The sequence below is a fragment of the Cricetulus griseus genome (genome assembly GCF_003668045.3).
Source record: "Cricetulus griseus strain 17A/GY chromosome 1 unlocalized genomic scaffold, alternate assembly CriGri-PICRH-1.0 chr1_1, whole genome shotgun sequence".
In the NCBI taxonomy this organism is placed as follows: Eukaryota; Metazoa; Chordata; class Mammalia; order Rodentia; family Cricetidae; genus Cricetulus; species Cricetulus griseus.
Genome location: NW_023276807.1, coordinates 193866262 through 194008534, shown reverse-complemented (window position 1 = coordinate 194008534; position 142273 = coordinate 193866262). Strand labels below are relative to the sequence as shown.

The window sequence follows — 142273 nt, the reverse complement described above, 5'->3', positions numbered from 1 at the left end:
TGAAACAGGAAGAGGCGGGTCCAGACAGGCATCTCCAAAAGAAAGGCAGCTGGGGAAACCTCCAGGGCTCCCTCATCCAAGGACTGGTATTCTTTTTTTTTAATATAATTTATTTAATTTTTATTTTATGTGTATTGGTGTTTTGCATGCAATCATGTCTGTGTAAGGGTGTTAGTTCCCCTGGAACTGAAATTATAGACAGTTGTGAGCTGCCATGTGGGTGCTAGGAATTGAACCTGGGTCCTCTGGAAGAGCAGCCTGTGTTCTTAATCACTGAGCCATCTCTCCAGCCCCCGTTTTTAAAATTAATTTATTTTTTACATTCCAATTCCAGTTCCCCCTCCCTCCTCAGGACTGGTATTCTTAGAGCATTGGTACTCTGCATTCCTTTCCACTTTTCCAGAAACTAGGGAAGACACCAAGTTGTTGGCAGGGCTCCCTGGAGGCAGTCAAAGAGGGCTTCCTGGAGGCAGGCCAAGAGATGGTGCCCTTCTTTCCTCCATGGGAAGAGGCTCTTCTATGAGTGGAAATCCTGTCAGGGCTTAGGGTTGCTGCTGCGCCCTTGATGGGTTCAGCAGCTAGGGACTGGGCAATGTGGAATTCAGGTCCAAGCCAAGGTCTTAGCCAGATGCCCTGGTTGGTAAATTGAAACAGCCTCAGCCAGAAATAGAAGCAACCAAAGGGAGGGCTCATAGGTCCCTGTTTGCCTCACCTGGGGAATATGATGTGTGCTTCACAGAGAAGCTTGGACCACAAATGTGACTAGAGGCATGGATGTCCTGTCCTATCTCCCTCATCCCCAGATCTGTAAACACACACACACACACACACACACACACACACACACACACACACACACAGTTCACACAGAGTTCATATACACACATGCAGTTCACACACACACACAGTCCACACACAGAGTTCTCACACATACTCTCCTATACAGACTCATCTGTCACTCATCTACCTGCCCACACTAGAACACCCCCTCATGACTCAGAAAGGTTCCCAGGCACATACAGACACAAGTCATCTTGAATCACACATATACATGTACACACACTACATACTACACAGACTCACTGCACACCCACATAGACATTCCATCATGTCCCAGAATATACTAGAACACACATATGCATGTAAAACATACACATCACACATACACACAGAACACATCACAAACACACATCATCTAGCCACCCACCATGCCCAGACAACACTCAAGCTCACACATGTTAAAGCAGCAGTCTGCCAGATCTGACTGAGCTCTCCAGACCGGCCTCTGTGGCCCCACGGAGCTCTCCAGACTGACCTCTGTGGCCACACGGAGCTCTTCAGACTGGCCTCTGGGGCCCCACGGAGCTGGGTGAGTCTTCCTATGAGGTCCCTTCCTGAGAGCAACATTGTTCACTCTTCCTGGAGAGGGAGAAGGAAGGACATTAGAATTTCCTAACTAAGGAATATTTGTTCCCATCCATCCTGCATAACATCCAAGATATCCTCATGTTACATTCAATGAAGAAACTGTTGGTTTGGAGTGTTTGTTGCTTCTGAAAGAGGAAGATTTAAAAGTGTATTATAGATTCATACATACACATACACCCAAAAATCTTTAATAGCAGCAAAAAACAATAAAGAAACCATAGTTCCAACAGAGGCCTTTGAATAACAATGTGAACAAATAAAAGAATGGCTTTGAGACATTGATGAGTGTTGCTCAGTCCTACCTATAGATATTTTTAATGTGTGTGGTGATTTGCCTGCAGGTATGTCTTTGCACCTCATGCATGCATTGTTCACGGAGGCCGGAAGAGGGCGCCAGATTCCTGGAACTGGAGTTGCAGAAGGCAAAAACTCCATGCTCACTTAATTGCTGAGCTATTTCTCCAGTTCCTTCCCACATAAAATTTTTTGTTTTGTTTTGTTTTCGAGACAGGGTTTCTCTATGCATCTTTGGAGCCTATCCTGGCACTTGCTCTGGAGACCAAGCTGGCCTCGAACTCACAGAGATCCACCTGCCTCTGCCTCCTGAGTGCTGGGATTAAAGGTGTGCGCCACCAACACCCGGCCTAAAATTTTTTAACTCCTTCTACATAATCCATTTCCCAGAGTAGTTTAGGGTAAGGCAGTCATACAGACCTCGGGGAAAACAAGAACCAGAATAGCATTCATCAGTGTGTCCAATATCACATCAATGGGTACTTGTGTTCATTCATCCAATCATAACATAAGCACTGTGAAGTGAAGATGCAGTCAGGTAGGTTAGTGTAACAAAGATGCACCACGTTATAAGTGTACTATTACTTTTCTTCTCGATGTAACAAAACACCTGACAAAGGCAGGGGGAGTTTATTTTGTCTGCCAGTTTGAGTCTCCCAGTCTGTCATAGTGAGGGAAGGCAGGGTGACAGGAAAGTGAAATGGGTATGAGCTGCTTGTCTGGATTTGACCTCCCTACCTTTCCATTCAGTCCAGGATGCCAATCCATGGAATGGTCTCACCCATGCTCAGGGTGGATCTTCCCACTTCAATGAACCCAGTCTAGAGGGTTCCTTACAGACACACCCAGAGTGTTGTGTCCTAGGTAATTCTAGATCTTGTTAAAGTGACGGTTGGTGTTAATTATCACAATAGCCTTTGTATATTGTGTGACTTGCCAGCTTTCCTCATATCCATTGTGATATTTCCCATCATAGATGGTATCCCTTGAGGAACAAACGTTTTACATTTCTGTTTATTCCTATTGATTTGTTTTTCTTTGGTTGACAGTACTTTTTGTGTTTTATCAATAAAGGTTTTACCTGACCCCAATCCCCAGTCATGAAGATTTACCTCTATACTATCTTCTGTGAGTTTAAGTTTTGGCTTTGCACGTAAGAATGACATTGCTTTCAGGCCAGTGTTTCTAGATGCTGTAAGGAAGCATCAACGTGTTCACTGTGTATGCAGCTAGCCAGTTGTGTGTGAGGAAGCATCAGTGTGTTCACTGTATATTTGGCTAACTAGTTATACTAGTTATACCAGCATCATTTGTTGAAAAGTCAGCTCTTTTCTCATTGAATTTTCTTGGTCTCCTTATCAAAAACAGATTGCATCCATGAGAAGGTCCTGCCATCCTGATTTTTTTTTTAATATTTACTATGTATACAACAGTCTGCTTCCATGTATATCTGCACACCAGAAGAGGGCACCAGATTTCATTATGGATGGCTGTGAGCCACCATGTGGTTGCTGGGAATTAAACTCAGGACCTCTGGAAGAGCAGCCAGGGCTCTTAACCTCTGAGCCATCTTTCCAGCCCCAAATTATTTTTATTTTATGTGTATGTGTGTTTTTTCTGAGTGTGTGTCTGTGTACCACTTGTGTGCTTGGTGCCTGCAGAACCCAGAAGAGGGCATTGGATCCCTTAGAACTGGATTTAGAGATGGTTGTGATCCACCTTGTGGGTGCTAGGACTAGAACTCAGGTCCTTTGGAAGAGCAGCAAATGCTCTAACCACTGAATGATTGATCTCTCCAGCTGCAACCCCTGCCATCCTGATTTTTATGTCTGTCCTTACGTCCGTATCATATAGTCCTGATTCCGACAGATTTGTACTTTGGACAGTATGACTCCAGTAGCTTTGTTCTTTTGCCAGCCTGGTTTGGCAATGCTTGAGCACCTTGACTTGCTAGAAAACTTTTAGGATGTATTTGTTGATTCCTGGAAAGAACAGTGTTCATGAGACTTTGGTAGTGACTGCATTCTGCAGGTTGTGTTAGGAGGAATGACCGTGTTATAGCCTCCATTCTGGGCACAGGGAGTCTTTCAGTTACTAAATGTAACTCTAAGTTAGCTTCTCATGATAAGTTAAATTGTGTGTATGTGTGTTCATATGTGTTTGTGTGTGTTCATGTATGTGTGTTCATGTGTGTATGTTCATATATGTGTTCATGTGTATGTAGAACAGAGAACAAACTCAGGTGTTATCCCTTGGGCATTGTCCACTTTGTTTTTGTTTGTTTGTTTGAGACCATGTCTCTCCCTAACCTGGAACTAGCCAAGTAGTTTAGTTGGTTAGCCAGCAAGCCCCAGGTATCCACCTGTTCCTCTCTCTGAAGTGCTGGGATTACAAGTGTGCACCACCATGCCTAGCATTTGACATGGGTTCTGGAGACTGAACTCAAATCCTCATGTTTAAAAAGCAAGTATTTTACCCACTGAGATATTTCCTCATCCCTTGGAGGTAGGTGGTGTGTGTGTGTGTGTGTGTGTGTGTGTGTGTGTGTGTGTGTGTGTGTGCAGCCAGGCCTGTGCCTGTGCAGCCCAGAGGTTGATGCTCTGATGTTTTTCTCCATCACCCTCCACCTTTTCTTTTTAAAAAATATTTACTTTATGTGTATGCATGTTTGCCTGCATGTATGTCTGTGCACTTACATGCATGTAGTGCTCACAGAGGCTAGACTAGCATTACAGATGGTTGTGAGCTACTATGTGGGTGCTGAGAATCAAACCAGGGTCCCCTAAGAGAGCAGCCAATGATCCTAGCCACTGAGCCATCTCTCCTGTCCTTTCTTTCCAGTCCTTTTCTTTTTCTCTCTGAGACAGGGTCTCTATGTATTGCTGGGTACCCTGCGACTTTCTACTTAGGTAGACCAGGATGACCTTGAACTGACAGAGAGCCACCTGCTTCGGTTTCTTAAATGCTTGAATTAAAGGCACAGTTCACTTATTTTTTTAATGATGTGTATGTCTGTGTGCATGAGAGTGCAGGTGTCCATGGAGGCCAGAAGAGGGCATCAAGTACCCTGGAACTAGAATTATAGATAGTTGTGAGTCACCAAGTGGGTTCTGGGAATCAAACCCTCTTCTCTCAACAAACAGTCAGTGCCCTTAACCTCTGAGCCATCATTCCGGTCCCTCAACCTTATTTTCTCAAAACAGGATCTTGGCACTGAGCTTGCAGTAGCCAGTTTGACTACTCTGGCTAACCATTCATCGATCCCCTGGGAGCTCCCTTTTTTCCACACACACACATCACCCGGCAATGCCTGGCTTTACTGTGGGTGATGGGGCCATAAACACTGGTCCTTGTGTTTGTGCAACAAGTGTTTTTGTATCACCCTGAGCCACCTCCCAGCCCTGGGATTTGTTTTAAGTTCAGTTTTTGCATTGTTGACTGTTGGGGTACAGACATGAAAACAATTATACAAATACAGGGACAGAGGAACTTCTAAGAACACAAGTTTGTGCTAAGGAGAAGTACAGTTGGTGGAAATAAATAAGAAAGATGTATGCGCACACACACATACATGCATACATACTGTTTGTACCAATGCCATCCTTGCATGGAGTCTGTTGTCAATGGGGCAGACTTGAGAAGAAGGGCTATGAGCTAAGAAGAGCCCTGCAACTGCCAAGTGGTGTTAGCCTGAGAAAACTCAAGGCTCAGATAACTCAGCTGCACAGCCCTGTGTCACGGGGAACGGACAGCTCCAGCGTCCCGGAACACAGCTCTGCCTTCCTCCTCAGAGAACTCACTACAAATATCTAGAGGAAGAAGAACTTGCCTCGTTCACTGATTTAGCAGCGTTTTCAAGATGACTTCTTGTGGAGGTTTGGATGATGTTCCCCAGAGTGTTGGGCATTTGAATACCTGGTCCCCAGTTGGAGATGCTTGGGTAGATTTGGGAGATGTGGCCTTGCTGAAAGACGTATGTCCCCTGGAGCAAGCTCTTCAAGTTTTAAGACTCTCACCATTTTAGTTTGCAATGTCTGCTTTATGCTGCCATTGAAGGTGTGAACCTTCAGCTTCCTGCTGCCATTCCTCTGCTCTACCATGATGGACTCTAATCCCCCTGGAACCGTCAGCCCCAAACAAACCGTTTCTTCTATAGAATGCCTTGGTCATCACCATGACCATCACAGCAGGAGAAAAGCAGCTAATACAATAATGAACTTCCGCAAAAAAGAAAAAAAGAAAAAAGAAAAAATTGGCTAAATTCAAATTGATTCTGCTTCTACCATAACTGGTTTAACAGCAGTCAGGAGGTAGAGGCAGGAGGATCAGAAATTCAAGGACATCCTTGGCTACATAGTGAGCCTATTCATATATATATATATATCTGGCACTGAGGGAAGGATGGAGCTTAGTGGTAGTCCATATAGTCGCCTAATATTTGTGAAGGCTTTTCTGAAATTCTGCATGCACAACCTCCTGAAGCATTTGCTACATCAGCTGTGTACACATGGGAGAGAGAACAAAAAGCTAAAGCATGAGCACTAAGAGGCTGCACAAAAAAGCAGACATCCTGGCAATTGGAGCTCAGGATCCACCTGTATGCGCTGTGACAAAATGCCACCACCAAAAGCAACTTATGGAAGTTTACTTTGCCTTTTGCTTCTGAGGGCTAGACATCCATATAGTGGAGGGAAGCAGGAAGTGGCTCAGTCACATCTCAGCCACACACAGGAAGCAGAGACATTGATTAATGGAAGTGGGGTGGGACTGTCACCCCTCAAAGCTTACCCTTAGTGAGGGACTTCCTCCAGCAAGGTTCCATGTCCTAAAGGCTCCATAGCCTCCCCAAACAGAGCCACCAACTGGGGACCATGTACTCAAATAACTGAGTGTATGCGGGCATTTCTCACTCAACAGGCTACCTACCACCTAATAAGAGAGTTCCTGAAAACTACTTGGGACATTATCTGAAAATATAAAATGGTTTCACTGTGTGAGAAATGAAACAGTGATGGCAAAATAGGAGGTAGAGACAAGCAGATCGCTGGAAGCTCTGGACCTGCTAGCCTGGTCCACATGGTAAAGTTGAGGCCAGTGAAAAACCCCCATCTTAAAGAAACCGAGGAAGCCAGGCGTTGGTGGTGCACAGCACTCAGGAGGCAGAGGCAGGCGGATCTCTGTGAGTTCGAGGCCAGCCTAGAGCGAGTTCCAGAACAGCCTCCAAAGTCACAGAGAAATCCTGTCTCGAAAAAATAAACAAAAAAGAAACCGAGGACTAACACCCAAGTGTGTCCTCTAACATCCCCCCTCCGCCATGGTGTGAAAGCACACGCCAGCTCTCGTGTCTACACCCCACACACATGAATGTATGTGCACAAAAACCCTGTTCTAAAAGTGTGATGCAGGACCTATAAGTAAAGAGAAAATGGGCTGGAGATGTAGCTCAGCCAGCAGAGTGCTTGCCTTCTGTGTACAAAGCTCTAGCTCCAACCCCCAGCACTGCATAAACTGGGTGTGGAGGGAAGCTGGGGCTCACAAGCCAGCCAGCCTGGCCTAGTCAGCAAGTTTTAGGTGCCAGTAAGAGAATCTATCTAAAATAAATAAATAAATAAGGTGGATGGTCCCAGAGGAATAACAACCCTACACCACACACACACACACTTAAAAAACAAAAAGTTTAGAAAGTTTGTGGGCTGAAAAATCAAAACTCTTTCCTGGAATGGGTATTACAGCTCAGGGTGGAGTACTTGTCTAGAATGTATGAGACCCATTAAAAACATGCCTGGGTAGTCAGGCCGAGGTGGCACATGCCTTTAATCCCAGTACTTGGGAGGCAGAGACAGGCCAGCCTGAGCTACAGAGTGAGTTCCAGGACAGCCAGGGATACACAGAAAAACCCTGTCTCCAAATAAATAAATAATAAAATAAAGATCTGTTTTATTCTTATTTTATGTGCATGAGTGTTTTGTCTGCATGTACGGGCATCACATGCCTTCAGTTCCAGAGGAGAACAAGAGAGGACGCTGTGACTGCTGTTACAGGTGGCTGTGTGCTGCCACTGCCACACGCATGCAAGGGGCCTCTGCAAGAGTTGCCGTCTCCCCATCTCCATAGCCATTGCAGATGCATTTTTTACTCAGACAGCATTACACCCCACCTAACCCATCTGATGTCGTCCAGTCATAAAAGGAGGAGCAGCTGTTTGGGAAATCGAAAGGGCAAGCTACAGAAAAACAAAACAAAACACAATACACAGAAATGATAAAGTTGTATAGAGCCGGGTGTGGTGGCACATGCCTTTGATCCCAGCATTCAGGAGGCACAGGCACTCGGATCTCTGTGAGTTCAAGGTCAGCCCGGTCTACAAAGTGAGTTCCAGGACAGCTGGGGTTGTTACACAGAGAAACCCTCTTTTGAAAAACTAAAGGAAAAAAAAGAGTGTGTGTAGAATATATTCTAACATCTCCTGCATATTAGAAGAGACAAAAACAATAGAAAACACACCAAAAATAAACATTTTTACAGAATGAATTCAGAATACTAACAAACGAATGAAAACATGCTGGTGAATTTGTTTAAAAAAAATTTTTTTTAAAGTCTCGGCTTAGCTGAAACGGAGAAATTCCTTGAGTTTAAACAAGATGTAGATGCGGCTACACGGAAAGTGACCAGCAGAGGGCAGAATTTAGCTTTCCCAGCTTCCAACTCCCCCCACTGCAGGAAGGGAATACCGCTGCTTCCGCTGCTTCCGGAGCCTCTGCTCCGTCTCTGCTGAAAACAATAAATAAGCACGTGAAGAAGTCCCAGTTTTAGAAGGAGGGCCCTAGTGTTACAGAGCTTGCAGGTCAGCCTGTGCTCCAAGCTGGTTCTGCCACCTGTCCTTAATAAACCAATTAAAAGAGCACAATCAAGGGGTGGCAAGGCTACTGAGTTTTAAAAAACATAAAAAACAAAGTGCGCTTCTCTTTCAGAGGACTGAGTTTGGTCCCCAGCAACCATATCAGGCAACTCAACCTCCAATGCCTGGGACCTCTGTGGACACTGTGTAAAACACACACTCAGTAATAAAGATTTTTAAAATACCCAACTTAACAGTGGAAAGCAGAAGATTTATTCAATGTGGCACCAAGAGAAAAGGGGCAAAGCGATCCAGCAACAGCCCCACCTCAGCCCATCTTCCATGCAAGAGATTGCATGTCTCAGCAGTCTGACTAAGGTGTGGTCCAAGCTCCCCTGACCAGTCATCGCTCAGTGTCCAGCTCATCCCGTCGGGTAGACTGACAAATTTAATCCCTTTCGGTAAGTATGAGATTCCTGGGTAACTGCCATTTGTTTTGGGCCCATTGCTTCAATGGTCTGATCATCAGATTGAGAGTTGCAAGCGTCTCTGGAATATCTTCATTCCTGCAATCCAGTTACATTCATAAATGTCCAGTCTCAGAGCAGCTCTGTGATACAGTGAGCAGAAACTGTACCTTTAGTTTCTTTGAAGTTCATGAACCTGAGACTCAACAGCAGGAAGGCAAAGTTCAAGTTCACAGAGCAAGGTCAGGTTTTCTGACTGAAAGGCTGCGCACTTTCTAATCCCTGCAAGGGAGCACACACCTTTAATCCCAGCACTCCAGAGGCAGAGACAGATGGGTCTCTATGAGTTCCAGGCCAGCCTTGTCTACAAATCGAGTTCCAGGACAGCCAATGTTACACAGAGAAACCCTGTGTTGGGAACAAACAACAACAAAACAAAACGCGCTCTCTCTCTCTCTCTCTCTCTGTGTGTGTGTGTGTGTGTGTGTGTGCTCTCTCTCTCTCTCTCTAAAAGACAAAGAAATGTAGTACATTTTCTGCTTTACCATTAAATCTCAAAGGTTAAAATCTACCTAGAAGGAATTTTCAGTTCATATGTTATCTTAGTTACTGTTGTTTTGCTGTGAAAAGACATACTGACCATGACAACACTTAATGACCATGACAACACTTACGAAAGAAAGCATTTCATTGGGAGTTTGCTTACAGTTTTAGAGGGTTAGTCCATGATCATCATGGCAGGAGGCAGCCAGGCATGGCCTTGGGAGACTTACATCCTAATCTGCAGGCAGCAGGTGGCAGGAAGAGAAAGAGCAATTGGGCTGACATGGGCTTTTGAAACCTCAAAGCCCACCCCAATGGCCCTACCCCATTCTACAACAAGGCCACACCTCCTGATGTCCACCAACTAGGAACCAGGCATTCAAATGTGACTCAATGGAGGGCCGTTCTACATGTGTGTAGCAAGTAGACCTAAAAGCTAAAGAAAATACAAAATGCCACACTGAGAATAATCAAGAACAGCTTAGAAGAGGGCGAGCAGGCTGTACCATTTCCTGGGTGAGGGTGTAAGAGGAACTGTGGGTTAGAGAAGAGTTCCTGGAGAGAGATTTCCTGCTTCAAAATAGCCTTGATGTGCAAAAGGAAAGGTACAATGGTGTAAATGTGGGTCAGCATTAGTGTACCCTGGGTGGGCTTGTTTCTCACCTCTCCCTCTAGCTCCCAGGCCTATGATAGACATCATTAGTCCGCTATAGAACTCTTATCGTTTAGCTCAGCTTGCCTAGAATCCACCTCATCGGTGTGTTCCATGTACCCTTTACCAAGCAAAAGGAGATGCAGGGGACCTTACATACCCTTCTTACCTTGCATTACTTCCCTGGTAGTCATAATTGCATACTTTGTGCCCAGAGCTGTGTGGAGTGCTTTTTTTTTTTTTTTTTCCCCTTGGTATGCTTTCTACATTTGTCATTTAACCCACAAGACAATAAGTTCCCAGTTGAGGAAATCCCGCCATGAGATCCATCTGTAAGGCATTTTCTTAATTAGTGATTTGTAATGATAACTCTTTCGGCCAGCCACCTGAGTTCCGCTGCCACGTTAGCACCCCCAAATAACACACAGAGATTAATATTTGTTACAATGCTGTTGGCCAATGACTGGGATTTCTTATTTGTTAGCTCAGTCTTAATTATCAACCGTAACTACTGTTAGACCCCCGAAAACTCAAGTATTCTGGGTCCCAGGCCACGTTCGCGGTCACCCCAATCACCAGGCGGATTCGAGAGCTTGCTGCAAACTGCACGAGGCTTTATTATAATTTAACGAGCTAACCCCATGTTAGCTCGGGTCTTTCACCCACCCACCATGGCGGATAGCTAGAAAAGACGGCTCCTACGGGCTCCCAAAAGATCTTATAGGGCAGCGTAAGGGGAGTGTCTAGGGGTACGCACAGGCTCACGATTGGTGTGCCTCCAGGCTTGGAGGGCTTGCCCTCTGTTGATTGGTCAACTGGTTGTTATGGCCCACAGGCCCTCCCAGGGTGGTTGCTATGCTCTCTACGTCATTGCTGTGCGCTTGTCCGTAAAGCACACCCAGGGTCGTAAAGCATAGCGCCACCAGCTAACTTCTGATTGGTTCCTTGTCACAAGACAGGAATCTGACTTTCTAGTGTCTAGGGAAAGGTCATAGAAGCACATGTTTGGCTGTTATGGCTGCCAAAAGGGAAGCCGGTTCCTTCACTACTAATCTATATGTTTTATAAAGACTTATCAAGGACACCAGTGGCATGCGTCCTCTCTTCCCGGGATCACATGGCGACTCCTCTACTACATTTCCCAGAATCCTCCTCCTCTCCTAGTCCCACCTATCTTGATTCCGTATTGGTCAACAGTGCTTTATTTATCAACCAATAAGACAAACATATACACAGAAGGACCTCCCCCATCAGTAATTGATGGGGGAAAGTCCAGTCCATGGTGGGTTGTGCCATCCCTGGGCTGGTGGTCCTGGGTTCTATAAGAAAGCAGGTTGAGCAAGTCAGGGGAAGTGAGCTAGCAAGCAACACCCTCCATGCCCTCTGCATCAGCTCCTGCCTCCAGGTTCCTATTCTGACTTTCTTTGATGATGAACAGTGATCTGGAAGTATAAGCCAAATAAGCACTTTCCTCGCTAACTTGCTTTTTGGTCCTGGTGTTTTGAAGCAGCAATGGAAACACTGACTAAAACAGTTGGATGTAGGGAGACACTGTAGCCCCGCCTCCTAGGAGCCGCTACAGGTGTGCCTGGCTATGCCCATGAGGGTGTGGTCAGGGGAGGTTCAGGATGATGCATGGGGAATTCTTAAGGGGCGGCAGATGCAGGTGGATCTCTGTGAGTTTGAGGCCAGACTGGTCTACAGAGCAAGTTCCAGGACAGCCTCCAAAGTAATACAGAGAAATCCTGTCTCGAAAAAAGAAAGAAAGAAAGAAAGAAAGAAAGAAAGAAAGAAAGAAAGAAAGAAAGGAAGGAAGGAGACAGTGAGCAAGACAAGGGCAGGGCATGAGAAGCTGGGAGAGAGAAGCTCATGAGCTGGAAAAGTTTAGAGTAGGGAGGGGGTGGAGTAAGAAGAACCAGGATGCAACCATAAACTAGGCAACAGATATTTACTTTGCTGGGGGAGCCTGGAAGCCAGCATGCTCGTTGGTAGCTAATAGGCACCATAGGTAGCCATTTGTTATTGGTGTTGCGTTTTTAACCTGATGGTCTCACAGATTTAAAGAATTAGATTCACAGACTGCAGGGGGGTGAAGTTTAGAAAGAACTATTTCATGATGGGGGGCTTAAGAGAAAGAAGAGTGGGTAGCTCTACAGCTGAGGGGGGCTCTGGGAAGTAGGGTACCATCCAGCTGCTAGTCTGGGCCAGGGCTTAAGGACTTACAGCAGAACCTTGGGTGAACTGTGAGGAAGGTGATGAGCTGGCCCAGCCCAGGTGTCTGGGTGCTCCCTCTCACTCTGTGGAGTGTGTGGCCTTTAGAGACTTTACATGGGAAGAGCTGATTTCAGAGATAAGGAAATAGGGACCCTATCCCACTACTACAATTGATTCTGCAATTGATGCTCTTGGGGGTCTCTGCCCTACAGGGCCAATTTCTAGCTACTGTTAGCATCAGCTGCAAAAATCACTAGCAGCTAGAGATGTTATACATACAACTTGAGTGCTTCAGACCTTGGGTTCGGGTGTGTGTGGGAGCAACCCTGTTTTGCAGATGAAGATGAAGATGCAAGGCTTTTACCAGAGAGTCAGAATTTGAGTGCAGCCATACCTAGTTCTTGAGACCAAATTAGCAGATGCTCTGCCACAGAGCAACTCGCCCAGCCATGAGAGCCAAACTCTTAACCACCACCACCACCACTACTACCAATACACATTTCTAGCTGGGAACCATCTGTGGCTCCAGCAAGCTCTGCATGAAGGGTTTTTGTGGAACTGTTGTGTTTGGGAAGCAGAGTTTTTTTGTTTCTGATGTACAAAAAACTTGACTAAATATTTTCCCCTCAGTCACTCAGGTAGCAAATAGTGGAGCCAGGGTTTAAAAATCAACCCTCTGACTCCAGAGCCCACTTTAACTTTTCTCTGCTTTAAATTCCTTGGCTCACTGTGGCAGTTGGAAAGAAAATGGCCCCCAAAGAGAGTGGCACTATTAGGAAGAGGTGTGGCTTTGTTGGAGCAAATGTGTCACGGTGAAGGCAGGCTTTGAGGTCTCATATATGCTCAAGTCACACTAGTGTCTCAGCCTGCTTCCTGTTGCCTGTACATCAAGATGTAGGAGATCCAGGACTCTCAACCCCTTGTCTAGCACCATGCTGCCTCACTTCACACCATGCTGATGATGGACTAAACCTCTGAACTCTAAGCCACCCCAATTAAATGTTTTCCTTTATAAGAGTTGACATGGCCATGGTGTCTCTTCACAGCAACGGGAACCCTAACTAAGACACTCACATAACATAAATGAACTTTGAGGTGAGAATGTTCCTAGACCTCCCCAGGAGTGAAACAGTGAAAACATACAGTATTTGATTCACCTCCAGTCCCTGATGTTCCCAGTGATGTGGTCCAGGTGTGTTAACAAGAAAGCAAACTGGTGAGGGAGAAGGAAGAAGGGAGAAGACCATACTTAACTATAGGATTCTTGTGTCAATCTGGTTTTTGCTGCTGTAATGAAATGCCTGAGGCTAGGTACCTCATAAAGAAAGGAGGTTATTCCACTCACAGCTTTAGAGCTGAAAACTCAAACAACACGGTGTTGTCTGCAGCAAGAATCCCCGGCTGCTTCACTAGATGGTAAATGGCATCATTAAGGGAGTACAGGAGTGAGATATTATACGGTAAGACATGAAGCCAAAGATGGGAGGGTCCTGTCTTGCTCCTTTATAGCAGTTTACTCTCTCAGTAAGTGACTAAGGTCCCATGAAAATGGCATCAGTTCTTTCAGATGGCAGTGTCCACACCACAAAACAAACAAACCACACTAGGCTTCTCCTCTTAAAGTTTCTACCCTTTCCAATCGCCCCAGCCCCAACATGGAAGGCTGACCTTCATCCCCTGCACAAGACTGGTTTGTAGGTTTGTGTTCGATTCTGACCTTCAGAGGAGATTCCCCAGTACACTTCATCTGCCCACCCATAGCTAGCTAAGCCCTTAGAGCAGTAGTTCTTAACTTTTGGGTCAACCCCCTTTGGGGTTGCATAGCAGATATCCAGCACATCAGAAATTTACATCACGATTCATAGCAGTAGCAAAATTATAGTTATGAAAAAGCAATGAAAACCATCTTATGGTTGAGGGTCACCATAACATGAAGAACTGTATTAAAGGGTTGCAGCATTAGGAAGGTTGGGAACCATAGCTCTAGAGTATATTGCCAATGACTCACACTCGTGTCCTAAAACCCCTAACTGTCCAGACCTGAATGAATAGTCCTATGTCTGTAGTCTCCTGTCATTTCCAGCTTAGCTCTCAGCAACTGATGGGGAGAGAGAAATACGACCCATTGCAGGGTGCTGAGTATTTGGAGGTCGCCTGATTCATCTGCTGAGGCCAAGGAGCATTTTCTTCTGGAGTCTTGTAGAGGGTCCCTGTCCTCTGCAGCACCCCCACAACAGACAGGCGACTCAAGTTCAAAAACCACATTTTTTGCTTAGTACTCTTCTATGTGGGTTGAGGGCTGCCAATCAAAGAGCAAAAGTGTTAAAGTAATTCTCAAGGACTCATGGGAGGCAGGCGAGCACACAGCTAGGTTGTTCTGCTAAACCCACCCTGTATTTGAGAACATAGGCCTGGAGACAGGGAGAACTTTTTCTTACCTAGCTTTTCAAAGGCACAGTGTGGCTGTGAGGCTGAGACTCTACTCAGAGTGCTACTTTCCACTGCCAGTTAAGGGATGAGTCATGCTTTAAAAATAGGCTGAGTTGGGGCTTCAATTAGACACACACTTGCGAAAACTCAAGCATCAGTAAAAGCATGTAGCTGTGAGAAGGTCAAGGATGCTGTCACAGGCAGAGCTGGGCTTCTCTGTGGGAGGAATTTGAGAGTCCTTCAACATGTGATGAATGGATCATCGAGGCCTCCTAGCACCAAATCCTAACAGAAAGATTCTTCAGTTTTCTCTGAATGGTCAAATGGTTTGTCTCCGCTCCCTCCCTCCCTCCCTCCCTTCCCTTCCTTCCCCTTCCTTCCTTCCTTCCTTCCTTCCTTCCTTCCTTCCTTCCTTCCTTCCAGTACTGGGGATGGAACCCAGAACCCTATACATGCTAAGCCATCGTTCTGTCACTGAGCTACATCCCCAGCTCCATTTTTTTGTTTTCTTCACCTTTTTGTTTTTGAGATAGGGTCTCATTATATAATCCAGGTTAGCCTTGAACTTGCTGTGTAGCACAGGTTAACCTAGAACTCTCAATCTTCTCCAGTGCTGGGATTACAGATGAGTGCTACCACAGCCTGCAGAAGTTAGCTATTTTAACTGAAAACACACCCATTCTTTTCTTATGTTTTAAGAAGGATCTCTACATAGCTCATGGCGGCCTCAATCTCTTAACCCTCCTGCCTCATCCTCTTAATTGCTGGGACTATAAGCATGGGCCTCCATTGTGTTTTTTTGTTGTTGTTTGTTTTGTTTTGTGTAGGGAGCCGTTCCTTGCATTCTCCATTACAATGATGGTGCCTGCAGGCACCAAATGTAAATTATTTCACAGGCGCTGGGTAATTTCCATTCCTTTGATCTCTGCCTATCCCGTGGCTCATTTGGCCTGAGGAGCTAAAGCCATTCATAGGGTAACACATCCCAGGCGGGCTGCCAGCCTTTATTAAGGAACGGGATTCTTGGGCCGGGGTCTCCGCTCTGGTAAGCTTATGCTCTCCCACTCTCAAGATGCATTAAAGCTTTCCTGCAGAAGGATCCGAGTGTCCTGCGTGTCGTTCTTGCCGGCGAGAACATATAGTGCGCGGGACAGTTTTGTTTTGTTTTTCGAGACAGGGTTTTCCTGTGGCTTTGGAGGCTGTCCTGGAACTAGCTCTTGTAGACCAGGCTGGTCTCAAACTCACAGAGATCCTCCTGCCTCTGCCTCCCGAGTACTGGGATTGAAGGCGTGCGCCACCAACGCCTGGCTCTCCATCGTGGTTTTTAACGTGAAAAATTTAATGGTAGCTGTTAATTTTGGAATTATTTTTATACAGTTTCATGCATCAGCTATAGTATCATGGGACATTGATATCTTCCTGTTCAGTGTCTAATCCTGTATTTATTGGATGCTCTTACTGGGGTGGTGGGTCAAGGTCTTTGTTATCCTTATAGACATTATTAAGTTTAATCTTTTTTAGTGATAATGAAATGTAATTCTGGCAAGGGGAATCCAGTTGCTATCAAATTACAGGCTGGAATGGCATGGCAGGAAGTGGTGTATCTTAAGATTCAGAACCCAGGAGGAAAAGCAGGTTTGAGGGGAGAGATGGCAACTTTGTTTTCTGGTGTGACAAATTAGACTCAGTCAGGGTCTGGTACAGGCCAGGGTAGTCTCAAAAGTGCTGTGTAATCAAGGATGACTTTGACTTCTGATTCTCCTGCCTTTGCTTCCCAAGTGTTGGGATTACCCGTGTGTGACACCAGGCCTTATTTACAGAGAGCTGGGGCTTAAAGAAGGGCTTTGTGCATGCTAGGCAAGCACTCTGTCTACTGAGCTTCATAACCAACTCTAAGAATTTATTTAGGTGTTTATTTTCAATTAGTCAAGATTTATTTCAAGACCTAAGAACATCCAGATTAATCAAAGTGGAAGCAGTGTGATTTCTTATTGTCAGATCCAAAGGGAACTCCAGTTCCTCAAATTCCAAATATCCAGAAAGGGGCTCAACCTGAATTAGAGGAGGGTTTCTGGTAATGAGATAAAGGCCACACCCCTCAGGAACTGGTGAAACTACCCCTCTACCAAAAAGAGTCATTTCCCTTACCTCTGGCAGAAGGGACAAAGGGCTACCTTTGTGTCTACTAGCATACCAAACCCCAGGCTGGCCTCCAGGCTCCCTCAGCATCATGAGGACCTGATACATACTTCAAAGTCCAGCCCTTCCACCCTCACCTTTATCCTAAACTCCTTCCAGCTAATGGACTTCCTACCTTACAGCTACTCATTTTCCTATGTGTCATGCCCCCTCCCCCTCCCTGTCTTGTGTTTCTCTAGCTTCCCTCACTATGTTTTCTCTATTCTTTACCCCCTGCTCGTCTCCCCTCTCTCGCAGATAGCCTGCCCATGTCCCCTCTGCTGCCCACTTTCAGTCTACTTATTTCTCTTCCTGCTCTGAACTCTTCCAGATGCCTCTAGCTGTCCCCTCTCAAATATCTCTGACTTCCACATGACTGCACCCACATGCTAACTCACACACCACACATAGATAAATGTGATGATAAATTAAATATAGATAATTAAGGAAGTCTTAAGTAGCACAGTGTGTTTTCCAAAAGCAATGGCTATTTAACAAAACATTAATTAAAGTAAAATATTAGTGATCTTTCAGATATTGACATTCTCATTAGCAGCTATTCACACAAAACAAATGCAACTCTGTTTCTACACTTCCCATAATGGTGTTAGCCTTCTTCATAAAGACATTGATAATTGAGGCTTCTTTCAAATCGTGAATTCTAATATTAACAATTATGCTGGATGGTGGTGGCACACTCCTTTAATCCCAGTACTTGGGAAGCAGAGGCAGGCTTATCTCTGTGAGTTCCAGGCCAGCCTGGTCTGCAGAGCTAGTTCCAGGACAGTTAAGGCTGTTACTCAGAGAAACCCTGTCTTGGAAAAAAAAAAAAAAAAACAACACAAAACCAAAACCAAAACAAAGTTATATTTTTAGGGCCACTGAGATGGTTCAGAGGGTAAAGGTGCTTATTACTAAGCCTCATGACTTGAGTTTCATGCCCTAGAAACCACATGGTCTTGCATAGGGTACTGAAGGGTCTTCGTGTATCAGGGGAAGCCTGGTGAGGGAAATGAAGGGAGCAGAGTTTTGAAGGTTTTAGGGCAACAGCTGTCTATCAGTCAAGACAGAAGAATTCTGGCATTATTAATTCGAAGGGCCACAACAATGAGTCCTAGGTAAGCATATGGTATCTCTCACATACGGGGCAGAAACAAATCCAAATATTTTTGAGCATCATTATCAATATGAACTGATTAAATGCACTACCTAAAGACTGGTACTCAGATGAATTTTTAAAACCTTATGAAAAGTGATGTTTTTTTCAAGAAACAATCTGAAACAGCAATACTGAGAGAAGAGATAATGTAAACTAGATGAACACTACTGCTGTAAAAGTGGGAAATATCAATCCACCTTCTTAGAAATCAATAGACTGAACAGGAAACAAAAGAAAACATTAGATGAAAGACATAAGTAGCCTGCTTAGCAAATTCACAGAAAGATTTACAAGTGGACCTTTGCATGCACAGTGAGACCACACTCAGAAAATTGGGACAGACAAAAATGAGGACACCAAGAAAGATAGCCTTCTAAAAGGAGTGCACCAAATGGAGAAACCAATGAAAATTTTGTTTGATTTCTTAAAAACAAACAAACAAACCCATAAACTTGTAAAATAAAATTGAAAATGTGCTTCTAATACATGGATTAAGGATAAAATCCTAATATCAACCAAGTACTTATTTATAACTGAGAGGTGACAAAAGTAGTGAGTGTTTAAACTTGGGATGCAGCTAAAGCAGGGTCTAGGGGGAGATTTATAATTAGACAGGTTTACTTGAAGACTTTGAACACACTCCACCCTGATATTGAGCTCTAGAAATCAGAGCTAAGAGAAGCAACCACAAAGATAAAAGCAGAAATCAGAGCAAAAGGCGACTTCAAAAGAAGTTAACGTGATTAAAATAACTAAAAGTTGGTGAGTGTGCAATATATACATGTGATTTGTGTGGAGGCCAGAGGTCAGCATCAGGAGTCTTCCTCTGTCATTTTCTACCTTATTGTTGGAGACAAGATCTCTCACTGAGCCTGGAGCTCACTGATTGGTCAGACTGGCTGGCCCGTAAACCTCAGGAAACTTTCTGTCTGCCCCCAGCTGCGCTGTGGAAACAGCTGTGATTCTATGTCCAGCTTTTTTGTTTTTGTTTTTGTTTTTGAGACAGCGAGAAAGATTGTTTATTGTACACGGGTTATACTTGGCCACAAAGTGAGAACAGAACAAGTCCAGAACGCCGCAGATCCGGGGCCGACGGCCAGCGGGACTGTGGGTTTTAAGGAGGGCAGGCAAGTCTCGGAGATGGTGTCTCTGCGAGCAGATGGTGAGGTTCCAGTTCCGTTGAGACTTACACCGACAGTAACACAGTCCAACAGCTTGTACCAGCATCCCCTCCTGGCCTTCAGCATCCCTTTCTTCTGCTCCTCGGCCTCGTTGGGAGGACCAACTGGTTTACTTGGACCTCTGCCTCATCTTTCTTCTCTTGTGCTTCAGTCTGCGCATTCTCTTCTTCCTCCACTTGGCTCTCTAGGCGCAGGGTTCCCAAGGAAGATGGCGCTAAGGCCCAGAGCTATGTCCAGCTTTTTCTTGCGGGCGCTGGTGCCAGAATTCAGGAAACTTTTCTGGATATATCTACTCTCTAGGGTTTTCTGCGGATTTTATCACAAGTGGCATTGATGATGTATTTGTTTCTTCATTAGACTTAGTTGTACTTAGAACGCAAGAATTCTCCTCCCCTCCACTGAAAATTACTATGCAGTCTAGACTGCCTCCAAGTTGCACCAGCAGTTTTCTTCCTTCAACTTCCAGAGTGCTGGGTAGCAGCCATGAGCCATCATACCCAGCCATGGGAACTGTTTGGTGATTGCCTTGAGTCTTGAGGAATTGAGTCAGGCTGTAGTGGGTGACAGCTCCTAGCCATATAAAGAATGACTTAGCCCCAGCCTGACCATTTCATTCCACCTGCAGAAACAATATGCCCAGGTATCAAACATAACCCACCCTGCTTCCAGTCAAACCACAAAAGAATAGTTGTAATTGCTGTAATTTCCTGTTAACTACCTGTGTGTGTGTGTGTGTGTGTGTGTGTGTGTGTGTGTGTGTGTGTGTGTGTTTGACCTTCCCTTTGCTGTTCCAATAAAGCAGTCTCAGCCTGTTGAGATCAAGTTTGTTTGCTTCTTGCCCCCGTCTCTCTTTGCTTTTTCTTTTTTTAATTTTTTTTTATGTGTGTGGTCATTTTGCCTGCATGTATGTTTGTGAACCACATACATGCAGTACCCTTGAAAGCTAGAAGAGGACATTAGATCCACTGTGATTGGTGGTACAGGTAGCTGTTAACCATCATGTGGATACTGGGAATTGAAAACAGGTCCTCTGCAAGAGCAACAAATACTCTTAGCCCCTGAACCAACTCTCCAGCTCACTTTCTCTCTTTCTCTCTCTCTCTCTCTCTTTTTTTTTTTTTTTTGAGACAGGTTTTTTTGTGTAACAGTCCTGGCTGTCCTGGAATTCACTATGTAGACCAAACTGATCTCAAACTCACACAGATCCAACTGCCTCTGCCTTCTGAGTGCTGGAATTAAGGTGACTAGCTCTGCTTTATTTTTCTTTTTTTTAAAATTTATTTATTAGTTCTAGTTAGGGAACAAGCTTGTTTCAAGTCCCTTCTCCCTCTCCCTCCCCTCACCCCATCCCTCCTCCCCATCCCCAGCCTACCCCCCACCCCATCCACCCACCACTCCCCAGGCAGGGTAGGGCCCTCAATGGGGGCTCTGCAAAGTCCACCAAATCTTCCTGTGCTGGTCCTGGGCCCTTCCCCATGTGTCCAGGGCCAGAGTGTAACCCTTCACGTGGGATGGGCTCTCAAAGTCCCTTCTTGCACCAGGGAAAAATACTAATCCACCACCAGAGGCTCCCTGGAGTGCAGAGGCCTCCTTATTGACATCCATGTTCAGGGGTCTGGATCAGTCTTGTACTGGCCTCCCAGACAGCATCTGGGGTCGATGTGCTCTCCCTTGTTCAGGCCAACTGTTCCTGTGGGTTTCTCCAACCTGGTACAGACCCCTTCGTATTCATTCCTCCCTCTCTTCAACTAAATTCCCGATTTCGGCTCATTGTATATCTGTGGATGTCTGTCTCTGTTTCCATCAGCCACTGGATGAGGGCTCTAGGATGGCATAAAGAGAAGTCATCAATCTCATTTTAGGGGAAGGGCTTTTAGGTTATCCTCTTCACCACTGCCTGGATTGTCAGATCGTGTCATCCTTGTAGGTCTCTGGAGATCTCCCTGGTTCCAGATCTCTTCTCGGAACTATAGTGGCTCCCTCTGATATGGGGTCTCTCATCCTGCTCTCTCTCCTCTATTCTTCCCCCAACTCAATATTTCTGTCCCTCCATTTCCTCTCCTCTACTCCTCGTCTCTTGCTCTTATTGTAGCAGCTCCTTCCCCCCTACTCTCATGTTCCCAATTAGTTCAGGAGTTCATGCCACTTCCATTCCTGGGGACCATTTATCCTTTAGAGTCCTTCATGTTTCCTAGTTTCTTTGGTGAAGAGGATTATAGGCTGGTAATCCTTTGCTCTATGTCTAAAATTCATATATCAGTGAGTACATACCATGTTTGTCTTTTTGTGACTGGGTTACCTCACTCAGGATGGTTTCTTCTAGTTCCATCCATTTGCCTGCGAATTTCAAGATTCCATTGCTTTTTTCTGCTGAGTAGTACTCCATTGTATAAATGTACCACATTTTCTCAATCCATTCTTCAGTTGAGGGGCATCTAGGTTGCTTCCAGGTTCTGGCTATTACAAACCTGCTTTATTTTTCTTATAGGAACATTCAATGATGTCTGTGCCCTGGGCCCCCAAGCCCTGGACAGTCACCTCAGCTGTACTCAACCACTATGTATTGAATAGCTTGATATACAAAAAAGTAGATGGGTAATGTTAGATTTCTGCTTAAATTAGAATTATAAGAGAGATGAGACTATGAGATATGTTAACCAGTTTATTATAGGCCCGGCAGAGCAGAGAGAGTAAGAGAGAAGAAAAACAGAGTTAATAGCTTACTGCCATGGTCGGTCCCAATAGAATAGAGAGAAAAGTGAAGGGAGGAAGAGAGAAGAGGCAGAGAGAGAGAGAAGCAGAAGTTGGAACTTTTAAAGGGAGGACTGTGCATGCACACTGAGGTTCCATGCATGCACAGAGTCCTCATGCAGGCTGCAGGCTGCAGGCTGCAGGCTGCAGGCCGTAATGTGGCATGTTGGCGTAGCAGTCCCTGTCCTTGCCTCGACTGTTGTCAGGGGGTGGGGTCTGTCTCCTAAAGAGGTAGAGTAGGTCAGCATTAATGCCTGAACCTTTCAGATAATGCAATGCTATTCCCGAGCTCTATTTCACTTTCTCTTGTGTCTGTGTCATGCCTGAGCACAGTGAAGTTGGTCATCCTATGGAAGACTTTATAGGAAAGAAAGCCAAAACATGCATCCGGGGTGGCTTGAATAAGAATGGCCCCCATAGACTCATATTTGAATGCTTAGTGGGTGACATTAGGAGGTGTGGTCTTATTGGAGGAAGTGGGTCACTGGGGGTGGGATTTAGGGTTTCAAATGCCCAGGACAGGCCCAGAGGCATTTTCTTTCTTCCCGCTGCCTGTGGATTCAGATGTAGAACTCTCAACCTCCTCAGCACCATGTTTGCCTGAGCACTGCCGTGCCTTCCTCCATGATGATAGTGAACTAAACTTTGAAACACTAAGCCAGCTCCCATTAAATGTTTTCCTTCATAAAAGTTGCAGTGGTCATGGTGTCTTTTTACAACAATAGAACACTGACTAAGACAGTTCTTTAGTAAATGTCAGATTGAGATTAAAACACCAGGTTTCAAATCTTTTCACTCACCTAGTGTTCTCTAGGTGACTTCTGTCACTGCCCTTCGGACGGGGACTATGTAAACCCTCTGTAGTGCCTCCTAGCACCTTCCTGACTCCAAGCCAGGGCTCCAACAGGTTTCTTGAAAAATAAAACATTAAGGCTGGGAATATAGCTCAGTTGGTAGAGTGCTCATTTAGCATATAGGAAGGCCCAGGCATGATGTCCACACCTGTAACCTCTCGGCTGGCGAGTTGGAGATAGGAGGATCAGGAATTGGATCCTCACCTGTATTAATATAAAAACCACAGCTCTCATTCTAAGGAATAAGAGATAGCTTATTCTGGAGCCATTTTGAGTGACTATGGCTCAGGAACAAAGATTTAGGTTCCCCCAAGTTCCATGTTCCCCTGGGGAAGCAGTTTCATGAAGTCTTTTTGTTTGTTTGTTTGTTTGTTTGGTTGGTTTTGGTTTTTCGAGACAGGGTTTCTCTGTGGCTGTCCTGGAACTTGCTTTTGTAAACCAGGCTGGTCTCAAACTCTCATGAAGTCTTTATAGCCTTATAGAACCAGAAAAGCTATACACTAAGGCAAGTTTAAAATATGTTTGTGGGTACACCAGAGAGGCAGTGATGAACAAGCCTTCCTCCATTTTATGCTTGAAAGTCATCTTACAGTAAAGACAAACTAGGCTCATCGTGTTTATAATTAAATCTCTATTTCTCAAGGATTGTGCTATACCCCACTTGTAACCGTATCTATAAATGGTTCTGTACTGTCTGCTTCAGGAAAGGGCAGCCATGATTTGGTTTCAAAATGTTATTATGACCACCTTGTTATGACCACCTTACAGTAATGTCTGTTTCAGGAGGTTGTTGTGACCAACTTGTTATACTAATGTTCTTTCTGCTCCTGTACCCAACCCTGCCTAGTTGCCTGCCAAGTCCCCCACTTGGAACCTCCTGCTTCTAAACTATAAAAGTCTTTATCCTTCCCCTGTCCAAGGCTGACCTCTTGACTCTGCCTTAGGGGGTTGAAGGCGGTGTATAAAAACCAAAACCAAAACCAAAACAAACAAAACAAAAAACCTTGCTTTTATTAATTGCTTACTTTAATTTGGCCATGATGATTTGGATCAGTGATCTTTTTCCTCACATCTTTGGGATTAACAGAAGGATAATGAGATAGGGAGCTTGTCATAGGCCCAAGATGCTATCTGATGATATTCTTAGCTCTTGGATCCGTGGAAGATAAGTTAATAGCTTCTAAGAGGTTTTTTATTTTATTTTATTGTCATGAGGTGTTAGTTCACTTACAGAGTGGAAGTTCTGGAAGGCTAAAACTAGCCTAAGATAAAGCAATTAGCCTCTGAACCTGGAGTTCTAATCTCTCCACAATACTGGAATTTCAGTCAGCCACCAGTCTCTGCAAAGACACCTTCCAGGAGTGTCTTTGTTCACAGCCAGACACAGCTTCTTTTTAGGAATTTTTGTTCACATCTGCATAACTAGTTCCGTGCCATCCTGAGACCATCTTTTAAAAATTAAATTATAAAAGGTGGCTTATTCTCCATTCAGGGTTTGAAGAGCTCTGAGGCAGAAAGGTATATGTCGTAGAGAAGAGTTTCATCCTAAACCAGTGGTTCTCAACCTTCCTAATGCTCCCTTAATGTTCCTCATGTTGTGATAACCCACCTGCAACCATAACATTATTTTCATTGCTACTCCATAAGTGTGATTTTGCTACTGTTATGAATCGTAATGTAAATCTGATGTAAAAGTAAACAAGACCAGATAGTTTAGGTAACCCCTAAACCGGAAAAGGGTCACTGGATTCCCCTAAGGGAATAGGTTAAGAACCACTGCCCTAAACTTTCTTTTTACACACAATATTCAAAAAAGCATTGGCTCTGCTTCAGAGAAAATGGGCCATCCAAAGCCCACCTTTGCAGCCCTTTTGGGGGGACCAGCATTGAGCAGGGATGGGACAGAGGAGCTGCCTTGAAACCAGGTGCCATTCCCTCAAGAATCACCCCGCCCCAGAGAGAGTGTGACAGTAGCTTTCTGGAATTCAGGAAGATTGGAGTTGGTTTGGTGGCAGACTTCACAAGAGCCCAATGTCCCCACAAGTATAATAGCAAGTTACTTGTTCTTTCTGTCCCTCTTTTGTTCAGGGGGTACTTTCCAGGAGCTATTGCTTGCCCGCCCATCCTTTCTTGTCCTAAACACGCTATCCAATCAGGAAGGAGCTGTGCCTGCAGGTGTATGTGTTAGAGCAACGATTGATGATGGCAGCCCCACCTGCCTGCACGTGGACCCCTCGGCGCAGGGCCAACAATGGCAAAGTACCTGCCTTCCAGGCTCCTTCTGACTCTCTGTTCTTTGGGCTCCTGAAATGCAAATGACTAAAGGCTTATTTGCAAGTCAAAAGTGGCCAAGGAAAGACGTGTACACCAGGTGGGAGCTAGATAGTAAAGAATCTCGATCCCTAAGGGGGTAGGGAGAATACTGGGTGGTTCTTAGGAAAAACCTGGCTGATCCAGGGTCGCCAACTGAAAAGACTCCAATATACAGTGAGGAAAAAATACTGCAATCCAGGTTTGCAAGCAACACGTTTACTTAAGCATACTAAGCAATGCACACATAGACAATGTTGGACAGACACCTGGAAGCAGGCGCCTAATAGTGATGGGGGGGTGTAAATAAAAAAGAGGACTCTCAATTTTTATTTTTTGAATGTTACCCAATCATATATGTATGACATGACCTTTTTCTAAAAACAAACGAACAACAAAGCCAAAATTAACCCCAAACACTATTTCTAGAATAGTTTTAGATTTATAGAAAAGATTAGGAAGATAAGACATGGAGTTACCATAAACATGGGTTTTGTCCTGTCATTAACATGCTGGTGTTTTTGCTATAATGAAAGGACCAATATCTATGCATTATTATTAAAATCTATAGTTTTCAAATGTCATTGGTTTATTTTTTAACCTAAATGTCCTTTTCCCAGGATCCCATTGGAAATGTCACATTATTCAGTTTTCATATCTCGATGTGACATCTTCTCAGGCTTCCCTTGTTTTGATGACCTTGACAGTTTTGGACAGTTGTTGAGTTCCTCAATTGGGGGGTTGTCTGATGTTTCTGCACGATTACACTGGATCATGTGTCACTGAGAGGAAGACACCGCATGGCAGAAGGTCAATATAATTCGTCACTGCTGATGGTGGCCCTGGTCACCCGGCTGAGCCAGTTGGTAAATTTTTCCGTTATGAAGTTTCCTACTGCCGTACACGTGGTGTGACTTTTTAAAGTTTTCTTCACAGTCAGATCTCTAAAAACATACAGTCGGGTGAAAGTCTCTAGGGGTCTAGAGCGGCTCTACGCTGCGAGCAGGCACCAGGCTTCCTAGGCAGACACGCAGGAACGCGGACCTCACCTGTGGGCGTGGTCCCACGCACTCCGCCCCTCTAGAGAGGCCCCACCCCTCCCACGTGGCTCCGCCCCGGGGCGCTTAAGGCGACCACGCCTGGAGAGTTTTCCGCCCCGCGGGCTCCTCCGTGGTACGTAGACACTCGCGGGTTGAGATCCGGGAAAGCGTCAGTGGGAAGGAGCTGCAAGTCAACCTCAGCGCCCGGGTCCCCGGTGCCAGGTGAGTGGGGGTCCCCGTGGGCGGCCTGCCGGTGCTGGGTGTTCGCGCTCGGCGGGGGGTGCGAGGGTCCCCCGAGGCCAGGACTCGGTGTTGAGCAGGGTCTGAGCTGGTGAGCCTGGGACCTCAGCGGGTGAGAGCTTGGGGGTTGGTTCAGGTCTTCCCAACTCCGTGCGCTTCCGGGAGAAGCTTGAGCCGAACCCTGCCGACCGAGAAGGCTGTCTTTGAGAACTTTGCTCCGGAACTGCAGGGCGCGGGTTCCTGGACCTGCCACCCAGGGTTTATATAAGGCAGGGTTCCCAAGTGGTTCAGAGAATGCTGGATCGTGCCAAGTGTAGTGTTGCGTTGCCTGCCTTTCTTAACGCGTATCCAGCCAGGATCCCTTCGCCCCTGCCTACGCGCCGGTTCCGAGGAACTCTTGGGCTTGGCTCCCCCACTTCCCGTGGGCTCAGGCCGGACTCCTAAAGACCTAACTAGGTAGGAAATAGATCTGGGGGGGCGGATAGCTCTAAGCTCAAGCTGGGGATTTCTCTCACCGCCCGATGATCAGTGGGTGTCTCTGAAGATTGTGTTTCTGGGACCCTCTAGTGTCAGCCCAAATCGTCTGCTCCCTTTCTAGGCCTTGTCCTGCCGGCACAAGAGGGATTTTTGAGCAGGAGTACCCCGGGGCTACATTGAAAAAAGCTACGAATACAGCCCTACACAAAATCAGTAAATTTAAAATTATGAGTTTTTTTTTTTTTTTTTTTCTGGTGGGGTAGTGTAACTCAATTGAGCTGTTCTCAAGTGTAAACACTTTGTAGATGACTGTGTGTCATTGTCAAAAGGTTGGGCATGTCTGGAGCCTCGTAGGACAGGGCCTGCTGTCTTGCTCACCCTCAGCTTGCTTTCATTATGCTCCTTCATTATTTCTTTGCTTCAGTCAGTTACTGAGAATTCCAGGAGGATTAACAACTAGGCCATTCCCTCAATGCTTGTCTATGCTTAGTGTTCTCTAACCAGGCAAGCCAGGTGAGTGAGGGCAGTCTGTTGCTCTAACACAGAGTGCCTACTTTGGATGCAACCATTCCTCCCTGACCCATCATTAATCTCTGGACCTTGATTTCCTCATCCATACAATAAGGATAACTATAATTCCTATTTCATAGGCTTAGTGTGAGGATTCAACCAGTTAATTTTTTGTTGTTGATTTTTTGTTTTTTGAAACACGGTCTCCCTCGGTAGCCCTGGCTGGTTTGGAACTCATAGAGATCTTGCCTCTGCCTCCTGAGTGCTGGGAGTAAAGGTGTGTGCTAACTGGCCCAGAAAGTTAATGTTTAAAAAATTATTATTATTATTATTATTATTATTATTATTATTATTATTATTATGTTTTCTGAGACAGGGTTTCTCTGTGTAGCCCTGGCTGTCCTGCAACTCACTCTGTTGACTAGGCTGGCTTCAAACTGAGTGATCCCCAGCCTTTGCCTCTCAAGATTAAAGGCTTGTACTACCACCGCCCATCTGACTATTTATATTATTTTTAATTGAGTTTCTGTGTGTTCAGATGCCCTGGAGATGGAGTTATAGGTAGTTATGAGCTGCCTGTCTCTGAACTCTGGTCCTCTGCATGAGCAGTATGCTCTTTTCCAAAGAGACATCTCTAGCCCTATGAATTACTCTATTTTTACAATTTTCTGTTGTTTTTGTGTAGCCCTGGCTGTTCTCGAACTCAGTCTATAGACCAGGCTAGCCTCAAATGCAAAGTTCTGCTTGCCTCTGCCTCCTGAGTACTGGAATCAAAGGTGTGGGCCACTTCACCCAGCTTACTTTTACAATTTTTTAAGTATATTGTATTTTGCGTGTATGCGTGTTTTTGCCTGCATGTATGTATGTGTACTATGTGGGTACCTAGTGCCCTTGGTGTCCCTAGAGGCCAGAAGAGGGCATTGGATACCCTTGAACTAGTGTGCAGACAGTTAAGAGCTGCCATGTGGGTGCAACATGTGCTCTTAAGTGCCAAGCCATTACGACAGCCCCTTGAGGGTTATTTGGGTTTTTTTGGGGGGGGTTATCTGTCTATCCATCCAACCATCTGTCTGTCTCTCAATCATCTATTTTTAGGGATAGGGTCTCTATATGTAGTTCTGACTGTCCTGGAACTTGCTGTGTAGATTGGGCCAGCCTGGAACTCAGGGATACACCTGCCTCTGCCTCTTGAGTGCTGGGATTAGAGGCGTGTACTAAGTTACATTTTTTAACAGCTCCACAATGCTCAGGTACTGACCAGTTAGAACAGGTAGCAACTGGTGCATCACAGTGGGATGGATGATGCTTGGATTAGGTTACCAAGGTAAGGCCTGGCTTGTGAGTGATCAAGTGCAGCTGCTAGTGGATTGCAATGGTAGCAAGAGCCGAGGGTGCAGCCGGTTTGAACTGCTCTGTCTTAGCACACACCGCTCCACCCGCTTCCCTCCATTTTGCTCGTTTCTTATTCACAAATCATTTGGACCACTTCTGCTCCCCGGTAGGAGGGATAAGACATGCCCTCTTGCTCTGCCTTGTCATTGGTCCAGTTCTCTTGTATGACCAGGTGTCTGGTCCTTGTGACATCTCAGTCTTTGGAGCACAGAGACTATTTCTGAATCATCTTAGTCTTTCAAACTGCCCATGGTGAGCCTTTCTTTTAAAGTGTACAGGAAATGTCAGCTGGATGAGAGGCAGGCAACGTCTTTGTGGCTTGAGTATTGGTGGAGCTATAGGATAGGCAGAGAATAGTGGGGAAGTGAAGGAGAAATGCATCCAGACTGAGGGGGAGGGAGAGAGGCTGAAAGTGCTGGGTGTGGAGTTTCATACCTGTAATCCCAGAACTCAGGAGATGGAGGCAGGAAGATCAGAGGTTCAAAGCCAGTTTCTGACACAGAATGAATTTGGGTCGAGAGAGACGACTCAATAGGTGGAAAGCTGATGCTCACAGGCTATCCTCTGGTATGCACTCCCCCGCTCCCCCAGGACACACATGCACACAGAATTGGTAAATGTAATTAACACTGAACATCTTCCTGGGTGGGAGGGGGTATGCACAGTGAATTGAGTGCACCCTGGGTTACATGAGACCTTGGCTAAGGCACCTGCAGCCGAACCTTCCAATCTGAGTTTGAGCTTGAGTTTTCACATAGTGGACAGAGGGAACTGACTCCTGTAAGTTGTGGCTTACCCATGCCTGTGTGTGCGCACACACAGGCACACAAACAGATAAAATTTAAATGTTTAAAACAGAAACAAGCAAGTTCAGCTGTTTTTGTAACCATGACAGGGAATAGAAAGGGCCTTCTCAGTTCAATTGCTTTGTCTAGAAGGCTTTGATTGATCAGTGATGCCTGAGTGTTGTGACCCAGGAAGGTAATGGCAGTTTGGGATGACAGGAGAGGGAACTCTGTGGGAGACAGAAAAGAAACCCAGGGTGGGTGGGATTGCATACTTTGTTCCCAGACGACCTAAGACTTTCTCTTCCCTTCCTAGCTGCTTCTCTCCCTCGTGGGCCCAAAGCAGTTCCTGGCTCTTGGTCTCATGGGAGTGGGAGAGTCTGGGTGTGGCTGTGTTTCGAAGGCTCAGCTGAGGAACATACTCCATTTTCTGTGACTCTTTCTTTATGGCCCACTGTCCTTCCAGAAGATAAGGAATTTGAGTGGTGCCTACATAGGACAGCTCTGAGGATACAGGAGATCTAGGTTCTCCTAGCGGGAGTTGGTATTTGTAAGAACAATTGTTGAACTTTGTTTGGATTGAAACCTTTCCGTAACCTCTAAAACCGGTTAGTCTACATCAGGCATGTTGATCGTAACTCAGGAAATAGAGGTCCCAGGGTCACTTGGTTAGTTGTCATGGGGGAGAAGTCTGGCTGTAGAGTGGAATGGCCAGCTTCTGATGACCCTTCACACACAGATGTGAGAAAGAATAGAGAGAGGTCAGGGCGGCTGAACAGTTAGGGAATGGACTGGAGAGTCCTGGTGCAGTGGTTATGAGCACTTATTAGGGGGCTGAAGAGTTGGCTTAGTGGTTAAGAGCACCTGTTGCTCGCTGGGTGGTGGTGGTAGCATAGCACCCATACATGTAATGTAATAAAAACAATTGGAGGATTGGAGGACAGTTTTCATCTGCAGGCTAACCTGGGATAAACCATGTAACCATGTATATTTGTCTGGCTGACAAATGGTTGCCTCCAATAGAGAGTCAGATGACAAGATGTTTGTGGAAGGGTTTTGAGATTAGTGAGAGCGGTGATGATCTTGTTGATACTGTGGTTGTGTTACCAAGGAACCAGGAAGCTGACAGTGGAGTGGCCACCATCAAGGCTGTCTCTGTGATCATCAGTGTTAGCTTTTTGGGATTGAGCTTTTGAAGGGCCCACTGTCTTAGCAGCAAAGAAGACAGTTGAGGGGCTCAGAGGCCTGAGCCCCACCAGTGGAGGTTGGCTTGCAAGACAGAGGGATGAGACTTCAGGGTGGGGGTAGAGAAGACACTGGAAGCTGTTCATAGGAAGATCAGGCAGGCACATGAAGCCTGCTGTGTGAAGCATCCTTGGAGGAGAGGGATGTGTAAGGAGGCAGGGCCAGTGTTAAGGGGTGAGAGTTTGCTGTGTCCACCACAAAGGGCACAGTTATTTTTAGGAACTAGGTGACAAGGCGTGTTTCTGTTGAAATCTTTAGTGAGTGTCCACTGCTTGTCCAGCCAGTTTTGTAGACACAGAAGGAGATGGTGTTATTAGGGATATCGAGGTCCCTCTTTGGGTTCTCAGTTTTGTTATAAAAAAAAAAAAGAATGTAGGAAAGGGCTTGGAAGGATGTTCAAGGACGTCCTTATTAGAGTTGGGAAGAAAAACAACAGAGTAGGCAAATAGAATCTCAGTAGTTTCCAGGAGGAAGGGATGGAGAAGAGAAGTCATGCCTTTAAGAAAGCAGGCAGATTCAGTAATAAGGGTCATCAAATAGCCACATGGCAGAAGGAGAGGGAGGCTTTGGAGAAAGGGGGTGAGAAAGCCCAGAGAGTCTGGAAGAGCATGGCCAGTCTTTGGCCAGAATCTGAAAGAAAAGGAGAGAAAAAAAGAAGGGGAAATTTTGCTTTTCTAAGTAATGAAGAATGGTGTGAGTCGAAGCACTGTGTGATGGAAGCTCCATGGGTGACTGCACAGGCGATAAGTACATTATTTCACTAAGGGAATTCCTCCTATCTACTAGTCCTGACTTTGAGTGAACTAGCATTCCTGAGGCATGGAGGCATGGTCTCTTCCCCAGGTGATTGACAGGCCCAGCTGTTTTAACTCCTAAAGAGGAGCCTATAGCCTGCAGTGATCTAATCTTTGGAGTAGACCAAAATGCCATGTGTCTACCCAGGGCTAGTGGTAGATTCCATCTTTTTGACCTGGAAGAAAGCTTTCCTGTAATGGGCTTCCACAGAGCTCTGATAGCCATCTTCAGTGGCCTCCCAAGCCTGCTGCAACACTAGGTTTGCCTCCTGGATATCCCAGAGAGACTGGATGAGGGCCCAGTTTGGAAGGTGGAGAAGGTCATGAACTCCGATTGCTTGTTGCATTTCAGTGTCTTTTGAGATTCTAGAGGGTGGGAGCAGGACTGAGGTAGTATCTAGGCTAGATAAGCAATTTTGTCTAGGTTATATTTGAAGTCAAGGGCATGGTGATGTTAAAGAACTCCCTGGAATCGCTGAGTAAAGGAAAATGAGCAGTCACAGGAGCCAGTCACAGGAACCAGGGTCATCTTGCTTCAATAGACTTGAGGAGTCATCGGTGGCATTGCTGCGATGGGTAGTGATGACACAGAACAGCTGGAGCAGATATGTGCTGAGCCTCATGGGAGCGACTGTGTGAAAGGAGGGCAGGGTCAGGTCCTGTTTCCTCAGCTCACCCTCTTGACTCCTTTATACCTGAGGAGAGTGGTGGAATGCCCACAGCCCCTGTACCTCATCCTGCAACTTCTGTGTATGACTTGTTTATTGCCACACTTTCTGGGTTACTGTTGCTCCAGGTCAGCAGCTGTGGAATGTTCTCAGTACAGAATTACCATAATTTATTCAGTTTTCTCCTCACTGGTGGGTAATGAACTCTTTTCCTGTTTTTATTGACTTGAAGCAAAGTAGGGGCAAAGAAGCTATCTACTTTGAATGCTCCAGAATGTATTTATTTAGGAAGTGTTTACATTTTTAATGCTTTTAAGTTCTTTAAGTCAAGAAATTTTGGGATTCTGACTTCTTTCAATAGAGTTTTAATGATTTTTTTTTTTTTCTGTTCAGGAGCCATTTCAACTTTTATCCACTCCTTCTTTTAGTTTGTGTTCTCTTGTCATTGAAAAACCTGTTATGTTCAGCACTGTCCTTTGGATATAAAGCTAGCAGACAGTAGTATGGGTTTCCATACTGTCTTAATTATGGTTTCTATTGCTATGAAGAGACATCATGACCACAACTCTTTTTGTTGTTTTTGTTTGTTTTTTTTTTTTCCTTTTTTCACAACAACTCTCATAGAGGAAAACATTTTCTTGGGGCAGGATTATAGTTCACAGGCTTATTTCATTGTCATCATGGTGGCAGTTCGTGGGAAGACATGGTGCTAGAGGAGCAGCTGAGAGTTCTACTTTTGATCCATAGGCAGCAGGGAGAGAGAGAGAGAGAGAGAGAGACAGACAGACAGACAGACAGACAGACAGACAGACAGACATTGGGCCTGGCTTGAGCATCTGAAACCTCAAAACCCATTCCCAGTGACACACTTCCTTCATCAAGGCCACACCTCCTAATAGTACACTCCCCATGAGCCTAGGGGTGCCACTTTCTTTCAAACCACCACACCACACATACAGAGTGCCCACCTTTGCCTTGTCCTATGGTCACTCTAAGTCAGCTAAGATGTGGGGATTATTTAGAAAAATCATCCTGAGTTTCCAAATTGGTCATGTAGTGTCATGAGTAGTGTCATGAGCAGTAGAGGAGCCAGTCACAGGAACCAGGGTCATCTGGTGAGGCTGACTGCTTCATATTTGGGTCCTGGGCTATGATTGGTGAGAGAGCAAACATCTCAGACTGCATTAAATCCTCTGTGACTGACTACCTGATGTTAAAGCGTAACTTCAAATTCAACTTGACTTTTCCTTATCCCTGAGAGATGCATCGAAAATTCTCACTGTTAAACTGATTGTGGTGGCGTGGGCCAGCAATCCCAGTATTGGGGAGACTGATACTGGAAGTTCATGAGTTCAAGACCAACCTGGGCCATATATGAAGGTCATATATTTATTAAGGACCATATATTTAAGGCCAGCCTAGGTTACACAGTGAGTCCTTACCCCCCACCCCCCAAAAAAGGCAACAGACCAAAATAATTCCCACTGTAATTTTATCTTAGTCAAGCTCCATTTGTCCTTGGCAAGAGTTCTGGCTTTTATGAACTTGTCTTTCATGTTTGAAATTAACAGGTGTTTCAGGTCTGCTTCGTGGATGGTACTGTGTGGTCTTTGCTGTTTGGGTCTGTATTATTTATGTTTCAGGAGAAGAAATAACCAAGAGGTGGGATAATTTTTTTTTCTTACAATCCTAAAATTAATAGAAACACATTTTACAAAACAGCAAGACTCGGGCATTTAGAGGCAATGTTCCCTGGCTGACTTCAAGCTGTGCTTTTGTGCTTTCTGTCCAGTTTGGTAGTTGTTTCTTAGCCTGTTGATAACTGTAAGTGCCCCTCCCCCAGTGTCCTTGTGGTCCTTGTCCTTTGGACAGCCAGGCTTTTAGGAAGAATGGATAAAATGGGGCTCGCCTGTAAACTTTAGGGGAGGGACTTGAAAGTCTTAGTCGGTTTTCTGATGCTACGATAAAACGTCTGAAGCCGGATAACACGTAAAGAGAAACTGATGAACAAATAACAAAGTTCAGCATTCTGGCAGCTGCTTGCTACGCCATAGAATGGCAGAGTAGGAAGGAGAAGTAAGAAAGGATGAGGCCACCGGTGTAACAATAGCCAGTTTCCACATCCCATTTTTTGTCACTTCTCAGTGCCATTACACAAAGGTGGGATGAACCATGCGGGAACCATAGCAGAACCAACCGTACCAGCACCAGGACAGAACCTCTCCTCCTACCCCTTGCAGCTGGGCCCCCTTCCTGTGTGTCCAGGATTGTGTGGCCAGCTCAGCTTCACTGATCACATTTCCTTCCTCATCTAAGGCAACAAGATGAGCCTTCCGTGTCCTTCAAGGGAGATGACAGTGCAGTTAATATACAAAAATACAGAGGGCAACTGTCTCCATCTCCAAGTGCTGGGATTATAAGCATGTGCTGGGGATTTGAACTCATTTCCTCATGTTTACATAGCAAAGCACTTTTTCTGTTGAAGCATGTCAACCATCAACATGTTTTTGATATTAATATGCCACATCTCATTTTTGCTTACTTTTTATATCTTTGTCTTGCCCTGAATTTCAAATCATTTTTACTTAGAATTTTTGTTTTTGTTTTTGTTTTTGTTTTTCGAGACAGGGTTTCTCTGTGTAGCTTTGGAGCCTATCCTGGCACTCGTTCTGGAGACCAGGCTGGCCCAGAGATCCGCTTGCCTCTGCCTCCCGAGTGCTGGGATTAAAGGCGTGTGCCACCAATGCCCAGCGAAATTTGTTTTTCTTATAATCAACATATGTCTGGTCTTGGAGAGCTAGAGGGTAGCAGGAGGCCATGACAGCTATAGTCTTTAAGGCTTTTGTCTTTGATGGAGGAATTCACACTCTTGCTGATGTGGCTGTCTGTCTGTGTTGTCTTTGCTACTTATTATATTTGGAGGTTATTTTCTTTCCTTCTTGTTTCTTGCTACCTTGGTTGATTTCTCATCGCTCCTTCTCCATTCCTTCTGTTAGGATTCTGGCTTATTTGTTTATCCCAGGTGGGCTTACCCGCTCCCTTCTTCAGACATCAGAGGCTGGGTTTTACAACTTTCCCATGAGGTAGTCCAGGTACCAGGCTCCTAACATTGTTGCTTCAAGCATTTTCTAGAGCTGTGGTTTTCAGACTTGTGCATGTGTAAGGCTTGCTGAAACACAGTTCTAGATCCCAGGAGCTAACTGGGGCATGTACTGTGTGTCTTTATATGTGTATTTATCTGAGTGTTTTAATTCTGGCAGGTGCCTAGGATGTGCTGATGTGTCTAGCCTCAGGGTCACACCTGGGTAACGCTGTCTGCGCTCCTTTACCTTCGTAGTCCAGATCAACCTACTCTAATACTTACTGACAGGCACTTCTGAGCCAATGTGGGGCCTGGGAACATGGTTCTTAGAGTTTCTGTTTGTCAGGTTATAATGAATCTTCTGTTCCTAAAGCAAGACAGGGCAGATGGTTGACAGATGACATTCAGAAGGTTCAGGAACACCACCCACTTCTCTCCTTAATTTGAAACTAATGTGTTTATCCTCTTGCCATTGGCTGAGCTGGCACTGCACAGGTTAGGGAGTGGAAACGGAACCATATGTTGTAGCAGCCAGAAGCCAGCCAGGCATACAGCAGGGCAGCTCTGTCCCTTGGGTGGAGGAACATGCTGGCAGGCCTTTGCTTCCTTGTTGATGCTTGGGAGTACTCAGCCTCCTCCCAGAGGCCAGGCCTGTAAGCACCCTGTGGTCTGCATTAGAACCACCCTCAGGTCTGCAGCCCCATGGGACCAGGTGGCCCTTCTAAGACCCAACTTTGGGATGGAGAGTTCTTGCTATGCCACCTTCTCCCAGGTTGCTTGCTTCAACCTCAGATATGACATGTAGGGCACTCTTGTCGTGGCAACAGACCTGTATGCCCTGGCTGAACTAAGGCTGATGTTTGCTGGGGTTCTTCACATTCATGAGAGATGAGGTTTATGGCTGCCCACCCCAGTTTCTCTGGGTCACACATAGTTCCCTGGAACTGATGGTACTTTGTGTATGACTCAGTTATGTGGGAGTTGTTGGGAGATCACCGTCACTTCCTCACTTTGGTTTTCTCAGGTTAACCCTCATGTCTCCCAACTTGACCTCCAGTCTGGGAGAGTGGAATGGAGCCCAGAGTGTACAATGGCAGCTTGGGCTGAAATGCATCGGACAAGACGTCAAGTGATACAGTTTTAGGCCTTGTCCTGTCATTCCCAGCCAGCCCTGAGGAACTCAGGCAGGTCTCTCCTGCTTCCTGGACCTTGGCTCCAAATAAAACAAGCCATTGATTCAAATGATCTCAATGGTTCAGAATTCTGGAGCAATCCAAATGCCACTGAGGATTGGTTTTTTTATTTCTAAGAAGGTTCTTTCAGATTTACTCCCTCAGGCTCACCCCCATGGTGAGGCCCTAGTGATTGCTGTGGCCACTCTCCTGCCAGCTTTGCCCAGAATTTCTCTAGGTTGGGCAGCCCAGGAGACAGTCTTGGATGGCAGTGTCTGCTGTGCAACCTGGAGAATAATTGATGTCAGCGCTGCTATTTTTAATTCCTTCTGTGTGGGTGGGGAGCTGAATGCTGCCTCCACCTTCTGTGGGCTTTTTGTGTAGTGCCTGAGAAAATGCAGTCAGGGTTGGAGAATGCTGCCCCAGGGCTCTCTGGCTGTGTCAGTCACTTAATGGCACCCATGACCCACATAGGTGAGGTTAGTGCCCCACGATCACAGGGCGTGGGACTCTATAGACCTGGAAGAGCTAGGATGTTCCTTCTCTTCTCACATCCTGTTTGGGATGAGAGAGAGAAGGGAATCTTCTAGAAGGGTACTGCTTGTCCCCCAGAATCCTGGAGTCTACCTACAGAGAGGCTATCAGGGCAGGTGCTGGCCAGGTGAGGAGAGATGAGTCAGGGACTTGTGGTCTTGGCGGGATGCAGCTATGTTGAAGATCCCAGTGCCGACTCCATTGGGCGGTGTTGGGAAGCAGCAAGGAGATACGGCTACCCAACAGCCTGCAAGAGCCATCATCTCCCTGGGAAGCCAGGAGAAGCGATCCTGGCACTGGCCTTTGACCGCCGAGTCTTGTTCCCTGGTGTGTAAAGTAGGGGTGGTAGTGTGATACACACCCATGAGATTGCTCGGAAGGTTATTGAGGTGTCTAGTGAGGAAATGTACATGCCTGTCCTAGGAACTTGACGAAAGGGGTGACTAGAACATTCGTGATCATAGAGAACATGCTAGGCCGAGTTCTAGAAAGAACCATCATTGTGAGTGGGAGGTCAAGGTAGCTTGCTGAAAGAGGTGGACCTCGTGTGGCCTCAGGAAAGGCTAGGAGACAGCAGGGTGGCTAGCCATAGGAGCATCTGACCAGTTGTTTAAGATGGAAATTGCCCAGCTTGGCTGAGTTGAGGGACATACATTTCCTAGTTTCTTCTGTCACACACATACCTTGGGGGTGTTTTGGACCTCCTGTCTGTTTGCTGTTCCTCAGTGGCCCAGTGTAACTCCTAGTCTGGAATGACAGCCACAGAGGGCCAGGACCTGATAGAGAATCCTATACCTGATTGGTCTGTGCGTTCTCCAGGAACTTACTTTCAGTTTCTGGCAGTGTGACTGTCCTTTGCACCACTGAAGATTCGAACTGTTAAGGATGGTTAAACCACAAGGCTTCTCGGCAGGGCTTCTCGTGTCTTCCGGGTGTAAAGGCACTAAAGCTGCAGAGTGGATAAATGGGCAGTGGGTGTCCAACAGTGTTGGATCAGGGTCCCTGCAACCTGTAGGTCTTGATTTCAGCCACTGTCCCTTGCTGGTGCAAGAGGGTGTTAGAGGTGCCTTTCAGAGGAGAGAGATAGCCTCTAAGAGACTTAACGTGGCTTAACAGAGGGCCCAGTCCTCTTGTTCCATTTCTAAAAAGGTTTAAGTCACAGATGCTCTTTGCATCCCTGCTGTTTCCCCAAGGATGCAACTCTGAGCTACAGAACCTTCATGAAGCCTAGAGTTGAGGAACCCCAGAGAGTCTGGATCTACCTGCGACCACTAGAGAGAAGAGGGTTCCTCACACTCTGGTGTAGCCCTAACACTGCATTCCATCCTCCCATGCTTTACCATGCCCTGCCTCACCCACCCTACGCCACCCCACCCCACCCACCCCCATGGGAGAAGGAAGAATGGCTCTGAAGTACCTGTGTGTTTTCTGGAAGTGCCTGTGGTGTTCAGCCTTCTGTTAGGGGAAGACTAATGGGCCCTCCTCCAGTGTGGGGACAGGGTGGGGGGGTGGGAGGGAGGGCAGAATCCAAGGACACTAATCTCCTCCCCACATCCAGCTAAGCTTTAGGCTTTCACCTCCACAGCCACACTGCTTGATAACATTGGCATAAAGGAAGGTGTTTTGTATCCTTTCCTCAAGAGGGTCCTTAAAACCCTGTAAGCTTTGTGTGCCACCAAACTTCTTCCTGTGCCTATAGATGGTGATGAACAAACAACTAGCAACACTGAGAACAAATGGTGTTTCAGCTTTTAGGTAACCAGTGTTTGATTTTTTGGAGAATGTGAATACAGTAACTCAATTGTGCAGGAATAGTCCTTTATTTATTTATTTATTAGTTAGGTGTCAGGGTCCCCTTCATATGTAGCACTTTATGTTGCATTATAAAACTTGCAGCTTACAGAATGAGAAAAGTCAAACTATATTGAACTGAAAGGCTTAAAATGAAACCAGCTGTCTCCCAACACACCCTCCCCTTTGTCTACTTCTGTGCAGGTAACTGTTTTTCTAACAATATCTGTGTTTAAATGATAGGTTATTTGTTATTTTATCAAGTTAGATATTACTTGCTGCTTGGATAGATGAGGAATCAATACATATATCAGTGTTAATGGAATTATTATGACTGTAAAATGTATGGCTCACTGCTGTCCCAGGCCACCTGTATGGTTACACGTGCAGGGCCACCAAGCTTCCTGTTCCTTCAGTGAGTCATCCCTCCCCTTGCGCTCGGGTTTTCCCGCACTTGCCCATTGCTCTGAGCTGGACTAGTTGCTCCCCAAGTCTTTTCTTGTTTTCTTTTTTTTTTTGGTTTTCTGAGATAGGGTTTCTCTGTGGCTTTGGAGGCTGTCCAGGAGCAAGCTCTTGTAGACTAGGCTGGTCTCGAACTCACAGAAATCCACCTGCCTCTGCCTCCCAAGTGCTGGGATTCAAGGCGTGTGCCACTGCCGCCCGGGTTTTGTTTTGTTTTGCTTGAGCTCCCCAAGTCTTGTCCCTCAGCTATCATCTTGGGACTTCCTTTTTAAGTTTTCTGTGTTAAATTCCCCTTGCATTGGGGTTCTTTTATTTCCTTATACATTCTCATTTTGTCTCTTTAGGAATTTCTAGAAAAAGTAGGTGGGAGGTAGGGTGCTTTTTGTCTTAAGTCTTTTTGGAAAAGTCTGGCATCCTTGATAGGTGGGCCATTTAGCTGGCTGTAGGAATGAATGAAAAGCTGAAACGGTTTCTCCGTTGGAAATTTGAAGAAACTGTTATCTTCTAGTGCCCAGCAGTGGTTGAGGAACCCAGTGTCATTCCATTTTCCCCTAAAGAACCTTGGCTCCTTTCACTTTCTGAATGCTTGCTTGTAGTATTGTTTCTATGCCTGAGTGCTCATGTCAGGTTCATGAGCTTTGCTGATGGTCTCTTTTCAGACATTGGATCACCACCAGGTTGCTCCTATTATCTCTTTGGGTGTTAGTCAGTGTTCTGATATCATCATCATCATAGATGTTATTAATATCTGTGTGTGTGCCTGTGGGGAGTGTGGTCTATAAACATGTATGTGCCTCTGTGTGTGTGTGTGTGTGTGTGTGTGTGTGTGTGTGTGCACAGAAGCCAGAAGAGAACTCTTTTTGAGTGTCCTCCTCTGTCACTGACTGAATTGGAGCTAGGCTGGCAACCAGTGGGTTCCAGGAATCCTCTTGTTTTCACCCTACCTCCCAGGACTGGGCTTACAGGCACATTCATGGCCATGGCTTGCTACATGAGGGCTGAGGATTTGAACTTGAGTATTCACGCTTGTGCAGCAAGCATCCTTACCCACTGAGCCATCCCCAACCCTCACAGTGTTCTTGTGCTATAACTGATAAATTTCTTGCCTCAGTTTTTCTGACCCTCCCCCTTGGAACTCATTTTAGATCAGTGGTTCTCAGTGTTCTCAATGTTGTGACTCTTTAATACAGTTGCTTGTGTTGTGGTGACCCCTAACCATTAAATTATTTTTGTTGCTATTCCATAACTACTGTTGTGAATTGTAATGCAAATATCTGACATACAGATTATCTGATATGTGACTCCATAAAAGGGTCGTTTAACTCCAGGGGTTGGGACCTACAAGTTGAGAAACACTGTTTTAGATCAGAATATTCCTACATCTCTTTATATCTGTTTGTGGTTGTTAGTGCTTTTCGTTTGTGCATTTCAGTACATATGTGCACATGTACGTGGAGTCCAGAAGCCAGCCTCAGGCGTTCCTCGGGGTCTCTCAGTGGAATCTGGTGTTCTCTCCAGGGATCCACTTGCCTCTGCCTCCCTAGCACTAGAACTCTAAGCATATGCCACTGTGTGTCTGGCTTTTCATGTTAGTACTGGGGATTGAACTCTGGTCCTCATGCTTAATGCAGAAAGCACTTTACTGACTAGAACCTCTCCCAGCTACTCTTGCTTGCTTGCTTATTTCCAGGATAAGAAGCTCATGTAGTACAGACTGGCCTTAGACTCTCTATGTACTTAGGCCCCTGACCTCCAGAACCTCCTGCCTCTGCTACTGAGTGTTGGGATTACAGGCATAGCTCACAGCAACCAGCTTTTTGTTGCTCTTTTATCTCTAGATTTTTTTTCCTGACTTGCTTTTCTAACCTTTTTGTTGAATGGTAGGGTTTGTTTGTTTTTTATTCCCTTTATTCACAAATTTATTTGCCACTGATCTATTGCATTTTGAATTTCTAATGTCTAAAAGACAACTTTACTGTTTTCTTATTGTTCCATGTGTGTGGAATTTTCCTTTTGTTTTGTTTTATGGATAGATTTTTCTCTGTGTCTCTGAGCCTGCTAATTGTGTTCCCTCATTCTCATCAATGGCTCTCTTCTCTTGTTTTGGCCTCTCCTGCTCTTATTGGGTCCTGTTCAGATATCCTGTGATCCTTTGTCTATTTACATATATAGTGCCCAGTCCTTGGCATTATTATACCACCTCTTTGCCCTGTAGCTCTGGTCTTCTCCACCTCATTTGCCCTTGCCTCAGGCATAGAGCCTAGCTAGAACTCTTAGTCCTTCAGTGCCTTTGATAAAAGGAAGCATCCAGGTGAAGGGGGTCCCTCATGAGCCACTAACCTGTGCTGGTGCCATGCCCTTTGCAACATAACACCTGTCATGGAAACAAGAGGTTCAGGGCTGGGTCCCTTGCTGTGTCATGATGGCATGCCACTTCCCCCTCCCTGGTTGTCAGTTTCTCCATATGTAAGTGGAAGGAAGAGGTGCGGTGGGTAGGAATAAACCGAGTCATCTCTTTAAAGCTACCTTGGCTTACCAGCTGGGCTGAATGCTCAGTTACCTGCATGCATAAATCAGGTCCTTAGCTTTCCCCTCCCCCAAAGTTTGCATTGCTGGCTGGGTGTGTTGCCTGTCCAGAGAACCCACCCCAGCTCTTATTATCATGACTCATGGTGACCATGGTGACTGTGTTGTCCTATAATACAAGTGAGCCGGCCTTATCTGGGCTCCTTCTCCCAGGTAGGAGGGAGCAGTGAGCACCTGGTGGTTTTTGTTGTTGAAATGATTTGTTGTAGTCTTAGTGGTTTGATGCTCTTCTTGTTAAAGATGCTGACCAGGCTGAATGGGCTAGTCCTAGACCTCAGCCAGGAAGGGATCTGGAGGAAGGAAGGGAGAGGTGGCCGCTGTATAGATTAGTCTGTAATCCCTGCTCTTGCAGGCCATGACTGACTTAAGATGTTTATTTGTGGCAGAATACATGCCATGAAGTTGACTATTTTTACTAATTTTAGGTGAGTAGTTCAGTGGCAATGAATGTTCACTTTGTGTGCAACCATCACATCACCATGACCCATTTCCAGAACTTTCTCATCATCGAAAGCTAACTATCCCCACTTAACAGAACATCCCATCTCCCTCTTGCCCCAGCCCCCGTGGCAGCGATATCTTTCTGTCTTTGAGTGGAATCGGGCAGTATTTATCCTTCTATAACTGGCTTATTTCACTTAGCATTCTGGGTTTAAGTTCATTCATGCTGTACCTTGTGTCAGGATATCCTTTGTTTTCAGAGTGAATGGCACATTTTCTTTTTGTTTTCTTTTTATTTTTTTAATTTATTTTTTTTCACATTTTCTTTATCTGTTCATCTTCGACACTGGAGTGCTCCCCACTTAAGCACTTGGACTGTGGATAATGCTGCTAGGTGAGAGTAGTTCCACCAATAACTGTGCAAGGTCTTGTTTTTGTTTGCCGGAGCCTATGGTAGTTCTGTGTTTAGTTTTTTAGCTTCCTTTCTTTCTTTCTTTCTTTCTTTCTTTCTTTCTTTCTTTCTTTCTTCCTTTCTTTCTGGAGCCTTTACTGTTTGCCACAGTAGCTGGCCATTTTGCTACATGGCTTGTTTATCTAGCAGTTTGATCTCACAGTCTTATAACTGTCATGTAGGGACACTCAAGGTGTACATAGGATTGTGCCTTAACTGGGGGTGATCTGTTTGCTTGGTGTCTCTGGCACTGGTGGCTGTCTGTGGTTTTTTTGTGGCCCATTCCTCTACAGGTGGAGCAGTTGTCTGCTTGGTGTTGTCTTCGTGTTTTTACTTTTCCCTAGAGGGGAAAGAATGTCCACCTGCAGTTGGATTGATCTCACCCAGATAAGCTCATCTGGCTGGTAATCTTAGTCACACTGGACCTGCTCTTGCTACAGGAGGCAACATTTTCAGGTTCTGGGGCATTGGGGCCAAGGACTGTATCTGGGGCATTTTTGGAGGATGATGGATGGCCTGTCTCAATCTTTGGAATGTCTTTTCCTCTACTCCTTTGATTGACCAGTGGTGTCCCGCGCCCGCTCTGTATTCCTCGCCAGCAAGAAATACACGCAGGACACTCGGATCCTTCTGCAGACAAGCTTTAATGCATTAGACTGAACAGAGACTGAGCAGAGACTGAGCAGAGACTGAGCAGAGACATTGAACCAAGAAAACCATCCCTATATAAAAGGCTGACCAGCCACCTGGGACGTATTACCCTATGAATGGCTTCAGCTCCTCAGGCAAAAATGAGCCACGGGATAGGCAGAGATCAAAGGAATGGAGATTACCCAGCGCCTGTGAAGTAATTCACACCTTGGTGTCTTCAGGCAACATTATAATGCAGGAACCGGCTTCCTACACAGTGGTGTCTTCAGGCCCCGTGGCCCTGATGGCCTGTCAGCCCTTCCATCACTGTATGGGCCAGCTCCCTGGTAAACAGGTGCATATAGAAGTTGGATGAGCTTAAGAGTTTTGATCCTTTATCCCTTGTCTGTGCGTCATAGCCTGACTTCTATGGCTACTTGGAGACACCAGTACTAAGGGAGCTGGTCTCAGCCTGCTCAGATTAACTCTTAGTAGAGCATGGGGTCAAGCAGTTTCCCATGGTCTGGTCTCTCTTTAGTTGTTGGAAGGATTGCATGGCACAGAGGTGGTAACTTGGCATTGCACGGTTTGTTGTGCAGACATATCTCAAGCTCAAGGGGACTTAGGAAAAACCAGGTTGGGCCTTGTGTGGGCTGGAGAGACCAGCCACCTTGGGCAGCTCGAACAGTTGTCATCAGTCCACAATGTTGAGGCCATGACTAGCTGGTCTCTTTGACCATACTTCCTAAACAGTCCTGGCAGACACTGTTTCAGACTCAGGTGTGACTGATAGTGGGAGGTGGTAACAGAAAAGTAAAACCCGTATTCCTCGACCTGAACTTCACTCAGAAACACAGCTCAATTTTGGTGTGGGGGAGTATGTATGGTTCCCTTCCTCCCTCCCTCCCTCCCTCCCTCCCTCCCTCCCTCCCTCCCTCCCTCCCCTCCCTCCCTCCTCCCTCTCCCTCTCCTCCCTCCCTCCTTCTCTCTCTCTGTCTCTCTGCCTCTATCTCTCTCTCTCTCTCTGTCTCTCTGCCTCTCTCTCTGCCTCCCCCCCCCTCTCTCTCTCTCTCTCTCTGTGTGTGTGTGTGTGTGTGTGTGTGTGTGTGTGTGTGTGTGCGCGCGTTCAAGTACCCAGAGTCCGTAAGGGTATGTGTTTGGGTAAGGCAGAAGCTGGTGTTGGATCCACCCCCTGGAGCAGCAGTTACAGGTAGTTGTGAGCTGTGATGCTGGGATCTGAATTCTGTCCCAGTGCTTGTTCTTCACTACCTGAGCCATCCTTCCGGCCCTGTGTATATGGTTCTTTAAGTTTTGCCTTGGGCTGCTTGGGTCACTGTGATGGAATACTATGAATGAGAGACTTCAACCGCAGAAGTGTTTTGCTCACAGTTCTGGAAGCTGAAAGCTAAGATCAAGTGTCAGTGTCTGCTAAAGGACCATTTCTGGATTTATAGCTGGCCACTCTCACTGTGTCCTTACATAGTAGTCACTCTGGCCTTAATCCAGTTCAGGAGAGCTGTACTGTTGAGACCCAGCCACCGAAGTACTCTGCTTCCTAAGCCCTTGGGTTTCATCTGGGAGACAAATATATTCTTTTTGATACTGCCCGAGGCCATCAGCTAAAAGGACATGGCTTCAGAGGTTCCTGTCTGCTCTGTTGCTTTGTGCCTGTGGTAAGGTTGTACATCACAGTGTACTCTGTTCGGTCACAGCATGCTCACCTTATGGCACCTGAGATGAAAGAGGAAAGCCTCAGATCCTGATGACTCCTTCAAGGACATATCCCCAGTGACCTAAGACCTACTAGCAGAAATAGCCCAAAGTTTCACAGCCTACCAGTACTGCCACAGGGACTCAAAACTCAGCTTGTAATATGTGGGCCTTTGAGGGCCTTTCTTTTTTTTTTTTTTTCAAAGATTTTATTTATTTATTATGTCTTCTGCCTACATGCCAGCAAAGGGCACCAGATCTCATTCAAGGTGGTTGTGAGCCACCATGTGGTTGCTGGGAATTGAACTCAGGACCCCTGGAAGAACAGTCAGTGCTCTTAATGGTGGAGCCATCTCTCCGGCCTCAAGGGCCTTTCTTGAGCCACATGATAGAACTGCCCTTGGCATTCTCTGTCTTCAGACTATCCCAACCTTACCCCCTTTGCCCTGCCATGTCAACTCCCCTCCCCTCCAGTCCCCACAATTCTCATTCTTTACCAAATGCCCCAGGGTCCTCTGGGGACCACACCCCCAACCCAGTTTGGTGTTTTATATTGGGACAACTCAAATGAATGAAAGTTAAAATGATGCTATTACTATTCCTATTTAATAAAGGTTAGAAATTGAGGCACAGAAAACTAAGTAATCTGCCCAAGACCACCCTGGATTTGAACTTGAGCAGTCTGCTTTCAAGTTTTTCCTACTGTCCTATATCGTCTTTAAGAACATGGGGCTTAGCCAGGCGTAGTGGCGCACACCTTTAATACCAGCACTCCGAGACAGAGACAGGCAGATCTCTGTGAGTCTGAGGCCAGCTTGGTCAAAAAGTGAGTTCCAGGACAGCCAGGGCTACACAGAGAAACCCTGTCTTGGAAAAAAACAAAAACAAAGGGAAGAAGAATACAGGGCTTGCTTGTTTATCATTAGGTATATTGTATATTGATTCCTGATTTCATGCTATTCCATCGCACCAGTGTTTGTAAAGCTCAGCCTTTGGAATTATATTCCTAGGGCCAGTATGTTCTGCAGAGATGCAGATTAGTGGTGAAAGTCCCAGAAGTCAAAGCCAGATGGCCAGAGTTTGAGTCCCGCCTCTACCATTCACTGGCTGTACCTTCCTCATGCCTACTGCTGTTTGAAGGCTGTTGGTTTTAGGATTGTGTACCTGGCATGTCGTAAGTGTTTGATAAATGGTAACGATTGGCATGGCTGAATAAATCGAGGCAATTTGAGGGTAGAGTTAAGCAGGGGCCTCTTTGTGACTGGACTTTTCAGAGCTTTCATGGTGCTGGCATGAATTGGGAGGCATTGGTTAAACACATAACTGTATGTACCATTTTATAAGGTTTTTACACATCTGTCTGATCTTTGACTAACTTGACAGTGTGTAGGGTGGTGTTGGAGTGGATAACCACAGTGCAGGCAACACTAAATTGTGTGTATATCACACTGCTTGCTTCTTTCTGTCTGGCAACCCCAGCTGTGCTGGGGTCCAGGTTAGGCCTAATCAGGACTGTTGGGATAGTGGATAGTAGACACCCAAGAGTAAAGAGACAACTGTGAAATTGGACAGATTGGTACCTGCAGAGAAGATTTGGATCTTGTATGTTCTAGTTCTCTCTGGCTGCCACCAGAGTTGACAGTCACACACTTGCCCTGGGTGTCCTGCTTTACAGAATGGTATGCAAAAATACATAGTTGGGACCTTATTCTGCCAGGAGCTAGGACTTCAGTGCTGATTGTACTGACCCTTGCCCACTGTGTGTAGGCCAAACATCTATGTGGTCCTATAAATCAGTTCTCAACCCGTGGGTCTCTACCATTGGAAAACACATTTCTGATGGTCTTAGGAACTGAGACACTGCTCAGTAACAAAATCACAGTTATGAAAGAGCAACGAAAATAAAGTTATGGTTGGGAGTTTCTAAGACCATCAGGAATAATGTGTTTTTGTGATGGTTGTGAACCACAAGTTGATAACTGTTGCTATAAATGATTGTCAGAGCAAGTGAAGGTGAGGTTTAAAAGGGAAAATGACTAGAAGTGACATGGCCAGCCTCACTCAGCTACTGACCATCAAGGCAGAGGCCAAGCCTCCAGCTTTCTTTCTTTTTGACACTTAAGCTGTGTTTCCTGGATGTTGCATGATCATGGGGACAAAGCTGCTGGCCTTTGTGTCAGACCAAAGCCCTGGAAGGTAGTCACCACAAATAGCAGGGAACATTGAGGCTTGCTCAGGACCAGATGGTCTAGGGACTGGAAAGGCCTGGGTGAGTTGGCTGTCTGGTCCCCTTGCCTGGACTGGTACCTTCAAGTGTTACATGTTCCCACTTCCCCTAAGATGATCCAGTTTCTGAGTCCTGTGTGTTGGCATAGAAACCCAGGATTAACATGTAGTATTAGAGAGAGAGAGAGAGAGAGAGAGAGAGAGAGAGAGAGAGAGAGAGAGAATATATTTAAAGTTGATAGTACTTAAAAAGTTACACAGGAAATAGTTTACAATGCCTGGGGTTTTCTTAAACAAACAGGAAGAAGATAGGGTCTAGGGCAGTGATTCTCAACCTTCCTAATGTTGAGACCCTTTAATATAGTTAGTTCCTCATGTTATGGTGACCCCAACCATAAAATTATTTTCTTTGGTACTTTATAACCGTAATTTTGCTGCTGTTATGAATTGTAATGTAAATAGCTGATATGTAGGATGTATTGTCATTGATACAAATTGACCCAAAGGGGTCATGACCCACAGGTTAAGAACCACTGGTCTAGATGAATCAAGGGTTGAAGATTTATGACCCTGTTCTGCTTATATAAACTCTCCATGTCAGTCATTGCTCATCGGCACCTCCATCATGGGTCATTCCTTGGAATTGCAAAGCCATCATTGCTTACATGGTGTGCCTGGCCAGCTCAGCTGACTTTGAATGCATGTGTGGTAGGGTTTGGGCAAGTCTGGCTTCCCTTCTCTTTCTTCTTCCCTCACAGCCAACAGCCTTCCTTGATCTAAAAGCTGGATTCAGTAGGGGGAAGGATGTTCTGTGGGCAACTCCAGTTCAAAACCTGTTCCCTGTACTGTCTCTCCTGTCTGTTGGAGGGAAGCTCTTAAAGCAGGTCACCAATGGCAAATCCACCTGGGGCCATTGTGAGCCCAGGGGGTGACTGGTCTGGGGATGGGGGGGGGGGCGGGCTTTGCTGTCTTCTGCCACACACAGATCGTGTTCTACCACATCCTGGTTCTGATGTGCTCTAGTGACAAAACCAAGCACAGTGGGAGCTAGGTAAGTATCCAAACTATCAACTCCACCCCAGTGACCTGGGACAAATGAGTGCCGGGCACATACACACACACACAAGAATGAATAATAAAAATTAAATGTACAAATAAAATTTAAAAGGGGGGGGTTGGGGTCAAACTGGGCTACATTGCAAGATTGTGTATGTGTCTGTGTGTCTTAGGTTACATGTTAGAATGCTTGGTGGTTGCCGTTAGGGGAGGGGATAATGGCCCTCTCTGCTTGTTCTGACTTTCTACAGCCTGCTTATATTCCTTTATTTTTTTTTAAAAAAATAGGTAATTTGGGTTTTTTTTTTTTTTTTTTTTTGACTGTTTCTTCTTGTTTAGCCCAGGCTGGACTTAAACTCCTGAACACCCCCCCACCCCCCAATATCCTAGCTTCTCCCAAGTGGTAGGAGTACAAGCAGGCAACAGTGCACACACCCAGTTTCATACAGTGCTGGGGATCAGGCCGAAGGCATCAGTCACCCAGTTTCAGAAGCAAGCACCCTACCAGCTGAGCTGCAGCCCAAGCCAGACTCATTGCTGTTTGATGTCAAATCATACTTAGTTTTCTGGATGTCCTGAAGCGATGTTTTGGTTCCTGAGAAGTTGAGCAGTCCGCAGTGACTTGGCTACATTTAGATCGGAGTCACACACCTCCCTCACTACCCTCCCTCCCCCCTGCTTGTTTACAGGAAGTGTGTGGGTTCTACATTGTGAGAAGCCCTTGAAGGGTGCATTGGAATTCTAACTCTTCCTCCCTCCTTTTCTCCCTTCCCTACCTACCACTCTCTCACTGAAACTTTTGAAAAGGCCGTGTTAAAATGAACCTTTCTTCCAAGTCGTCTGTCTCAGGCATTTTGTTACAGTGATAAAAGGCTGGCTAACACAACCATCCTGTAAGTTTTTGTCTCACTTGGGCCAATACCAGGATCATGGTGGTTGCTGATTTCATAAAGTATATTTAGTTGCTGGGCAGTGGTGGCACACACCTTTAATCCCAGCGCTCAGAAGGCAGAGGCAGGGGAATCTTTGTGAGTTTGAGGCCAGCCTGAACTACAGAGTGAGTTCCAGGACAGACTCTAAAGCTACACAGAGAAACCCTGTCTCAAAAAGCCAAAAATGTATGTGTGTGTGTGTGTGTGTGTGTGTTTAGTTTTGTAAGAAACTGCTAAACTCTCTTCCATAGTTGAACTATTTGGCATTTCCCACAGTAATTTGGAAGCTGTTGTCCATACCCCTAAGGTTTGGTGGTCACTGTTGTGGGCCTGGCCATTATAATAGCTGTGCATTTTGTTGTTTCCATATATAATGGCATATTGAGGTCTTTTCCATATACTGTCATCTCTGTATACCCTTTGGTGAGCTGTCGGCTCAGGTCTGTTTCCTCTATTTTGCTAAGTCCCTTTATCAGATGTATCTTTTAGGAATACATTCAGCCATTCTGTAGGTTTTTTTTTTGTTTTTTGTTTTTTGTTTTTTTTTTTTTGAATCAGGCCCCAAATGCTTGGCCATAACAATTCATCCTCCTGCCTCAACCTCCTGAGTAGTTCAGATTACAGGGTGCATCACCATGCAAAGATTGTGAGAGCTGTGTGGTTTCAACTATGTATTTATGTGTTGTGTGAGAGCAAGTGATTCTTCAGCCAACAGCCTAGGAAAATATAGTGGCAGACCCTTCCATGGAGACGTCAGGCCTGAATTGTCTGCTTCTGAGTGCCAAGGGGCTTCAGGCTTTGGAGTACTTCTTCAGACCTCTGCCTGTAAGCATTAGCCAGGTGTGGTTTCTGTTCCACGTGAGAGGCTGTCTCTGAGAGAGAGGCTGTGTCTGGACCTGTACTTCAGGCCTGGTACCACTACCACTCATTACCCCTTCCGTTCAGTGTCCCTAGAAATCAGGCTGGACACTGGACCGAGTGAATAGGCTAGCTTTGCTACAGGCTGAAGGCCCGTGTCCACCTCTTCCTGGTAAGGTGGAAAGCACAGTGCTCTCCATTGTGGTGGGGGAATGGCTGAGTCTGGGGAGAGGAATTCCATTCTGGAAGCTTTCCCCTCTTGTTGTGTATCTCTAGATTTGTGCCTATGTGGTGGGAATCCTTTAAATTTAAGGTACACTGGTGTGGATAGTCATGGCATTAGGGAGAAAGCCCTTTCACAGAACCAAGGAAATTCCCCTTTCCCCATAGGTGGTGTCTTTGACTGGGCACCCTGGAGGCTTGGTTCTCAGGGATGCTGGGATGCCGGGATCCAAGTTCTCTATGGGGTACTCATGTGTAGAGGAGCAATCCTGAACTCAGCTGGGCCCAGTAATCTAGGTTTTAACATTCTCCACAATGGTCTGTTTTGGAAACACATTGTCCTGGCTAGTTTTATGTCATCTTGACACAAGCTAGAATCACCAGAGAGGAGGGAGTCTCAATTGAGAAAATGCCTCAATATTTCTGAGGCTGTAAGCAAGCCTGTGGGGGCATTTTCTTAATTAGTGACTGATGGGGGAGGGCCTAGCCCATTGTGGGTGGTACCATCCCTGGGCTGGTAGTCCTGGGTTCTACAAGAAAGCAGGCTAAGCAAGCCATAAGGAGCAAGCCAGTAAGCAGCACTCCTCCCTGGCCCCCTGCATCAGCTCCTGCCTCCAGGTTTCTACACTGTGAGTTTCTGTCCTGACTTCCTTCAGTGATGGACAGTGATAGGGAAGTGTATGCTGAAATAAATAAACTCTTCCCTCCTAAGTTACCTTTGGTCGTGGTGTTTCATCACAACAATCAAAACCCTAACTAAGAAACTTATATTTAAGCTGAAGAGGGCCGCAGCTAGATGAATCTACCCAGCTGCATTACATAGTCCCAGTGAGGAAGGAAGGGTGATGTTTTTGTTGTAGTGTCCCTAAGAGTGTCAGAACCAGAGGCTAGAAGTTCTCTATAGGCAGGGTTATTGGAATTAGAGCCAGGTGTCTGTTCTTTGCAGAAGGACTCTCTCATGAGGTCTCATGTTTGAATGCTGTGATCAGAAGCAGGCATATGGGACAGGAAATGCCTGGCTGTCCAGTCACATTAGTCCTGTGAAGAATCTCTCACCCATGCACCTTTCTTCTCTGTTGAAGGATAAAGTAGAAGAAAGGCTTTGGGTAGGTATAAGGTAACAAGCAGTCTTCTGGGTAATGGCTCACCATGTTCCCATTTGTCATGGAGAGCAAGGCTTAGAAGGGGTGGTAAGGTCCCTAGATGCTGAGATCCCTTGGGGCTTACTAGATCCCAAAGATCTTGCCTCTGAGCTGGTGACTACTGTCTCGGGGGTTAGTAGGTGGTTGAGCTGCAGGTTGTTACACATGTGTGTTAATTACTTTGGGCCTCAGTGAGTACTGTATCTGAGAGGGAATGTTTAGGCTGTCATGGTGGAGAAGGCATGGCAGTATTGATTGGGATGTAGGGGCTCCTTACATCAATGTGGACCAGGAAGTAAAGAAAGCAGGACAGGAACTTTGCATGGAACTAACCTAAGGGCTGCCCCTCTCAGCCTGCTTTCTCCTGAGTCTCTACAGCCTTCTGAAATGCCACACTGCCTTCAGAACAGGTGTTCAAATCACTAGCCTAGAGGGGACACTTCAGATTCAAGCCATGACAGCATGAGAGCAGGTATTTGAATGTGGTAGGGATATGGGCCCAGTGGTGGCAGATCAAAAGCCTGTGACAGCATGGGTATATCAGCAGGGAATTAAGTATGACAGTTCAGACTGTCTCTGCCATTGGCCCATTTGTATCTCTTATTTAGAGGGACATAGTGTCATGCACACCAAATCAGTGATTATGAAACAGCTGAGAGTGCACTAAGATGGTCAGTGTGTCACCATAGCCAGAGATTGAGGAGGGATGGAGAAATGGGCAGACCCATGAGAGTAATTTCACAGGAATCCCTGTAATGGCTCCATCACCCAGAAAACCCCCACGTTCCCATCCAGTGAAGCAGGAAGCTCCACCCACAGGGAGGAAAAAGTGACCATCCTGCCCTGTGATCTCTGGACTAGCCTGTGGCTTTAAGTCCTGACAGGCCTCAAAGGGAAAGAGAAGAAGGAGCATGCTCAGACAATTCCAGGTGGAAGATAAATCTTTGGAGAGGGAAAGACTGGAAGCAGAGTCTTGTGAAAGGGAGGGAGCCAGGGCCACCATAGGACTGTTCTGTAGCGAAATTAGCCATAGAATGGACCTTGAGGCAGGGCTCTTTCCAGGAGGCAGATGTTACTCTTGCCAGGAAACTCTCCCACAGCTCTCCCAGGAGGGAGGGCTATCCTCCTGTGTCCTGGATGTCTCCACTGAATGAGCCCTGTGTGCGCTATTTTTATTTTGGAAGAGCCACCAAGGCCATGGGGAGTGGAAGGGACAGCTTCGTGTGTGGTTAGAAACGCCTGTCTGAACTGGGCCTTTTCTTAAAGTTGCTCTTATTAGGCAGTCACGAATGTGTACATGGGAAGTGAGCTTCATCTCCAGTCAGCTTTTCTTCCTGAGTCAACAAGCATTCTCCAGTGCTTTGTGTACAGTGCCAAGAGTGGTCTGTGCATATATGCAGCCACACCTCACACCTCTTGGTTTGTGTGTTTCTGCCTTCTTTCTTTAAAAATGAAAAAGTGTGTGTGTGTGTGTGTGTGTGTGTGTGTGTGTGTGTGTGTGTGTCTGTCTGTCTGTCTGTCTGTCTGTCTGTCTGTCTGTTGTGTCTGTCTGATCGTATGCATGCACATGCATATTCCTGTGCAGGTATCCATGGATCTAAAAGGCATAAGGGTCCTCTGGATCCAGAGGCAGTTGTGAGTGGCCCTGCATACATCTTTGGAACCACACATGCATAGGAGTTTAGAAAAACAAAGCTGTGTAAAGGGCAAGGGTTTGCAGGCTGCCACCAGTTCTAGCTCCGCCCATGGCCATGAAGGCATCACCTCGTTTCCTATTGTAGCCTACTGTCCCCTTTAGACCCAGTGACCAAAGTAAGTGGACTAAAAGCCATTTTGTGGGGCCAGTGGTACCCTAAAGAAATTCTGCAACTTCCTTGGTTTTTATTTAGTTGTTGAAGGTAGACATGATGAGTGACTAGAGTATTTTAAGTGGCTGGTCTCTGGACAGTTATTAAAGTGGGGACCCCAGATCCAATCCGTTACCTGGGAACTTATTTAGAATAGGTACTGATGATGGAGCCCATGATGTTTTACAATCCCTTGGCATAATTCAGATGCCAGTGTATGAAACACAGTGACTGTCCTAGACCCTGTGGACATGACTGTGGCGGCCACGAATTTCCTTACCCGGCTTTGGCTTAGACCTTTGCACTTACTGCAGTAGCAGCAGCAGCTATTATGTGGCAAGAGCAAGCAGGTTGCAGGGCAGTGTTTGATCTCTGTTCCTCCTGGGCATTTTAATTGACATGAGGTGTTGCCAAAGACCTGTGTACAGAGGACTGTGAGAGCAGGTGTTCCCTCTGCTTCCCTTTCTGCCTCATCTCATTGTAACTCTCTTACTTTTCTTTGGGCTTTAATACCTGCACTGATTCAGGGCTCTGTAGCAGACAGGCCCTTCTGAGGGCATCTCTTGGCTCTAAGAATGATGATTCCCACATAACTATGTTGTTTTGTGTTAGAGAATGGAATGCCCAGGAGAGACATACATAGATCAGCCATTTAAAGACTGCAGCAGCAGCTGGTCTGAACTTGCAGGTTGGGTCTGATTCCTGAGGGAGGGGGGTTGCTGTTGCAGGCTTGAGAGTTGTAGATGGGGTGCTCCTCTGTTGTGGGAGGGATAGTGATAAGGACAAGGAAGATGAGACAAGTAGACATGGAGTCTGAGGCAATGCTCTATCTAGAATACGGTGTCAGAGCACACCAGACAGCAAACACTTGGTACCCTTGTTGGTGGAGACAGAAACCAGGCTTGGGGGAGCAGCTGTCGAGGAACCAGTAGCTGGCTTGTGCGGTTGCACCCTCCAGTATCCTTGGGTGGGCCTGACCTACTAACTGGAGGCCCCGTAGGGAGGTGTGGACTGGATTGCACTGGAGCCCAGGAAGCTAATCCCTCTGGTAAGGGCTTGGCAGTAGGTTGTGTTCCTAAGAAGCAGATCCCAAGGGACCTGGTGGGGAGCATCCTCACCTCAGCATGATCTCAATACACTTTCCCTTCTTTTCCAGAGTCAACTATGAGCTACCCAGGCTACCCCCCACCTGCTGGTGGCTACCCTCCAGCTGCTCCAGGTAAGAGGACCTATGGTGGATCCTCTGCACCCACTGGGACCGGAACTGAGAGGCCTGGCTTTGGCTGGTTCTGGGAGGGCCTTATTAGCTGACATATGGACAAAGGCCTGGTACACTCCTTTGCAGAGTAGCTTCAAGGTTCTTACACTTCCCTGGCTGTACCCACTACTAACAAGATAGGCAGTGACAGCCTGTAGGGGTGTTCTCCAAAGTGCTGCTTCTAGCCACCTACCCTGTTTCAAGGAGTATGATTTTGAATTCTCTCCCAGTGAGGCCTATGCCAAGGGTCGATTCAATGTCCCTCCCTGGCTGCCCCTCCCTGTGGCTTCCAAGAGCCTTGGTGATAAAATGAGACCACCCACATGGCCAGAAGCAGCACAGCTTATCTTCCTTCTGAAGCAGTCCCTTCTCCAGCAGAAACTCTGCCACCTGTGATAGCATGCTCCAGGTATTACAAAGCCCAGAGGCTACAGAGCAGACTTGGACTGCCCTGGGTGAGAATGCTTCTGGCAGGCACTGGCCATGTTGCTGACTCAGCCCCACACAGATATCCACTCCTCAGCCTTTACCTCACCAGTCTGAGATCCTACTTGTCATCATCTCTAGCTGTCTGCAAACATGAATGAGAGTGGTTGAGTCTTGCCTCAGGACACACAGCCAACCAGCTCCTTGCTACTGTCTTTTATGGTGTCCATGTCCTCTGGCATGGCCCCATTTCCCTCCATCTGAGAATTCTTAGCATTCATGGAACTCACTGCTGTCACATGCTCAGGGTGTATCTTTCTCTCATCCTGTGATGCTGGGTTTTAGAGGACAAAGCATGCCCGGATCCCCACAGAGGGCCCAGCCTGCCTTCTTCCCTGGAGTAAGGGAAAGCTCCTCTCCTTCCCCTGACCTTGCTCCATCTTTCTGGGTATTCATAACATTGCCTTGAAGCCCTGCTGTTATGAAGCCTTCCTTTCTGCCCTTTCTTGGGCTAGGGATGCAAGCTGATGAGCTTGGTGTTGCTTTCAGGTGGTGGTCCCTGGGGAGGTGCTGGCTACCCTCCTCCCAGCATGCCCCCAATCGGGCTGGATAATGTGGCCAACTATGCAGGGCAGTTCAACCAGGACTACCTCTCAGGCATGGTGAGTCAGGCCCCTGCCAAGGTGCCCTGGGCTAGTGGCCGCAGAGCTCTAGGGATCAAGGCTACTGACCTCTAGGCTCCAGAGATACCTCATGCTTGTCTCTGTGAGCATGGAGTGCTGAGCAGCAACTTAGACTATGAGGGTCATCTTACCACCCCTCTCCAGGCACCACTTTCCCCATCTATATGTGGGGAAGAGATTCTTGGAGCAATGGTCTTCTCAGATCATCGAGGCCCTGGGAGGTTGGGTAAGGCTGGTACCTGCAGGAAAATTTATTGAGAATGTTTGATAAGCTGAGCACAAATCCTGGAGGGAAGGGAGGGTATGTGTGGAGAGGTACACATACAGATGCTGTTCCAGTTGGTACTTGGTGGCCATGTAGCAGTCAGGTTAGGTAGGTTAGGCTGTTTTTATTTGTTGTTTTGCTTTTAGAAGAGTGTGTCTTATAATCAGAAAACAAATGTGCCCTTAGTAGAAACAGTGCAACTGGTAGACATCCAAATTTATGCTTGGCCCATTCCTGGGCCCTGGGAATATGTGAATACAGCAAACAAAATCTCTGGGCTGGGGAGATAGTCCAGGTGGTAAAGTGCTTACTATATCAGCCTCAGACCCAGAGTTCAAATCCCAGGACCCATGCGGGGGGAAAAGCCAGGTGTGGCCCTTGTAATCCCAGTGCCAGGGAGGTGGAGAAAGGCAGATCCATTGAACTTAATGACTAGTCAGTGATCCCAGGGCCAGTAATAGATGCTGTCTCAAACAAGGTAGACAGCATGTGACCTTTGCCTCCACGTGCACCTGTACACATAGAAATCTCAGCCCAGATACACTTAGCATCTATGGAGAGGAGACAGAAAATAAGTTACCAGATGCAATATTGAAAAGTGACAGGTGTTTCTGGGCATTGTGGCATACACTTAGGATTCAGTAAGTGAATTCATGAGGACTGAAAATTCCAGCCCAGCCTGGGAAACATAGAGAGAACCTGTCTCAAAACAGTAGAGTCAAAGAAAGGGCAGAGAGTGGGGGAGAGGGAGAGAAGAGAGTAAGGAAGATAAGAGAAGTAGATACATGACCCGGGTGGCATAGGCATATGATCTTAACTTAGTGGAAGGCCGAAGTAGGAGGATCCCAAGTTCATGGCCCATTTGAGTTACAGGGTGAGTTCATGGCCAGCCTGGGCAACTTAGAGAGTCATTGTCTCAAAATAAGAAGTAAAAGGAGAGATGGGGATATGAGGTCAGTGGTAGCGTGCTTGCCTGTAATGTATGAGACCTTAGGTCCGATCCCTTTCACAGGGTGGAGGGGGTAGAGTGGATAATAGCAATATGGTTAAATGGTTAGAAGTGCTGTGTGGCAATGTAGACCAAAGGCCTTACGGTGGGAAATGAAAAGGGGCCTTGAACAAAGATCTGACATAGTAGAGAAATGTGCTATGTGAATATCCAGGGACAGCCAGTTCTTGAGGTAGCCATGGGCCTGATGAGCTTGGGGACAGTAAGGAGTAGGTCTTGCTGGTTGAAGAGGGGAAGTAAGGGATAAAGATGGCGGGACCCGTTTCACATTGGGCATCAGAAGCTGAAGTGAGGAGTCAGTCTTTTTGTTCTGAGCACATGCAGACCCATCTGAGCCCCACCTGCCTCAGTTGACCAAGCAGGCTTGTGTGACAGGGCTACCCCATGCCTGCAGAAGGGGGCCCTGTACTCTCTGGGTTCGTGAATGATTAGCTCTGCCCCATTAGTCTTGGTTGAAAGAAGCAATCTTCCGTGTTTCCGTCTCCAGAAGGGATGAAGGTTCTGGTTTGTATGCAAAGTGATCCTTATCAGAGTCCAGTTGCCCTGCTCACTGAGCAAGTGTACCCATCATCCCTGGGGTGGGGGTGGGGGGTTTGCCCTTCATGTCCCATTGGGAGTGGGGCAGGGCTGGGCCTAGCATAGTGGTGCCTGCATCCATTGCTAAGTATACATAGCACTGGGGGTGGTCTGATAGGGAGTTCCTTACTTAGAGCCATTGCAGAACTCCATAAGGGAGGGTAGAGAGACAGGGTGTCAGCACTTCTGGGCCTGTGAGTCTCAGGCTCTGCTCTGTGTACTTGGCAGGCAACCAACATGTCTGGGACATTTGGAGGAGCCAACATGCCAAACCTGTATCCTGGAGCTCCTGGGGGTGCCTACCCTCCAGTCCCACCTGGTGGCTTTGGGCAGCCCCCTCCTGCCCAGCAGCCTGTCCCTCCTTATGGAATGTATCCACCCCCAGGGGGAAACCCACCACCTGGGATGCCCTCATATCCAGCATACCCAGGGGCTCCTGTGCCAGGCCAGCCCATGCCACCCCCTGGGCAGCAGCCCCCAGGGGCCTATCCTGGACAGCCTCCAATGACCTATCCTGGACAGTCACCAATGCCACCCCCTGGGCAGCAGCCAGTGCCAAGTTACCCAGGATACTCAGGATCCAGTACCGTCACCCCTGCTGTGCCTCCAGCCCAGGTGAGTGCTATCTAAACTAAGTTCAAAGGCTGGACTCTGGTCCAGCCAGCAAGCCCTTGGGGGATTGAAGGAACAAGGGGAAGAAGGTTCAGGCCTCCAGCTACAACACTCTGCTTCAGCAAAACAGTGCTGATTTTTCTTGTGCCTCCTGCCCCAGGGCATATTCCTTAAGGTCTGGAAGCACTGCCCTGAGGTTGCCCCTTGTGTGAGATTGCTCCTGAGGCCTCTGGTCTCATAGCCTCATGCCCAGTAGGGCCCCGTATATGACTCCTAGACACATGTGAAGGACTCTCAGAATCCTTTTTGAGTATGGAAGATTGGCAGTTCTTCCAGGTTTATCTTGGCTCCTTCTGGAGATCAGTTCATGTTTGCAGTGCCTAAAATTCATTGTCATGGTTACATGGCGAAACCAGCCAAGCATAGGGCTAGTGGTATGTGCTGGCTGAGTACTTTTAGACAGAGGATCCATCGCTTCTCCTTGCTCCCATTCCCACCCCTGCACTGCTGCCCACTTTTCCCACTCTCAACTGGGGCCAGCTCTTGCTCCCTTATCTCTTCTCTGAGCATACCACTTTACTGCCTTGATAACCAGCACATACTAGCCACTAGAAAGATCGCCCGCTAGGCAGCAGTAAGCCTGTATATAAATACCCGAGGGAAACACAGCTTAAAAGGACGAAAGTTGACTTTGGCTCATGGTTTCTATCAGTGACTGCTTGAGCTTGTCACTGTAGGCCTGTGGTGGGGCAGAACATCATGGCAGGGAACACTCGATGGTGACCCTAAGTTGTCTACCACATAGCACATAGGAACAAATAACAAAAGGGGCATGAGCCCCAGTATCCCTTCAAGGACCTGTTCCACCCTAGTGCCTCATATCCTTCTAGTAGCCACTTCCTAAACAGCATTGACACATATGCCTTGGGGCTGTTTATGTCTAGTGCTGTTGACTTCAGGTTTCCTTTACGTGCATCAGCTCTTGGAGAAGGGGGAATTTGGGGCATGGGAGGAAGTGAAGAGTCTTGCACCCTTGGGTGGCATGGGTGGGTCATCTTACCTGTGCCTGTTTGTTTGAGTAGTTTGGAAACCGAGGCACCATTACAGATGCTTCTGGATTTGACCCCATGCGAGATGCTGAGGTCCTTCGGAAGGCCATGAAGGGCTTTGGTAAGAGACTAGACTGAGGCAGAGGCAGGCTGATCCCTGGGAGTTTGGGGCCAACCTGGTCTACAGAGCGAGTTCCAGGACAGCCATGGCTACACAGAGAAACCTGTCTCGGGAGAGAGAGAGAGAGAGAGAGAGAGAGAGAGAGAGAGAGAGAGAGAGAGAGAGAGAGAGAGACACATTCCAAAATGACTCCAATCCTACCTGTGCCCCCCAGTTCCCTGGACCGTTCACTGTGTAGGAGGGGGAGGCAAACCTGGCCAGGGAGATGGAAGAAGAGCTGTCTTAGATGTTCAGAAGAATGAATGGGGGGCCCAAGGCTGGGAGAGCCCATGCCACAGAGCATCCTCATAATCCGTAGCATGTCTACCCCTTCCCCTTTCCTAGGAACTGATGAACAGGCCATCATCGACTGCCTAGGGAGCCGTTCTAACAAGCAGAGGCAGCAGATCCTCCTGTCCTTTAAGACAGCCTATGGCAAGGTAAGGAGCAGAGGGGAATGCAGGAAGCCCACTGAGGCCTGGTTCTTCCGAGCTTAGCTCCAGGGCCTACAACCAGCATAGCTACAGACCCACTCACTCTGCTTTTCCGGGAACTAGGGCCTCATAGGACTAGGTCTCCAAGTTAGGGTTGCTTCAGGCTCTAGCTTTGGTTCTGCCAAGACAGGCCTTGTAGATAGGTCATTTCTCCCCTACCCAGCCTCCCTTTCCCCTCCTCTGCTTGCTGGGAATCCTGGGAGGTTGAGTTGATGGAAGAGCTTTGGTAGAAAAGGCTTAAGGGTATTGGTCTTGAACTTCCAGGGTTTTGACTTTTAGGTAAAGTTATATAAATACTGAATATGTTAGTGTTCTAGCTCAGGCTCCTCCCCCATGCTTTGTCCTGATACTGTCAGCCCCACCATGTGCAGTGCTTATCACCTGTGCATTTTGTCTGTTTGACTATACATTCAGGATTTGATCAAAGACCTAAAATCAGAACTGTCAGGAAACTTTGAGAAGACTATCCTGGCCCTGATGAAGACCCCGGTCCTGTTTGATGTCTATGAGATAAAGGAAGCCATCAAGGTGTGTCCTTGTGCTTATGGGTGCCTGCCTTCACATGTATGCATGGCCACAACCCAGGCAGAAGGGAACTGAGCAGTGTGTCACCCACTTACCAGTTGCTGCCTCGCCTGACTTCCAGGCATTCCTGGCTATAGCCCATGAGCTTTAGAAGGAGAGTATGGTAGTTTTTCAAAGAGGCAGGTAGCATGCCATTCCTCACAGGGAATATCTGTGTCTCCATCTCAGGAGGTGACCAGGCTGGGGTTGTGGAGGACACCGATGACAGAAGGGGTACAAGGCTGTTGTTGGTCATTCTCATTCAGTAGAACTGTTGCTAGGAAATAGCAACAACATGTCTGAGGAGCTGAAGCAGCTGGGGAAGACTCAGTTGGTGCGGGGTGGGGTGGGTGGAGTGGTGGGGCTGCTACTAGGACACAGATGGACAGAGACTCCTCTGTCTCCATCTCTACTGCTTCCTGAGCACTACCTCACTCTCCTGGCTGCTGTGTCTGTCCTCTGCTGTATCTAGGGTTGTCTGTCCCCACATCTGTGTAACCACCCAGACATCTAGCTCTAGAAGAACCCAAGTTCCACACAGAGCCTTTTCCTGCAGCTTAGCTTGAACTCTCTGGTAGATTTTGACCATGGGGCAGGTCCTGCGTGGGCTATAGAGCCATGTGACTGTGTGTGTTCCGTGAGTCCCTACTCAGTCACACTGATGGTGCTCCTCACTCAGAGGCATGCTGGGCGCAGATTCCACCTCCACTAGAACTTTGTGCATGGTCTTGAAGGGAGAGAAGACTGCCTGAAACCCAGTGCCTGTTTTAGTCTAGAGGCTGCTAAGGGCAGACATGATAGCAGTGGCCTGGGCCCGAGAGTGGTCAGAGCCCACCTCCAGCAGCTTTATGAGAAGTTGGTACAATGCTAGAACATCACAGGTGAGGGCTGAATTGCTGTTGTGTCCCTGAGCACCCATGAGTGGAGACAGCGGATGTTCTTTCAGGACATGCAGGGAGCTTTGGGTAAGGTGCGAACATGCACATCCTTTGTAAGATGGAAGCATGCTGGCAGTGGTAATCAGAAAAACACCATGTCAGCTAGATGTTCTGCACAGATTAGCCCATTTAGTTCCATTAGAGACTCCTTGGAAGGTAGGTACACATTCATTCCCTTTGTAGACAAGATGCTTGGCATAAAACATAAAGCATCTTGCCTGAGGTCACACAGTAAGCTGCTGAGCCAAGATTTAGACTGATATAAAAGTCAGGCTCGACCCTGTTTTCTGCCTTCCTGCTGTCCCAGGCTCAGCCATTCCTTTTGTGCCTTCTGGCTTCTTTTCCTAGGTGTCTCCAGACTCACTAAGACTCTACCCTTTTCACATCCGTTATGATCTTACTTTTGGACTTTTCCCTATCTGTTCCTTATCTCACTCAGAACCCGAGGATGAAAGAAACATTGATCTGCAACACCCCAGCCTGACCCAGTAGGGTGTGGCATGGGATAGTCACTGCACACTTGCCCTTCTCTCATTCAGTTTCCTGGTCCATGGGCCCTCATGTGATGCCTACTCATTATCCTTCTTATCGCATTGTCTAGGGCTGGGAGGGGAGCTGGCTTCTCAGGCATGAATGGTGGGTGGGTGGGTGTGTGTGTGTGTGTGTGTGTGTGTGTGTGTGTGTGTGTGTGTGTGTGTGTTGGGGACCTCTGTTGCCGATGTCCTTCCTGGATGCCAATGAGGGCCTGGTCACCAGCATGGGATCTGTTATATTTCTCTGCTGCCATAGGGGGCCGGTACTGATGAGGCCTGCCTGATTGAAATCCTCGCTTCCCGAAGTAACGAACACATCCGGGAACTAAACAGAGCCTACAAAACAGGTGGGAAGCTCCCTGGCCTCTGCTCTTTATAGATGGTTTTGTTTCCTGGGCATTAGCTGCACCCTCTTCTGGTGCTTCTTAGTCCTTGGCCTCCTTGTGCCCTATTTCCTGTAACCAGCCTTCTTATCCCCTGTTTCCTCTCACACCCAAAGCCCAGCCCTGCACCTTGCTTGCACATGGGCAGGTGCCTGTGGTCAGGAAAGGTGGGAAAAATCTTAAGTGGATTTGGGCCAGGCCTGACCAGAGGTCAGATCAGCCTGGAGTTATCAGCATATATGCACCTTGGAAGGTTAGATGGGGGCACCTGTCATCTTCAGCCCGAGACCCAAGTATCTTGTCATGCCAATGCCCCCTGTTAACTATGTCTTTAGAGGTAGCAGGCCCGTAGGGTATACCCTGGTGTGTGTCTTTCAGAATTCAAAAAGACTTTGGAGGAGGCCATTCGAAGTGACACATCAGGACACTTCCAGCGGCTCCTCATCTCTCTCTCTCAGGTACCTTCCTCTCAATAGGATGTTAGAGAGGGAATTGGAAGGCGGGAGAGGGGAGGGGGGCACATCAAAGCACTGGCAATTGAGTGAGGAGAGAGAGGTGTGGTCTTCCAAAAAGTGGCTTGACCTTACAGCCTCCTTCCTTTCAGGGAAACCGTGACGAGAGCACAAATGTGGATATGTCCCTAGTCCAGAGAGATGTCCAGGTGAGTATGGTGGCTGGCAAGGTGCCTCTGTGGGCTTGCTTAACCTGAGATGGGTCACACTTCCTGCTTTGTGGCTTGGTGCCCAGGCCTGGAAAGAGCGGGAGACACTGGTGGGTTCCATGTGCTTTGGGTTTCTGGGTGCTTGGATACTTGACATTGAACAGGGCACCCAGCCCTCTGCGTTTCCCACCTGTGAGAGCGGTAAATGCTGCAGCAGTTGAAGATCACAGGGGTGTGGGACTTCACGTGCTTGGGGACATTTCCACACAGGCACTGTTAGGTGTGCGAAGGTACCTGTCTATCAAACCTGTCTATCTAGCTTCTGAGTTTGTGGGCCTGGAAATGAGCTCTTTTCTTCCTTCCTGACATGTTCAGACTCATCTTGACCTGAGGGATCTCAACCCTAGAGTGTCCTGGGGCATCAGTGCCATTAACTTCCATGACTGTCTGAGGCCGGGAAGGCACCTTAGAGGTCTGGGGCAAAGTTGCAGATTGGCAAATATTTGGGGCCCAAACCTTCATAGGTTTTTAAAAGCACTGATGCCCTTCAACAAACATGATATATGTAATGAAGCATGGGGAAAGGACCGGATGAAGCCCCACATCTGGAAGTTTTTTAGGATTTATTTTTATGTTGAGTGTTCTCCATGCACGTCTGTGAACCATGTGTATGTCTGGTGCCTGTGGGGGTCAAAAGAGGGTATTGGATTCACTGCTGAGCCATCTCTCCATTCCCATAACTGGTTTTTGTTTTTTGTTTAGTTGGTTTTTTTGTTGTTGTTGGTTTTTTTTCTGAGAGGTTTCTCTGTAGCTCTGGCTGTCTTGGAACTCTCTCTTTAGACCAGGCTGGCCTCAAGCTCACAGAGATCCACCTGCCTCTGCCCCAGAGTGCTGCGATTAAAAGCATGTGACACCAGCGCCTGGCTTATAACTGGTTTTTAAGTCATCATCATCCCACATGTTTATATAGAGAGGGAGGTGCTTTCCACGATTGGGAAATGTCACATAGAAATCTGGCAGCTGACTTCTCCTGGGACTTAGGACCGGTGTTCCTCCCTACTATTGAGAAGTGCTTATCCTGAGGAGTTGATTAGGGTCCCTTTTAGCTTTTCCATTCACCATTTTCTCCATGTGACCCCCCCCCCCGGGCTTCAAGGTCAAGACCTCAAGTCAGATGTAATCCTTACATTTTCTGTATGAGGAGATGGAGGCTCAAGAGCCAGAGCTCTGCCTAGTATCCCATCGCAAGCTGCTTCTGAGCTGGGACCTGAGTCCAGGCTTCTCTCCCCTCCTCTGTGGTGCTGGGCTCTGGACTCAGAACCCTTTGTGCTACACACACGGACAGATGAGAGGATATGGCTTGCTGTGGTCGGGTCTGCAGCCAGCAACAGGGTTCAGCCCTTCCTCTCTGGGCTCTACGGAGCTAGATGTGGCCTAGGTGATCTGAGCCTAGGACTCAGATGATGCTTGTCATACACGTGCATCTTCCTCCCCACCCAGGAGCTGTATGCAGCTGGAGAGAACCGCCTAGGAACAGATGAGTCCAAGTTCAATGCGATTCTGTGCTCCCGGAGTCGGGCCCACCTGGTGGCAGGTAAGGTAGTCCCCGGTCAGTTAGATGAGGGCAGACAGGACGTTAGGCGGAGAAAAAGCCTACAGAATATTTGACTGATATCCTCTGCATGGACTTTCATTGAAAGATACTATGGGAAATTTCCTGAAAACTTTGCTTGTAGGACAAAGGAAAAGGTGGGTTGCCATGCACTGAAATAAGGAATGTCAGAGTGGGGAAACCAATGATCCCACAGTCAAAAGCATGGCTGTCCTCTGCCTTCTACACACATGGCATGCACCTTTCCTCTCCAGTAACAACAAATAAAAATAAAACGAAAGGAGGAAAGGAGAAAACTTCATTCCAGCACTGCTGGGTAGCATTTACTTAGCTTATTGAACCCATAAAAGTGAGTTTCTGTCTATTGGGTGGTGGAGAGGTGTAGTCTGTCTTCGTGGATTCAGCTTCATGTCAGAAGACAAATATTCAGTATAGCTCGGAGCTGGTAGCAAATATGTAGAGAAAAAGAATGGACTGAAAATGCTTAGAAGGTGAAGGAATAGAGTTGGGGGAGGGGCTGGGGCCATCCTCTGGTAAAAGGGTGTGCGATTGAAACCCTGAGGGAGACAGGTGTGTCTGGAACAGATAGAGTGACGTAGCAGGAGGTGGGGTCAGAGGTGATGGACAGCTCTCATGCCCCAGCACCTCTAACCCAGGCCCACAGGAGCGGAGAGGTATCCCCTCAGGCTCTGGATTGGCATGAGGCCAATGTGTAGGTTGTCTGACTTTGGGCCTGAGCCCTGTCCCCAGGGCATGCTTTTTAACCTGACTGCTGTGGTGGAGTGTGGGGGAACACGGACTCATCAACATGTATTCATTGACTATTTTATTGTTTGAGAATTTCATATATGTATATAATATGTTTTGATCAAATTGACTCCCACCCTCTCCCCTATCCACGCTCCACTTTTTATTCCCAACTTTATGTTTCTTTTTTGTTTGTTTTTGACACAGAGTCTTTCTAGGTAACCCTGACTGGCCTGAAACTGTCTATGTAGACCAGGCTGGCCTCAAACTCATAGACACCTGCCTGCCTCTGCTTTCTGAGAACTGGGATTAAAGCATGTGCTACCATGCCCAACTATGTTGTGCTGTCTGTCTGTCTGTCTGTCTGTCTGTCTGTCTGTCTGTCTGTCTCTCTCTCTCTCTCTCTCTCTCTCTCTCTCTCTCTCTCTCTCTCCTGTACCACTGAATCCACTTACTGTCACCAGTACATTATTATGTACATTGATAGAGTAGGGGCCACGTTCTTTAAACTGACTCTCGCACTCATCAGTGAGCTCTGGCATTGCTCCTTCTTGTAGGAGCCAGCAGCTTGTTCCATGGCACTCATCAGTGTCTAGGTTTATAATGAATGGTTTTTAGCACGGCAGAACAATGTGGCTTGCGTCTGAGTGGGTCACGGTTCACAGTGGGGTAGGGTAGGGTAAGCCTGCTGCATGAAATAAGAGGGGCCCAGGCTGGGAATGTGGAGGTTTGAGGAGGAGAGCAGAGTGTGGGTCAAGACGGGTAAGCAAACGGACTGCCCTGGTGCAGGGATCCTCTGACTGAAGGCCACAAGGCTGACAGCAGAGGCTGTGGCTTCCTGTGAGCTTCCATAGAGCACTCAGGCTGTCCAGGGCAGCGTGAAAGGGAGGCGGGACTCTTGTCCAGTGTGTCTCCTCAGCTTTGCTCTCCTGATGGTACTATGGGCTGGGCTTAAGCAACAGGAATGTGTTAGTTTTGGACACGAGAAAGCTTGTCAAGATTGGTTTCTTCTGAGGCTTCTCTCTGGATGAGTCTCCTTGTTCCTGTGTCCCTGTGTGATCTCTTCCTACATAGATGTTCCTCAGTTTGATGACATACTGTGCAACCCATGTGAAAATGTATCAGTCAAGAAATACACTTTAAAGCCAGGTGTTGGCGGCGCATGCCTTTAATCCCCCAGCACTCGGGAGGCAGAGGCAGGTGATCTCTGTGAGTTTGAAGCCAGCCGGGTCTACAGAGCAAGTGCCAGGATAGGCTCCAAAGCTACACATAGAAACCCTGTCTCGAAACAGCCCCTCTTCACCCCCCCCCAAGAAATGCACTTAAAACTAGGTAGTGATACACATCTGTAATTCTAGCTACTTAGGATGCTGAGACAGAGAGATCCCTTGAAGCCAGTGTTATATGATTTGGCTCCATCACACACAAAAAGCAAAAATGCATGTATTATGCCTAATGTAGTGAAAAACTGTAGTCCAGCCCAGTGTGACCTAAATAAACTCAAGACACATTGGTATACAGCAGGGTGGAGACCTCTACCACAGATCCTTTTAGTTATAGTGCTGAGTACTTGGTGGGACTTGGAGAGAGCTGTGGTTGTGTGTGAAAAGTAAAGGCAAAAAGACCCTAAGTCAACCACCTCAAGCTGGGATTTGTGGATCCACACAGAAACCTGACCTTGGTTGTGGGTGCTACTGGTTAGCTTGGCTCAGGGCCTACAATCATGGCATTGTTTTAATACGTATTCTAAGGTGCTGAGGTCAGGACTGCAGCATGGAAATTTTGAGAGAATGTGATTCAGACCGTGACATGTCCCTTCTACTTTCCTGCTAGTTTTCAACGATTACCAGAGGATGACTGGCCGAGATATCGAGAAGAGCATCTGCCGGGAGATGTCTGGGGACCTGGAGCAGGGCATGCTGGCTGTGGGTAGGCGTCTGGAGCTTGGCTTGCCTGCCTGCCCACCCACGGGGCAGTATGGGTTGCAGGCTGGGTGCTCAGTGTCCTGCGGTTGAAGGTGATGTAGTGAGAGAACCACAGAATCTGAGTTTGCTAATCTGGACCATCTGGCTGGTGGGAAACCGTGAGTCCCCAGCCTCTGGGACAGAGGGGTCTTGTGTTTGCAGTGCAGCTCTGCAGAATGGAGCTACAGTGTGGGCATTAGTGGGGGCCTGTCCAGCTGCTCTCCTGGAGGAAGGTGACTCACATCCTGCCAAGTTTCCTCTAAAAATACATCCCTGCAGGCGGTTGTCAGCTGCCTGTGATGGAAACACACGGAAAGATTTTTTTACTTGCAACAGCAAAACAGTGTCCATTCTAGGGAATGTGGGCAGAGCTTCCTGCAGGGGAGAGCCTCTTCCAGCACTGTGCCCTCTCTTCAGCAGGAGCCTCCCCCTAATGTGGAGTTGGGTTCTTGCCCTACAACCCTCATCACTTCTCTTTATACTCTCTAGGACACATCAGTTTTCCGTTTCTTTTAGTATGTTTTTCTTGGATCTTTCTGACTAGAACAGGATCCTCATTTCCCTGCATGGCCTGAGAAAAACACATCCCCTTGGCCTCCCCTCTCCACGAGGGTCTTCTGTTTGACCCCTCATGCCTAGGCATCCATGAAATTGTTGCCTCCTCTCATTATTTAGCCCTCACTCTCTGCACAGCCCCAGTGAGTTTTATGCCGTGATGCCAAGAAGGGTGTTAGATTGATGGTCCTACTGTGTGTGGAGCTGCATTCACGGGATCACAGTCAGTAGGAAGAGAAGTAGATGGGTGGTGGCAGGTTTGATGTCCAGGCTTCCTAGGAAGATACTTGGGTAGCGTGTGCCCAGCTGTCCAGCTGCTCTCCTGGAGGAGGTGACTCCTGCAGACCTTGTGCTGTGTGTCTCTTGCAGTGAAATGCCTGAAGAACACTCCAGCCTTCTTTGCTGAAAGGCTCAACAAGGCTATGCGGGTATGTGGATCTTGTGTGCAGGGGGCCCTGATCCAAGACATCTTAAAGCCTCCTGGGTCTAAAGGGTTCCCAGGGGGCTGAGTGTGGAAGGCACAGGAGAGGCTGGGGCCTCAGGGAGGGTGGGAGGGTAGAGGATGGGAGGCCCCATGTGCATACTCTGTCTGGGTGACTCTTCAGGGAGCAGGAACAAAAGACCGGACCCTGATTCGAATCATGGTGTCTCGAAGTGAGCTCGACCTCCTGGATATCCGAGCGGAATATAAGCGGATGTACGGCAAGTCGCTGTACCATGACATCACGGTACGGGCTCAAGGGCCAGTCAGGCCCTCCCTGTCTCCTCCTCCTGTCCTCTAGAGCAGCCCTGTGTTTGGCCTAGTGGGCTTCTTCATCCAGTCACCTCCAAACAGATCACAAGATCCTGAGGACAGGGCAGGTCACAACCCTGTGACCCTACGTGCCCACCCTCTAGGACCCCAGTACTTAATAACTGAACAGGAGTGTCTGCCAATGGCATAGAGAAATCTCAGGCCCTCCCTTATCGTGTCTCTGACTTTCAGAGTCGTCCTCCCGCCCCCACTCTGTGAAGGTGTGCTCCACCAAGAAGAGCTCATGTCCCACGGGTCTGTGGACTCAGCTCTTGTTTGCTGGATTCTAGCTTTTTCTCCATTCATTTTACAGTGGAAACTACCTAGGTAGCTCAGCCCTTGGGTGAGCCTGGGTGTCTGATCCTGACTCATGACCCTTGAGCATTGTCTGCAAACCTCACAGGCAATGGCTCAGCACCTCTCAAGGATGGTAGTTCTCCACAGGTGTGGTGGTGACAGTCTCCACAAGTGGTGGAAGAAACACTGTGTGCCTGAGCTGGGTGGCAGAAGTTGACACTAAGTCCCCAGCACTGCAGGGCCTGGTTTCCAATTCGCATTTGATATTGTTGGGCTCCTCTTTGAAGAGAAGCTAATCTCCATTCCTGTGCTATGAAAATGAGACTGTGTGTAGCAGAGGATTTGTCATTACTGACAGATTGTGGCCTGGGTACTAGTAGGCTGTGACAGCTAAGGAAGCCACAGAGCTTGCCTTTAGAGAGCTTAGGGTGACAGAATGATGTGAAATTTGCCAAGCCTGGCCAACACCCATGGAGAGAGCACAGAGGTGTTGCAAAGATTGATCTGTGAGAAGTAGGAGGCGGTACAGTAATGGTGTCCTCCATGGGTGGTCATAAAGATGATTCATCCAAGGACAGCAATGCTTTATGGTAGAATCCCAGTGTACATGCTCTAGGCAAAGAGCAATGCTGATTAGCCCTGGTTGGTGATCCTTAGGCTGATTAAAATGCTGTTCTAGTTATTTATTTGACTTTGGTAATATGTGAGTGATACTGTGTATATGTATGTGTGTGCATACATGCATGTAGAGGCCTGAGTCAACATTGAGCATCATTCCTCAGGAGCTGTCTAAATGTTGATTTTTTGAGAGAGTCTCACTAGGACCTGGGGCTTGCTGAATGGCTAGGCTGGAATGGCCTACCAGTCAGCCCCAGGGATGTGCCTGTCTCCACCTACCCAGTGCTGGGATTACACACACATGCCATCATGCCTGGCTTTTGGCTTTCATTTTACATAGAATCTGGGGACAGCCCTTGTTCAAGCAAGTGAGGTCTACACTGCAAGCTCTGGGTGGGGATTCTCCCTCAGACAGGCCTGCCTCTCCACATGGACACTTGAGGCTAGAAAGGAAGTGGCTTTGCCTCCCTTGACCCTCACTCTTGTTTCTGCAACTAGGGAGACACTTCTGGGGACTATCGGAAGATTCTACTGAAGATCTGTGGTGGCAACGACTAAGTAGTGACAGTGGCTCGCCTCTGCCCCCTGCTGGCATTGGCCAGGGAAAGGCCCAGAGAGCATCCTTCATTTTTTCCTAGTCTATCCAGTACCCCAGGCACACACACCCCCACCCCCACCCCAGAACCATGGCCTTTTCCTTCTGGTCTCTTTTCATCCCCATACTGTGCCGAAAGGGCCCAGCTGGGCCAGAGTTCTCAGGCAGCCATCTACCCGGCCCTCACAGCCTTTTGCTGTTCAGAATAGATGTTTTTCTTTCCTGGCCTCTGCAATCATTCCTCGTTGCTTGTGACTAAGACTCTCAGCTTTGTTGTAGACATGTGATTTTGTATTTTTATTTGAAAACTTTTTTAAACCATCATTGCCAGACAGATACATATAAGTGTGTTTACTATATACATGTTTCTGAGGAGAGTAGTAAGTGGGTGGGTCACCCCATCCTTGTGAGGGTGTTATATCTGGTGAGAATTATCATGAGTTTTGTTTTTGCCAAACTCACTCCTTTTTTAGAAAAAGGCCAAAAAAAATCATTTGTTCCATCTTCCATGCAAAACCATGCAAGAATAAAGCCAGTCCCCAGCCAGTGGCTGGGATCCTTCTAGTTTGGAATGTGCCTTAAACCTGAATGTCTGTAGCCAAAAGCTGTTTCCAAATTAAAGTCAGCCAGCTCTGGAACATTCTGGAAATGTCTGTCTGGTGCCAGCTTGTTTTCTTCCGCCTTATGACTCAGAGATTCCTGCCCTGTCAGCCAGTGAAAATGGATGTGTTGAACTAGAGACATACTATGGAAATCCCAAGTGTAAGCTACCTGGCAGGGATTGTGTTGGAAGGACTTGCAAAAGATGCTCTCCAGATCCACACAGGGCCCAGGTAGTGACAAGCACAGGTACCCCGAGCCTGATAGTGGTAGAGTTCCCTGAGTGAGGTGAGAATGGCTGGTCCTGGGAAAGGGCAGAAAGGCATTTATACAGTTTCTGGGGTGGTCTCTGGGAGACCAGTGAGGACAAGAGAAACCCAGGGAGCTGCCCCAGCCTCGTGATACCCCGGAACCTCCACTCAGAAGGACACTTGGCTCTGGCCCTGCAGGCTGTCTGCTCCTTGGTGTTCACAGAGGGGAAATATCAGGGACAATGTCTAGGATTCATTTTCATGTCCAGGAGCATAGAGTTTCACTTGCTGACGGGAGGTCTACCCTCACCCTCCCCACCCCCTCACCCCCTATCCCCCACCCCCGTGTTAGAAAACCTAGGATAGTGACACTCCAGAGAGACATGAGTCTAGGCTCCTGAGCCCTGGCCAGAACCCCAGAGAGGCCTCAGCTGAGTACCCAGATGCTGGAGTACCAATCCTCACTTCTCCCCAACAGAATTTTAAAAAATTAAAAAGAATTAGAGAGAGAGAGAGAGAGAGAGAGAGAGAGAGAGAGAGAGAGAGAGAGGCTGGAAGTGTGTCTCTGGATTCCTAGCCATGGAACAGGATTCTCAATGGGCACACAACCTCTCACCTCCAGGAGGGATGACACTCAGTCACAAAGTGTCTGAACTCAACACCAGTGTTGTGAATGGCATTAATAGCCCAAATGTGCACACACCCCGAAGGTCCATTAACAGATGGGTGGACAAGGTGTGGCCTCTTGAACATTATTTAGGCGTGTGAAGGAATGATATATGATACGACGTGAATGAACTTGAGAACTTGGCCGCTGAAAACCTGGTTCCATTCACAGAAGCTGCCCACAGTAGGCAAGTCCAGGAAGGTGAGTGGTTTCTAGAGTGCTGCTGGGAGTGGGGAGAGATGGAAGAGATGGAGGGGAAGTGACTGCCGCAGAGGCTCAGAGTTCTTTTGGGAGTGTTGAAAATGTCCTGGAGTTAAGGAGATGACCTTATAACGAAGTGCACACACTAGAAACCACAGAATCCATGCAAGTTAAAATGGTGAGTTTTGCTGGGTGTACACCTTTAATCCCAGCTTGGTCTACATAGTGAATCACTCCTCCCCTCTCCCCCGACAAAGGTGAATTTTTTGTAATGTGAACTTTGTTTACTGAAAGAATTAAAAAAAAAAAAAAAAAAAAAAAAAAGAGGCTGGAAGTGTGTCTCTGGATTCCCAGCCACGGAACAGGATTCTTAATGGGCACACAACCTTTCACGTGAAGGCAGAGGTTCTGATGCAGGGTTTGGCTCGATGGGACCCAGGTGATCATGTTGCTGGGTGGCACTGGCTGCAGTTTGGTGGCCACGGTTTGAGTAGCAAAGCTGCATAAAGGGCCTTCTGTGTCCCATTATCATTCTGGGCCGCAGGCGCGCCTCACTTTGTGTGACTCAGGCTCTGTGGTCTAAGGTTGGAAGTGCAGATGCACAGGTTACCCAGATCTTCAGGTTAGAACAGCGTGTGGGGTTCAGCTTGTGTGACAGAAGGAGCTGGGGCTGTGGTTACAGAAGTCACTGTTGGCAAGCACAGGGGGCCCGAGTAATGACTTTTATTTTACACAAAGGTGGGGCAGGAGAGCAAAAAGGCCTGGCTTGGTTCTCAGAGGGATGAATGACTTCAGCTGCCAGGCTCCACTGCCCCCTGGTGGTCAGAAGTGATCTGCAAGAGAGGGTGTGCCCTGAGTGAGCAGCTGAGGATGCTGTGCCCACCGATGTCCTCCCTCCAGCTTCCCAGTCTCTTGGGACAACAGTACCAAAACACAGGAGTCAAGACAGGAGCTGGGGATGGTCTGAGCTCCGATAGGATGCCAGGGCCCAGCACACCAATGGGGTGATGTGCCACCACCAACTCTGTCCCTGGGACTGCTGCATAGCATCCCCTGTGAGTTCTGGCTCCACCAGCTGCCAGGGGCCCTAGATGACAAGCCCAACAAGTATCCCTCTGTCGTCTGAGCCACTCACCACCTCCTAGCAGGTCCGGTTCCGGGCTGAAGGGCCCTGGGGGTAGATTTGAAGCCAGTTCCTCCAGCAGGCCCAGCAGACCGGTCACTTCTGCCTCCAGGTGCTCCACCGTCTTCTCCACTGTCTGGAGCAGGAGGGCAGGGCAAAGTCAAGCATAGGAGTTGGGCCAACTTTAGTGATATCCTAAAGAAAACCCACTGTGTCCCAGGTCCCGGTGTAATGCAATAGAGAGGGAACTGGGTGTTGTGGAATCCTGGCCCTCACACAGTCTCTGCTCGGTTTCCCCAGGTAACATCCACCACAGGCTGCACCCTTCAGCCTTTGAAAGATCCTCCTGTCTTGCACTCAAAGGTGCCTAAGCATCTTTTCTGTGTTTGGGACTTGGCAGTAATAGTGCACATTCCTTTTGTTGTGCCGCCTCCTAGTGGCACTTTTATTATACAACAGGTTTGGGATTTTAAAGTTTTGTTCCTAGGGATTCCTTAAAGGGTATGTGTTCTATAGATCCCGGTGGCAACCTAACAAAGTTCTGTTTTGTTTTGTTTTGTTTTGTTTTGTTTTCAAGACAGGGTTTCTCTGTGTAGCCTTGTCTGTCCTGGAACTCACTCTGTAGACCAGACTGGCCTCAAACTCACAGTGCTGGGATTAAAGGCCAGTACCACTGCCACCTGGCTTCAGAACAGTTCTTTAATGCAAAAAAAAAAAAAAAAAAAAAAGTATATCAACTACATTACAATAGCATTCAAATGTTGAAAACTATATATTATGGCCAGATGGTGGTGGCACATGCCTTTAATTGCAGCACTCAGGAGGCAGAGGCAAGTGGATCTCTGTGAGTTCAAGGCCAGCCTGGTCTACAGAGCGAGTTCCAGGACAGCCAGGACTGTTACACAGAGACACTCTGTCTCGAAAAAACAAATAATAATGAAAAAACCCTACATATTATTTTGGTTGTTGATGTCTGTAAGCTCAAAAGTCAGTAGACTGAGACAGGAGGATTACCACAAATTCCAGGCCAGCTTGGGATATAGAGTATGATGTTTCTTTCCAATAATTATTTTATCATTTTAGGAGTGAGGGGCAGAAAGGTCAATGTCAGTCTTAGGAGATGTCTGCTCTCTGTCTCTGTCTGTCTCTGTCTGTCTCTCTCTCTCTCTCTCTCTCTCTCTCTCTCTCTCTCTCTCTCTGTGTGTGTGTGTGTGTGTGTGTGTGTGTGTGTAGGAACACACTCATACCATAATCGTGTGTAAAGGTCAGTTTTTTCCTTCCCCTCTGTAAATTCTGGGGATTAGGCCAGGTGGTGGTGGCGGGTAGATCTCTTGAGTTCGAGGCCAGCCTGGTCTACAGATGGAGTTCCAGGACAGTCAGAGCTACACAGAGAAACTCTGTCTTGAGAAACCAAAAAGGAGAAAAAAGAAAGAGAAAGACCTAAGAATCAGACTCAGGTCATCAGGTTCAATGGCTGGCACCTGGTGAGCCATCTCACAGACCTCACCTTGCCTTTGAGGCAGGATTTCTTACTGCCTTACTTTTGAGGCAATGATTAGGTTACGCTGACTGGCTAGCAAGCACCAGAGACCCTCCTGCCTCTTCCTCTCTGGTGCTGGCATGCCACTATGCCTAGTTTTTTGTTTGTTTATTTTTTTTGTGGGTCCTGGGCATGGAACTTGGGTCCCTGTGCTTGCATGGCAGGTGCTTTACAGACTGAGCTATCCTCCCCCCATTAGCATTTTGCTATACTAGTCCATGTACTTATTAACTCACTAAGTAGCATAATCTAACAGCAGGCCCAGCGATTGCTGCCTGCCATCCTGACAAAATGAGGGTGTATAGAGGACATGCTGAAGTGGGGGTGTGTGTGTCCATGCTTGTTGTCTTAGCACTCAAGAGGCAGAGACAGCCAGTTGTGGTGGCTCACTCTGGTAGGATTTGCTGCAGGAGGCAGAGGCAGAAAGATCACGAGTTTGAGGCCAGCCTGGGCTACACATTTGCTGGGTGTTGGTGTCCCACACCTTTAATCCCAGCACTCGGGAGGCAGAGGCAAGCGGATCTCTGGGAGTTCGAGGCCAGCCTGGTCTACAGATCGAGTGCTAGGATAGGCTCCAAAGCTACACAGAGAAACCCTGTCTCGAAAAACAGAGAGAGAGAGAGAGAGAGAGAGAGAGAGAGGCAGAGAGAGAGGCAGAGAGAGAGGCAGAGAGAGAGGCAGAGACAGGAGGATTGCCATGAGTTTCAGGCCAGAGTTCTAAACCAGCCATGGCTACATAGTGAGACCCTGTGTCACCAAAAAACAAAACAAAACAAAATAAATAAAAAAAAGAGGCTGGCAAGGTGATTCAGCAGGTGAAGGCACCTGCCACAAACTCTGACAACCTGAGTTAAATCCCTGGGACACACATGGTGCCTGCCACAAACTGTGATAACCTGAGTTAAAATCCCATGACACACATAACAGAAGGAAAGAATTTAAAAGTATCCAGCAATTGCTGGGTGGTGGTGTTGCATGCCTTTAATCCCAGCATTTGGGAGTCTGGGGCAGGTGGATTTCTGAGAGTTCCAGGCCAGCCTAGTCTACAAAGAGCTCCAGGACAGCCAAGACTGTTACACAAAGAAACTATCTGGAAAAAACAAACAAAAAGTATCCAGCAATGAAGATAAAACTTTTCCCCAGCCGGGGGTGGGGGTGGGGGTGGTGGGGTGGGTGGTGTCACACACCTTTAATCCCAGCACTCCAGAGGCAGAGGCAGGCAGATCTCTGTGAGTTCAAGGCCAGGCTGATCTTCAGTTCCAGGAAAGGCTCCAAAGCTACACAGAGAAACCCTGTCTCCAAAACAAAACAGAACAACTTTCCCCCACACAAATTTATGAACCCCAAGTTATAATTCATGACTGCTTCACAAAATTTGATGATTGAATTTCCACCTTCCCCAACTTGAGAACAATCTTGGGCTGAGTATCAGCAATGCCTCCTGGGAGGTAGGGTGTGTCAGACATTGCTCAGCTGAACACCCCAGTTAGAGCAGACAGTATTTAACTGGGTGGTTGGGGAACAGCATTGGCCTGGGTTTCCTGACAATTGATTCCACAAAGCCTCCAGCCCAGCAGAGGGCCATGAAACTTTATAATCCCTCCCTCCTGTGCCCTTGTTACCTCTTCCATGATGTCTAAACGGCCTTGGACAGCCACATGTCTGTCACAGCCTGGGCTCCAAGCTATATCTTCTCTGGAGGAGCTGGAGGACTCAGCAGCTGTAGGGGAAACAAGTCTTGTCACTGTGGGGTTTCCTTGTGGCACTAGAACATCCTGTACAGCACCAGGCTTGAGTGAAGTGGGTGATAAAATGGGACACAAGGACGTAGATGAAGATGAGCACCACCCTAACCACTCCTGTCTCCAGACCCAGGAGGGCTTCATCAAGGAGGTGGTGTCTAGGCTGGGTAGGCTTGGCTGCTTGCGCAGACATGGAAAGAAGCACATCTCCTCAAACAAGGCTACATACTTCAAGCCTTTGTAAAGCTGGGGGCAAGCATACATCCTGACATACTTCTGCCTGCATACCTCCTGCCTATGTGTGATCAAGTGCATCCTGTGCAGTTGGGGCAGCAAACCTTGCTTACAGAAATGAAAACACGTGGCTTGTTATCTTACATGAACAACAGCCCAGCATTCCTGTCCTTGGGCAAGTGGGGCTTACAGTTTAGAGGCATTTTTGGACATTTTGGGACGTACTTTGTAGACCAGGCTGGCCTTAAACTCAGAGATTCACCTGCCTCTGCCTCCTGAGTGCTGGGATTAAGGGCATGCACCACCATGTCCTTTTTTTGTTTTTTGTTTTTTGTTTTGTTTTGGTGTTTTGTAGACACGGTTTCTCTGTGGCTTTGGAGGGTGTCCTGGAACTAGCTCTTGTAGACCAGGCTGGTCTCGAACTAACACATGCCTGGTTTTTATAGGTCTCTTAAAGACAGTAATTTAAACCTAAAACATAACTTTAGCCCTCACATTCCACTTGACTACATCTGGAATTATCTAAACCCCAAGCAGCTCAGCACACCTATGAGGGAATTTCTTAATTATTTTAATTAATTAATTTGGGGGGGTTGTGACAGGATTTCTCTGTGTAGCCCTGGCTGTCCTGGCACTCACTCTGTTGGCCAGGCTGTCCTTGAACTGAGAGATCTGCCTGCCTCTGCCACCCAAATGTTGGGACTAAAGGCGTTTGCCACCAGCCACCACCGCCCGGCTTAATTTATTGTTAATCAGAATCTTTTGAGATGGGAACATCCACCATCTGGGCCCCACCCACCTTCTGCTGGCAGCCTATATAAAGGACACAGAAGATGGAAGCTTGCTGCTCTTATTCGCCTTCCTGCTCTCACTAGCAAGTCCATTCCTTCACTGGCATTAGAGACTAAGTCTTCAGGATTCCAGCATATACCGAAGACCAGTGGATATATTCAGCCTCACGGAACAAACTCCTTCTGTATTTTTGGACCTTTCATTGGTAGTCAGCCATTGTTGAACTAGCTGGACTACAGCCTATAAGCCAGTTGAATAAATCCACTTCCTATATATCTATAGATTAATTTTTAGTCAGGGTACTCTAGAGGGAGAGTCATTTGATTAGTTCTGTCCCTCTAGAGAACCTTGACTAATATACCTACACAACTCTTGACTCATCATTCTCCCTAATTGAGGTTGTTCCTGGTGTCACCAACACTGACACAAGAAATCAGTACCTGGTTCTGACCTTGCACTACAATGGGTGCCTCTGAGGCATTATTACACTTGGCCGAGCCTTTGGAATGCCTGTCCCCAGGAAGCAGGTGCCCTCCAGGAGAATAGAGAGGGGATGAGCCTAAAGTGGCAGGAAGGGCTAGCAGGGCTGAAAAAGAGCCATGAATGTCTCTGGCCTGTGCCATCCCATTCTATGGGATGTGCTTAGTGTTGAAGTGTAATGGGAGGGGAAGGGAAGGTCAGAGATGGGAAACTTGGATTCTGGGAATTTTTTTCAGGAAGCCTCACCTGGAAGGAAGGGAGAGAGAAAGGAAGGGAGGGAGGGAGACCAGCTGGCCATGGCCAGAGAAGGGTGTACTATTGTCTTGGGTGTTTTCTTAGGCTTTGGAGAAACCCAGCCCTGCTTAAAGGGACAGGAAGGGAACAGAACTGAAGTGTATAGACACTTCAGACACAGGAAGCCCTAGAATCCAGGATCAGAGGAACAGGGAAGAGAGAGAAAATGTGGTGAGTGAGCCAGTGGCAATGCCCACTGCTACAATTCAGGTCTCAAATGTCCTCTGAAGGCCCATATATGGACCTTCCATTGGCAGCCAGACATTGCTGGACTAGCATGGCCTGTAAGCTAATCTAATAAATCCACTTTCTATGTATCTATAGATAGAGTTTTAGTCAGGGTTCTCTCGAGGGACATTCTATCAATCAGTTCTATCTTTAGACAGAACTCTGGGGATTTAAAGGCTTAGTACTCAGAGCAGCAGGGCATGGGAGGGTGGGAGGAGTCTGATTATAAGATGATGTGGACTGTTGGTAGGTGGGGCTTAGGGGGATGTTGTTAAGTCGTTGGAGTGTGCCCTCTTACTCCTTTTTTTTTGCTTTTTGAGACAGGATTTCTTTGTGACTTTGGAGGCTGTCCTGGAACTAGCTCTTGTAGAGCTAGGCTTGAACTCACAGAGATCCACCTGCCTCTGCCTCCCAAGTGCTGGGATTAAAGGTGTGCCCCACCACCACCTGGCCTCTTACTCCTTTTTTGTTTGTTTCCTGTCTGATAAGGTGAGTGGTTTTGTAATGTACTCCCTCAAAAACAGCAGCCCAAAGCAATGGGGCCAGCTGACCATGGACTCAAACTTTTACCACAAGTCAAAGTAAACCTTCTATCTCTTTTAAGTAGATTGCTTCAGATATTTTTGTATTGTAATGGCAAGCTAAGTAATAGAGAACCTTCTGTGAAGGAGAACATGATTTCCCTGTACTGAACTTAGAAAAAGCCCTGTTCAAAAGACAATGTTGCCGCTATGGATTTGGAGAAGGGAAAAGAATGTTATAGTGGTGTTGTGATTTGAATGTGAAATGTTCCCTATGGGCTTATGAATTTGAATAATTGGTCCCCTGCTAGTGGTGCTATTTTGGAAGGTTATGGAGCTTTTAGGAGATGGAAGTTTGCTGGAGAAAGTATGTCACTAGGAGTGGTCTTTAATATATATAATATATATATTATATATATATATATATATATATTTATTTATTTATTTATTCTGTTCCCCTTCTCTGCTTCTGGGTTGCCCAGGTGATAGGATGAGGTGGCCTCATGCTCCTACCACCATGCCTTCTCCACCTTGGTGGACTGTAACCCTCTGGGACTGTGAGCCAGAATAAACCTTTTCTCAAAAGTTGTTTTGTCAGAATATTTTATCATAGCAACAGGAAAGCAACCAGGATGAGTGGTATGCTGTCTATGTTTGTAAGTTGGTCTTTGGGAGACCCATATTAGAATATTCCTTGCTAAAATGTTAGTCTTGGATTTACTTCAGAATTACTTGGGCCTGGTGGAGAGACAGCAGGAAGCATGAATGGGCAAACACAGCAAAGACCCTGGGAGTGCACTCAGCTATCCCCTCTACTTGTTTTGTTTTGTTTTGTTTGTTTGAGACAGGGTTTCTCTGTGGCTTTGGAGGCTGTCCTGGAACTCCCTCTGTAGACCAGGCTGGTCTCGAACTTACAGAGATCCACCTACCTCTGCCTCCCGAGTGCTGGGATTAAAGGTGTGCGCCATCGTCACTGCCCAGCAGTATCCCCTCTACTTTTGTGTACATCGTTTTCCTGTTTATTTATTTTTATTTTATGTGAGTGGTTTTGCCTGCATGTACTTAAGTGCACTATGTGCATGCAGTCTGAGAAGGTCAGTTAGAACAGGGCAGCAAATCCTCTGGAACTGGAGTTACAAACAAGATAGCTGTGGGCCTCCTCGAGGGAGCTAGGAATTGAACCCAGGTCATCTGTAAGAGCAGCAAGAGCTTTTAATTGCTGAACCATCTCTCTGACCCAGACAGTTATTTTAAATTATGCATATGTGTCTGTGTCTGTGTGCTGGGTATGTGCATGTGAGTGCAAGTGCCTACAGAAGCCAGAAAAGGGCATAGCTCCTCTGGAGCTATAGCCACAGGCAGGTGTCAGCCACCTAATATGGGTGCTGGGCACTAAACTAAGGTCCTCCATGAGAGTGGTACACTTTTAACTGCTGAGCCATGTACCTTGCCCCTTAAGTTTTTTTGTTTTTGTTTTTGTTTTATTTCTGCTTGTTTGTTTGTTTTTGCTTTTTCAAGACAGGGTTCCTCTATTTAACAGCCCTGGCTGTCCTGGCACTCGCTTTGTAGATCAGGCTGGCCTCAAACTCACTAAGATCTGCCTGCCTCTGCCTCCCGAGTGCTGAAGTTTTTTTTGTTTTGTTTTGTTTTTAATAATGTAACTCAGTTGCCTGGTGGGATTGTTAGCTAACAGCAGAAGCCATGATGGGCTGAATGAGCAGATATAAAATGGTGAGAACAAGGAAGAGCTCTTCAGTCCAGACCTCCCTGCTGGAAGGCTTTGGCTCCATGATCTGAGATGGCCTTTGAGAGACAGGAAAAGAGGTTCAGACTAGCCTTAGTGAAGGGACTCCACGGGGTGGGGGTAGGGGTGGGGGGCTCACCCCAGAGAGAGTTAGGAAAGGCAGGAAGTGGTGGGCTGTTCTGGGAAGATGAGCCTGCACCCTGTCTGTATGCTCTCTCTGCCTAGGGGCCTTCAGCCAGCTTACTTTGGGAGCATCACTTGCGCTTGCTGGAAGTTGGCAGCCTTGGGTATCTTGAGCAGCATATATCTGCTTCTCCCCACTGGCCTCAGACCCTGTACTCCACAGTCTGTGATGAGGTCTGACTTGGCTCCAGAGTCCCTCTAGGGAAGAGGCTGGGGTGAGGTCGATCCCTCAGTACTAATCCCTCACATCTGGATGGGGCTGTGCTCTGAGCTCATCCAGGCCTCCTGACAGAAAGCTTGGAGCACAGCCCTAACAACTGTCCTGCATGACTTGCTCCCTCCCTGCGGAGAACCTCAGCACTGCTGTTTGGAAACACCCTGAAGACCCTTCTCAGCCTACACCCTCAGCCATTAACTTTCTGGCCTCCACAGCCTCCTCTATCACACTGGGTGGAGTTGGCTTGAGACTGTGTGCCAGACATAGCTCTAGTGGGAGTTTGTCTGTCTTTCAGAATTTGCTTGAGTCCTCAAAGGACAGAGCTAGACTGAGTAAGGGGGGAGTCTTCTTTGGTGAAAAAACCTTAGGCAAGTCAAAAACTGAGCTTTCTCTCTCCCCTCCCTCCTTCCTTCCCTCCCTCCCTCCTTCCCTCCCTCTTTCTCTTTCTCCCTTCCTCCCTCTCCTCTCCTCTCTCCCCTCTCTCCTCTCTCTCTCTCTCTCTCCTCATCCACTATGGGTGGAAAGGCCGGAAGACTGTTGTGTTATCTCACTAGACCGTGAGCCAAGGCCATGGACCCTCCACCCTCTGCCCTCCCTACTCTGCCAGTTGGGAATGGATTTCCTAGGGCATGGGGTTGTTTTCTTTGGCCTGGCTCCTGCTTGAAGCCGTGTTTGTACCCTGGATGGTGGCCATGGGTGAAGCAGCATCTTGTGATGAGGGGAGCCCAGAGACCAGGAGGGGTGCTGGGCTGGCTGACCTAACTAAAGAGGCTGGAACACCAGTCTTGTCCTCTATATGGCCCCGCCTAGTCACAGCCCTTCCAAGGTAAACTAATGTACCCGGGACTCACATAGTGAGAAAGTACCCACACTTATCATCAAAGCCATATTCTATTTTTACCAGCAACACTGGCCACTTGGGGTTAATGATATTTGACCACATTCCGTATAATAGAACAATAAACTTTACCACATCCAGTACTTGTATAAATATTTGTGATGCATTCAAATCCATCAGCGGATTTTGATTTTTCTTAAAGAGAAGCAGAGTCGTATTTTAAAGGATTGCATGGGGAACTCTGCATGGAGCCGCTCTGACTGAAACAGGCCAAGGATCCCGGAGCACTTTAAGAGAGAGCTAGATTCCAAGAAACTTTTGTTTGGTTTGTTTTTGCTTAGGGAGTGGCAGGGCACTCTATCTCCCTCTTTTGTTCTGAACCTTCTTCTAGACAATCCTGGGCCACTGGGAAACTTCTCTGTGTCCTTCCCTCGCTTTCCCTTTGGCTGAGTTAGTGTTTTCCTTAGGATGCTAGTTAAGCTGCTGTAATGAAGAGGCCCCGTCAATCACCACCTCCTGTCCATTGCCCCCTCCTATGTCCATTCAAAGCTAGACTAGCTGACGGTCAGGCACAGAGGCAGCTCTGCTCCTGAGGCTAGACATGATCCCAGATTCTGTCTTGCTATCCTGTATTTTTTAAGCCACTAATTATAATAAACTAACCATCCCCAAACACCAGCATGCTGAGGCCTCAACCCACCCAAGATAAACCTCACCAACATACAACTGGGGGTCAGAGGCACAGTCCTCACTCAACTTCCTCATGTTGTGAGAGATATGTCTGTCCTTCCCTGTCTCCTCTGTGGCTTTGGAAGTTGTCCTGGAACTAGCTCTTGTAGACCAGGCTGGTCTCGAACTCATAGAGATCTGGCTGCCTCTGCCTCCTGAGTACTGGGATTAAAGGCATGCGTCACTACCGCCTGGCTGAGAGTCATTTTTTCTTATACTACCTATAGAAGAGGAAGGGACTGCAAAGGTATGAGACACAGAATACGTTTCTGTCTCTATTCTCTCATGTTGGTTTCGTCCTCACCATATTCTTTTTTTTTTTTTTTTTTTTTTTTGTAGTAAGAAATTCTATGATTTAAAGGTGTGGGTAAGGGCGGTTATACTTGCTTACAAGAGGAGATAAAGGGGGCTGGAGAGATGACTCAGTAGTTAAGAATGCTGGCTGTCCTTCCAGAGGTCCTGAGTTCAATTCCCAGCACCTACATGGCAGCTCACAACCATCTATAACTGCAATTGTAGAGTATCCTCTTCTGGCCTCTGTGGGTCCCAGGCATGTGTGTGCACAGACACACCCATATACATCAAATAAAATAAAAAAAAATAAAAGACACAGGGCTGAAGAGAAGGCTATGTTTTAATTATAAAAAGTAAAAGAGCTTTGTTAGTGGTGGTGCACACCTTTGATTCTAGCACTTGGGAGGCAGAGGCAGGCAGATCTCTATGAGTTCAAGGCCAGCCTGGTCTACAAAGTGAGTTCCAGGACAGCCAAGGCTACACAGAGAAACCTTGTCTTGAAAAACCCAAACAAACAAACAAATGAAAAGACACTGAGGGTTCTTCTGACACTTCAAACTCAGCTGAGATTGGCCTCCATAGGGGAGCTGGTAAGATAACTCATTGGATAACAATTATACAACAGCACAATCCTAGAGACCTGAATTCTATCCTGGAACCCACATAAAGGTGGAAAGAGAGAACTAACTCCTCAAAGTTGTCCTCTGACTTCCTCACTTGCACTGTGGCATGCAAACCCACATGTGCAACAATAAATAAATTACTTAATTAAATGTCTTTATGATAACACAAACCATTTTGTAAAGAGGTTTTATAGAATAATATGAAAATATCCCAACATAACAATTGAGAAAGTCTTAAACAGTTTATAAGAATCATAAATGACTACCATGCAGTTGAAGAAAAAAAGTCTATCCTTAGCAGGAATCAAAGACATTCAATTAAAATAATAAAGATGGGCTAGGGATGTAGCTCAGTTGGTAGGATGTTTACCTTGCGTGTTTGAGGTCCCAGGTTTGATCCTCAGCACAGCATAAAAACAGAAATGGTGGTATACATCTCTAACCCCAGGGAGGTAGAACAGGAGCACCACAAGTTCAAAGCCATCCTGTCTACACTGTAAATTCAACACCAGCTTGGGCTACAAGAGACCTTGTCTCTTAAAAGATATATTAGGACTGGAGAGATGGCTCAGAGGTTAAGAACACTGATTGTTCTTCCAGAAGTCTTGAGTTCAATTCCCAGCAACCACATGGTGGCTCACAGCCATCTATGATGCGATCTGGAGCCTTCTTCTGGCCTGCAGGCAGAAAACTGTACATGTAATAAGTAAATCTTTAAAAAAAATAAAAAAATTAAAAATAGCTGGATGTGGTGATGCATACTTTTAGTGATGGTATTTGGGAAGCAGAAGCAGGAAGATCTCTGAGTTTGAGGCCAGCCTGGTCTATAGAGCAAGTTCCTAGACAGCCAGGGCTACACAGAGAAACCCTGTCTCCATAAACATATATGTTATGTAGAAAGTATTTTTTGCAAAGAAAAATCTAACTGGAATTAGATCAAGCTTCTGTCTAGTCATTAATCTTACAGACAATACAAGAGTAGAGAAACACTGAATAACAGCCAGGGAATTCTATCAGCGAAATCTAAATAAGCCAAACTTTTCTCAACAACTGATTTCAAGTAAAAATGAACATCAGGATGGAGAGAAAGAGATTACACAGTTAAAGAGACAGCAGACATGTCAACCAAATTCAACCAGCCATGTAACCTTTGCTTGGATCAAACAAATTAAATGTAAAAACAAAACAAACAAAAGCAAGTAACAGTCAAGACACTTGAGCTTGATGAATGTTTTATAACAAGGAATTATTATTATTATTATTATTATTATTGCATTGCAGTCTGTTTATAGATAAAATGTAAGGTGCTGGGCCCTACACTCTAACAGAGTGTGCAGGACAGAGAGGTGCATCAGAAGTTAAGAGTGCTGACTGTTCTTGCAGAGGACCTGAGTTCAGTTCCCAGCACCCACATGGTGGCTCACAACCACCTGTAAGAGTTCCAGGGGACCCAACACCCTTTTCTGACTTCCACAGGTTCGAGCATGGATGTGGTGCAAGCACATATCTTAGACATGCACACATAAAGTAAGGTAAATGGGGGGGCTGGAGAGATGACTCAGCCGTTAGGAGTGCTGACTGCTCTTACAGAGGACCTGAGTTCAATTCCCAGCTCCCACATGGCAGCGCTCAACTGTCTGTAACTCCAAGATCCGACACCCTTATACAAACATACATGCAGGCGAAATGCCGATGCACATAAAATAAAAATAAAATTAAAAAAGGTAAGTGTTTTACAAGGAAATACCTAAACTCATACAAAAAGGCAACATGCAAGTGGGGGAGGGACTTGCTCAGAAGAAAGTCTCAGTGAGTGGAGGGAGTAAGAGAGGGGTTCGGGGAGGGGTATGACACTGACAAATTTCATCATACCTATGAAATTGTGAAACTTGAAAAAAAAAAAAAACTTGATGGGCTGCAGAGATGGCTCAGTGGTTAAGAGCACTGCCTGCTCTTTCAAAGGTCATGAGTTCAATTCCCAGCAACCACATGGTGGCTCACAACCATCTGTAATGAGATCTGGTGCCCTCTTCTGGTGTGCAGGCAGAATACTGTATACATAATAAATAAATAAATCTCTTTAAAAAAAAAACTTGAAAAATAAGTACAGTGCTTGGAATTTCCTTCAAAATAACCCAGGGATGCTGGGTGCACACTGAAAGGTTCAGGCAGATACCTAAGCAGCTTAAAGGGCCCTGTGTTGCGTGGCCACATCATGGCTACATCACTCATTATGGGGCTGTGTAGGGACTCAGTATGCATTCGAGAGCTCCCCCTTTTAAACCTGCAGCACTATTCTCCTCTCTCTCTCTGGTGGTTGATCTCTCTCTCTCTCTCTCTCTCTCTCTCTCTCTCTCTCTCTCTCTTTTTCTCTGCCCTGCTCTGTTCTTCCATTCCTCTCCTCTCCCCTTCTAGCTCTCCCGCTCTATAATAAACTGGTTAATGTGCTCTCTATAGTTCCATGTCCATCTCTCAAATTTCTAATTCTTTTTTTTTGGTTTTTTGAGACAGGGTTTCTCTGTGGCTTTGGAGGCTGTCCTGGAACTAGCTCTTGTAGACCAGGCTGGTCTCGAACTCACAGAGATCCACCTGCCTCTGCCTCCCGAGTGTCAGATTTCTAATTTAAGCAAAAGAATAACACACACCTTTAATCCCAGCACTCAAGAGGCAAGAGACAGGTGGTTCTCTGTGAGTTTGAAGCCAGCCTGGTCTACAGACTGAGTTCCAGGACAGGCTCCAAAGCTACAGAGAAACCCTGTCTCAAAAAAAACAAAATAAAATAGAATAACCCAGGGATGACAGCAGAGGTGAGATTATAAGTGAAATGAGGTTACTTAATTAGAACTTAGTTATGGTATAATTACATTATAGTAAATCTATTTATGCTGTTATTTTGAATTCTTTTTTTTTTTTGTGACCAAACATTTTCATAGTCAAAAGTCATGGAAAAACTGTGCTCCACAGTATGAACAAGGAAGGTGTTGAAAATATCTTCAGAAAAAAAATAAATAAAAAAGAAAATATCTTCAGAAAGTTAAGTGACAGTATGGTGTAGTCTGGAAGGAGAGAACTTGGGAAACTACATTGGTACATCCACACTCTCCTCAAAATCTGTTGGAAAGGACATGCATATCAGAAAGCAAAGCAATGTTTAGAAAGGGTTGTGACTCAAAGTGTCAGGAAAAGTGATTTGCAGCAGGGACAGTTCCTTCCTCTGGGAGGTACCAGCTGAGACCTGGTCCCCACCTCTGCCACCCATGCAGAACTGACAGGAGGGTCTGAGGGGAAATGGATGTCGTGCCTTGTGAGCTGACTTTGAGCTACACAGAATGCCAGTCACTCCTTAACAGAGGGGGAAACTGAGGCTAGAGGAGATGATGATCTGAGGGAACTAGTGTTGTGTGTTCCCTGGAGGACACGTCCTTTCTTACACTCTCTGAAGCCAGCCTGTGAGGTGTAAAGCGATTCCCCCCATAGAGACGCCCTTTAACAATCAGTTAGTCTCCCTTCTCTCTGTGGGCCTCGAAAAACAGTCAGAGCCACAGTCTTTGGTGCCAGGCATTTCTGCTTGGCTGGACCAAGAACCCAAGAGGGCCAGAGGCCTGGAGTTTGGTGCTAGGTCTGCTAGGTGCTGAGGCCCCGAGCTCACTCCTCACCTAGACATCAAGGTGAGTCATAGCTCTTGGACCATTCTGGGAACCTGGAAGATGGCATCCTCACCTCACTACAGACCCTTCCTGGCAGGTGAGTCGGTATCTTTTTTCCATCTGTCTCCTCAGTGGTGGTGCTGGCCCTGCCCGGATCATTGACCCTTTCAGACTCTTCATCCATCACCATGCCCTTTGCAGTCCTCCTCTGGATGCTCTGGCCCCAGGGCGGCCACACCCTGCAACTGGACCTCCGCCCAGGCCTCGCTCTCCTAGGCATCCGGTTGCCACATTCCTTTCCCCAAATCTTTCCCGGTTTCTTCCTGCATTCCCATTTCTTTCCTTCTTGTTTGTGCTTTTCTCAAACTCCCTTCTCTAGCTCTCCTGGTCCACACGGGTTTATCTTCAACGCCTCTTCCGCTCTCAGCCTCCCCTCTTCTTATTCATCTCTCTCCTTTAACTCTTCCCTTTTCTGTCCCGGTGTTTCTGTTTTCTGTCACCATCACCTTTCCCTCCCTCCACGACTCCCGGTATCTTTGCCTCCGGTTCCTACCTCGCCGTCCCGGGGTGTCCCTGGGTCCCTGGCCCCACTCGCCCGCCTCGACGCCAAGCAGGGCGAGCCCGGCCAGCGCGCAGAGCAGCGGCTGCATGGTTCGGATCCACCGAGCGCAGCTGTGTGTTCGTAGCCGCCTCCCCGGTATCGCGCCCGCCCGGCCCGAGGAAATGCAGCCCCAGCCAAAATTCCTGGGCGGCTCCGGGCTTCTCTAGTTCTGGAGAACCCGCCCCCTCCAGAAGCCCCACCGTACCCTGCAAGAAGGCGCAGCCCAGGATCCCATCCCCAAGGCTACCTCTCCACAGGGGCATTCCGTCCAGCACCCCACACGCCACCCCCGAACTTGGTACCCCGGCAGAGAAGAGGGGGAGGAGGCTCCAGACGCTGCTTCTGAGGTCACTACTCTTTAAGAGCCCACTTCACAGTCAGCCAGACTGAGCCCGGTAATGAGGACTTTCCGCTGTGTCCCTCGCAGGATGGTGCAGGATCAGAATCCAGGATTCTTAGGACCTGGAAGCGTTCTCTGCCTACCTCTGAGCCAGACAGAAAAGAAGGCTCATGGTATCGGACAGAGGGATTGAAGGCCTAGCGCTGCGGTCCACAGAAACTCACTGGTAAAGACCATTTAACTCCTTACTAAAAAGTGAAGGAGTGAGATGCTACAGGGTGTCCAAACAACTATGCAGACCCTGGCTGGGTATTGAGCAGTCTGTGCCCTTGAGGGCACCTGGCCTCTCACACAGTGAGCAATGAATCCAGCGGTAAGTGAACTCATCAAAGTCAGAATTCACAAATCTAGAAAGGAGTTATTTTCGCACCTTTATCAGTTACTTACAAGTTACAATTTGCAAAGTAGCTTAAAAGCAAGGGATGCCCCAGAGACACAATAGAATTGAAATCATAGCAGTTAGCAAATGTGTTAACCCTACACTAGGGTTTAATGAATGGGGGAAAAATTAATAAAAAGGAAAGACATGACTGCTCCTAGGTGTGGTGGAAGAGAAAGTTTATGGTAGATAAAAGGGAGAGCATAACCAGAAACATTTGGGAGAGTCCAGAGTAGACATGACCCTGAGCCATATGAGGAGGTGGGGGTGGGGTGGGGGAGGGTAGCAGGTGCAGTAGCCAGGAGGGCAAAAGGTAAAAGAGAGGTGGGAAACCAAAATGTCTGGATTATGCAGAGAGGGGCAGCTGGGGGAAGGACAACCCAACCCCTGGACTGGAGAGTTCAGGGTAGAGGATAGGGTATGCCAGCCATACCCTGTAACAGGTAGGGGTTGAGGAAGGCTGGGAGAATGGGGAGGTCAGGTCCTCTTTGATATATTAAATAGACACCTCAGCCATTTGTCCCAGGGTTTGAGACTTAACATTTGGAGGTGAAAATGGAAAATAATCCACATATTCACATAGGTTTGTGTCCCTTAAGGAGTTCACAGTCCCAGCAGTCATTATGGTATAAACAGAAGGTAAGTCATGGTGATTTTCTTCTGCCATACTCTCTCTGATCCTCAGGGTAACCCCACAAGGGGCCCATTGTCACATTCATTCTGAAGATCAAGAAATTGAGATTCAGAGAAGTTAAGATACTGGCTGATGGCCACACAGTTGGACAACGTGGAATCAGACTTCTAATCTAGCTCTGCTGCCTCTGCAACCAGCTTTTTAGATAACAATATACACTATCCTCAATTCTGTTTCTATGCTAAGCACGGTGCTGGGGAAAGGGTAGAATGGAGGTAGGGAGGGTATGTGTCTTCAACCTAAGAGCTGGCTGGGTTTTTTGGTTTTGTTTTTGTTTTTTTTCAGTGAATTTCAAATCACCTCAAACCTGCAGTTTAGAACACTGTTGATGGTTCACTTGTGGAACACGCTCATCCAAGTGCTAACCCAAAGGACAACAAAACCATGAAGCAAGAACAGTGATTCAGAGCTCCCAGCTGTGGGCTGGGCAACTTTGTGGCAAGCATGGGAGACTGGCTTCACCCATCAAGAGTCAAGAGAGTCTGAGGGTCATGGCTGTCAAAAGCATGTGTTTGTGTCTCTGTGTGGGTGTGTATGGGTGAGTACAGAGCCCGAAGGAGGGTGTTGGATACCTTTGAGCTGGCGTTGCAGGCAGTCGTGAGCCCCCCTGGTATGGGTGTTAGGAACCACACCTGGGTGCTCTGCAGCAAGGGCAGTAAGTGTTCTTAACTGCTGAGGGATCTCTCTAGTCACTGCGGCATCACACGCTGTGTCAGCCATGGAGCTGTTGCTGTTACACATTACAGTCTCTCTGTTAACCAGTGCTCTCCCTTCTCATCTTCCCCTCCCCAGGAAGCAGTGGGTTCTGGCACAGAAATTCAGACTAGGAGTTATCAAGTGTGCCACCAAGACTTGTATCTAATTCATTAGCCACCCCCGCCCCCCCCCCCCCGGGATTAGGGTGCGCAGATGAGCAGGCTTAAGAGGAAGGATTTGCCTCAGTTATGCCAAGAATTGTCTATACTTGCATAGGGCATTCCAATTTAGCTCAGGCAGGTATGAAAATGTAAAACAAAAAAGTGTAAAACCATAAGGATTTTTGCAGCTTAAAGCCAGTGGGGCTCCCTAATTATTTGAATTTAGGATAAGAAAACACAAAGCCTGGCATGGTGGCATATACATAACTGTAATTCAGAACTTAGAAGGCTTAGGCAGTAGGGTAACAGGTCAAGGCCAGACCAAATTACATAGTGAGATCCTGACTCTAAATAAATAAATAAATAGATAAATGGTAACATATGAAATAGGTAATACATCACTGTTAAATCACAAAGTATGGGCCCATGTAACAACTCAGTGGGTAGCAATGTCTGTTGACCTGGGTTCGAATCCACACTGGGAAAGACAGTGACCTTCACAGACACCATGTGGTATTGTACACACACACATACTCACACACACAGAGATACACAGACACACAGACACACATACACAGACACACACACATAAACGCTCACACACAGAGAGGAATAAAAGTAATTAAATTAAAAAATAAATTAATTTGGTGAGTGTGATGGCACACACCCCTTAATGCCAGAGGCAGGTGAATTTCTGTGTGTTTGAACCTAGTCTACATAACAAGTTCCAAGCCAGCTCAGGCTACACAATGAAACCTAGTCCTCAAAAGAATTATTTAAAAAACAAAATAATAAAGTATATAATGTAAAAGGTGAATACTCCGTTGCTAGCTGTTCCTACTCAACTACCTTAGTCCAGTTCCCTCAGTCTGGTGCATACTTCCTCTTCATCTACGAATTCTGTACCTTTTCAATATATATTCAGACATGGGATGAAACAGGTATTTTGTTTTTACATTTATATTTACCTCAGTTATGTCATTAGATCTTGGAAGGCCATTGAAGACTTGAAAAATGCATAGAAATAAGTACAATGACACCTATTTAGTTCTTTCTAAGAGTAGCAAAAGGAGAGATGGATTAGTGGTTCAGCACTGGTGTTGCTCTTCCAGAGGACCTGGACTTCCAGCACACATGGAAGGAAGCTCACAACAGTCTGTAACTCCAGTTCTAGGGGATGCCCCCTTCTGGCTTCCAGGAGTACTGTGCACATGATGCACACATATGCACAGGCAAAACACAGAAAATAACATTAAAGTAATTAAAAATTAATAGATAAAATGAAAAAGAAAGCATCACAAAAGATCCCAGGAATGGGCCAGACGTTGGTGGCACACACCTTTAATTCCAGCACTCGGGAGGCAGAGGCAGGTGGCTCAGTGAGTTCCAGGCCAGCCTGGTCTCCAGAGCGAGTGCCAGGATAGGCTCCAAAGCTACACAGAGAAACCCTGTCTCGAAAATCAAAACAAAACAAAACAAAATCCCAGGAATGGATGTGTAACTATTTATCTAGTATTCTTAACTAATAGACATGTAGTCATTGGTTTTCCAATGACTACATTGGAAATGCTGTTTTTAAAAATGTGGCCAGGTGGTGACGGCGAAGGCCTTTAATTCTAGCACTTGGGAGGCAAAAGCAAGTGGATCTTTGTGGGTACAAAGCCAGTCTAGACAGTCAGGACCATACAAAGAAACACTGTCTTGAAAAATAAAACAAAAAGATAGAGAGAAGTGAAAAAATTATAAAATGTGTTGCGAGTGTATGCTGAGTGTGTGAGGTTCATGGCAGAAGTCAGAAGTGGGAATTGGATTACCAACCTCACCAAGCTAGAGTGGTCAGTCAGTTGTGAGCCACCTTCGGTGGGTGCTGGGAATAGAGTTCGGGTCCTCTGGAAGAGGAGTGGATGCTCTCTCTCATCCACCCAGCCAGCACCCCAGTCAATGACACGTTTGATTAATATCCAATTTCTAGTGCCAGATGCTAAAGGGTAATTTGCCAATCAATATTTTAATGTTTATTTACCACTGTACCAGGCCAGCAACAAAGAGGATTTTTTTCTGCCATCCAACTTTTTTGTTTGTTTTTGTTTCTCTGTATTGCTTTGGAGCCTACCCTGGAGCTCACTCTGTAGACCAGGCTGGCCTCTAATTCACAAAGGTCTGCCTGCCTCCCTAGTGCTGGAATTAAAGGCGTGTGCCACCACCACCAGGCTCTTAAAATGATTTCTCATGATGTATCTGTGTGTGGGTACATGTACATGAGTGCAGGTTCGTCAGAGGCAGACCTGTCAGGTCCCCCTGGAGCTGGTGTTACAGGTGATTGTGAACCACCTGGTGTGGTGCAGGGAACAGCACCTGGCTTCTCTGGAAGAGCAGTGCGTGTCTTTAACTACTGAGCCATCTCTCCAGACCCTATTTAAAAAATCGTATTTATGTGTGTCTGGAGTGCCCATGGAGGCCAGAAGAGGGTATCAGATTCTCTGGAACTAGATATGGATGCTAGGAACTGAACTTAGCTCTTAACCTCTGAGCCTGCTATCTCCACAGCTCCCTAAGTAGAGGTGAAAGAGACATTGCCAGTGGTAGGAGATTTGCTTGTTCTCTTACAAAGTCCAGCAGAACTGGAATGACATGAATCACTCCACACACTGGCAGCACTGCAGTGTTTGGAAAGTCATTTACTTCCTCACCCACAGAAGACAGCCCAAAGACACAAAGGGACACTAACAAGACAGTAGTACACACTACTCAGGCCCACCTTCAGCATTCTCCAGAAATGAGCACTGACACTGAAAACAGAGGTGGTCATCAGTGGATGGAACTAGTTTGATACACCAGGCAGCAGCTGGACGGCAGAGCACACGGGCAAGCTGGCTGGTGGTGGTAGTAAAGGCCATCGTTCCTTGTTATTCTGTCATTTTCTCACTGTCTTCTCTGAACACAGACTCCGCTAAGGCTGCACAGCTCTTAGCACCACTGAGGCAATCAGCAGTTATGTTTCCGATATAAAATGGATTAAGCGACCCCGTGTTGGAAGCAGGGCTTATCTGTGCAGCTTGCCTCATCATTTGAACTCTCAGGCTCTAGGAAAATCATCAGTCAATGAGGGGATGTGTAGGAGGGGACAAGCAAGTGGGGTTATTTGGTGGCTGGCAGTGGTGGGCCTTGTGCAGTTTAGGTACTCGTGACCAGTCACAGAGGGAAGTGCTCTTTCTAGAATTGCTACCCCATCCTGGAAAGTTCCTATTTCCCTGCGAGGTAGCACAGAAATCCACAAAGAGTGGAATGTGAGGCTCAGAGAACCTAGGACATGGCCAAGGTATGCCATTCTAGGGACCCAAGCAGTTTACTCCAGTGTACCCTCAGGCCATGCATGCTACAGCCTATTTTTGGAACTCCTCCGCCTGGGCTGCTGGGGGACACATGTTGGGAAATCTGGCAGGGGCTTATTCTCCTTGCTCTTGGCCAAAGGCAAGGAGCCAAGGGAAGCAGGAAATAGAGGTTGGCTGGACTTCTGGGCATAGTGGTTGGGTGAGGGGTCTGTCCAACTAGAAGAGCCTCAGTGGCTGGGGGGTCTGGAACGAACAAAGCCTTCTTGTCCTCTGCTTTTGGCACCAAACAAGGATTTCCAAAGCCACGGGGAGGTCTGGACTAGGGAAGCCCTCCTTTATGCAAGGAACAACAAGGCCAGCTTCTCTATGTACAAATGGAGGACAGTTGCTGGCCCAGGGGTCATCAAATTAACAGTTAGAAGACTTGAAATAATGAAATTTAGTACTTTTAAAAATAATTATTTATTATATTATTTTGAGGCAGGGTCTCATGTAGCCCAGGCTAGCCTTGAACTTATCATGTGGCCAAGAATGACCTTGAACTTCTGATCCTCCTGCCTTCAGTTCTGGGATTACAGATGTACTCTACTATGTTTACGAGGTGCTGAGGATTGAATCCAGGACTGTGTAAATGCTAAGCAAGCACTCTACTTATTGAGCTACATTCCCAGGTGTTCCTGGGTCCCAAACTCTCCCAGGAGGGAGGAGGTATAGGAAGATGAGGCAATTTCCTTAGTGCAAGGAGACGAGAAATGTAGGGGGTGAGGGGAGAAGTGAAAGCTGAAAGCTAACGGTGGTGTGGTACCTGCCAGCTAGGCTCTGGGGTGCTCACACACAAGGGATGCTCACACAGTGTCCTCACAGTGCGGAGTTCAGCTAATCATCACAAACATGGCGTTTCCCAGATGTTTTAGGATCCCCTGTAGAGATTGGAGGCAGCTGGCATCCTCCAGCCCAGCCCTTAGAGAATATTCTCTGGAGCACTCTCTGGAGAGATGATCTCATTTATGTCACCACAAAAACGTTAGTTCTGCAGACAATGTGTGGATGACCAGTTTGGAGAATCTGCGTTAGTTTCTGTTAGTAATGGAGGCGAGGAGTTGGTTCAAATCCCTACCTTCTTTACTGGCTTTATAGCCTTAGGCAGCACCCCCGCCCCCATCTTCAGTGTACACACCTGTAATGTAATAAAAACATCTCAAGTAAATCAGGGTGTGGGCACTTGCCTGTGTTCTCAGTCCTCTAAAGGAAGAGGAGGGAGAATTGACAGTTCAAGGCCAGCCTGGGCTACACAGTAAGACCCTGCCAAAACCTAAACACCGCAGGATTCCTCTGCCTGTCTCTGAGTTGCTTTCCCAGGCTTTTCTGAGCCTAGAGCTGGTCAGGGCCTTGCTGGTTTCAACTTTCCTTAGGGTACAAAGGTGTGAGCAATGCAAGATCTCCGGGACTTTCAAAAGAAAGTGATAACAGTGGAGGCGTGGCAGGGTTTAACTGAGCCATGACACAGTTACAGCAAACCCTCTCATTCTTTTTCTTCTGGAATCAGAGTTTTCTGTACTCTGCACACAAAGTCAACACACAGTTGTACATATTTATAGGGCTATAGTATGTGAACAGACTTTGTGTAATGTAAGCAAATGTTTATCATTTCTTTCCCAGGAGAACTTTCTAAGTCCTTTGGTTTTTGTTTGATTTTGTTTTGAGATAGGGTATATTCTGGCTCAGGGTAGCCTTGGACTTGCTTTGAAACCAGTATGACCTTGAGCTCCTGATTTTCTTGCCTCCATTGCCCCAGTCCTGGGACTACAGGTGTTTGCCGTTTATGCCCAGTGCAAATTCCTTTGTCTAAATTTTTATTTTGAGATGAGGACTCATTGTTTCATCCAAGCTGGCCTTAAAATACTGGGTTCACTGGGTGTAGTGGCATAAGCCTCCTCTAATCTCTGCATTTTGGAAGTGTTCAAAGCTATCCTTGTCTACATATGGCATTTAAGACTGGGGGTGGTAGTGCACAACTTTAATCCCATCACTCAGGAGGTAGAGGCAGGTGGATCTCTGTGAGTTTGAGGCCAGCTTGGTCTGCAAAATGAGTTCCAAGACAGCCAAAACTACACAGAGAAATCCTATCTCAAAAAAAAAAAAAACCCTCCCCCAAATTGTGGTAGTGGTCTTAATCTCGACAGGTAGGATTGATAACTATTGCTGTGATGAAACACCATGACAAAGACAACTTGGGGGGGGGAAAGATTTATTCAGTTTACACTTCCATATACTGTTCATCATCAAAGAAAGTGAGGACGGGAACAAAAACAGGTCAGGAACTAAGGCAGAGGCCATGGAATGGTGCTGCTTACCGGCTTGTTCATCTTGGCTTGTTGAGTCTGCTTTTAGAATCCAGGACCATCAGCCCCGGGTGGCCTCACCCATAATGGGTTGGGCCCTCTCCCATCAATCACTAATTAAGAAAATGCTCTACAGGCTTTCCTGCCTATAGCTAGATCTCTCACCCACTCATTTTTTTTCTAGACAGGTGTGTGTGTGTGTGTGTGTGTGTGTGTGTGTGTGTGTGTGTGTGTGTGTGTTTTCTTTGTGCAGCCTTGGCTGTCCTGGAACTCACTCTGTAGGCCAGGCTGGCCTCGAACTCAGAGGGCCTGCCTTTGTCTCCTGAGTGCTGGAATTACAGCCGGATCTTATGGAAATATTTTATTTGAGGTTCCTTCATCTTAGATTAGTGGTTCTCAACTTCTGGGTCACAACCACTTTGAGAGTTGAACTATCCTTTCGCTGGGGTTGCATATCAGATATTTACATTACAAATTACAGTTATGAAGTAGCAAATGAAGTAATTTTGTGGTTGGGGGTTACCACAACATGAAGAACTGTATTAAAGGGTTACAGCATTAGGAAGGTTGAGAACCACTGTCTCCTTATATCAAGTTGGCATAAAACTAGCCAGTACAGAGTGGAAATAGATTGGAGCAAATTAACTCCAAACCAATATTTAAAGTTTGCAAGGCCAGGGCTGTCATCTCAGGAAGAGGAGAGAAGATGCCCAGGGGATAGGCTCCATAGTGATTCCAGACAGGATTGGGCTGTGGAGTGAGATAGCATCTTAAAAACAAGAACAAAGATGTAAGTGGGATGCGGGGGGAGGGGGGGGGAGAGAGTGGGAGCAGAGGAGGGAGGGGGATTGGAATGTAAAAAATAAACAAAACTAAAACCCAAGAACAAAGTTTCTGACCCACCTTGGAGCCACAACTGGAAGCTTTTAAGAATTTCTAAATGCTACTGGGTAGTGGTGGCAAAAGGCCTTTAATCCCAGCACTAGGGAGGCAGAGGCAGGCAGATCTCTGAGAGTTCAAAGCCAGCCTGGTCTACTGAGCGAGTTCCAGGATAGCATGAACTGTTACACAGAAAAACCCTGTCTTGAAAAACAAAACAAAACAAAATTCTAAATGCTGAAGGCCATGGTTGCCTGGCTGCACTGAAATCCTCATCCCTTCCGTGCAGCAGGACGATTTTACTCTGACATGGTTCTGAGTTTTGGCCATGCTTCTAAATTTTCCAGTTCCCTCCAATCCCAGAAATCCTTTTAACAAAAAGGGGTGAGGTGGAGTAGCAAGATGACTCAGTGGATAAAAGCCAAACTTGGGATCTGATTTTGATCTTGGGAGTCCACCTGGCGGAAGTTGAGTGGAAGTTAGAACTCTTTACTCTTGTAGTGTTCTCTTGAGCTCTACATACATGCTTGAGCAATAGGAGACAGGCGGAAAGATGGTTCAGCGGGTAAAGGTGCTGAAAGGCCAGAAACTGCTGTCTCCTTAGTACTCCTTACCTAAACCCCTGGTTCTCTGAAAAAGGAATCCACCACCAAGCTATGTCAACGTCCAATTGTTAACTCTTTGTCCTTGAAAGTAACTGCCAGACTGTGGGCACACCTGGAGATAAATCGTTAGAAATTCCTCAATCCCCTCCCAAAATTCGTGACAAACCAACTTGCAACCCCCATGCCTCTGCTTAACCTCGTTTAACCTTGGCCAGCTGTCTGGGATTTTCTCCCCTCGTCTTGGAACTCCTGTCCTTCCTGAAAACTAAAACTAAAGGCCTAAGAATTCTGATTGAATACTTAAGTTCTAACTTCTGTTCCCAGTTTAAACATGCCTTAAACAGGTCTCTGCTTCTGGCAGACACATCTGAACATCAGTTGCTGACTACAGACTGCTCCTAAGGACTGTGAGCCCTGGACATGCTGTGAACGTGAACCAGTCCAGCTGATGTGGACAACCCCTGTCTCTTCAACAGAGTCGGCCAACCAGCTGCATTTGATAGATTCCCCATTGCTTGAATTCCCCTTTTGCTTTTGACTAACATTTCAGCCTTCTTGGGTCCCTAACAGCGTCCCAGAGTCATCAGGAAGTAGCACAGGAAAGAATATGTCGCCCCTTTCCCCTGGTTGAGATGCTAAGTCAAAAAGGAAACTCCCTTACATGGGGACAATGTGACAACAGATGCAAATGTCACTCCCTCAGAAAAATCTGTCAGCTAATGGCAGGGCCTGTTACCACCTCTTTGAGCCCCTCACAGGTAGAACTCAGGATTGAGTCCTGTCACCAGTACTTCAAGAAGGGGGGAATGAAGGGACCAGGTCCCCAGCCCCCGTTTTAGCAGCCAAGACAGGCTAATATGTGCTCACCTGACCCTGCTGGGCCTGCCCTAGTCACTAGGAGGTCAGATGCCCTCCTCGTGGCAAGGAACCAATCAGAAGTTAGCTGGCTGGGCTGTGGTTTAAGACTCTGTTGTGCAGAGGATAGCAACCACCCTGGGAGGCCCTATGGGCCATAACCAGTTAATCAATCAACACAGGGCAGGTCATCCAACTCTGGAAGTGCACCAATCCTGAGACTGTTGCATATCCCTAGATACTCCCCTTATGCTGCCCTATAAAATCCCTGTCTCATGGTTTCTCGGGGTCTTTCTCAAGCCATGGATGAAGGGCCTGAGCTAATGGGGTTGGTTAGCTTGTTAAACAACTACAATAAAAGACTCTTTGCTTTGCATCAAAATGGACCTCTTATGATTTTGGGGTTCAGAATTTGGGCACAACAGTTCTTGCTGCTAAGTCTGCTGACCAGAGTCTGATTCCCAGAACCCACATGGCAGAAGGAAAGAACTGACTCCTTTGAAATGTTTTTTACCTCCTCAGGCATGCTGTGGCTCTTAGGTACCCACACACAGACACATATAAATAAATAAATAAATAAATAAATGCAATAAAATATAAAAGTAACAATACTCTAACATGCAAAGCAACTTCTAAATCTTCTAGACCTGGGTTTTCAGCAAAGACAGAATGTATATATAATTGTTCTTTTGTCTATTCAAAGAATGTCTTACCAACAGAAACACTACAGGGATCCAGTTGTACTGTGTAATTCCAAGTCTTCATACCTTTTGCCTGGCTTTGTCTAGAAGGATACTGCTCAATAGGTCCTGCCCTATCTTCTCTCCTGTTTGTTTCCCAGGTGTTGTGATTTTGTAAACATTTAAAAATTAGAATAATAAGCCCGTGGGACCAGCACCCATGCAATTGGAACACGAACCATAGAGTGAATTAACCATAGAGTTTTATTACCGAGGGGGGAGGGGAGAAATGGAAGGACAGAGCAGGGCAGAGGGTAAGAGAAGAATTAGTGGTCTACCACTGGAAACAGAGAGAGAGTGCGGAGGTGCCCTGGCCTGCAGGGTTCTGGTAATTCGTGGGTGGTGAGGGGTACTATGCCTGAAAATAAATGGGCAAGAAAGAAAGAGGGAGACCAAGCAATAGTTGTCAAGGTCTGTTTATTAAACTTAAGCAAGGAGTTTTTAAAGAGAAAGGAGGAAGTAAAGAAAGAGGAACTAAGGGAGGGGGAGGAAGGGGTGTTAAATGCCCTCAGGAACTTTCTTGTGGTTTATCTCGGAACACTAACCTAAGGGGTGGGGTGCTTGACTAAATTGGCGGTTTAGCATGGAGGTCACCAAGCCTCTTGTAAAGGAGACTTTTATATCTGACCAGAGCTGGCTCCTGATATGGAGGGATGTGGGCGCAGGCTTAAAAGGGGGAGCTCGTGCATGTGCAGAGTCCCTATGCAGCCCTGTAACCACTGACGACATAGCCATGACGTGGCCATGCAACACAGGGCCTTTTGAGCTGCTTAGATATCTGCCTGAACCTTTCACCAGGTTTCTCCTTTTTCAAATGCTCCCTCCCTCCCCCCTCCCCCCCATTTGTTTTGTTTTTTGTTTTTCAGCATAAAGCACAGTACAATTTTGAAAAAAAGTTCCCTGGTGTAATACAATTCCTGGTGCACAAGGAGGCATAATTACATCAAAACCCAATACAAAGTAACATTCTAATTCTTCCAAGAAGGTGGGTTCTAGAGATAGGCTACTGTGTTAGTTTAAGAGCCTAGGGAAGGATCTGGTGTGGTCTCCAGCATACAGATAGAATAGGAGTCATTTGGGCTATTAGCCATCTCCAGTCCAGGCTGTGGGAGCTTGGAGGAGCCCCTGGCTATACCAATAATGTAAAGGTCATTCAGACTGCTAGTCTCCTCTGTGCTGTTGTGGGAACTTAACAGGACCAGGCCCAACAGATGACGCCCATCACCAGCCTGTTAGTCACCCTCAGTTCCCAGCCTTCTGAATTGAAATATCCCTCCATTCCTTCAAAAGAACACCCTCGCCCCCCCAACCCCATGCTTAACATTCCTGGTTTCCCTGGTGATCTGTGCATTCAAGGACCTTTGTATTCCCAACGGGAACTGTTCCAGATCCCGCCTGGATCCAGCCAAACACTGCTTCAGGCCATTTACACTGCTTTTAGTCTCTTGTGTCCTGGGACTCAGACAAGAGGACAAACAAAATTTAAACCTCACTTTTGAGGTGTCCATGTCACAACTGCTGTGTGCCTTGTCTATGGAAGAAGCCAGATAGCTCAGTGGGTTTTTGTTAATTATTATTATTATTCCTGTGTGTCTTCGTGTGTGTGTGTGTGTGTGTGTGTGTGTGTGTGTGTGTGTGTGTGTGTGTGAGAGAGAGAGAGAGAGGAGAGAGAGAGAGAGAGAGAGAGCATGGAGAACAAATATGTATGGTAAGTGCCCACAGAAGCCAATGGCAATGGTTCTCCCTGGAGCTGGAGTTAAGATGGTTGAAAGCCACTTGATGTGGGTGCTGGGAACCAGACTTGGGTCCTCATACATGATCTTCACTGCTGAGCCACTTCCCTCCAGCCAGCCATTAATGCACCCCCCCCCACACACACACACTCTTGACCTTGATCCCAGTTGAGGATGGCTAGTCTTTGGTTGACAGTCTCTGGAGACCAATGCACAGTGACTGGTCTGTTCCTTCTAGTATGGATACTTTCACAGCAGAAGGCACCTGGTGGCTAGTTACAACTGAATTGCTTGGGGCCATTCCCCTCACACTGAGGACTGGAGGTTCACCCTGCATATCCGACCTCTCTTCTTCATTCCGAAGATTTAGCTCCTAAGGTGAAAATCAGGAGCATCCTTGGGGTCTCTCATCTACAAGGTCCCAGGCACACAGCACAGTGGTCCCTCAATACTCACATTGGTACTTCCCTACTGGATCTCACCTCAAAGAGGCATCTCAAGTGGTTCTTTGTTCAAAGAAACAGAATAATTTTCATAAAAGGATAGTGGAGTCTATTTCACATATGAATTTCACAGTAAAGTGCATTTCACTGTGAATATAGGGCTACTGGGGGATGGCTGTATCATGGTTAGTTTTGTTCTGGGCAATCATCCCTGAACATATTACAGACACAGGCTTTGGAGCCACAGGAGTCTAGGGTTGATTCTTGATTTCCTCACTTGCTTGTCCTGAATGAGGCTACTCATTCACTCAGTTCTCACTGTCTTCCTTGTTTTTGTTTTGATTTCTTGAGAAAGGGTGAACTATGTAGCCCAGGCTCACCAGAACTCCCTGTGTAACCCAGATTGGCATGATTTCATCAGCCTCTTGTTTCTAACTCCCAAATTCTGGAGTTGTCTAAGTTGGAAAAACTGGGAAAGCAGCAATGTTTCTTGGCTAAATGTAAAATAGTCAACATTTCTCACAGGCAGCTTGGTGAAGTATAAGAGATCGGGGATCTGGGTGTGTGCCTAGGGGTTAAAGTAGTATTGCATGAAAGGCAAGCATGGCTGTTAGCACAGTTCCTGCCACACAGCGAGTGTTCACTTGATTTTGCTCTTATTAACATGGTAGACATTCTGTAGGATCCTGCTGATTCCAAGGACATGATGGGATTACATAAGGACCCTCTTCTGGGGAGGGATGTCTCACTACAGACCAAACGAGATGCCGGGTAATTTCATGATGTATTTATTTCAGTTTCCTAGAAAATAGGCTAACACTCCAAGCAAAAGCCTGTGAACCCTGGGTGAGAAGACTTAAAGCTTCCTAAATGCTGTACACACCCTGGGCTGGTAAGAAACCCCAAGTCTACAGAGGGCTTCTATTATTTGTGCATTGCTATGGATACAGCACAAAGGCAGGCGTCAGTAATGTGGACAGGATGCAGGGATTTAAGACAGCCAATGACAGGGACCATTCTCTTTGAATGTATTATTCTTGGAAAATTTTTGCAAAATATTTGGGACATGAGGCACACACGATGCTGAGAACATGACTTTGGGTGGCTCACTCCACACTCCTGACAGGCAGCCTGTGCCATGGCTTGGGTGGGTGTGTCAGTGGACAACCTGAAGGCTTAGCTAGCTTGGCCTTCCTTCCTTCCTTCCTTCCTTCCTTCCTTCCTTCCTTCCTTCCTTCCTTCCTTCCTCTCTCTCTCTCTCTCTCTCTCTCTCTCTCTCTCTCTCTCTCTTCTTCTTCCTTCCTTTCATTCTCCCAGACAAGTTTTTCTGTGTAGCCCTGACTGTACTGGAACTCACTTTGTAGACCAGGCTGGCCTCTAACTCAGAGCTCCACTTACCTCTGCCTCCCAAGTGCTGGGATTAAAGGTGTTCACCACCATGCCAGGTTATGGGCTTTTTCTTTTCTTACTTGCCCTTCACAAGTGGCTATCAGTTGGCTCTTATACTGTCTTCAAGACAGATCTGTCCACCCTTGAAGGGAGCAGCATGGAATATGAACAGCTTAAGTCTTCTTGGCAAATTGCCAAGAATGAAATGAAAATCAGACAAGCACTTAGAGCCCTTCCTGAGGTGCGGATGTTAAACTGCAGCTGACATGTAGCAACACAACAGGGCCTTTCCGTTACAAATACATTCCTCTTTGTTTGAATTAAAAACACACATTAATAATGTGTTTCTACATGACATACATGTCTAATACATAAGAATTGTTCACCAGGATTGAGGACAGCAGGGAATGGGGATGAAAGGAAAAACAAACAAGAGGAGACTCAAAGAGATGATGTAATTCTCCCTAGGTGACACAGCTATTAAGTGGAGGGTTACTGAACAGAGCTGTCACTCAAAGGTGCAAAACCCTGCTCACTGTCTTTTGCTCAGAAGAGCAAACAAGTGCAGCAACAAAAGACTGAACAGGGCTTTGTTGTATAAAGACACACATTTCTTTGAATGTTAACCTGAAAATTGAATGAAAATGCAAGTGTCCTGTTTGTCATCGACTCTCAGAGGGTTACTGTGTGCCACCTATTTCTTGGGAAGTACAGAATCATACATATCTGTCTGTCTTTTTTTGGGGGGGTTCCACTTCTTCTTGCTAGGCTCATTCATTCCCAGTAGCATCAAAGGAAAAGGAAATGAATTGTGACTGTCCTGGGTAAATAATCCCAACTCAATGAACAAGTATCAGACTCTCAGGAATTGAAGAAGGAAGTTCTTGAAGATATGGTTCATTTGAAAAATTCTTAGAGCCCAGCGGTGGTAGAGCATACCTTTGATCCCAGCACTCAGGAGGCAGAGGCAGATGGATCTCTGAGTTAGAGGCCAGCCTAGTCTCCAGAGCAAGATCCAGGAGAGTCAGGGCTACACAAAGAAACACTGTCTCAAAAATAAATAAATAGATAAATAAATAAATATCAAAAAGCAGAAAAAAATTCTTAGGAAAAAAATATAGCACTAGGCACACATCATTAATTTCAGGACTCTGGAGCCAGAGGCAGGCAGATCTCTGAGTCCCAGGCCAGTGCTTTCCAGGATAGCCAGGGAGCTACATAGTGAGACCCTGTCTCAAAAGAAAAAAAGCAAAACAATCTAAAATTATTCTTTGAGGGCCCTCAAATGGTCAACACAGATCAAATAAGAAACTATGGGGTGTTCAACTCTAAACTGCATGTTCATATCACACACCCTCCCATCCAGGCGCAGGGATCTTGTAGAAGAGTGGGAGAAGAGACCTTCAGAGGCAGAGGTGGCCGAAAACAGCAAGGAAACACTGTTTTCTGGATACAGAAGGGCAGTTGCATGCATGAACTCAGTGACTGTGACAGCATGCTTAAGACCTGTACAAGCTCGAACCAGACACAATCTCAGCAGAGAAGGTGAGCACAAAATCCCACCACCAGCTCAGGAGCTTTTGTCATCTGATAGCTTCGGGGAGAGGGACAGGCCATTTCCTTTACCTGTGTGACCCTTGGTGGGTAGAACACACAGCAGGGCAGGTCAAGACAAGCTAGGAAAAAAACAAAATGGGTTTTGATGGGCATGGGGGGGTGGAGGATTAGAAAATTCTAGGTTGAGTGGGAAGGAATGGGGGGAGTGAAGAAGGTGGTTATGGGAAGAGTTGGGGGAGGGGGAGGGAATGTGTTCAAGAAACATTGTATGAAATTCTCAAAGAATCAGTAAAAGTGTTAAAACATTTGACAATTTCATACAGGAACATAATGGAGTTTGATTGTGTTCAGCCTTCCATTAGCCTTCCTCCTCCTCTCACTGAAAACTGTCTTCTAAACTATTTTCATGTCTTTGTATGTGTTTGACCCATTGAGTGTGATCGTGGTGGCTTGAACCAGCATCAGTGGGGGTATACTTACTAGATCTTCTTCTCAGTGGCTATCCCATAGAATAGCACCATACTCCCTCTACTAGCATCCATTAACTTCCCATAGTCTCTTCATGGGGAGTGTGGGGCATCATCTGCCCCTTCCATGTGCATGTCCAGTCTTGAATAGGTCACTGCAGTTGCAATGAATTTATGGATGCAATGTCATGTCTGGAAGACACTGTTTCACAGCACTTCTCCCCATCCTGTGGCTGCTCCAGTCTTGACAGCTTGTTTGGAGGTTCCAGCAGGGGAACATAGTTGCTCAAATTTGACTGAAGAATGTCTCAGTTTCATTTCTATTGCTGTTAAGAGACACCATGACGAAGGCATCTTATAAAAGAAAGTAGTTAATTTGGGGACTCACTGTTCCAGAAGGTTGAAGTCCAAAGTCATGAGGCAGGGAACATGGAGCAGTTGCTGAAAGCTTACGTGTTAAGAAGACAACCATAGGCAGGGGGAGGGGGAGGGGGGATAAGGAGAATGATAATTGATAATGGCATGTGTAGGAACCCATCTTTGGGGGGCTTCAGTCAGATCTAGCCAACTTGCTGGGTTCGTACCTGAGGCAGGGTGTGGATTGAGAAACGGCAGGTAGAAAATTTAAAGGTACTAAGGAAAAGACAGACACAGAATAGTCAGGAGGGCATTCCAGTGAATACTGAACCAACCCAAGTTTATTTCTCAAAATTCTTGTATACCCAACCAAAAAGAGGGAAAAGGAAAAAGATTTCTTTACCATGATACAAGGAAGAAGCATACTTTCTTCCTTAATTCTCCAAACATTTAGTAACCACACCTTAGACCAAATCTCTGGTTATCTGACCTTGAGGATTAAGAGTAACCACACCTCCGGGCATTGGTGGTGCACGCCTTTAATCCAAGTGCTTAGGAGGCAGAGGCAAGTGGATCTCTGTGAGTTCAAGGCCAGTCTGGTCTACAGAGTGAGTTCCAGGACAACTTCCAAAGGGATACAAAGAAACCCTGTCTCGAAAAACCAAAAATAAATAAATAAAGAGTAACCACGTCTTAGACCCATATCTTGTTATCTAGGTAAGACAACCATACCTTAGACCAAGAATCCTTCAGTAGCCACAGCTTAGGATTTTGGGTCTTATGACTTTAACCTTGAAAGAGTAAGGACAGTTTTGACCTCTCTGACCTTGAGTCAAAATGAAGCAGAGCCATTTCTATGGGCCCTGACAGGCATGGGCTTTTTAAACTTCAAAGCCGGACCCCCCCCCCCCCCCGCCCGCAGCACACTTCAACACTTCTTCCTAATCCTGCCCTAATAGTTTCATCAACTAGGAACCAAGCATCCAAATTTATGAGCCTATGGGAGTCATTCTCATTCAAACTACCATACTGATCTTCCTTTATTCCAGAAAGGTCTCCTTCTGTCAAGGGTACAGCTTAGAGAGGGACACACGTGGAGCTACAAAAAAGGTAACCCTGTCCTAAACAGCCAGACCAGCTGAATACAACCAATGGGCAGATGTCAAAACCAGATGACCCTCACATCCATGGCTCTTCCATTCTGCTCCCATTTTCCTTAATTTTCCTTGAGCATTGGAGAGGGTCATACAGATGTCCTGTTCAAGGCCAGGCATCCCACTGCCATTTATTCTCAGTACTTTGATGAGTTGTTTCTACTGAAAACATTGTATGGAGGTCTTTATTCTAGGGATGGGCACCCATAACACCACATGGGGTATTTTATTACAGAGCTTCTGTCCATTTTTGTCCATAAAAGGTGACATTCCCTTTTGTCTCTTCCATCTCATTAGTGACTATCTGTTTTGCATATTTAACTTCCCCCTTGACTATAGGGGGTGGGAATGAGCTATGAGGGTTAGGGAGGGAAGCTGGACTTCTCCAAGTATACTTTCTGGTGTAGTTCTGCCTTTGGGACTTCATCAGCATCACGTATGTCAGGAATGCACTACAGAGTAAAGAAGGCCAGGGAAGAAATTCCAACTACTAAACAAACCTGAAACCCACTGAATATCAATAGTATATTCAGAAGAAACAAAAAGTGCTCAGATGCAACCATAAACTCTGCAAAGGCAGCTACTGTTTATAGTAATACTGGCTCAACATAGTGTACTTCCCAAATTGTATGAGACAGTCAGCACAGTGATGTTGAAACCAGGGTTCTCCAGGTGAAGGCAGGAGACACAAGGAGAAGAAGAACTCTGTGGTACTGCTTTGGAATTATAGGTCTCTACCAATTTAGGAATTGTAAAGAACCTTTTCCTGGCTGGGCATGGTGTTGTGCACCTTAATCCAGGCACAAGGGAGGCAGAGACAAGAGGATCCTTGTAAATTCAAGGTCAGACTGATATATAGAATTCCTGGATGGCCAGGGCTGCATAGACACTGTCAAAAGATCAAAAAACAAACAACCCCCCAAAACAAAACAAAAAAACAAAACCCTCTTTTCTCCTCACTTCTGTCCACTACATGATTCTGACTGGCAGTATATTAGGTGCTACTGCTACTGTGTTAAAAGGGCCACCCTCACAACTATCATATTCTAAGGCAGCTGGAGAGAATGAGACTAGAAAGTGTATTATAAACTTCTCTGCGTGGGTTCTCCATGCATCAGTCTACATTAGTTACTAGCATTCTTCCCCCAGTTCTAGATGTCTTCAGTGTAGGGAGGTGATGAAGAACTCGAATTATTGCCTTCGTTTTGGAACCCATGCATTTTTCTTGTGCCTACTGTTTCATTCTTTCTTCCTTTCTTTTTTGTTTGTTCTTTTGAGACATGGTCTACTACACTATGTAGACCAGGCTTGTCTTGAACTCACAGAGATCCTCTTGCAAGTGCTGAGATGTGGCGCTACCTTTAGTTAAATGCAGTTTCTTTAGGGTTCATCATAGCCAGCCACCTTGGTAGGAATTTCCTTAGTTGCTTCAGGGACAAGTGGGGATAATGGTTTCCTTGAGTTGTATAGCTGGATGCGGTGTTGAATGCCAGTAGGCCTGGCACTCTGGAGGATGAGGCAGAAGACTGTTGTGAATTCAAACCCAGCTTGGGCTACATAGTGAATACCAGACCAACCATAGTTACAGAGAAAGACCCTATCAAAACCCACCCCACCCCCTGCCAGGGGTGGAGGGAAAAAGGCTTTGTGTAGACTCCATCCTCCAGATTGGATCCTGTCCTCCTTATGCTGGGATGTAGCTGCCCATGGCCAGACTAAGCCCTTCTCTGTAGAAGAGTGGATTCCTTTCTTGGTGAAGGCATAGAGGTGGATGCAAAACTTTAGAATTCAAATTAATTCCCAGACTATGACTAGTGTTCTGGAACAAATTTTCTCTTCTGGAAGAGGAAGCAAAGTGAAGTGTTGACAACAGTGTGCAACCAAACACAACTTGTTTACAAATATCTTTTACCTAAATGCAACCCTCAATCACAAAGTATAAGGAGGAAAGGCATGAGACACGTCTGCAAAAAATTCATCTCCACTACAAACAGCTTTACTTGGGGGCTTTCTTGGGGTGAGGTGTTTCTCATAAATGTTTGCCAACACATACAAGGGGCCTCACCATGACACTGAAGGGAAATGAGGAATTGCTCTGAGAACAGTTGGTCCTCCAGGGAAAGAGCGGTAAAAACTCCTAGAGTTAACAGCGGCATCCTGCCATGGTTAGGGAACAGAAGAGTTAGTGACCCCTCCCAAATGGTTAGCACTAATCAGGTATACACATTGAATGGGGAGGTAGAAGTAGCAGGCTGGATAACCCCTTGGGTGAGTGTCACCAGAACAGGGGTGGTGGTGTGACTAAGTCAAAGCTGGACAGAGAATGACTGAGCAGAAATGTTTGAGAGAAGAGAGACCAGGTTTCCCAGGGAGGGCCACACAGCAGGGTGCTGCGGATGGGAGCAGTCTTGGGCTCTTCTATTGCTTAGTGCACTAAACAGGCTCCACAGTTTTCACATGGTCAAAGTTACACATGGAGCAGAGTGAGATGGGTTTGAGCTTCTGTCAGCACCCCTGAAGGGTCATCACTGATGGTATAGATTTGGAGGCTGAGTACCAAGAGGAAGGGTTTGAAGGGAAGGAGCAACCCAGCAGTGGCATTAATTTCCTGAAATACTCAGCCACAAGCTGGGCAGGGTCACCTCCTCTGGCTTTCAGTATCAGGGAGGGCATCCCTAATGCTCCAGTCTTGGGCTCAGCAGGTCCCTCAGGCACTTGCTTTGTTTAAACGGGGGCTGTGTGAGGATGGATAAAATCCTACCTCATGGTGCCTAATAATGCATGCGGAACTATTGTTATTTGGAAATCTTACTTTATCTCGGTCTGGAATCATGGGAAAATGTGGAGATGGAAAGCTATCAGTGGGGGAGGGTGTGTTAATCAGAAGGGAGAGTAAAGGTGAACCCACAAAAAAAATTTTAGTTTGTGCCTTAGCCAAAAGACACAAAAAGAAAGTGCCTCAGCCAAGGACCTCAGGAAAGGGACCTAAGGTCTTCTCAAGCAGGCAGTCTGCAGAGCTGGGAGGGCAGGATCCTTCTTTCTTTCTCTTTTTTCTTCTTTCTTTCTTAAGCAACAATTGGTCTATCCAAGGTTGGTCAGAGCATCCAAGTAAGTGTAACTAGAGGGTCTTAGACAGGTTTCTATGACGGACACTGCCTAGAACAGAGTGGTCATCACCAAAACCAGGACCCACAGAAAGGAGAGTTTGAGAAAATAGAAGAAACATCATATCTCCTTTAATTGTGTTTTTGGCGCTTTGGTCTGTAAGCAACCAGGATGGAAAGAGAAGAGAAGCCTAAGAGGAAAGTCTGTAGGAACCAGAGGAGCCGGGCCTGGCCATCTGTGATTCCTTTATGCCTGAAAAAAAGCAAATTTAAACAGAATTTTAATGTTGGTACCAGGGGTTTTTGTATTCTACTTTTAGTTCTATTTAGAATTCTGAGGTGCAATGTATGAGGATCTGGTTTGGGGGCTTCTAATTTATATCAAACCACAGAGTCATTTGAGGAGCTTTAGGAAGGAACATATACCTATGTCTGAAGCAAGGCCTAGTAGGTCAGAGTCTCTGGAAACCAGGCATGTATATTTCAAAACAGCTCCCATATGATTCTGTTTTGAAACTAGATTGGAAACCACCAGCCCAGACCAGTTACTCAGTTCTTTTGCAAACTAGAAGACAGACTCCTAGCCATTTGTTCTAGTCAGTTAGACACAATTTTTGAAACACAGCAAAAGTATCAACTAAATAATTAATTAGACAACACAAGCAAACCAGACTCATTCATCAAACATTTACTGAATACTTCTGTTGCAGGCTCAGTATTAGGTATAGGGATTCAGGCTGCACTTGAGTATGTTCTCAGCCTAAAAGTATATAAATTATTTAGACATGGCAGTTCATGAGCTACCAAGATAAAAGTGAGATGGTCCTACTACAAAGTTCCTGTTACAAAGACTTACTTGCATAATACCATGGCATAAAAGGACTCTCCCAGATGAATTAGCCAAGCAAGCCAATACCTGAAACCAAAAAAATATATATTTTTTTAGTTTAAGGTTATAGTCATTTGCTAATTAACTCTAACATAGAGACTTTAAAAAGAAAGGCACCTTGAGAAACCCTGTCTCAACAACCCCCCCCCCAGCAAAAAAAGGGCATCTTCATGCAAACTAGCATTTCTGTTAGCTACCCAACGGTAACTGCAGGCCTTCCAGGCACCCAGATAGCCTGGAGCTGCAGTGTCCATAAAGTTCCATTCCTTACCCATTCCTTAGGAGGGTGTGATGGTGGTCCACCAAGTACTTTGTAAAGGAACCCAGGGGACCAAGGCTCTGATAAGGGATGTTTTGAGGCCAGAAGACAACCCACTGAAAGAAAACCAGAGACACAGAATTGGTCCAGTAAATGGTTCTATTTGAAAGCAGTTGTGGAACAATAATGATTCTACAAAAACAACTACAGACCAAAGAAGCTGAACAAATCATCCAATCCTCCAGCCCCAACTTTTACTCCTGAGTAACAACTTAATTGTGAGATGTATGCAACAGAAATATGCTTATCAGTGTCCAGGGTTTTACTGGACATCTTAAAGGATGTCAGTAAAATGTTTTATAGGTTATTAGCTATTTGTTCTAAAGAATTTGCATGCTTTGGCTAGGCTGCAGAAGTTACGGCTGGAGCCTATCTCCCATTTAATCTAGAACTGCTTCTTTTACCAAAACCCAAAAGATAGATAGATAGACAGACAGACAGACAGACAGACTCTTCTTGAGAATTATTACACACCAACACTTGCAAATTTTAAAGTCCTGTACATTTTTGTCAAGGACACCACTACCTCTTCCTTGGTGTTACTTCACAGGCAAGTTCAAATGAACTTTATATTGTAACTGCATCTTTCCAAACCAAGGGAACTAAAGGGTTTTAGCTGCCATCTCCATAATATCTGTTTGAACTAGAAAAACCGTCTTCCCTTCTATATGCTAACTCACCAGACACAGGGGACCTTAGAAAAGAAATGTATCCTTGAAACTTTTCAATTCATGCCTCTCTGAATGTGGTAAGATTAGGACAGGGGTGATCACACTTGACACCAGCACTTGACACTGAGGGCATGACAATCCTAGGGTCTCCTGGAGTATCTAAATAGCATTTCTTCATATTTCCCAACATCTTTCTCGTTATTCTTTAAACAAACTCTTTCTCAAATGGACAAAAGTTACTCTTCCTCTTTAACGCTGTCTTCTCCCACACCCAGTTATATGCTCTCCCTCTTACCAGTTAAACCCTACCCATGCATTAGGTTTATTCTCATTTTCCAAGCAATTCAAAGTTATTCACTCTTCTTCGAGTTTTATCCTAAGTTGTTAGGTCTACGGCAATATACTAACTTCACTCCTCGCTTTCCCAAACCTCAACGACAGTGGAGGCAGAGGACGCTGGGACCGGAACACACATCAACTAGAAAACCCCCAGAGCCCACCGAACTTCCGCGTACAACAGTAACCTAGGTAACTGCTGTGCGCGTGCGCAGAAGTCCTGTTTCCCCCCCCACACACACATCTCCCCCCGACCGGGTGCACTTCGCCCTCCAGGGTCTGGGGGTCAGAGCAGCCCGCAAGTCTCAAGCCTCACCGTGAAGTAGCCCAGCCCCAGAGCGGTGACCAGCGAGAGCCAGGGGCTGGCTGCACGGAAGTATGCAGTGGCGTCCCTACGGGCCTCCGACATCGCCACCACCATCTCGAGAGCCCGAAGCACTGAGTTGTGGGGCAAGAACCGCCTCCCACGCTCGTCCACACAGGGAGAGCCTGACGAGCCGGTTTCCCAGGCTTAGCTCTGGCAGGCCAGTGCGCCTGCGCGGCCCGTGTCTGCCGCTTGCGGGCATTACCGTGTAGTAGCTGAAGGAGACGGTGATGACTGTCAACCAGAACAGGCTCCCCCTCTGGAAGTAGCCTGTACCTGTGGCGGTCCCCATCGCTGCAGCGACTCCGCTGGACCTGTCTCTTGAATCTGGTGAATGGGGCGAGCGGCTTCCTGTGCACCAGACCCAGAAGGTTTTGGGTACGGTGACCCCTGGAGCCCGGTGCAGGAGGCACCTCCCCTTTTCAGCTAGAGTAGCTGCGGTTTTGCTGCCCTGATAATGGCGAGTCCATTTTCCGAGCCATTTCAGTGACTTGTACGTGGTGTACTGTATTGCGCCGCCTCCTCCTTTGTTCAGTAAGGAGACACTCAGTTCAGTGGGTGGAGCAAAACACAGCGGCGGCCTTTGGAATCAGGCTATCCCCATGTCTACCACTTTTTCTGTAAGCTTAACATGGTTTCTTAGCCCATTCGTGTTTTCAATCTATCTGTAAAACGGTCATATGTTAGCCCAGCTCGAGGTTTGGGGTTTATTTAAAAAGAAAGCATTAAATTTGTGACCCGTACTGCTTACCAAATATCAGTAGTTAATACTGTTAACTCTACTTCCTGACCAAAAATATTAGACTTTGGCGTAGGCATTGGCCCCCATGCTTAGTTGAATCTTCAGTGTGTGGTGGGAGACATGGGGGTACCCAACTGTTTGGATTGTGCGTCTTCAGAGAAAGACAAGTTTTGCTTGAGCCTAAGAATTGAATTAAAATAACTTGATGGTGGCTCCTGTTTGTATCCCAGAACTTGGAAGGCAGAAGAGGAGGATTGCTATGAGATGGAGGCCTCAGCGGACAGTTTAGTGAGATCCAGGCCAGTCAAAATAATAATGTCCCCAAGGAGCTGTGGCTGTGGCTCAGACAGTAAATAGAGTATTTGCCGAAAAAGCAGAAAGCCCTGGGTTCTGTCTTCAGCACCAAATGAGCAGGTGTGGGTGTGGCCCAAACCTCTAACCCCAACACCCAGGAAGGTCTTCAGATACACAATGAGTTCTGACCAGGTCGGACTGCATGACACCAACACCCAACTGTAAAAAAACGAACCAAACAATACATGACAGCACATACCTGTAATTCAAGGAATGGGGAGGTGGGGGCAACTCCTGCCTCAAGACCCTGTCTCAAAAATGCACTAATAGCTGGCATTGAGAGTTTATAAACTACAGTACAAGGTCTAGTTTGTTTAATCCTCAACGTATTTTTAGGCAGTACACAGGTTTATTTATTTATTTGAAACAGGGTTTCTCTGTATTGCTTTGGAGCCTGTCCTGTAACCTGATCTGTAGACCAGGCTGACCTTCAACTCACAGAGATCTGCCTGCCTCTGACTGCCAAGTGCTGGGATGAAAGGTGTGCACCACCAACACCTGGCAGTACACAGGCTTTTTGTTTGTTTTTTTGAGACAAGGTTTCTCTGCAGTTTTGGAGCCTGTCCTAGAACTTGCTCTGTAGACCAGGCTGGCCTTGAACTCAGAGATCCACCTGCCTCTGCCTCCCACAGAGTACTGGGAAGAAAGGCCTGTGACACCACCACAGCACAGCCACCATTTTTATATGAACAGTAGCAGGCACACAGAGAGGTGCCCAGTGTCCTGTAATGGACGTCGAGTAGGGAATATAAAAGCCAAGTAGTCCAGGCTGTGTGAGATGGATATTCTCAGCCCAGGCTCCCTTTCCTCATTTTTTTTTTTTTCAACATGTCTTGAGCAGTAGTATTCTGAAGAAGGAATTCCAGAGGCTGTGTTGCAATCCATCCCCCAGATAAACCATAGTGCACAGAGACATCAAACTTATCAGTTACAGAAGTGATATAGAGGCAAGAGATCTAGGAGTTCAAGTCCAGCCTGAGTTACCCTACGTCAGGTTCAGAAAAACCCAAGCCATGTGTAGGGTGCCTGTTTGTGATCCTAGCACTTGGGAGGTGGAAGAAGGAGATTCAAAGTGGAAGGCCAGCTTCAAATATGGAATTCCCCGATCCAAATGATCTGACACCTTGGTCTCCTGTGCACAGACTTGTGCACACCTGCATACACACACACACACACATATTTGGGGCTTTTAAGATGTCTTAGTAAAACTTGACAACCTGAATTTTTTTAATTAAAAACCCTGTGTTTTCTTTTCTTTCTTTCTCTTTTTCTTTTCTTTTTTTTTTTTTTTTTTGTGTGTTTGTTTTTCCAGACAGGGTTTCTCTGTGGCTTTGGAGGATGTCCTGGAGCTAGCTCTTGTAGACCAGGTTGGTCTCAAACTCACAGACATCCACCTGCCTCTGCCTCCCACCTAGTGCTGGGACTAAAGGCATGCACCACCATTGCCCAGCTAAACATATATTTTCTGTTTCCTCCATTTCATTTCACTGCAAACTTCCGTTCATTGTCAGAGAAAACTTAGCACACTGAGTTTTTGTTATGTCTGGGACTCCAGACCCCCCTCCCCCCAAACACAACCTAGTGTTTGAACTTCACCAAGCTCTGGTCCTGGTAAACTGCTTGGTGTTTCCCAACCCCACACCCCTTATCCCCTTATCATGGCACAGCCCACAGCCCAAGAACCTGACTGTTAAGTGTGCTGGCTAGTTTTATGTCAATTTAACAAGGTAAGGCCATCCCAGAAGAAGAAATCTGAAGTAAATGCCTCTATAGGGCTGTCATGTCTGTGGGACATTTTCTTGAATGACAATTGATGTGGGAGGGCACAGCCAATTGTGGTCCATGTTATCCCTGGGCAGGTGGTCCTGGGGTGTGTAAGAAAACAAATTAGGCAAATTCAGAAAGAATCTGTAAAGCCGATAAGCAGACTCTCCATGGCCCCTGCATCCATTCCTGTCCTGACTTCCCGACTTCCCTCAGTGATGGAGCGTGACCTGAGAGTTCTAAGCTGAAATACGGGCCTCACCCCCCCATACCCCCTTGTGATTTTGGTCTTTATTGAAGCAGTGGAAGTCTGTAGCGAGACAGCTTTCACATATAGGACATCCTGAACTGTGTACCCAGAGAATCCAGTTGATGAGAAAGGCTTCGTTTCCCCAACCTGCCCATCCTCTGCAGCAGATTCCAACTTCCCGTCCTCAAGGCACCCTGCCTGCTGTTACCTCTGAGTCGGTAGAGGGTCTCACACTTGCAGACTTTCTCTTTTCTGGCTATGTTAATGACCGGCATATGGAAAACTACAAGGGGAATAGAGGTGAGTAATTTCACCATCCGTAGGAGGGAGGAAGAAAAACTCTTAGCAAATATTAAAAAGCAACATAGAGAGATGAAAATGAAGGGAGCAGAGTTTAAAACTTAGTGTCAAGTCTCAAAGAAACCCAAGACGAGGCTCACTCCATACCTGTGGCTCCTCCCAGCCCCCTACCCTAAACCTCTCCAGCCCAGGGGCTGGCTGGGCTTCGCTTCCCTTCCCCCAACTTTTCATACCGATATCAACTTGCCTTTCCCGCCATGCATTCTCTTGGTCCTTGACTGCTCTCTTGGTCCACTTGTCCCCCACCACTCATGGCCCGATTGGGTTTAGTCTGGACTCTTTCAGGTGCCTCACACTGAACTCTCTCTCATATCTACAATCCTAAAATCCTCTTCCTCAATCATATCGAGTCAGTCATGTCCTCATTTTCATTCACTTAGTGCAGTGGCACATTGTAATTGCAGGGCTTGGAAAGTAGAGGTGTGAGGATCAGGAGTTCAAGGTCATTCTTGGCTAGGTAGCGAATTTGAGGTTAGCATAGGCTACATGACTCTTGTTTCAAAAAACCTGGGGGGAGGAGCTGGACAGGGACACAGCTTTAATCCCAGCACTTGAGAGTTCAAGGCCAGCCTGGTCTACAGAGTTACAGGACAGCCAGGGCAACACAGAAACTCTGTCTCAAAAACTACCCCCTCCCTAAAACAAAACCAAACTTTGGGGAAATTATCTAGATGGCTGGGTGGGTAAAGGTGCCTATTGCTAGGCCTTACCTGGAACCCACATGGTGGAAGCAGTGAATGGGCTCCCAGAGTTATTCTATTTTTTTGTTTGTTTGTTTTGTTTTCTGAGATAGGGTCTCTCTGTGTAGTCCTGGCTGTCCTGGAACTAATTCTGTAGACCAGGGTGGCCTTGAACTCTCAAGAGATATGATTGCCTCTGCCTCTTGAGTGCTGGGATTATTCCACCATCAGAAATATTTTTTTTATTATTATTAAAAAGATCTCCCCGCTGGGTGATGGTGGTACACGCCTTTAGTCCCAGCATTCGGGAGGCAGAGGCAGGCGATCTCTGTGAGTTCAAGACCAGCCTGGTCTACAGAGTTCCAGGGCATCCTCCAAAGCCACAGAGAAACCCTGCCTTGAAACCTGTGCCCCCCCACCCCAAAAAGATCTCTCCAAACCCAAACAATAAAAAAATCCCCTTTATCTTATGAAAGGCACTTTAAAGTTGAAAAACAAGGATATATTCAACATTCACAGTGGATAAAAGAGCAAAGGTCACATGAAACTGAGCATCCTCAGACAACTTGACTGGGATAGAAAAATTAAAAGATACCCAAAGGTAATGACCACTTACTATATGTAAAACAAAGCAAAACTATGCTACAGGTAGCTGGGCATGATAGCACATACCTATAATTCTAGAACTCTGGAGGTGAAGGCGGGAAGATGGAGCAAGTGAAGTCATCCTGGGCTGTATAGTGGACCTTATCTCACAAACCAAATATAATACCCAGAGGATTCCCTTGGTAATTGACATGCAAAAAGATAAATGGAAAACAATAATTCCAGACAGATCTCATATGTATTTAAGTATTGATTTTATGGATGTGACACTTCAAATTAAAAGAGAATATAAAATGAGTGAGCCATCAAATGATTCTGGAACAATTAGTTACCTATTGGGGTGGGGAAGGAACAAACACATGCTGAACTCTCCTCCCAAACCCAAATACTCAAATGTGGCTGCACCAAATAGGCCACAGAGATGAATCGCTCCTCTCTGCCATCCCTGAGGAGTGTGATGCAGGTAGGACAGTGGAATCGGCCTAGCATAGGGGCATCCGGGGAGGTCAGATGTAACTCACTCTTCCATTCAGCAGCCGGAGAAACAGAATGCAGACTTCGCTACTGCGATAGCCTGTAAAATCAAGGTGTCTCCCATCCCATCCAGCATCCCAAGTCCCCAAACATTTTTTTTTTAAACCTAGTGTTCATAACTAATGTTCTTCATGCTATCCCTAAGGAGCTTACCATCCATGGTATGTCTGAGAGGTGAACTTCATTATAATACCAAAATCGTCCAGGGGAGAGCAGAAGCCGTCTATAACATGGCAAGTATGAGGGCCTGTAGTCAGGTTGCCTATGCAGGGTGGTCCCCACCCACTCAAGTGAGGATGCCTTCTCTCCTCTCCTGAACAGCTTTCCCACTCGGGTAATCTACACCTTGACCTAGCTTTGGGATTCTCTTCCAGACATGATTGCTAGGCTCTTCCGGTTTGTTCCTGTCAGGCGCATGAGAAGCGGTTTTAAACAGGCTGCTCTGCTCTGCTGAGAGGGACACCAACATAGAGATCAGGAAAAACTGGCCAGCATGCTGATTTGGCTAAAGAGAGCAGTTTTTAAAGTGTCTGCAGGGTCGAGAGAGATGGGTCAGTGATTAAGAGGACCTGGGTTCGATTCCCAGCATTTATGTGATAGTGCCTAAGAGGATGCGAAGCCCTCTTCTGGCCACGGGCATCAGGCGTGTGATTTGGTGCATAGACTTAATATGTAGATTAAAAACACCCATACACTGGTCTGGTGGTGGTGATGTACACCTTTAATCCTAAAACTCAGGAGGCAGAGGCAGGAGGATCTCTGTGAGTTCGAGGCCAACCTGGTCTTACAGAGAGAGTTCCAGGACAGGCTCCAAAACAATACAGAGAAACCCAGTCTTGAAAAACAAACAAACAAACCAAAACCAAAACAAACAAACAAGCAAAAAAAACCCATGCCGGGCGTTGGTGGTGCAGGCCTTTAATTCCATCACTCGGGTGCCAGAGGCAGATGGATATCTGTGCATTTGAGGCCAGCCTGGTCTCCAGAGCAAGCTCCAGGAGAAGCTCCAAAGCTACACAGAGAAACCCTGTCTCGAAAAAAAAAAAAAAAAAAAACGAAACAAAACAAAACAAAAAAACCCATACACGTAAAAACAAGTGTATAAATAAAGTTCCTGGTTGCAAGAAATCCAAATTCCTGCCCTCTTTTCCCCATAGGCTGGCATACCAGAGAGGAACTATCTTTGAATTTTAGCATAGCTCTCTCCTCACCAAATTCCCCATCCTATTAATTCAGGACAACTGCTGTTTTTTGTTTGTTTGTTTTGTTTTGTTTTGGTTTGGTTTTGGTTTTTCGAGACAGGCTTTGGAGGCTGTCCTGGAACTAGCTCTTGTAGACCAGGCTGGTCTCTAACTCAACAGAGATCCGCCTGCCTCTGCCTCCCAAGTGCTGGGATTAAAGGCTTGCGCCACTACCGCCCGGCTGCAACTTACTTTCTTTCTTTTTTTGTTTTTTGAGACAGGGTTTCTCTGTGTAGCTTTGGAGCCTATCCTGGCACTCGCTCTGGCCTCGAACTCACAGAGATCCGCCTGCCTCTGCCTCCTGAGTGCTGGGATTAAAGGCATGTGTTACCACTGCCCGGCCTGCCTGCAACTTTCTAACTATGAGTTCTGAGTAAGCAGGTTCTAGCTTCCCGATAGGGGAAGGAAAAGCCTCCTGGTGCTTCTTGCTTATCTGTGACTCTTTGATGCGCTCTCTAAGCACACCTCATACTAAAAATGGCCCCCAATGATTTTACAGGAGGGACAAAAGAATCAAGAGGTAGCATATTCTGAGCTAAATATGAATGATCACAGCCCGAGAAAATAGATTCATGATACCATGAATGTCATTTTCTGCCATGGGAGAGGTGCAGTTTAAAAAAATATATTTAATATTTTTCTTTCTTTTTTATATACTGATCACAATTTCCCCTCTCTCTTCTCCTCCTGTCTTCCCCCATCCCACCACGAATCTCACCCTCTCCCCCCAGCCTCCCATCTACCTCCCTCCCTATCCACTCCTTCTCTTGTCTTCTTTCAGAAATGGGCAGGCCTCCCATGGGCTTGCATGAAGCATGGCATATCAAGTTGAGGCAGGACCAAGCTCCTCCCCCGCCTTCATCAAGGCTGGTTGAGGTAATCCAGCATGGTGAACAGGTTCCCCAAAACCAGCTAAGTGTCAGGGACAGTTCCTAATCTCACTTCTAGGAGCCCTACAAAGAGATCAAGCTATACAACTATCACACACACATGCAGAGGGCCTAGGTCCGTCCCATGTAGGCTCCCTGTTAGTCCAGAGTCCATGATCTCACAAGAGCTCAGGTCAGCTGTTTCTGTGGGTTGTTTCCCCCCACCCCCATCATGACCCCCTGGCTCGTACAATCCCTCTTCCCTTTCTTCAGCAGGATTCCTGGAGCTTGGCCCAGCAAGTGACTGTGAATCTCTGCATCTGGTTCCATCAGTAATAAAGGCTCTCTGATGACAATTAGGGTAGTTACCAATCTGATTGCAGTAGATGGCCAGTTCAGGCACCAGTGCAGTTTTATAGTCACAGAACCAAAGGAACTAAAAAATTCATGTGCTTACCCAGTATATTGGTGGGGACATTAGGTAGGCAGCTGCAGCAGCTAAGGGAAATCTCTAGATTTCAGATGTTACAACATTTAGCTGTAGGGCTGATAGAACCTAGACATTTATTTGCTAAGTTTAACACAACATTGGGGGAAGATGCTAGAGAAATTGTGCAGTAGTTAAGGGCACTTGCTAGTCTTTGGAGGACCCTAGATCTAGTCTCAGCACTCACATGGCAGTTTACAACCATCTGTGATTCTGGTTCCAGGAGATTCAGTTCCCTCTTCTGGTCTTGGAGGGCACCAGGCATGAATACGGTGTGCAGACACACATGCAGGCAAAGCACTAAAAATTAAAAATTAAAAACAAAATAATGCATTCTGGTAGTTTTATACCTAATAGTCACAAAGAAAGACATTAGGTCAATTACAGATGTAAGTAGTAAGTGGATATTATAACTCTCTCTCTTTCTCTCTCTCTCTCTCTCTTGAAGACAGTGTCTTATTACATAGCCTTGATTGACAATGAACTCACAGACATCCACCTGCCTGCCTCTACTTCCAGGGTTCTGGGATTAAAGGCACACAACACCACAACTAATGTAAATTTACTGAGAGTAAAAATAACCCAAGATAATTTTGACTCTCTTTCTGTAGTAGACCACAGCTCCAAACCACGGAAGTTCAAATGGAACTGCAGAATCTTCAGTGCAGACATGGCTTCTTCTGACAACCTGAGATCACAATATGGGTAACCTGGGTTCTATGTGACAACTATTCTTTGGAGTTCTGCTTGGACTCAGTTTCCACTAAGAGGTGGAGTCACCATGTTTGGTGACATAATATGCCAAGTCATTCCACAATGTTCTTCACCCTCTCCCAGGAGTATAGGATGAGGAAATCTAAACAACTTTTAAAAAGATAAATGGAGGAGAGATAGAGAGAGAGAGAGAGAGAAAGAGAGAGAGAGAGCGCGCACAGCTTGAGGGTTTTATTGTTTTGGCTGGAAAGAACTTGAAATGATGAACAGTAGAATAGGATAGAGCTGGAAGGAACCTGATCATGAATGGGGTTGTTAGTAAACTGGGGGATTTTGGATCCCTTAGCAAAGGTGAGTTAGTGACGGTGTGTTTCCTTGATTTTATTATTTTTTTGGGGGGGCGTTGAGACAGGAGCCTGTCCTGGAACTAGCTCTTGTAGACCAGGCTGATCTCGAACTCACAGAGATCCACCTGCCTTTGCCTCCTGAGTGCTGGGATTAAAGGTTTGCACCACCAACATCTGGCTGCTTTTAATTTTTTACGTTAGGGGATTGGAAATGTGTAATGTAGAGAGGGCTAGAGAGATGGCTCAGCAGTTAAGGGCATTCGCTGGTTATGCAGAGGACCCAGCTCACACTGCCTGTAGCTCCAGCTCCAGGGGATCTGAGGCCTCCGACGTCTAGGGGCATCTGTACTCAAATGCGCAGTCCCTCTCTCAACATACACACACATTTAATAATCAACCTTATAGAATAAAATAGACTGAAATAGTAAACCTTAAAAAATTGTGTGGTTGTGCTGGGTGGAGTCAAAGGAAAAGGACAGACTGACATGACAGTGTGAGGAATGGAGGAGAGGCTGCTCTAGCTCTCTTTATTCTGGAATAGAAGGACCCCATTCAGTGTGAGGTGTAGTACTGGCATCTCTGAAGAAGACAAATGTAGTTAGTCATGCAGTTACAAGGAGTATACCAGAAACAGGATAACTGTTGCCTAACAGAAGTATTCACTTTACATTCTTTTATGTTTGAGAAAGAGTGGCATGCAGTTCATGGTCCTCCTGCCTTAGGTACCCAAGTGCTGGGATTACAGGTGTGAGTGACCATGCCTAACTGTATTTTATGCTTTTTTTTTTTTTTTTTTTTTTTGAGGCAGGGTATCATGTTGCCCAGGTTTGCCTCGAACTCACTATGTAGCTTGAGAATGAATTTCTGGCGCTTCTGCTTCCACCTGGCTTCTGGAATTTAAGGCAGGAACCAGCAGCTACCCTGTGGTCTACTGTGGTATTAGGGAACAAGGATCAAACTGAGGGTGTTGTGCAAGCGAGGTGAGCACACTTTGAGCTCCATCCCCAGCTCCACCTTTTGCATTACTAACAGGAGACTGTTTCAGGGATTGCAAGCAAAAGTGTCTTCAGGTCACTGAACTAATGAATGGCCAGAGAAATGCATAGGTGTGGAGCTAGGGGTGGCAAGGGAAGCCGAGTGTATCATGCACAAAGCCTTCAAATCTGAATAATGATTATTAATGGTCATTAGGTCTTGTGGAGGATTTTTCTTTTCATTTAAATTTTTGTTTGTTTGGGAAATTGAACCCAAAATATTGTGTATGCTGAGTGCCAATCCTTTGGAAGCAGTTTGGCCTAGAGGACAATCCTGTTTGGTAAGTGCTCAGTGTTGGTGAAGAAGAGAGTGAACAGGAAGCATGAACTGTGTCCTTGCTCTGACTACACGTGTGTACACTAAATGTCATGTGTGAGAAAGAAGCAAGGGGTTAAAATCTAGTTTGGAGAAATTAAACTCAACAATTGACATAAGATGCTCTCCTCAACACTCTGAGTAGGGTGAACATCACTCTGGGGGCCCCCAGGGAAGGCTCCGAAATGAAAAGCTTCTAATGCTCTTGCAGGGGACCTGGGTCTGGTTCCAAGCACCCAAGTCAGTAGGCTCACAACTAGCTTCCTGGAACTCCAGCCATGGGCTCTGATGCCTCTGGCCTTTGAGGATACCTGTACTGACATACACATATCCACCCATAGACATACAGACATACTTAGAAATAAAATACATCTTAGAAAAAAGTCATTCTGCCAAATCACCGAGTTTGTCAGTTCACCAGTTGTATGTGTTGCATCTTTATTGGACATGCTGTTTTTGTCTTGAGGGAAAAAAATGGCACATTTTTTGAAGTAGGTGAAATTGAGGGCTGAGCATAGTTCTGGACATTTAAGCTTAACGTTTTTTCTTCCTTCCTTCCTTCCTTCCTTCCTTCCTTCCTTCCTTCCTTCCTAACTTCCTTCTTTCTTTTTTTCTTTTTGACAGAGTTTTACTATGTAGCCCAGGAACTCTGTAGTCCTGGAATTCATTACAGATAGCCAGGCTGGCCTCTAATTATAGAGAATCCACCTGCCTCTGCCTCCTGAGTGCTGGGATTACAGGCATGTGCCACCATGCTTAGCCCCATTTAAGGCAAACTTTTACCATCACAAAACTGAGAGACCAAACTAGGGCTATTTTAGAAAAGAGGGCCGGAAATAGAATATGGGAACCTCACCCCATGACCTGTGCAGCTGACTCCCCAAAAAGCAGGTGGTCAGGAAAAATAACCATGAACGGTTCTGACCCCAGGTTAGCCAATTAACAGAGTTGCAAAAACAACCTCTATGGGCACATATGGTGCCAAAGATACATCTACAGGTACTCTGGGTTAGCACATGTGGTGCCAGAGAGAAATCTATGGAAACTCCCCAAACTCCCTCAGGTTCATCTAGACACCTCAGCCAATCAGCTTTAAACCTGCACACCTCACTCTATCCTATGGTTTTTGTCTATGTAAACCCCTTGCTAGTGAGGTGCCGGACCTTCTGCAGCTGCTTAGTCAGTCTGTGGGACGAGGTCCCTGCCTAAGCTCGAATTCAATAAAGAAACCTTGTAATTGCATTTGGTGGTCTTCCTGGGGGTTCTTATGGACTGGGCATAACAAAAACAATGAAACCCATTGATTGTATACCTGCGTTTTTAACTTTATTTGTGTGAGCTCTAAAGGGTGAGTGTAGGAGGGAGTATTGGGCAGTTTACTTGTGGAGGTCAGAGGACAGCTTGTACGAATTGTTTTCTACTTCCACTATGTGGGTTCCAGAGATTGAAACCTGGTCACCAGGTTTGGCAGTAGGTACCATTACCAATGAACCATCTTGCCCACCCCTTTAATTTTGTTTTAGCAATAATAATAATAATAATAATAATAATAATAATAATAATAATAATAATAATATAAAACATTAGGGGCAATGAGTGGGATAGTTTTGTTTGTTTGTTTTGTGTTTGTTTGTTTTGGGATAGGGTATCTCTGTGTAGCTCTGGCTGTCCTGGAACTCAATCTGTACAACAGGCTGGCTTCGAATTCAGAGATTTTCCTGCCTCTGCCTCCCAAGTGCTGAGATTATAGGTCTGGCTGAGTTTTTCTTTTTTTTTTTAATCTACAAAATAATGGAGGAAATGAATTTAAAAGATGTAAAAAGTAAAGCAAATGTCTCAAAATACCGGGGAAGAAAAGTAACATCAAGAAAAGTCCCAGAGGTGCTTCTGAGAGTGGTTGCTCTTCCAGAGGACTCGACTCAGGTTCAAATCCTAGCACCCACAAGACAGCTCACAACTTTCTGTAATCCTAGTCTTAGGAGATCTGACACCCTTGTCCGGCCAACAATGCCACCAGACACCCATGTGTTTCATGAAGATACATGCAGGCAAAGCACTCATACACATGAAATAATTTTTTTTATTTTTTTAAAGAGAAAAGTTCTAGAGAAGAGACTGAAGAAGACAGAAATCTTCAACTCCACAGAGCACTCAAATCTTAAACTACCCATGGCTGTTGGTGTTTTCATTTTAGCTTGATAATAATTTTAACCAATTTTTCTGTTGATAACTTCCTTTTCTTCCAATTCTCCTACATTTCTGTGTAGTCCCTACAGCTGATAGGTGGGTCAGGAAACGGACTAGAGCCAGATGAAGGTAGTGCAGGTACCCTGCACACGGTGGGGATTTAGTAGCTGGGGCATAAACAGTGAGGCATTCAGACACTCTGGGTGCCTTTCCCTGAACAAGATGACTGGGAAGAAGTTCTGAGTGTGTCAGGAGGCAGAGGCAGGCAGATCTCTGTGAGTTCGAGGCCAGCCTGTCTACAGAGTGAGTTCCAGGACAGCAAGAACTACACAGAGAAACCCTGTCTCTCAAAAAACAAAACAAAACAAGTTCTGAGTGTGGATTCTCAGAGATGAGCTTGCATTGCGCAATGCTGCATTGTAGGGGCTGAACACAGGCTGTGGGGTATTTTTCAAAAGGTTGAAGGATTCTGGATGCCCACAAAAGCCAGGCCCGAGAGAGTGGGGGAGGAGAAGGGAATGGAGAGGGAAGGAGTGAGACACTGGTCACCATAGTTGATGACTTAGGAACATTAAAAAAGAATCAGGCTGCTTGGAGAAGTTTCATAGTTCTTTGCCAGTGATGTCTAAATAATGGGTGAGAGAGAGGAGGGACAGACTGAAACTGAAGAAATGATAAGAAACTAGGCACAGCAGTTTTCCGCTCCTGGTGTTTCTTGGCAGCAGCTTGAGGTAGGAGGGACAGGGCAGGTCACTTCTAAGTAGGGCATCAAGATGATGAGAGGAAACAACAGCAAACAACAACAGATCTGGGGAAGAAAACAAATGCAAGAAGAAGCATGGGTTTACCCTACTTTTTATTTTTGAGTAGATTGACACAGCAAAACAAAATTCTCCATAGCCAAATGTGGCACTGGCCTTTAATCCCAGCGCTTGGAAGGCAGAGGCAGAGGCAGAGGCAGAGAGGCAGAGGCATAGGCAGAGAGGCAGAGAGGCAGAGGCAGAGGCAGGTGGATCTCTATGAGTTTGAGGCCAGTCTGGCAAAAACAAAACAAAACAAATCCTTGTTGTAGGACTACATTGTTTCATACACACACCAAACAGGTCCTAAAGACTGAGGCTGGTTCTCAGTGTCTAGGGTTTGCCTGATTCAGGGACTCTGTGACTCCTGCCATTAACTTGCTCAGTTAAAAACATTTCCGATTGGAGCTGGGCAGTGGTGGTGCACTGCTTGGTTAGGCCTTAAGGTTAAGATGGGAGTGTCAACAGGAGCATCTTCAGCTACATAGAGATTTGAGGCTGAGCTAGGCTGCAAGAGCTCCTCAAAAACTGAACAGAGTAAGTTAGCCAAACAATTTAATGCTTACAGAACACACAGAACTTATAATGTCATTTTCAGTGTTACTGGGGGCACTCAATTGCCTATATTCTCAATATTCATTAATCATTTATTGAATGTTGTGGACACTTCCGTTCTCATATAGCTGCCATCTGTACTATGTCAGTGGCATGTGCAAGTTCAGCTCACTCTGCTGTCTAGGTGGGGATAAAACAATGCAACATTATAAAGAAAACACAGAGACCAAAACTAAGATTCCTTTCACTGTGTATTTAATGAATGCAAACTGTGTATGAAAAGACAGATTTAGTTTTTTGCCAGAAAGTGTGCTTAAGGTGGTCCTGGGTGGAGAATAGGGCGGGGGGTCAAGGGTGGAGCCTTGTTTTGACTGAAGATTGGGTGGGTTCTTTAGGGCATTTCTGAGGAGGGGCAGCTTCTGCTTCTTACATAATTAGCAATAACTAGAAAAAGATTCTTGCAGATCTCTGTGAGTTTGAGGCCAGCCTGGTCTACAGAGTGCCAGGACAGTCTCCAAAGCTACAGAGAAACCCTGTCTCAAAAAACCAAAAAATAAAAGGAAAAAAGAAACTGAAAAAGATTCTTTATTTCTGCAGAGAGCAAGATCTGGGAATGAAGGTTTCCCAAATGACTTCCAAAGGTAAGTTACTTGGATAGGAACCAAACTCTGGCTTTTTTGCTGGCTATTTATCTGATGCTCTACACAAGGATGTCTATTCTAACCTCTTAGATTATTTTGATATATTCATCTACAGATGTGTTGGGCTGCGTTCATCCTGTGACACATTCTGCCTACAAGTTGGGCATGGCTGCATCTAGGTTTTTGGTTTTTGGAGACAGGGTTTCTCTGTGGCTTTGGAGGTTGTCCCAGAACCAGCTCTTGTAGTCCAGGCTGGTCTCGGACTCACAGACATCTGCCTGCCTCTGCCTCCTGAGTGCTGGTATTAAAGGCGTGCGCCACTACCACCTGGCCAAATCTGGGTTTTTGTTTGTTTGTAGGGATGTGAGTTATCATTTCTCCTTTTTATCTCTAGTAGGATGGGGGCACCTCTCTTAAACAGTGTAACTCACTCCTGGCTGCTGCATGGTGAAATGATTGGTGGTAGGTGTTGTGCCCAAGTCACAAGGATCCTCAAAGAGACCAGAGAGACAGACCACCGATGCAAGTGCACGAGGTTTATTAAATTGTCTATCCTTCCGTGGGAGGGACCCCGTCTAGCAAGCTGACATAGCAGCCTCCAGAGGGGGTGAAGTTCCCTGTCTACTGCTAAGTTTTAAAGACAAAAGTTAAGCCGGGCGTTGGTGTCGCACACCTTTAATCCCAGCACTTGGGAGGCAGAGGCAGGCAGATGTCTGTGAGTTCGAGACCAGCTGTAAGACCCTCGAAAAGCTGAGGCTTCCAGAATCTTAGCCCAGGACCACGGCCATCCCATCACAGAATGGAGGTGAAAGCTTGATGCAAATTGCATGAGGCTTTATTGTAGTTTAACGAGCTAACCCCATGTTAGCTCGGGCCTTTGATCCACCCATCATGTCGGATGGTTAGCAAAGACAGTTCAAAGCCTCTGCGTATGGATCTTTATAGGGCAGCGTAAGGGGAGTGTCTAGGGGTATGCACAGGTTCAGGATTGGTGTGCCTCCAGGCTTGGAGGGTTTGCCCTGTGTTGATTGGTCAACTGGTTGTTATGGCCCATAGGCCCTCCCAGGGTGGTTGCTATGCTCTCTTCATCATTGCTGTGCGCTTGTAAAGCACACCCAGAGCCATAAAGCATAGCACCACCAGCTAACTTCTGATTAGTTCCTTGCCACGAGGAAGGCATCTGACCTCTAAGTTGTCCCGTGCAATAGTCTTGCCAGCAAGAACCACACAGGACATTCGGATCCTTCTGTAGGAAAGCTTTAATGCGTCTTGAGAGGAGAGCATAAGCTTACCAGAGCAGAGACCCCGAGCCAAGAATCCCGTCCCCTAATAAAGGCTGGCAGCCCCGCCTGGGACGTGTCACCCTATGATTGGCTTCAGCTCCTCAGGCCATATGAGCCACGGAATAGGCAGAGATCAAGGAAATGGAAAATTACCCAGCGCCTGTGCAATAATTTACATTTAGTGCCTGCAGGCACCATCATTGTAATGGAGAATGCAGGGACGGCTCCCTACACTAAGTGACCAAGGCAAGGTTATGGCAAGCACGTGTTCGGCTGTTATGGCTGCCGAAATGGGGAGCTGGCCCCTTCATAGCCTGGTCTACAAGAGCTAGTTCCAGGACAGCTTCTAAAGCCACAGAGAAACCCTGTCTCGAAAAACCAAAATAGATAACTAAATAACTAACTAAATAAATAAATAAAGACAAAAGTTACAGGCTTACATAAGTAGGTATGGGTTAGTTTCTGATTGAGGAACAATCAAGAAATTTCTCAAAGTCATATTTTGGCATGAAATACCTGTGTAACAGGTATTCTCATTGGTCAGTGCTGAGAGGGAACATTCTGTGGCTTTTATGGCTTTGTCTTGTTACTTGCAGGTGGCCTGTTGTTCATAGATACTAAGAGTTTTTATCAGTGTATCCTGGAGACTATAGGGGAGGTTTTGGTCTCCCCTGGAGTTTCTTTTGTGGCCAAATAGTTCACAGGAACCAAGTTCCTAGGAGGCTGGGAGGTGGGGGTGGGGGTGGGGTCTGTAGTTTCTTTGTGTTTAGTTTTGGCCCTAGGCTCCAGGAGACCAGAGGATCTGGAGTTTCCTTGTGTCAGAGGCCTACCTGTCTTTTCTGTAGCCTGTCATGGCTGCTAAAGCAGGGGCTGAGTGAGGGATCTTCATTCCTAGAAGTGAAGCCTTTTAGTTTAGTTTACCCCTTTCAGTGGGACCTTTCCCCAAGACTCAAGTAAACAAACGTGGTTACATTAAAGGGAGTTTCTCCTATTTTAGAGTTCTATATGGAACTATTTGCAGGTAAAATGATATTATGCTTGGGATCCCATTGAGATTCCATTTGCAGTGATGGGTCAGGGTGTGGGAGTGGAGATAAACAGGGTGTGTGGGTGAGTGAATGGCTTTAGTCAAGAAGCATTCCATATTAAAGTGCAGGGTCCAGCTGGGCGTTGGTGGCCCACGCCTTAAATCCCAGCACTCCGGAGGAAGAGGCAGGCAGATCTTGTTAGACCCCTGAAAACCTCAAGTATCCGGGGTCTCAGGCCAGGTTCTTGGTCACCCCAATCACCAGGCGGATTCGAGAGCTTGCTGCAAACTGCACGAGGCTTTATTGTAATTTATCGAGCTAACCCCATGTTAGCTCGGGTCTTTCACCCACCCACCATGGCGGACGGCTAGAAAAGACGGCTCCTAGTGTCTCCCAAAAGATCTTATAGGGCAGCGTAAGGGGAGTGTCTAGGGGTACGCACAGGCTTACGCACAGGCTCACGATTGGTGTGCTTCCAGGCTTGGAGGGCTTGCCCTGTGTTGATTGGTCAACTGGTTGTTATGGCTCATAGGCCCTCCCAGGGTGGTTGCTATGCTCTCTACGTCATTGTCGTGCGCTTGTCGGTAAAGCACACCCAGGGTCGTAAATCATAACGCCACCAGCTAACTTCCGATTGGCTCCTTGTCACGAGACAGGCATCTGACTTTCTAGTGACTAACTTCTGATGGGTTCCTTGTCACGAGACAGGCATCTGACCTCTACGTGACCAAGGCAGGTTTATGGCAAGCACGTGTTCGGCTGTTATGGCTGCCAAAAGGGAAGCCGGTTCCTTCAATCTCTGTGAGTCTGAGGCCAGCCTGGTCTCCAGAGTGAGTGCCCGGATAGGCTCCAAAGCTACACAGAGAAACCCTGTCTCGAAAAACCAAAATAAATAAATATGCATACTATTGATGAGCAAGACCTTAGATTTAATCCCTGGTACAAAGGGAAGAGGGCTGAATCAAGAGGTAGGGTCTTTGGGCTATTTTACTCTTCTAATTTTTTATGCAGTGGGAGTGGGGTGTGAATTAAAACAGGTCTTTCTACACAGTCCAGTCTGTCCTGGAACTCATTATGTAGACCAGGCTGGTCTCATAAAGAGCTGCTTGCTGGGAATAAAGGCAAGTACCACCATACCCAGCCTCCTTCCTGCTCGCCATGACCTTGTCCTAGTCACTAGAAGTCAGATGACTGCCTCGTGGCAAGGAACCAATCAGAAGTTAGCTGGTGGCACTATGCTTTACGGCTCTGGGTGTGCTTCACAGACAAGTGCACAGAGCATAACAACCACCCTGGGAGGGCCTATGGGCCATAACAACCAATTGGCCAATCAACACAGGGCAAGCCCTCCAAGCCTGGAGGCATACCAATCCTGAGCCTGTGCGTACCCCTAGACACTCCCCTTATGCTGCCCTACAAGATCTCTCTGCAGCCCCTTCGAGCTGTCTTTGCTGGCCGTCCGCCATGGCGGGTGGATGAAAGACCCAAGCTAACATGGGGTTAGCTCGTTAAACAACAATAAAGCCTCATGCAGTTTGCAGCAAGTTTTCAAATCCGCCTGGTGATTGGGGTGACCGTGGTCCTGGGCTAAGACCCCCGGAGAGTTTTCCGGGGCTCTCTCTAACAGGAATAGGACTTGGTGGTACAGTGCCTTCCTAGCTAGCAAGGCTCTAGGCTTGATCCTCAATACTGTAAAACAAGAATGAATAAAAATAAGCTGGGTGTGGTGGTACACACCTGTAATTTTGATACTGGGAGGCAGAGGCAGGCAGATCTCTGACTTCTAGGCCAGGCTAGTCTACATAGTGAGTTCCTGATTAGTCAGGGCTTCATGGTGAGACTGTACCTGAAAGAAAATAAATCAATAAAAATAAAAATGAATATATAGAGGGAAGGGAAAAGGGCAAAAGTGTAAAAAAAAAAAAAAGGTAAAAATCTAAATGCTAAGCTAAAGTGCTTGAACCTGCAGCTTCTTAACATGTCAACCCTAGAGAATTGGATGCTCCTGTTGTTTGGAAAGGGGAACTTGCAGAGTCTGGGGTTTGGAAAAGAACTCAAGTCAACAATTCAACTGCAACTCAAAACAGAAAATGAAGCTTCATAACATTTGTTTGAGCTGTGATTTCTTGTATTACTACCTGAAGCATAAGCAACAAAAACAACATACAGGTAGGATAACTTCAAACATAACTCGGGCCTGAGGAAGTGTATCGGTAGTAAGGTTCAATCTCAATTTCTGACATGGAGGAACACACAAACATGTAATTAAAATTCATGATCCTTAAAGCACACAGCATAGTGAAAAGCAAGTTATGGAATGGGAAAAGATTTTTGAAAATCATATCTTGGAAGAGACTAATATAGAGAATTTTTTTTTTTTTTTTTTAAAGAATGATTGATTTATATAGTGTTCTGTTTTCATGTATCCCTGCAAGCCAGAAGAGGGCAACAGATCTCATTACAGATGGTTGTGAGCCACCATGTGGTTGCTGGGAATTGAACTAAGAACCTCTGGGAGAGAAGCTAGTGTTTTTAACTACGGAGTCAACTTTCCAGTTCCAAGAATATAATCTTAAGAGGGCTGAAGAGATGGCTTAATGGTTAAGAGCACTTGTTGCTCTTGCTAAGTTTCTAGATTCAGGCTGGAGTGATGGCTCAGCAGTTAAAAGGACTCAGGCATTATGCTGGCCTGCCCCCTGTCACCTGGCAGGATACACTCAGGCAGTATCCTGGCCAGCCCAGGGTCCTATGGTTACTACACCACTATGTAGTCTGCACACAGGTGCAAAATGTTTTTTGTTGTTGTTATTGTTTTGTTTTGTTTTTTGGTTTTTGGAGGCAGGGTTTCTCTGTAGCTTTGGAGCCTATCGTGGCACTCGCTCTGGAGACCCGGCTGCTTCTGCCTCCTGCCTCCGGAGTGCTGGGATTAAAGGCGTGCGCCACCAACGCCTGGCGCAAAATAGTTTTTTTTAAAGAGGCAAATTCCACCTACTTCTGCCCCTTGTTCCTCTGAAGGGGCAGGGCAGACAGGACTTCCTGTCTTCTTCCTCTTCTCTCCCTTTCTTTCTCTCCCCCTCTCCCTTTCCTTTCTCCACCCTCTTCCTCCCCCCCCCCCCCCGATAAAACTTCCCACTCAAGATCTCTCTGCCTGGCTTGTTTGTCCTTCACCCACCACGGAATCCACCAAGGTCCCCCTCGTGCCATATTATAGCATCTGTGACTTGCCTACATCAGATAAAGGTTCTCATTCTATCTTTCTCCAGTAACAATAGTAAATCCAACCTACTGTTGTGTCGAAGGACCAGCTATGCTTATGTTTCAGTCTTGTAGGTATTTAACACACATGGTCATCTTTCTTCCCTTGGCTGCTGGAATGTGACATTCACCTTTACGTCTTCCTTTTTTTTTGGGGGGGGGGGGTTCCCGAGACAGGGTTTCTCTGTGGCTTTGGAGGCTGTCCTGGAACTAGCTCTTGTAGACCAGGCTGGTCTCAAACTCACAGAGATCTGCCAACCTCTGCCTCCCAAGTGCTGGGATTTAAGATGCACCCCACCACTGCCCAGCTTAATATTCTTTTATTTTTAAATTATTTTTGTTTTAGTTTGTGCATGTGTGTTCATATGTATGTGTTTCTTTGTGTATGAGTGCAGGTGCCCAACGGGGCAAGAGGTATCAGATTCCCTTAGAGCTGGAATTACAATTTGTGAGCCACCTGACATGAGTGCTGTGAGTTAAATTCTGGTCCTCTGTAAGAGCAGTACATACTCTGAGCAGGGCATTGGTGGCACACGCCTTTAATCCCAGCATTCAGGAGGATCTCTGTGAGTTCAAGGTCAGCCTGGTCTATAGATCGAGTTCCAGGACAACCTCCAAAGCAATACAGAGAAACCCTGTCTTGAAAAACAAAAACAAAACAAACAAATAAAAAAAAGAGCACTACATACTCTTAGCAGTTGAGCCATCTCTCTAGCCCCACCTACACTGTAACACTTAAATTATTGGTTATCATGTTAATGTGAGCTGGCAGATCTTCAGTTAGTAAGGAAAGTGTCATTAGAATCTTCCTGTATATTGTATACAGTTTTGTTAGGCAAAATAAATCCTTTCTGAACTTAGTGACCATAAATAAATTCAATTTTCCTCATCAAGTTAAAGATGGGCTTTTAACCTTTCACTATGGATAGAAATGAGGCAGAGCTCCATTGATTTTAAGACAAAAATCTTGAGCTGGGTGTGTGGCACATGATTTCAAATCCAGGATCTCTGAGTTCTAGAGCAGCCTGGTCTACAGAGAGTTCCAGGACAGTCAGGGCTGTTACATGGAGAAACCCTGCCTCCAAAAACCAGAAAAAGAAAAGAAAAAGGTCTTTATGAATAGTCAGTCAACAAAGTGGGTGTTACTGATGCTCACTGCATTTCTGCAGGTACCACTGATGTTCACTGCATTTCTGCAGGCACCACTGATGCCCACTGCATTTCTGTTTCCACCTTTTTCTGCCTTTCCAGACAAAGAGGAGAACTGCAGCAAAGCAGGAGCAGGGTGGCGAAGAGGAAAGTTAAAATGACGGCATAAATTTACCCAAGATAACCTGAAGATACTTCTACAACTATATGAAAAAGATCCTTATCCAAGTTACACAGCCAAGGATAAGCTGGCAGAGCAGTTCGGGTGCCAAGTGTGCGTGATTGAAGTCAGACCTCTGAAGCTCTCTGTGAGGATGCCCTTTGGTGGGCCATTTGGAAAATGGCAGCAAAGAATCATGGGAAAGCTCATGTGTCATGGCATAGGACAGTGCTAACATGTATTTTCCTTCTTTCTATTTGACATGGGTTATACAGAAAATAACCCATTAGAGGGACATTTGGAAGCAGTTTAAAGACTTAAGGGAGAGGAGCTGCATTAGATTCTCGATACCCACTTGGCAGCTCATGCCTCTGTAACTCTAGTTCTAGGGGCTTTGACACCCTCTTCTGGTCTTTACAGTCCCTTTACATGTTTGGCACATAGATATACATGCAGGCAAAACACTCATGCAACATATGATGAAAAATTTAGGCCATGCATGGTGGTGCATACCTTTAATCCCCACACAGACTTGGATGCTGTGAGAGGCAGATGGATCTCTGAATTGAGGCTAGCATGGTTTACAGAGTAGGTTCCAGGACAACCAGGGCTACAGGGAGAAACCCTGTTTCCAAACAACAACAAATTAAAAGTTATTGTCATTACCCAGGACAGGGACTATGATGGTGTTTGCTGTGCAAGGACAAAATAGGAAGACTTCTGAGTAGTGATTTTTAATATTGGAAATATTGACCATTTTAAAGGTGGAGCAGATAGTTAGCTGAGAGATCAGGTATATAATGAGGGAAGGGGGAAAGGATTGCCTTGAAAATGAAATAAGTTGAAGCCTGGAGTTCTCTTCATACAGAGGCCCAATGCTGGACAGGTGACTGGCTTGATCTTATGCAAGTCTGCTGTAAGGTTATTATTATTTTTTAAGATATTTATTTATTTATTTATTATGTATACAGTTACCTGCATGCATGCTTGCACACCAGAAGAGGGTACCAGATCTCATTACAGATGGTTGTGAGCCACCATGTGGTTGCTGGTTATTGAACTCTGGTCCTCTGGAAGAGCAGTCAGTGCTCTTAACCTCTGAGCCATCTCTCCACGCCCCTGTAAGGTTATTATTAATAATCAAATCTACTTTGGAAGTGTGAGTTCCTAAGTGCAACAGCTAGAAGACAGCACTCATAGCACACTTCCTTGGGCTTTTACATTCTTTTTTTTTTCCATTCAATCACTCATTTGCTTTAATATGGTCATAATAATAACACAATTCTCCTTTAAATTTTTGCCAGTGATTACAGTGTCATTAATTGTATTTATTATCATCATATTCTTTGCAAATCCAATATCATATTTAATTTCAACAACAATCTAATGACTGCTTTCTCCAATATTAAAACTAAGTCCTTAAAGCTCATTGTACAGCAATCCCCTCTTATCCAGAACTATAACCTAAGACCCCCACTGCTGATCCAAACCAAGGATAGTAGCTACAAGTCCAGGGTGATATGTTTCTTATACATGTATACCTGTGATAATGTTGATTTATAAGTTAGGGTACAATAGGAGACTAGAAGCAGTAATAAAAAACGATAGAACAAGATAATAATAGTGCATAATAAAAGGTTATGTTAGTGTATTTTCTCCTCTCAAAAGCATCAAGACAAATAGTATTTTCTGACCCTGATCACTGAAACAGTAGTTAGCAGAGGAGGATAGTACTTCACTACCAGTCATGAGAGTACACACAACCAAGTTTCTGACCATTCTCTGAAGCCATTTACCTCACTGATACGATACACTGATCAGAGCATGATTTGTTTGTATAGCATGAATGTGTATCGAGGGGTGTATTTGCCTGTACATGTGTGTGGAGTCAGGTTGACTCCGGGTGTCTTCTGATAACACATTCTTTGTTGAGATAGGGCCTCTCTCACTAAACCTGGAACTCACTGTTTCAGCTTGGTTGGTAGGCCAGGAAAACCCCAGATTTGCCTGTTTCTGCACACCTAGCACTAAGGGTTATAGGTGTGCACTGCCGCATAGGATGTGCTTTGTGGGTGCTGAGCATCACAACTCAGGTTCTTATGCCTGCACAGCAACCACCCAGTGGGGCTTTTACATTCTTTTACCCCTTGCTCCTTGCAGGGGTTTTGTTGATGTAGATGGCCCTTGGAGGATGAATTAGTCACTCATAAGCACTCAGTACCTCGACTAAGTATAAGTCTCTGCTTTAACTACTTATTAACTACTTACTGTCCAGTGTAAAAAGAAGTACCTTTGACCAAGGCTGAAAGCAGCACAAATACATGTTTATAAAGTGTAAGTGTTTAGAAGGCAGCTTGACAACATGACCATTTAGCAAAATGAGTAGGTTCCCCACCAGTAGCTTTAAACTCAGAATCTTCCTGCCTTCGGCTTTCTAAGTGCTAGTATTATGAGTGTATATCATCAAGCCCATATTTATTTATATTTATTTATTTTGAGATTGGATCTCACTGTGTGTCCTTGGCCATCCTGGAACTCACTACGTAGGCCAGGTTGACCTTGAACTCAGAGCCCCCTGCCTCTACTTCCCAAGTGCTGGGATTAAACGTGTGTGCCCTCATGCCTGACCCCCATCTTTAAAAACATTTCATCATTTCTACCCCTCCCCCAAAAAAAGCTTTGGACCATGATTTTCATGTATAGTTACTATTTTAAGGAAGCTAAAAGTGAAACTAGATGTGTTTAGAATCACATAAAATACCTATCAAAGCATGGTTTTGTGTCACCCATAAGAATATAGCTTGTAACATGCTGTATCTTGGTTGGGGGCAGCTTGGTGAAGTGTTAAGGGATACTTCTGGTTTGTTCTGTCTACATGCAGAGGCTACAACAGGGTTGGCTGGAGCAGGCTTCCATATTTAAACATGGGAAGTGGGGGCAGGGGTTAGTTCACAACCTCCATAATAATGTGCAGGCCTAGGAAAGGCTGCCTTCCTTTCCCTCTGTCTTTTCAAGGACAGGAAGCAAGATAGTAAGGCTGAAGAGGCAGACAGATCTCTGTGAGTTCGAGGCCAGCCTGGTCTCCTGAGCGAGTGCCAGTATAGGCTCCAAAGCTACACAGAGAAACCCTGTCTTGAAAAACAAAACAAAACAAACAAACAAACAAAAGATAGTAAGGCTGAGTCTTACTGTTCTGTGGAAGTTCCTGTGAAAATGACTGTGGTACTTGGCATGTTGGCACACATCACTCCCAGTACTCTGTAGGTGGATCTCTGAGTTCCAGGCCTGCCTGGTTGCAAAGTGAGTTCAAGGACAGCCAGAGCTACAAAATAGAGAGATCCTGTCTCAAAACAAACAAAGGGGGAAAAAAAAGAAAATGTACTATGTATGGAACACAGATTTGGTCAACAATTTTCTTTTTTTTCTTAAGAACTGGTTTTAGAATAGAAGATCTAGGATATCCTCAAAATTGAAAGACACAAATTATGACACTAGGAGGACGTCCAAGAGCCAAGACAACAGACTTACAGTAGGACACCATGATACCCAGTTTCAATCTATCTGTTACACCACTGGGGAAGGCTATTCTGTGGAGACCCAGGAAGCTTCTGGTGAACAGGTTAATTTAAGGGATTCCATGGTCCAAAGCATCAGAATGAGATCAAGTGACACTGTGTGCTATCAAGGTGCCAGTGGAAGTGGATCTTCTTTCAACTGCGGACCAACAAACTTTACTCCATCCCCTGTGTGTGAGCAATATGATACGAGTGACTGGCTTAAGACATGGAGAAGCCAGTTTCCACATCCTCTGCCTTGGGCTATGGTCCTAGTAGTGGGCAGGGGCAGATGGATGGTAACTATTGCTGGTTATTCCCACAACAGCAGCAGAATAACTGGGGAGGTCAGCAGCAACAACCACAGCATCCTCAGAGCTACCTGAAGATGGTCTTTGCCGACTGTCTCATGGTGTACCAGCATTTTCGAGACTTAGGGCAGCAGGTGCCATTCATTGTCTCCTATCATCGGGACCAAATCCGTCCAAGTAATGGCGATGCAGCAGGTTCTCAGATGCAGCCTGCACATCTGCAAGTGGCAGTGGGAGCACCAATGCCTGTTTGGCTAGATGAGCAGAAAAGGGTTGCCAACAGCTATGTATACTGCCCAGCAGGAGAGGGGTCCTATCAAAACACACCCCAGGGCTCCCCAAGGCTGTGCTGAGACCAGCCTGCAATGCTGGAATTTGGGGAGCAGCGTGGGGGCTAAGGTGGAGTTCAGGAGTCTTAGGAACTTCTGGGAAATCCTTAATACTTAAGATCCAGGATCCCCATGAGTGGATCTCTACAACTTCCAGGAGGAAAGTTTGTAAATGTGAGTTGTAGCCTGGTCCTAGGTGTAAGATTGTGGCCCCCACCCCCTAAACTGGCAGGCATATCAATACTTTTAATTTCTATGGACCAGATTGGCCTGTCTTCTAGGTCCTGGCAGGTGGCATGCTATCCCAGGTAAAAAGGAAAGCATGGGACAGCCTGTCAGGGCCTCATCAACAGCCCAAGAGATTTGATAATGAGGGTACTTATCTTTGATCTTCCTAGGGGTTCCACAGTAGCAAGGCTTGTCATCACGTACCCCAGAGTGTTGCAACCTCTGGGTCCCTCAAGCTTTTACATAACTGGATGGAGCCTAGGTATATGTTTAGATGTCTACTTGATCTAAGACCTGATCAGATCTTAGATGTAGGGGTGTGATAGCCATCTGGAGAGCCAGTGCCCCATTTGGCCAAACTTAAGTAGGACATTTAGAAGGAGGTCTTTGGCTGAGTTAACCTGTAATTTTTATTTTTTTATTCTTTGTAAATCATTTTCATATATCCTCCCAGATACTCCCCTGGAATTTATTTTTTTAATTTTTAATCTTATTTTCGAGACAGGGTTTCACTGCATATCTCTGGTTGTCCCGGAACTCACTCTGTAGGCCAGGTTGACCTTGAATTCAGAGATCCACCTGTTTTTACCTCCAGAGTGCTTGGATTAATGGCATGGGCTACCACTGCCCAATGACTTTTTTTTTTTTTAATTTTAGGATTCTGTTTAGATTATTAGATTTTGTTTCTGTAGAATGTAAACAACGGTTGTAGCTGTGAAAAGATGGGAGGGGTATGTGTTGGGCTCCAGGGAGCACCAAAACACATTGTATACAAGTGTTAAATTGTCAAAGAATAAATAAAAAATATTCTAAAAAAATAGATAAAAACAATAACCCTCCAAACAAAACCAAAACACCTATGCGTAGATTTTATTCTTTAGGTAAATAAAGACTCAACCTCTTGGACAGTGGGTGTCATTGCCTGGCTTTAATGGTATTTTCAGACAGTGTCCATAGGTATTTCCCAAGGATTTCTGTCAACTCACAAGTGCAGCATCTGGATTTCACTCACATTTTCTTTCCTTTTGCTCACTTAATAGAGGCAGGCACTGTTGATTTCCTGTGGTAGAAGTCAACAAGATTCCTGGAGCTCAGCCACGGCAAAGCATCTTGTAGGGAAGTTTGCTCATTTGCACCCAGCATCGCTAGTGGCTAATGGTACACAGACAACTCTGCAGAACACTGTCCAAGCTTTTGAACTAAGGAGCAGTACCAAAGGTACTTGCAAAGCCTTAATTTCTTGTGAATTCAGTTCTCCTGAGCTCCTTAGTGGCCAGAGCTATTGAGATGGTACTACACTCTATAGTTCCTGGAATTGTAAGCATGCCTTTATAACGTATAAGGGTGCTGACCTCCCTCAAAACAGCCCATGGTATTTAAATAGGGTTATTTTATGTCTCTCATGTCCCTGTTTGGCAGTTTGTACAACTTGGGGGAGGTTGTTAAAACTAGTACCTGGACATGGGGTTACAAATGTCTGTTGGACTAACTGTTTTCAGTCCTTTCAGCATATATTTAGAACAGGAATTGTGGGTTATATAATTTATTATTAAGTAATTTTTTAAACAGGTTAGAAAAGAGTTTTTACATTTATTATGGCTATGGAGGGGGTGGGCAGGGCTATGTGCATGCAATCATAGAGGCCAAAGGACAATTTGTGGGAGCACCTTCTTGTAGTGTGTGGGTTTTGAAGATCAAACCTTGGGTCTTTAGGGCAAGTGGCTATACCAGCTGAGACATCTTTCTGGCCCAAACTGAGGATGCTGGGGTTGCAAGTATGCATCTGACCTCTGTGATGCTGGGATGTGAGCCCAGACCCTTGTGCATGTATTCACAAATCTTTTTTCTCACTAAAAAGATTTAGCAAGAGGGTTGGATTATGGCTCAGCAGTTAAGAACATTTGTTGCTCTTGAGAAGGACCAAGATTCAGTTTCCAGCACCCTATGGTGCCTCAAAACTTTCAGTAATTACAGGGAATTCAATGCCTTGTGACTTGAGGGTACCAGGCACATATGTGGTGCACATACATACTTGCAGGCAAGACACAAAATACATAAACATTTAATTTTAAAAATTGTTAGGGCATTGGTGGCACATGCCTTTAATCCCAGCACTCTGGAGGCAGAGGCAGGCGGATCTCTGTGAGTTCAAGGCCAGCCTGGTCTCCAGAGCGAGTGCCAGGATAGGCTCCAAAACTACACAGAGAAACCCTATCTCGAAAAACCAAAAAATAAAAAAAAATTCAAATTCATAGTCAATTGGGGCCTGGAGAGATGGCTCAAAGGTTAAGAGCACTGACTGCTTTTCCAGAGGTCCTGAGTTCAATTCCCAGCAACCACATGATGGCTCACAACCATCTACAATTCAATCTGGTACCCTCTTCTGGCATGTAGGTAGAACAGTGTATGTGTAATAAATAAATAAATCTTAAAAAAATTGTTAGTCAGTAAGCAAGGCAGACATTCAGAACAATACCCATGTTAATGCACCTACAAACATGACTTTTATTTTCAGGAAGAGCTATAGATCTAGCTGAGGTAGGCCAGAGGCATTCCTGCTCCATTACTATAATCTTTTACACATGTGCTCCATGACTTGAAACTAAATATGTCTATTCTGGGTTCTTAAATTGTGACGTTAAACTGAGCATGCTCAGTTTAACATGCCCCTGTGAGAGCATGTGAGGCTCCCTGGATAAAACCTCCACGCTGCCTTTGTTCCAGGAGGGCATTGCTTTGGAAATAACTCCTGTGCTGTCTTTGCCTGGTGCAGGTAATATGTCTTCCCCCACTCTTTTAACTGTTGGCTATGCTCGTTTTGTCTTGTACCCACAAAAATGTGAAGTTGTATTCAGTTATAAAATTTCAAATACAGGAGCGTATATTATGAGCTCTCATCTTTGTGTTGCACCTTGGCCAATTAGAATAATGTCCTCCAAGTTCATCTATGTTTTAAACCACATTTTTTTTTTGTTAGAACTAGGAGTGTTTGGGTCAGGAGTCTTGCTATTTTGCCTAGGATAGTCTCAAATTCTTACAGTACTGTTGCGCTAGGCTGGTCCAAGGCATTCCCTACATCCCTGTTGTATGGAGAAGGAATGTAGTTCCTTGTCTGAAAACAGAAATATATTTGGCAAGGCTAGTAATGGCCTGGGGACAGGGCCCTGGGGGAGCCTTCATCCTGAGAATTCAACTCCTTTCCCATCAAGTGCTATGGTATCAGTCCCAAGGCTTCAGTATCCTCTGTAAAGCACTTGAAATAGCTTTGTCCCTTTGCAACATTGCTTGATTAGCTTCCTGCTGACTTTGCCCCATCTTCCCAGATGAAAGTTATATATAAGAAGTTGTACTATTTTTTTAGGGGGTGGGGGAGGGTTTCAAGATAGGGTTTCTCTGAAACAGTACTGGCTGCCTGGAACTCACTGTGAGTTCCAGGCCAGCCTGGTCTACAGAGCCAGTTCTAGGACAGTCAGGGCTATACAGAGAAACCCTGTCTCAAAAAACCAAACCAAACCAAAACCAAAACCAAAACCAAAAACAACAAAAACAAAAACAAATCAACAAAAAACAATACATCCTGACTGCAGTTTCCTCTTCCTTCATTCCCCCCATGAAAAGTTTCTGCACCCCAATAAGCCTCTCTGCTGATGCAGCAATTCAAATCAGACCAAATCAAACCCAATTAGAAAAAAAGCCCATGTTTAATGGATAAAACGGTCTCAGATGATTTTTCAGCCCCCTTGAGAGGATACAGAAAAGAGATGGGAAAACCACATGTCTGTTTTCTGGGGGACAGTTCAAATAACCTGTTGGAGTGGTCTTGAGCATCTGGGGGAGGGGTTATCCTTTGGTGGGCTTTCTGAGATGTGGCAGTGTTTGGAGATGGGGGAGGGGACGTGGGGTAGAACTTCCACCGGAACATTCTAGATTCTTTGGATATATGGATGCAAGGGGCTGTGGTGAAGCTTTTGCCAGAACACCCCACACCTCCCCTTTCTCCTAGATCCACTCCTCTGTTTTCTTTCAGAAAAGATCAGTTCTTCCAAGAATATCACCCAACAAGGTATAACAAGATACAATAAGATTGGGCACAAACCCTCACATCAAGGCTGGGCAAGGCAACCGAGTAGGAGAAGGATCCCAAGAGCAGGTGAATTAGCCAGAGACAGCCCCACTCCCACTGTTAGGAGTTAGGACAATCTCTTTTTAAAGATTTATTTATTTATTTTTTGGTTTTTTGAGACAGGGTTTCTTTGTATTGCTTTGGAGGTTGTCCTGGAACCCGTTTTCTGTAGATCAGGCTAGCCTTGAACTCACAGAGATCCTCCTGCCTCTGCCTCCCGAGTGCTGAGATTAAAGGTGTGTGTCACCAATGCCTGGCAAAAATGTATTTATCTATTATGTATACAGTATTCTGCTTGTTTATATGCTGCATTCCGGGAGGGGGCACCAGATTTCATTACAGATGGTTGTGAGCCACCATGTGATTTCTGGGAATTGAACTCAGGACCTCTGGAAGAGCAGCCAGTGTTCTTAAACTCCTGAGCCATCGCTCCAGCCCTAGGGCAATCTCTTATCTGAGCTCCTATAAGATAAGATAAGCTACATACTTCCAACATAGTGACACAAAATAAACATTTTCATCCAAAGGGGAAAATGAGGGCATAGCAAGAAATGATTGGATCAAAGCTAGACT

General features: G+C 46.2%; 3 protein-coding genes across 6 annotated transcripts; 1 reads left to right on the top strand and 2 right to left on the bottom strand.

The window, feature by feature from the left end:
• The first annotated feature begins 26407 nt into the window (after positions 1–26407).
• Positions 26408–71037, top strand: Anxa11 (annexin A11). Of its 3 annotated transcripts, none has more exons than XM_027389086.2 (15): positions 26408–26561; positions 54749–54811; positions 55826–55938; positions 58038–58424; positions 59504–59591; positions 59976–60070; positions 60539–60652; positions 62416–62506; positions 62921–63000; positions 63147–63203; positions 64704–64797; positions 67396–67491; positions 68451–68509; positions 68687–68809; positions 70288–71037. In XM_027389086.2, the coding sequence occupies exons 2-15, from the start codon at positions 54757–54759 to the stop codon at positions 70345–70347; spliced, it is 1512 nt and encodes a 503-aa protein (XP_027244887.1). In that variant the 5' UTR covers positions 26408–26561; positions 54749–54756; the 3' UTR covers positions 70348–71037. The 3 variants fall into 3 exon arrangements, with proteins under 3 accessions (XP_027244887.1, XP_035308157.1, XP_027244888.1); XM_027389087.2 differs by lacking the exon at positions 26408–26561 and adding an exon at positions 26887–27035; XM_035452266.1 differs by lacking the exons at positions 54749–54811; positions 55826–55938 and having other exon boundaries at positions 26412–26561.
• Positions 71038–72894: 1857 nt separating this feature from the next.
• Plac9 (placenta associated 9) lies at positions 72895–87982 on the bottom strand. The gene is made up of 3 exons (XM_035453074.1): positions 87886–87982; positions 76389–76486; positions 72895–73362 (listed from the first exon to the last, which is right to left on the bottom strand). The coding sequence occupies exons 1-3, from the start codon at positions 87980–87982 to the stop codon at positions 72895–72897; spliced, it is 663 nt and encodes a 220-aa protein (XP_035308965.1).
• A 21038-nt stretch (positions 87983–109020) lies between these two features.
• On the bottom strand, positions 109021–112327 carry Tmem254 (transmembrane protein 254). Of its 2 annotated transcripts, none has more exons than XM_027389090.2 (4): positions 112005–112327; positions 110381–110484; positions 110077–110136; positions 109021–109473 (listed from the first exon to the last, which is right to left on the bottom strand). In XM_027389090.2, exons 1-4 carry the CDS (start codon positions 112089–112091, stop codon positions 109353–109355), a joined length of 372 nt encoding a protein of 123 aa, XP_027244891.1. In that variant the 5' UTR covers positions 112092–112327; the 3' UTR covers positions 109021–109352. The 2 variants fall into 2 exon arrangements, with proteins under 2 accessions (XP_027244891.1, XP_027244890.1); XM_027389089.2 differs by lacking the exon at positions 112005–112327 and adding an exon at positions 111752–111963.
• Positions 112328–142273: the final 29946 nt, after the last annotated feature.

What these genes read in the sequence shown, in the direction of transcription:
- Anxa11 (XM_027389086.2), top strand. Translation starts at nt 54,757, where the DNA reads ATGAGCTACCCAGGCTACCCCCCACCTGCTGGTGGCTACCCTCCAGCT. An exon ending in TAGTCCAGAGAGATGTCCAG is followed by an intron (nt 63,204 to 64,703) that starts GTGAGTATGGTG and finishes CTCCCCACCCAG; the next exon opens with GAGCTGTATGCAGCTGGAGA. An exon ending in GGCTCAACAAGGCTATGCGG is followed by an intron (nt 68,510 to 68,686) that starts GTATGTGGATCT and finishes GTGACTCTTCAG; the next exon opens with GGAGCAGGAACAAAAGACCG.
- Tmem254 (XM_027389089.2), bottom strand. Translation starts at nt 111,856, where the DNA reads ATGGTGGTGGCGATGTCGGAGGCCCGTAGGGACGCCACTGCATACTTC. An exon ending in CACACCCTCCTAAGGAATGG is followed by an intron (nt 110,137 to 110,380) that starts GTAAGGAATGGA and finishes TTTTGGTTTCAG; the next exon opens with GTATTGGCTTGCTTGGCTAA. An exon ending in TATGCCATGGTATTATGCAA is followed by an intron (nt 109,474 to 110,076) that starts GTAAGTCTTTGT and finishes GCTTTTTTTCAG; the next exon opens with GCATAAAGGAATCACAGATG.
- Plac9 (XM_035453074.1), bottom strand. Translation starts at nt 87,982, where the DNA reads ATGCAGCCGCTGCTCTGCGCGCTGGCCGGGCTCGCCCTGCTTGGCGTC. An exon ending in GGACACCCCGGGACGGCGAG is followed by an intron (nt 76,487 to 87,885) that starts GTAGGAACCGGA and finishes TTTCCCCTACAG; the next exon opens with CTGCTGAGTCCTCCAGCTCC. An exon ending in GTTTAGACATCATGGAAGAG is followed by an intron (nt 73,363 to 76,388) that starts GTAACAAGGGCA and finishes CTCCTGCTCCAG; the next exon opens with ACAGTGGAGAAGACGGTGGA.